Source organism: Amblyomma americanum, chromosome 5 (genome assembly GCF_052857255.1).
Source record: "Amblyomma americanum isolate KBUSLIRL-KWMA chromosome 5, ASM5285725v1, whole genome shotgun sequence".
In the NCBI taxonomy this organism is placed as follows: Eukaryota; Metazoa; Arthropoda; class Arachnida; order Ixodida; family Ixodidae; genus Amblyomma; species Amblyomma americanum.
Genome location: NC_135501.1, coordinates 51,010,760 through 51,154,938, shown reverse-complemented (window position 1 = coordinate 51,154,938; position 144,179 = coordinate 51,010,760). Strand labels below are relative to the sequence as shown.

At 47.5% G+C, this 144,179-nt stretch overlaps 2 protein-coding genes across 3 annotated transcripts; one reads left to right on the top strand and one right to left on the bottom strand.

The window, feature by feature from the left end:
- Positions 1 to 37,327: 37,327 nt before the first annotated feature.
- Positions 37,328 to 74,366, bottom strand: LOC144134683 (thrombin inhibitor hemalin-like). Its single transcript, XM_077667537.1, has 4 exons — positions 74,275 to 74,366; positions 41,236 to 41,424; positions 39,538 to 39,609; positions 37,328 to 37,765 (listed from the first exon to the last, which is right to left on the bottom strand). The coding sequence occupies exons 1-4, from the start codon at positions 74,315 to 74,317 to the stop codon at positions 37,560 to 37,562; spliced, it is 510 nt and encodes a 169-aa protein (XP_077523663.1). The 5' UTR covers positions 74,318 to 74,366; the 3' UTR covers positions 37,328 to 37,559.
- An 11,988-nt stretch (positions 74,367 to 86,354) lies between these two features.
- LOC144134682 (uncharacterized) lies at positions 86,355 to 139,519 on the top strand. 2 transcript variants are annotated; one of them, XR_013315212.1, is made up of 4 exons: positions 86,355 to 86,482; positions 130,803 to 131,054; positions 137,122 to 137,296; positions 139,144 to 139,519. XR_013315212.1 is itself a non-coding variant. In XM_077667536.1 (4 exons), exons 1-3 carry the CDS (start codon positions 126,772 to 126,774, stop codon positions 137,194 to 137,196), a joined length of 717 nt encoding a protein of 238 aa, XP_077523662.1. In that variant the 5' UTR covers positions 126,699 to 126,771; the 3' UTR covers positions 137,197 to 137,296; positions 139,144 to 139,519. The 2 variants fall into 2 exon arrangements, 1 of the variants encoding a protein (XP_077523662.1); XM_077667536.1 differs by lacking the exon at positions 86,355 to 86,482 and adding an exon at positions 126,699 to 127,161.
- Positions 139,520 to 144,179: the final 4,660 nt, after the last annotated feature.

The following is a 144,179-nucleotide window of genomic DNA, read 5'->3' as shown; positions in this document are numbered from 1 at the left end:
GGAGACGTTACGGCTCCGCCACGACGGCACAAGTTACAGCCGTCAATAAAGGCGCATCTAGTGAATGCAGTCTTCTGATGCAGAAATCTCCGCGCTTTCGCAAGGTATATCCTGGCCTAACAGAACCAGGCCATCAGCAATTTTTCTGAACTGCCTTGTACCTTGTCTCCCGTCCCTAATAAACGATTTCCGTTAAGTAGTTTGAAGTTGACTGGCACAGCCTGGAATGTTTCGCCGGGCAAGCGTGCGAATGAATACACAAGTGCTGCCTTGTACGATCACCGACCATCGTGCCATCATAGCTTTTCATCGACCATGGCGATCATCTGACAAGCCTTAACAGGCTCTTTCAGAGGTTAACTAGCACTTGAAGCGGCACTTGGAGTTCCGCTTAGGTTCGGCGCTTGTAAACCGAAGCGCGTCAAAACAAAACCACGGGGCACGCAATGTTCATAGACGCGAAGCGCGATTAAAAATCGAAACTCTCCTGGCCGCATGTGGCGCCGCCAAGCATCCGTTGTCATTGCTTCCAACATTCAGGTTGTCTTTTGCCTGCCTTCCTTGTGTGATAAAAATGCACTATTGGTTTTAAAACAAACCTTACTTCAATATTGATCTGCGCAACCTACCTTTGCCAGCCTCAGAGATTCGCGAACCCAAGTAGGATGGAAAATTCCTCCAAGGTGGCGTCTTTTGTCCTATGGCGTCACCACGCTTGTACTTGCGAGATTGGCCTGCGGTGGCGATACCTGTATTTTGGTTCTTGCTATTTTCTACCTTACAAGAGCTTTGTTTTCAGTAACCGCGGCGTTTTTGTGATCAGGAGCTGGTATTCTATCGATACAAGCCAACTTCAATTTCTCCTCAGTGTCCCTTTAAAGGAAAAATGGTGTGGAGAAGACGACACGAATTAACCGAAGAATAAAGAAGAGGAAGAAGAAGCATTCGTTGAGGTGGAGAGATATGATTCGTGGAGAAGCATTCGGTGAGGTGGAGAGAGATGATTGGTGGAGAACAGAAGAGGACGACGACAAGGCTTACGTGGACTAACACCGAGGCTATAAAAGGGCGAGTGAGAGCGAGGCACAGGGGGGAACACCAGAGAAGCGGAGGCTCCAGCGGGTCAGGGACGCATCGGCTGGAAGAGAGCGACGCCGGCTACTGCTCCGGTGAGCTCGCGTTCTACGACATCGCATCGTGGACTTCCTACCGTGCCTGAGCCCGTTCCGGGGAGTCAACAGAGGACGCTACCACCTGCTACGGCCAGGGGTGTCTCCAGCGCTGTTGCCACCCTTCCGGGTGGTGCCCCCAACGCCAAAAACACATCGGCATCACCTCCACGGGCGCTTGGACCGGGAGATTGTACGACACAGCCAGCGACGCCGGCAGTGACGCCAGCCCAAGCACGCCGAACGCCGCCTCGACGCCTGTTACGGGAGCCATACAACGCCGCAGCCGCACCGGACCAACCGTGAGAACGAACGCCGACCACGAATTGCAGAACGCTAGTAGTAGACGCTGGTAGCAGTGTGCCCGGGTAGTCTGTATTTATAGCCTTTGTGTGTTGTGTTAGTTTTGTTGGTTTTGTGTACTAGTGTGTGTCACGTAGGGTGTATTAAATGTGCGTTTGTGTGGGTACATCCGTCGCCTAGTCCATTCTTTCAGTCCGAGTGTTCTCCGGAGAGATCCGTGACAAAGATAAGTGGCAAGCCTGTGCCAGGATACATTTCCTTTTTCTTTGTTGCTTTGTCTCAGATTTTTCCGAACTCTCGACGGCAGAAAGTATGGATTCGGCAAAAACGTTAGAACTGGCGCTCAAGCTGGGGTGAAGCAAAGAAGAGGCGATGCGTCTCTATGACGAGGAGGCAAAGAGGCCGAGAGAAAAGGCAGGTAGGCAGAGAGAGGAAAGGGCGCAAGCACGCGCAGACGCTCGCGCAGATGCTCACGAGGCAGAAGAGCGAGAGGCTAGAAGGATAGAACGGGAGAAGGAGTTTCTTTTGTGGAAAGAGGCGCATGTCGCGGGAGGATCTGAGGAGATCACTAATAGTGATAGCGTTCCTTAGCGGGTAGAGAATCTCCTAGACCGGCCAGAATTTGTCCAAGGACGCTGATGGCTCCCTTCGATGACAAAAGAGATGATCTGGATGCATATCTGCAACGGTTCGAGCGGATAGCTTAAGGGCAAGGCTGGGAGCGCTGTGAATGGGCCAGGGCATTGAGCATGTGTTTAGTCGGAGAGGCGCTGAATGTGTTTGGAAGGATGCCCGCTGCTGATTCCATGGACTACAAGAAAGTCAAAAAGGCCCTCCTCCAAAGATTCAGGCTTACAGCAGAGGGTTTTCGTGAGAGATTTCGCACCGCGAAACCTGAGGATTCGGAAACCGCTAAGCAGTTTTCCTGCAGGCTATCCAACTATTTTGATAGGTGGCTTGATATGTCAAACACAGAAAAGCGTTTTGAAGGTGTGCGTGACAAGCTGGTCACAGAGAAATTTTTAGCGTGCTGCAGCTCAAAGCTAGCGCTATTCCTGAAAGGAAGACCGCGGCGGCTGCGTTTTTATGGAGGAAAAGCGCTAAGGCGCACGTGTGCTGTGCGATGTCAGTGCACGTTAAAGATCCCCAGGTGGTTGAAATTACTCCGGAGTCCTCCACTACGGCACCTCTTTCTTCCTTTCTTCTTTCACTCCCTACTTTATCCCTTCCCTTACGGCGCGGTTCAGTTGTCCAACGATATATGAGACAGATACTGCGCCATTTCCTTTCCCCCCAAAACCAATTATAATTATAAGAAAGTTGTGTTCATTGGAAGAGTTTGCCGACAATGCAGACCAATTCCTCGATGCTCAAGGGCTAAGAAATTTGAGTAAGGCAAAAGGGGAAAGCCAAAAGACCTAGAGACAGATGCGGCAAAATTAAGAGCATATGGCGGTGCATCTAAGGCGCCAGTAAGGTGTTTTCTCTGCGGCAAGGTGGGACACCGTGCAGCCGACTGTCGGACTAGTAGTCCAGCCCAAAAAACACAGATTTTGTGTCAAGCTTGTAAGAGGAGGGATCATACTCTGGATGAGTGCCGATACAGAACGCAGGACCGAGCTGCTGCGTTGTCGACTCAAGGGTAGAACTTTTCACGCCATCCGAAGTTCCACAGCTGAAAGGAGAGCAAACGCCGCTGGAAAATAAGGCAGTGAGTGGAATACCCAAGTCGAAAGCAGCAATGCCGGTGGTGGTTGGGCAAATAGGGGACCGTCCTATATTGGTGCTTAGAGACAGCTGAGCTAAAACAGTCTTGGTTCGAAGAAGCCTGGTGAAGGACGAGGATCTTACAGGGGAAGCGTCGGTCGTCACTCTTGTAGATAGCACAGTGAGATACCTCCCTGAAGCAAGGATTCTTGTCCCACGCCATATTATACGGGGCAGGTAGTGGCAAAATGCGTAGACCAACCCATCTACGATCTCATCTTGGGGAACGTTAAGTGTGCAAGAGGTGTCGAAGACCCCGATCCCGAGTGGAGGATGCTTGACGTTGAAGAACATCCAAAGGAGGAAAGGCCCGCGACAGCTCAGACGGGTGCAGTCAGTTTCTCGTCGGCAGTGGAGACAAGAGCTCAAGCGACAGCCCGAGCAACACAGCATCCGCTCTCCACTTCTGTTACGATGTGCTTGAGCGTAACACCGGGCGAAATTGCAATTAGGCAAAAAGAAGACCCGAGCCTGAAGACCTGCTTCGAAAGAGTCGGGGAAAAAGTGAAAAGAAAGAAGAGTCGTACGTCCTTCGAATATCAATTGGTAAATGGTCTTTTGCACAGGGAATGCATATTTAGCTCAGGAAGGCGGGTCCAACAGCTGGTGCTACCGAGAGATATGCAAGAGACCGAGCTGCGCTTAGGACATGACGCCATTATGGCCGGACACCAGGGTGTTCAAAAAACGGTCACCAATTTTCAGGAAAGCACGTGGTACATAATTTATCGAAGGAGGATAGACCGGTTACAGCAATAGCTTCACTTGAGCAAGGAGAGTGGGAAAGGGCAGAGAAGAAGGTTCCTAGTGGCACATCAACAGGACCAGATGGTATCCCGATTATGTTGATAAAGAAGTTAGGACCAAAATCCAAGCAAACATTAATACAGGTAGTGAACAAAATGATAGTGGATGAGAAACTTCCCGATGAATGGCGATTAAGTAGAATGAACATGATATATAAGGGAAAGGAGGACAAAGCAGACGTAAGTAACTATCGCCCCATAACAGTGACATCTGTGGTTTACAGGGTGGTGATGCAAATTATAAAGGATAGACTGCAGGCTTGGGTGGAGAACGAGGGGGTGTTAGGGGAACTACAGAATGGGTTCCGGAAACAAAGGAGGTTGGAGGACAATCTATTTTCATTGACACAGTGTATAGAAATTGCGGAAAAGGAACATAGGCCCTTATTGCTAGCATTTCTGGATATTAGGGGAGCCTATGACAACGTTACTCAGGAGCATTTGTGGGACATATTGGGCACATTGGATGTGGAAAATGGAGTAATTAATCTTTTAAAAGATATATATAGAGGTAACAGAGTGCTCATAAAATGGGAAAAAGTGTATCAGGGCCTGTAGAGACACAGCGGGGGCATAGACAAGGATGTCCTCTGTCCCCTTTGTTGTTCATGTTGTACCTGCTAGGTTTGGAGGCCAAGCTAGAGGGGAGCGGACTAGGTTTCAACCTATCTTTTTTCAAGCAAGGGGAATTGATTAAACAGACATTACCGGGACTAATATATGAGGACGATATAGTGATAATGGCTGACAACAAGGAAGATCTGCAGAAGTTGTTAGACATATGCAGTACAGAGGGAGATAGATTAGGCTTCAAGTATAGTAAAGAAAAATCTGCAGTCATGACATTTAATGAAGAGGGCGGCGAGCATAGAATACAGGAGTTCGTGCTAAAAGTAGTGAATGAGTGCAAGTATCTTGGGGTGTGGATAAATAACAGTGTTGAGTATCTGACAGAGCATGCAAAATATGTAATGAATAAAGCTAGTAGGAATGCAGCTGTCATGAAAAATAGGGCACTGTGGAATTACAATAGGTATGAGGTGGTAAGAGGGATCTGGAAAGGGGTGATGGTCCCTAGCCTGACCTTCGGGAATGCGGTCCTGTGTATGAGGCCAGATGTTCAAGCAAGGCTGGAAATTAGGCAACGGGGAGTAGGGAGGTTAGCTTTGGGAGCACATGGCAATACACCAAATCAGGGGGTACAGGGTGATATGGGATGGGCGTCTTTCGAGAGCAGAGAGGCTAGCAGTAAGATAGCATTTGAGGAACGATTGAGAAGGATGGAGGAAAAGCGGTGGGCTAGGAAAGTTTTCAGATAACTGTATATAAAGAATGTTGACACGAAATGGAGAAAGCGAACTAGAAAATTGACAAGCAAATATCTGGACAGCAGTAAGGGGGCAAATCAGCAATTATCGGTTAAGAAAAAGCTTAAAGGAACAGAGAGAGCTTTGTGGAAAACAGGGATGCTGACGAAATCGGCACTAGAAACATACCGAACCTTTAAACAGTAAATTTTCAAAGAAAATATCTATGATAACTGTAGGGGAAGTTCTTTGTTGTTTGAGGCCAGGACTGGAGTTTTGCGGACTAAGACGTATAAAGTCAGGTACCAGGAGATAGACACTTCGTGCATTGCGTGCGGAGAGGAGGAGGAAACGGCTGAACACTTGATACTTTTCTGTAAAGGGCTTCACCCTGCAGTGGAAGGCAGCGGGGCTGACTTACCCAAGGCATTGGGGTTTAGGGATAGTGAAGGGAAAGTGGATTTTAAGAGGTTAGAAGTAACCAAGCGAAGGTTATCTGATTGGTGGCTAAAAGCAAGACAGGAGTAAAATTTCACAAGACATGGCTAGGTGGCTTGAGCCACCGCCCGATGTAAAGGGTTCAGCCGTATCCATTCATCCATCCATCCATCCATCCAGGATCACCGAGGAGTTCTTTTGGCCGGGTGTTCAGAGTGACGTTAAGCGCTTTGTTCGCTCATGTAACGTGTGCCAGCGCAAAGTTCCGAAGGGAAGAGTTGGTCCCGTACCTCTGGGCAAGATGCCAGCCATCGACCAACCGTTTCAGCGAGTGGCTATTGACATTGTGGGGCCAATCGCTCCAGTATCCGCCAAAGGCAATAGATATGTGCTTACTCTAGTTGACGTGGCCAGTCGTTATGCTGACGCTATTCCACTGAGAACTATTGACAGTATCCAAGTGTCGGAGGGTCTTGTGGAAAAGTTTTCGCGTTATGGGTTCCCGAGGGAAATGTTGAGTGACCGGGGCTCGAACTTCACATCGGTGCTAATGAAGGAGGTTAACCGCCTTTTGTCAGTAAGAAAGTTACTGACGACGCCTTACCATCCCTTGTGTAATAGGCTTAATAGAGCGGTTCAACGGCTCCCTCAAAAGTAAGATCAAGAAAATATGCCAGGAGAGACCTAATGATTGGGATAGATATCTCCCAGCTCTCTTGTTCGCTTACCGTGAAGTACCGCAAACGAGTCTTGGTTTCTCGCCCTTCGAGATGTTATATGGGAGAACCGTTGGGAGTCCACTTGCAGTACTCAAGGAGCTGTGGGCTAATAAAGAGATTGCATCAGATCTCAAGACAACATACACGTACGTTCTTGAGTTGCGGGACAGGTTGAAGGAAACATGCAGGCTTGCACATCAAGGCCTGGAAAAGGCGCGTGAACGCCGTAAGGGATATTATGAAAAGAAAGCCATTCACAGGAATCTGGATCCGGGCGACAGGGTTCTCGTCCTGCTACCCACGGATCATAACAAGTTACTGATGCAGTGGAAGGGCCCGTACCTTGTGACGTGGAAGAAAAAGGACATGGATTATGAGGTATTGATAGATGGCACTAAGAGGGTTTTCCATGTAAATATGTTGAAGAAATATGAAGAAAGGGGTCCCGTACGGTACACCCCCAAAGCAGCTTGTGCGGTTGTGGCCGAGGAGACAGGGGATATTTCCGAGGTATCCACGTGATGTTGGAAGAAAAGTGCAAGAGGGGATGAGGTACTGAAGAAGCCCAATTGGAATGAAGACAGGATTACAGCTCTACTCCAAATCAAGGGGGCGATGTTTTCGAATGGGCCAGGCAAAACGGTCATATGTTACAAATTAGACTTGTATACAGATAGAAATAACTTAAGAGCTTTAGGTATATCTGGGATTTATCTTGTTGTTGTTGCTGTGTTAATGTATCTCTGGAATTTATCTTGTTGTTATTGCTGTTGTTGGCATTATGTGATTATACAAGGGAGTGTGTTGTGCACATCGACATGGTTATTAATGACTCTGTACGGACAACAGCAGTGGTGTGTTAGTGTTCTGAAAACGCCGTTTGGTGTGCTATGTTAGTGGCGTGCTCATGGTGTCTGCTGGACATCTGCGGTGTATTGTGTGCTGGGTCCAGAATCGCCATAGAAGATAGTCGGTTGGCTGGATGGCTTGAAGATGAGGATGACGTGAGCAGTTTTTTCATGGAAAAACTCTTGAGAGAGGGGGCCGTTGTCACATATAATAATGAGCCTATATTAAATTTTAAAGGAAAAATGGTGTGAAGAAGGCGAAGCGAATTAACCGAAGAATAAAGAAGAGGAAGAAGAAGCATTCCTTGAGGTGGAGAGAGATGATTGATGGAGAAGAATTCGGTGAGGTGGAGAGAGATGATTGGTGGAGAAGAGAGGAAGACGACGACAAGGCTTACGTGGACTAACACCAAGGCTTTAAAACGGCGAGTGAGAGCGAGGCACAGGGGGGAACAGCCGAGAAGCGGAGGCTCCGGCGGGTCAGGGACGCATCGACTGGAAGAGAGCGACGCCGGCTACTGCTCCGGTGAGCTCGCGTTCTACGACATCGCATCGTGGACTTCCTACCGTGCCTGAGCCCGTTCCGAGGAGTCAACAGAGGACGCTAGCACCTGCTACGGCCAGGGGTATCACCAGCGCTGTTGCCACCCATCCGGGTGGTGCCCCCAACGCCAACACCGGCATCACCTCCACGGGCGCTTGGACCGGGAGCTTGTACGACACAGCCAGTGACGCCGCCAGCGACGCGAGCCGAAGCACGTCGAACGCCGCCAGCAACGCCAGCCCAAGCACGCCGAACGCCGCCTCGACGCCGGCTACGGGAGCCATACAACGCCGCAGCCGCGCCGAACCAACCGTGAGCACGAACGCCGACCACGAATAGTAGAACGCTAGTAGTAGACGCTGGTAGCAGTGTGCCAGGGTCGTCTGTATTTATAGCCTTTGTGTCTTGTGTTAGTTTTCTTAGTTTTGTGTACCAGTGTGTGTGTCACGTAGGGTGTATTAAATGTGCGTTTGTGTGGGTACATCCGACGCCTAGTCTTTTCTTTCAGTCCGAGTGTTCTCCGGAGAGATCCGTGACAGAGTCAACCATGCCAGACGAGGCTGCCCTAACACCAGCGGCTACTTCTACCACAGTCCTTTTTTCTGGCGTCAGCTGGCAGCATAACCCTTCCCTCTTTATTGGTACAGCCGACCAAGATGCCGGTGACTGGCTGTCTTCGTACGAACGAGTCAGCAGCTACAACAAGTTAGATGACTCTGTCAAGCTGAGTGACGTCATCTTTTGCCTTACGGACGTCGCGAATATCTGGTCTCGCAACCAAGAGGCGGACCTACCAAATAGGCTCGTACTTAAGAAGAGTTTTGCGTAAGTGTTCAGCGGCCCTGCAGTGCGCAATCTCTGTACCGACCAACATTTACGTGATCATGCTAAACACACCGAAAAGACGTTCACTAGTTACATGGAGGACATCGTTGATCTCTGTAAATATATCAACCCCGCCATGCCGAAGCGGAGAAGATTCATCACATCCTAAAAGGCATTGCTGACGGCGCATTTCAGGTGCACCTCATGAAGAATCATATTACCGCAGTGAGCTGATTAAGCTTTACCAGAGCAACGATGAGCTCCGCAAGCAGCCCGCTTTAACGCGGCGCTCCTGTGTCTCCGACAAGGCCCTCTCCACACTGGCCCTGGACGGTCCTACTACTGAGGACTCCCCTCTTTTCCACCAAGTAAAAGCCTTCGTTGGCGAGGAGGTCACCCGCCAGCTGTCTCTCCTTTCACATTTTCAAGACCCCGCCATGTTCCTCACTAAACCCTGTCTTTGGCTCCTACCGTACGCCATGTCGTGAAGCACCACGTCGCTGATCTGCGGGTGTCTAACCCTGCGCCCCCGCCTGTAAGAGCGCCCCTGACGTAAACACAAGCGGTGGCCAGGACGCGACTTTAGCCACCACTTGATTCCTACCAGGTTTCTTTCTTTCCGTCCTCCACCGTCGTCCGAGTCCCCGTCTCATGCTCCATTCTCAAGAGCCCGCCCACATCCTACGAACCCTTATCGCACTGCGGACAACCAACCTATCTTCTGCGCCTGTGGTCTGCCCGGCTATGTCGCGCTGCTTTGCTGCCAGCGCCTAGCGCCCTCTCGACATGATCTGCGCTGCTACCCGCATGATGCCGAACCACTTTATTCCACTCGCCGATCGCCTTCCCCTCGTCGTCGTCCTCGTTCCCCGATGCTGCGAAGTTCTAACAGCGCACTTGATGGAAACTAACAGAGGCAGTTCCGGGGGCAAGAAATGCGCTTGTTTCCAACTCCTCGGCATTCAGGTTCAGCACCCAAGCCGTCATCCTGGCACTCGAATCTGATCCCAGGGGCACCAATACCGGGCCTTGCCGTCATTCATAGCCGACACCGTTCTGCAAACTCTATTATGGCGAAGGGCATACTTGCGCTATTTGAAAAAAAAATCATCCGTGTCGTCCCGCTAATGTAATCGCAGTCTTCGTGGAAGGCGCCGCTTTTCACGCTCTCGTCGACATGGGCGCTGCAGTGTGCATCATCAGTGAAGCTGGCTGCCGTCGATTCCGCAAAGGGACCACTCCGCTTTCTGACTATTTGCTCCGGACCGCCTCCACACAGCGCATTCATACCTCAGCCGCACGTACTTCGCGTGTCCTCATTCAAGATGCTTTGTACACCATCTAGTTTATTGTTCGCTGTCACAGCTCGCGCGACATCATCCTGGGATGCGACTTCCTTTCGAATGATCATGCCATTATTGACTGCTCCCGAGTGATGTACAGGGTGAATCAAAGAAACGTGCGCAACGCGGTGCATACACGCTTCGACGTTTGCAGTTCTTTTCATCTTTTCATCACTTATTATTAAGGCGTTAGCAACAAGTCGTCGGAGTCGTCCATGATACATTCCATGATGACTCTAACGTCTTTTTCTTACCACCCTAGAATAACGCGATGAAGAGAAATTTGAACAATGGAGCGCGTAGGCGTCGCGTTCGCGTTTCTTTACACCGCGATAGTATCTTCCCAGTTTGCCAAATTTCTTGCCGCCGCTCATACCGATATTCAAGCGTTTTCTGCTGCACTCGTACCACTCTCCTGTGCGGGCGCCACTTAATCAAATGTTTTCTTTACGCCTACCGCAGCCGCTTCTCGCCATCCCTGCTCCCTGTTTTGCTTTGCTCCTCTCACGATCCACAATGAACAAAGTGCAATGTACGTATCAAACCCATCTTCATGTCCGCCAGCCGTGCTCCTAGGTGAATGCCTCGGGCGTGTTGAAGAACTTGATTGCTGCCTTCCCTACCTTGTTCTTAATACCGCCGCTTCCTTTGACGTCGACGGACTTTTCTGATGTCGCGACCAATCCCCGTCCCCACGACGTTTTCCAGCGTTGCATTGACGGTCACTTTCCGCCCGTGCTACGTGATCAACTCGTCACCCTCCTACAGAGCCTGCGTTCTTTCGTTCTTCCGAAGCTTGAGGCCCTGCTCAAGGAATATCCTCCGAACTGCTTCGACTTACCACCCTTAAATGAACGGCCTGACAGCATTTTAACCAAGCCCTCAATGAGATGTTGGCCATGTACTATCGGGCCGGAATGAAACGCCAAGACGGGAAATCGTGGCCATTGGTTAATTCTTTTCTGAAGACTGTGCACTAAAAACATTCACAGGAAAAAAGCCCCTCTCCATAGATGGCGGATCAGTCATAGCACGCGCTCTCTACTCAATGCCTTCACGTGACTCTACGTCTAAGTTTGTATGTTGCGAGCAAGGATCCATTTCCTGCAATTTTTGTTTCTGCAGGGAAGGCCTGGCCTGCTCAGTCTGTATTTCTTCGCTTCCACCTGCGCCCCGGTCTGCGCTGCAGCCATAGGGGCCGGGGTGGGGGGGGGGATGTGGCGGATCTGTAAATTAATTTTCGAGTACCTTATGGGACGAGGGGGACCATGCACGTTCCTGTACTTTTTTTACGGTGGGCTATTGAGCCAGCTTTTTAATCACCCTTTTAAACTCCCCAATTTCCTGCTCTAATTTCTCAATTCTCTCGTCTTTTTTTCTTGAGCCGGTGGCGACGCGCACCGAGATTATGGAACCGACAAGGGTCGCCTGTGTGGACGCAGCTTGAGGTAGGTCGCCTGGGTGGTGAATGGACGGGGCGCACTTGCAGCTGCCACCTCCATTAGACGCCGAACCACAGACATTGCCGAAGAAGGTTCAATAGCGCTCGCTTGCGTCGAAACGGAACCCACATCAATAATTAGCGACAGCAAGACATCTGTTTGTAACTTCGTAAAGGGCAGAATCTCCCCCGAGGTAGCCAGGGTCCTGTGTCATGGCAAGCTCCACCGCAAAATTAGCGTAATTTGGACCCCACCGCACGAGTCCGTTCCCGGCAACGAAGAGGCCCACAAGAGAGTCCGAGCTCTCTACCTCCGGAAACCGTGGAACCACTCGACTGCGGGGGCATGGATGAGTGGCTGCAAACGCATACAAAAATGTTTGAAAATATAGATTAGGAGGGAGACTACCACCATCAACGGACCGTAGATTGACAGAGAGGCTATTGCTTCGCGACGTCTGCAGGCCAAAAATTTTGTAAACCCAGTTTGCGTCTACAATACCCAAACCGAAGATAGAGACGATGACAGATGTCGGAGCTGTGGGGAGACGGGGACCCTCGGTCACGCAATATGGGAATGCCCTCGCTCCCCGTGCGTCAAGGAAAATCTCACGGGAGGCGATGCCTGTGAATCCCTGCTGCGAAGCGAGGTCCCTGCTGAACGCAAAATCCGCATGGCGGCCGAAGCCGTGTAGACGCGGTGTGTCTTTGCCAGTCCTTTGCCGCAGAAGGCGCCGCCCGCGTCCCCCAAGCCTGCGTGCCAGGGCTAGAGAGTAGGGGGCCTCTTAATGTGCTGGAACAATAATGTTCCGACCGACAAACCGACCGGTCGACCAACGAACCAACCGTTTAATCAATCAGTATATCAATCAAGCCGAGTGGAACAGGTATGCGTCTACCGGCTCGCATGCGCAGGGCATGAAATTGGATTCTGCATTGAACGATGGTGCACTTTGATGCGTACAAAGAAACGCTGGGTGTGTTCTATGCAGGCAAAGGCCCCTGCCGGGCAAGGCAACAATAAACCATTGAAATCATCGTTGTGTCTTATATCACCGGAGCTCTCACTTGACATGCGGTTCAGCAGTGTTAAACCCCTGTAAGTTTTTTTTTATTCACAACATTGCGCTTCGCCACGATGCGCAGACGACCGTTTTAACCGACAGGAGAACAGCGTTCACCTCGGCCCTTCCGCTGGAGGTTATGAGACTAAACGGCACAAGTCACCGCAAAACAACAGTTTACCACTCTCAAACGAACCGGCTCACCGAACGGTTCAAAAAGACGATCACCGGCATGCTTTCCATGTATGTCAACGAGGACCACCGGAACGGGGACACAAATACCCCCTTACGTCACATTGTACATAACACTGCGATTTAAGAAACGACGCGCTTCACTCCGCTCAACAACGCGATCGACATCGAATCCGGCAGCAGCATGCAAACGACAACCCGCCCATTAACACCGCGAGAGAGACGTGGGTCAGAAGCCAGGAGAACAAGTCTGGGTGCAGAGCACAATCCGCAGGTGAGGGCGCTCTGAAAAGCTGGTACGCCCATAGTTTGGCCGCTAAGAGGCACTCAGCCAAATCAGGGATGTCAACTACGAAGTTATCTCCCGACGAAGTTATCTCCAGGCACAAATAAAGTTTGCTTCAATCCAATCCAATCCCGACGAACAGTTCTCTCCACTAAACGGCAGACCTCCGAAGATGTCCACATCACCCGTATGAAGCCGTACCACGTCTTGGTAGCGCCTCACACGTGTCTACACCGGACGCCAGACACACGCGACGTCCGTTCTCGTCGTGCTTACCACTGCTGCGATAACAAGTCGGTGCCCTTCAGAGAGGGGCAGTAATGTCACAGTACCAAGCAATCCAGTGGCGCCATACCGCGGCTAAACAATAACCTGGGACTTGGTAAGCCTTAAGCATTCTAGGGACGAGAGGTCTTCGTCTTCCTTTCTCGGTGTACCTGCTGTCTTGCGCGTCCTAGAAGGTCTAAGTACACTTGACCTGTGTGCGTCAGCCGTTTGTCGGAGACAATGTATACACTATATCCGCACACCTGCGCAGGGTACCCACAACCCAGTGGCCAGGTGGCAGGTTGCTCCCAACCAGCGTGCAGGTAACCAGCCTGCCACAAAGCAAGCTTCAGACAAACCAACCAACAAACAAACTGACAAACACAAAAGGGGGTGAATGCAGTGAATGCCCATTATAAATGCTAACACACTAAAAAAATTACTTGCCCTAAATGGTCGTTTCTTAAATCTTAAATTTCGCACAGAGCTGACACCTGACGGTAAATTTAGTTTTTATTACGTTTAGATTGGGTACAAGCTTGATTTGGTAAGAATTAATCGAATATCTCTATCGTCTGCGGTTGTTGCGAACAAAAACTGCAAGCCTTGTGAGCAGCACTACTAATAGCGCAATCTGCGCCTGCAGGAGGAACGAGCGCTTCGTCGCCAGCTGCCGTTGAGACGGCGGCGAAACGCAAGGGAAAGTGGTTGCGCGGTTGGTTAGAAAGTGCTTTCTTGACTACTGTATCAAAACTTGGCGCAGAAAACAATCTTTCAACGCAAGTGACCTCATCCTCACACCTTGCGTTTCTCGCATTCGCTTCTCCGCTGCCTCCCTGCACGGTAGATGGTACATTCGTTCGGAAGGGTGGCGCTATAGGCAGCATTGCTGCCAATAAGCTCATAAGCCCATAAGCTCATGGCTCTCGGAATCTCCAATACCGTGAGCGAACTGATCGAAGCAACCCTCACCGCCCAGTATGAGCGGCTCTCACTCACACACGCTGGCCGAGCGGTACTGCAGCAAGTTGGGATCTCCCCGCCGAGATCGGCCCCAAGTTACGCTGAACTTACATCGGAATATCGCCTAAATCTCCGCATTCCTCCCATTCCCAAACGGATGCACCCGGAACACCACGCCGAGAGACGGGCCGACCGGGCTCGTCAGTTCGAGAAACGCTTCAGCGGACGTCCGGACGTCACGTATACGGACGCCTCTTACCATCCATCGAGGCCAGCGATGGTGGCGGTAGCTCTCGCCCCTCACCGCAGCTGGTACACAGCCTGCAGCATTCGCAATGCAGAAACAGTCACCGCAGCTGAGGAGGTTGCCATTGCGCTCGCGCTAGCCGACCCTAATACCAAAGTCGTCATCAGTGACTCTCAACAGGCTATTCGCAATTACGATGCTGGCCGTATCTCTTGCCAGGCGTTACACATTCTACGTTCTACAGCACCCTCTTCCACATCTCGCTTACTTCTTTGGGCTCCAGCCCACGAGTCGCTCAGCGGAAACGCCCAGACACACACTCTCGCTCGAGATCTCAGCTGCCGAGCCGAGAGTATGATCAGCCACCCTGCTTCCGCTGACACTAATATCCCACGCGCTTCACTATCTCCACTCACCACTTACACGGACATACTCCAGCACTACAGACTCCAAAGGTGTACATATTCTCCCGCACACCGCGATCTAACAAGACGCGAGGCCGTCCAATGGCGCAAACTACAAACTGGCAGCTTCCCACACCCCCTCTTATACAGCAGGATCTTTCCGGAACAGATAGCCCCCATGTGTAAACACTGCTCAACTCCGGCCACACTCATACACATGGTGTGGACTTGTACACATTACAACAGAGACAACGCAAACACCCCAGAGACGTGGGAGTCTCTCCTGTGTACTTCCAAGCCAGCAGACCAACGCTGGCTTATCCAGCGCGCCGTGGAGGCCGCGGCATCCCAAAGGATCCCCGCCGACCTCCTCTAAGTGAGCGCAACCGGTCCTTTGACTGGTCCCCTGTTTTTGGGCGCAATAAAAGAGTTTACCTACCTGCGAAACTTCTTTTGTGTCCTTGTTGCTGCAGACGATATATATTTCCGATTAATTATTTACGGAATCAGGCAAGGGCTCCACCCAAACGTAATATAAAACAACGCTGACCTCCGTGCGAAATTACATTCCTAATAAAACGGCAGTTAGGCCGAAAGAATTGGAATTTATTATCTCTTTCCGACGCAATAGTTCGTAAATTAGTTTCATGGGTCTCTGGGAGTCCTTATAGCACTCCTGATAGACAGCTTGTGATAATATCACAAGGTCATGTCACCAAGGTGTCCATCTGGCACATCGGTTACTTCTGCGGATATTCTTCGAAGATTTTTCGTTCACTTTTCCGCGACACGGAACCCTTAACGCTGCCACGCTTAAAGAAGTGCTGAAAGCTAGAAGAGTGTCCGTTAGACGTGGCATTATTTTGGATAATGTTTGACTCCTTCCTTACCGCTCCTATAAATATCGTTAACTTTGACCGATGGCGCGAAACAGCTGGTCATCGCGATTCATTCCGTTCCAGGACTAGTAACCCTGTACAGTATGTGGGAAAACGACAGCGTTTGATTTTCAGGCGCAGTACTTTCATGAGCAGTATTAGTGTGTACTTTTAAGCTTTCACCAAAACCTGGAAGCGCGAAGTGCTCACGGCGAGCATGGCATCCAATGTGGCGCCGTCGACTTTCGGCAACGTTTAACAGCAGCAGCACTGTTCTCGGGACTGCGCAACATCGACACTTGGCTTTCTAGATGAAAGCGACAGCTTTGAGCATTAAGATTCCTTCCAGTGGTCAGATATTAAATCGGATATAGATGACTGCTCCCTCAGCCCGATTGGACACCAAAGTCAGTCTGTAGCTTTTGTTTTCACCGTTGCTGAGAAGATTCACAGCATTCCGAGCCTCTGAAAGAGGCGGTCGTGTTACGAAAATTTTTGCGCCGCCGACAGTACAGCGGATTTATTTCTCTCTAATGCGACGCGGCATTGTACTTGGTACTGCATTGCGCAGTCACCCAAAGCACTTTGCGTGAGCAACTGGTAAATTTTTGCTGATCGGAACGTTTAGCATCAAATGTTGTGGAAGTTTACATTCTTATTTCTAACATAATGGCGCAATAAACGCATTGTATATTTACTATTCTTCTATTTTTGTTCAAAGCAACGAATATTCGTGCCACTTTTGCACGAGTCTCTTCAATTTTGTCATTGAAAGGTTTTGCTCTCTGCAAGCACTCCATATGGTAATTTTTTCTTTACGTCATTAAAAGGATACTGGTTTTACATACATTTATGTACTGCAATAGAGCGAAATGTATAATTCGTGGGTGAATAAAGGGTTTACGGACGCAATTCTGAAATAGCCCCTTTCCGCGCGGTAAGGAAACAGCTAACCAGTGGGCCACAACCTCGAAAACCAGCGAAGAGATTTTAAATTGTGGCATACAATGTTCCATGATACAAAACCTTAAATTGTAAGCTTAGCGTTCGGAGACAGTACAACAGCGGGATGAATTCGAGAAGAAAATTGGCACGGTTTTGTTTCTGAGGTTGTTACGACTGATCAGCGGTAGATGGTAAGCGAAATAGTCAATGTAATAATGCTCTACGTACGGCTGCCAGTGCCGCTAAACTGTCCCTGAACTTTCCCGAAAAGCTGCAATAGCATACGGATAGTTGAGCTGATTCGTGAATACAGAGGCGTGTACTCTGCATCGCGGACGGGGTAAGGGCCCATGGTTTGGTTTAGGTTTCCAAAGTTGGCCTTCAGTGGAAGCTGAGAGACTGAAGCAGACTAACCGCACCCTTGAGCCGCCAGCTTTTTACATACATACGTATATGAAAACAGTCCATTTAGTCTTTCGATCCCTGGAGGCGTCGTGCATCGACGATGCAGTGCGACTTGGCAGCGTGTATCTCTTTGCGCCATGTCCTTTCTCGTGACCTCATTTCGCACATCGCTCTTTCTCTTTTCAGCCCTTTTCACTCTGCCTTGCGTAAAGTAGTCAACCTGAACACCTTTCTGGATGAGTCCAGGCCAAGGCGGCCGCGCTCTGCTTTTCTCTGTCAGTCCATGTTAACAACCCATGTCGTCTAAATTAATCCACAGTCCTCCGCTACAACACCTCTGTAGGTGACTATTCTACCCCTTTCTGGGACAATGGGATACTCACGTCCCACTTTCTTTCTCACACTAAGGGTTCGTAGAAAGCAGTTGGACGCAGCAGTCCCACTTATGCTGTGCTTCCACCTATCTTAAGGTTCCAGTGATGGGTTTAAAAATGGTTCCAGATGCGCCCACTAAATGAGGCGGTGAGGCGATACCTTGACACTTCGTTTTTTTTTCGGCTGCGTTGCAAATTTCTGGCTGCAATCGATCTGTCCAAACAAACAAAATCAAATTGCCTGGTGAATGACTTTTTTCTGAGCATACAGTAACAACTCTAGATCTCAACGTGCACTTGTTTCGAAGATGCGACAGTTATTGAGCAATTTCTTTTCCTCAAAAACCTATAATTACTCCAAAAATCTTAATAGCGCAGTGGTGTTCACATAGAAGAGAAAGCGTACAAAGCCATTTCCTGTCCTGAAAATCCTTTTTTTCTCTTATTGGGGTGTGGGTTTCTTGAGCGTTCAGAGTGCGCGCCCGCTGCTCGGATCGGAGTGACCCCTCGTGGTGTGCCCGCGAGCGAAATGCCGGCGGGCGCGCTGCTTGTTTTCTTTTCCATGGAAATCACATTTGAAGAACCGCTGTAAATTACCCTTAACAATCCCTTCTTCCGGCTTCGACGCGTCCCCATTGGGTCATTCCGAGTGACAGTTGGGGCGCGTAGTTTCGGCGAGAGGCCCAGATCACACAGGACTAGGCGTGATCAACGGGGAGATCGCCACCGACTCGGGCAGCGGAAAGGTGCGCAGATTTTGCCTCCCGGGTGTCCCGGCCTTTGCCGGGGGACCAAGAACGCCGGTGATTTAACCTTCGCATCTAGTATGCATGCTTGAGTCCAGGCCAGAAACTCCGGAGTCCTGTTGCCCGCCTGTGCGGCGCTGACGCGATCCAGCTTCGGGAGAGCCTCATTTGCCTTGTTCTACGCCATCGCTGGCTATTGCCGGTGACCGCGCGCGATGAGCCATCGACGTGCGACCTGCATGGTCAAGATGTGCTCAGCGCATTCCCCATCCTCCCACGCGTTGTGTCGCGAGCGATTTAGCCATTTGGTTGGCCGGGCGGCATGCGATCGCCCTATGGCTGTGCCGTCACGCGCGTATGTAGTCTGTGCTTTGCGCGCGCGGCTCGGCGGGCCCGCTTTCGTATGCTGCGGCTGGGCTATGGGTTGTATACGGAGGTCTGGGGATTAGTGCAACGTTCTGCAATGCAGGTTACTGTAAATTAACACTTGTGCTCTGATATAACGGCGCCTTCCTTCCTTCGGAGTGAGAGCGCCTGAGCGCCGCGAACGCTGCATGTGCCTTCAGCTTGGTGTGGCCCGAACCCCGGACTTGCGAGCGAAGGTCCACCTAATTAACATGCCGTCACAGGGTGGGGTAAACTCCACAAACTCGAAGGGATAGGCCTGCACTCAAGATGACGAGACGTTACACTTGGGAAAACAAGGCACTGTAGCTAGCGCTGTTTAAATTAAACACCCGTTAAAGATATCCAATCAGAACAGAAAGAGAATGAAATTGCCCAGCGTATGAATCGCGGAGAAGGTTTATTCCATTTCCGGTGCGGTAGCGCAGTGTATTTTAAGAGAATGAAAACGGAGTAGGGGCGCTACCGGCTGTGTAGATAAGGTAAACACTTCTTTGAGTTTAACGCTTGAAAGCGAGACACATTATGAAACATGTCGTAGTGGAGGGCTACGGACTCAGGCTACGCGGAGCTCTTTATTGTACACCGAATTCATAGAGCACAGAGACGTTTTGTTGTATCGCCTCCACCTAAATGCTGCTGCAGCGGCTGGCATTTGCTCCCGCAACTTTGGCATCAGCAGCAAAACGCCAAAGCCAATGAGTAACCATGCCAGGTCATCAAAGTCACCAAATTTTATTCAAATGAGTGCCGTTACATGGAGCGGGATAAGGTCAGTTAAAGTTACAAGAGGCCTTATGCAGTAGATGTAGCTTGGCTGATCATTATCAAACGACTGCCCCGAAAAAGCGGTGGTCCCGGATTCGATCCTCGGAACAGGATGAGTTTTTCTCAGATACCAAGTTTCTGATAAAGCTTTGCTGCATCTTGCTCTAGCCGTACGGCTGTTTTGATGTGAACGCTGATCAATAAATGCGCTCTTATAGATATATATACAAACAAATCAGGGAGTTCCACATATCTATATTGAAATATAGAAGAGAATCCAGCACCGACGCCAACGACGACGAAGTGCTTGCGCCGGCTGTCGTATGCTCGTGCGGGGAAACTGCAGCATAACAATTACATAACAGCCACCGGCAGATTTCCTTGCTAATTGTTACAAATATTTCCGCATTTAAAAAAGCGTTTGAGTATGTAGGCTTAACGCCTCAGGAGCGAAGGAAACGAGACCACTGCTACGCGCCGACACCAGAACAGAACTGCCAGCCGTGGCTGCACGAGCCACGACCAGGTGCCGTCTTTATTCTCTTCGCAGGGTGGCGCGCGCTAGCCGCGTTGTCGGCGCCGCCCAAGAGAGGGTGCTACATGGCCCCCCGCCTAGACTGGAAGTCGAAACGGACGGAGGGCCGGCGATGGCACTGGAGCACTAGGTCAGGCGGCGCTGGGAGTCGTTCCAGGGCGGTCTCCATGTAAGCCGGTTTAAGGCGTTCTAGACTGACGGTCTCTTCGCGGCCGTTTTGGATGATGGTGGCGGTTTTCGGGGTGCGGCGGAGAACGCGGAAAGGTCCGTCGTAAGCCGGTGTGGGTGGAGCTCGGACAGCGTCGCGGCGCACAAAAACGTGGGTCGAAGTGGCCAGGTCGGGGTGTACGAAAATGGTATGGTGGCTGGACGGACGTGGGGAAGTAGGCCGGAGGTCTTTAACGCAGTCCAGCAGGCGTTGGAGGAATTCTTGGGGCTGGGCTGGAAGCTGCAGGGATGTAAAGAAGTCGCCTGGAAGACGCAAAGCACTTCCATACACGAGCTCTGCAGATGAGCACTGTAAGTCTTCTCGGATGACGGCCCTAAGACCAAGCAGCACAAGGGGAAAGGAGTCGACCCAGGAGGCGCAATTGAGGTGGGCAGCGAGGGCGGCCTTCAATTGGCGGTGAAGGCGTTCCACCATGCCGTTAGCACACGGGTGATATGCAGTGGTACGGCAATGCCTGGCGCCGAGAATATTATTAAGGGAAGCAAACAGGGAGGACTCAAACTGGCGTCCACGCTCTGTTGTCACAGTGCCAGGACAACCAAATCGAGATACCCACGCATAAATGAAGGCGCGCGAAACAGTCTCTGCGGTTATGTCAGAAATGGGGACTGCCTCCGGCCAGCGAGTGAAGCGGTCGACTATGGTCAAGATATAGTGGTAGCCTCGAGAGATGGGTAGAGGGCCCACGATGTCGAGATGAACATGGTCAAAACGACGGCCAGGGTGTAGAAAGGCTTGGGAAGGTGTCTTGGTATGTCGACAAATCTTGGTCGACTGGCAGGGTAGGCACCGGCGCGTCCAAGCACGCACATCAGCATTTATTCCGGGCCAAACATAGCGCTGGGTGAGAAGGCGCTGAGTAGCCCGAATGCCTGGATGGCATATGTCATAGAGAGAATGGAAGATAGGGCGACGTAGTGAAGCCGGAACAAAAGGGCGAGGAAAGTCCGTTGAAACATCGCACCACAAGGGCTCAGGCGAACAAGGATGGGGCACAAGTCGTAATCGGAGAGAACGAGGGTTCGCTCGAAAAGCGGCGAGCTCATCGTCATTCTTCTGGGCAGAAGAGAATGCGGCCCAGTCGACGATGGAAGATGGAGCGTCTACCGCGGCTATACGAGAGAGGGCGTCAGCGGCGGTGTTGGCTGCACCTTTCACATGCCGGATGTCGGTAGTAAACGAGATATAAGCGAGCTGACGGAGTTCACGTGACACGTACTTCAATGAGTTGGTCCGGAACACATATTCCAGCGGTTTATGATCGGTTAGCACGTGAAACTTGCATCCTTCTACAAAATGCCGAAAGTGCTGGATAGCGGAGTAGATGGCTAGGAGCTCTCGACCGAAGACGCTGTAGCGGGTCTCAGCAGGAGGTAGCTTCCGAGAGTAAAAAGACAATGGTTTCCACTCGGAGTTAATGTACTGCTGTAAGACGGCTCCGATGTCCACACTGGAAGCATTTACCCTCAATCTCGTAGGGGCGTCGTTGCGCGGATGGACTAGAAGCACGGCGCTAGCGACTGCTTGCTTCGCGGCAGTAAAGGTGGCCTGGGCTTCTGATGACCAAGAGATTGCGGAGGACGGGCCAGCGGTTGACCGGAGGAGGTCGGTGAGCGGGGGAAGTAGCTCTGCACAGTGCGGGATAAAGCGGCGGGAGAAATTCACCAGCCCCAGGAATTGTCGCAGGAGGCACATGGTTGTGGGCAGGGGAAAATTCTCGATGGTCTGGACGTGGGACGCGAGAGGGCGGATACCCACTGAGGATATGTGATGACCCAAAAAACTCGAGCTCAGAAGCACCGAAAACACACTTGGAGGCATTCAAAACCAGGCCGTAGTGCTGTAGACGCTTGAACAAAGCATGTAGGTCTTGCTAATGATCATGAGGTGTAGGGCTGGCGATGAGGACATCGTCAAGGTACACGAATACACTCGGTAGGCCCCGCGTGACCTCAGCCATGTACCGCTGGAAGGTTTCAGCCGAATTGCGTCATCCAAAAGGCATCCGGACGTACTCAAACAAACCAAAGGGTGTCGTGATGGAGGTCTTAGGCATGTCGGCGGGTTCAATGGGAATTTGGTAATACGCCTTAACCAGGTCAACTTTGCTAAAAATGGCGCAGCCGTCGAGGCGTGATGTAAAGTCCTGGATGTGGGGCAGCGAATAGCTGTCGTGGACAGTGTTGGCATTCAACGCCCGATAGTCGCCGCAGGGACGCCAGTCATCGGGATCACGCTAGGGCACTAGATGCAGCGCAGAGGCCCACGCGCTTGACGACGGGCGTATAATGCCGAGCTCCAGCATGTGGTCAAGCTCACGTTTGGCGATAGCTAAACGGTCTCCAAACAAGCGGCGCGGTCGAGCAGCTGCGGGTGGACCCCGGGTGACGATGTGGTGTGTCACAGTATGTTTAGGCGCCTGAGTGAGGCTGCATGGCTTAGTGAGCTCCTGGAAATCCGCCAACACTGTTTCGAACTGAGAGGAAGGTATCAGCGTGCGAATGCCCATGAGAGCAAGGTCGGACGAGACTCCCGAGATGGAGAGATGAGTCAGACCGTCGGTAAGGCGACGATGCCGCACGCTGGCGTCTAAGTCGAAGTAGGAGAGGAAGTCTGAGCCGATGATCGGGCGAACCACGTTTGCGATGTCGAAGACCCATCGAAAAGTGCGGCGTAGGCCGAAGTCGAGGGTGAGAGATCGTAGCCCATAAGTGGGTATAGACGAGGCGTTGGCAGCACGGAGCGACAGTCCTGATGGCTTGGAACGATCTGCCTTAGTCGGTGGAACCACGCTGATTTCCGCGCCCAATTTCCGCGCCGGAGAACTTGTCAGTGACCATGAACAGGCGGCTCGAATGACTGGGGGAACCAAACGCCGCTGTTAGTGATCCCGGCGGGCGTTTCCCGGCCACGAATAGGGCGGTGTACACTTCGTGGCCCGGTGGCGAAAACGCCTGTGGTGCCAGCAGAGAGATGTAGGGCTGGGACTCCGAGCTTGACGTGAGCGCGAAAGAGCGCGATGATCAAGACGAGACGGACGGGTCTCCAGAGGTCGGCTCCGGAGTGCGGCGACTGAGGCGGCAAGCTCCTCGAGACGGGCATCAAGGCACGAAATCGCTGGGTCTCTTGGCGGCAAAACAGCATTGACGGACGGGGAGGTGGCCTCATGAACGTTATCTGCGAGCTCAGCCAGGCGGTCGAGGGTGAAGTCACCGGCCGCCGCAAGGACGAAGCGGATGGGCAGGGGAAGGCGTTGGAGGAAAACCTCTCGAAGCAACGCTGAGTGGTTGGGGATTTCGCGCTCCCCGAGAAGCTGTTGCATGCGGCGCAGAAGCTGGGAGGGGCGCTGGTAGCCAAAGTCTTCCCCGGTAAGGAGCTGCTGGAGGCGGGTGCGGTCCGACGGCATAAATCTCTCCAGCACCTTGGTTTTCAGGTGCTGATATGGTGCAGCACCCATGGGGGCGGAGAGAACGTCGGAGAGCTCATCGGCAACGTCAGGAGCCAGGCTTGAGGCAACATGGTAGTAGCGCATCGTCTCTGACGTGATGCGGGCTAGGCAAAATTGCGCCTCAACCTGGTGGAACCAAACTTGCGGGTTCTGGGGCCAGAAAGATGGAAGGCGAACCTGCAGCGACGAGACGTCCTGCGGACGCCAATGAAGGCTTACCGCCTCAGGAGCGAAGGAAACGAGACCACTGCTACGAGCCGACACCAGAACAGAACTGCCAGCCGTGGCTGCACGAGCCACGACCAGGTGCCGTCTTTATTCTCTTCGCAGGGTGGCGCGCACTAGCCGGGTTGTCGGCGCCGCCCAAGAGAGGGTGCTACAGGTATTTTCATATATTTAATTTGCAGATAATCTCTCCCGATATTTTGATTGTTCCTTTTCTTTTAGATTACTCTGAAAATTCACCCAACACACAATAATTAGCTTAATTGGCACTCGTTTACCCTCTTCTTTGGGCTCTCCTCAATGAACCCTGGCCAACCCCTGTCGTGGGTATGTGTCAAGTCACGAAGACAACAACAACTGCCGCTTGTGTCCCGGACTCTCGCCTCGCTGTTTCCTAGACTATTTGCTCTGGGGTCGTCGTCGCAGCCAGTAACCTGCTCCGGCAGCGGAACTCCGCTGTTCTCAGCGGCCACAGGGCCAGGATGTAGAAGATTGGCTCGAATCGTACGAACGGGTGAGCCGCTATAAAAAATTGGACGACCGCGTCAAGCTCACCAATGTTATCTTCGACCTGAGCGATCTCGCGAACCTGTGATTCCGGAACCATGAGGCCGACATTCCCACCTGGGCCGTTCTAAAGAGCACACTTGCGGAGTTTTTCGGCCATCCCGCCATGCAGAAACTGCGCGCTGAGCAAAGCCTGCGCGTCCCAGCTGAGCACAGAGCAGACTTTTACCAGCTACATTGAAGATGTAATCGACCTCTGAAAGCGTGCTGACCCGGCTACGTCTGAGGAGGACAGAATCAGGCACATCTTGAAGGGTATCAGCGACGACGCTTTTCAAATGTTGTTGGCGAAGAGTCCCATCACCGTTGCCTTGGTGTATACCCTGGGAACAAGTTTCGTCGAGTTGCGCAAGCAACGTCTTTGCGGTTCTCGCCCTCCCCCGCCTGCCGACTCCACCTCCGGCCTGGCCATTAACGCCGACTTACTCGCTACCATCAAAGACTTGGTGCGGGACGAGGTCACCCGGCAGCCCTCGCTCCTATCTAGCCAACTCTCACAACCGCCCGTCCTCCGTCCTGAGATCCGGCACGCCATCATGCAGGAGGTCGCCGATGCGCTTCCAAGTCTTCGGCAACGGGCTCCCTTGGCTCCCCAGGTCGGTCTTCTCCCGATCCATGGAGCCCCACCCTGTTGCCATCCTGCAGTTGTGCCACCTGCGCCCGCACCCGTGTCTCTCACCTATGCCGAAGCTTTCACACGACCACCGCGACCGCAGGCTTATGCATACGTTACTTCAGCGGTGTGCCTCTTTCTTGTGTTCGTCTTGGTTGCGCTACAGTTCTTTTGTTACAAAACCTACAACCCTTGGCGCACGGCTGACAACAGATCGATTTGCTACGCCTGCCGTCTTCCAGGCAACGTCGCGCGCCTCTGTCGACGTACTCTGCATGCGCCTGTGCACCCTCTGCCGGACACCCCAACACAGACCGCAACTTTCGCCAACCTTTGGACCACTACCTCAGGGGACCGCTCCTGACCGCGCGTTCGGTCGCCAGCCCTACGGTTCCCACCGCTCGCCTTCCCCTCGCCGCCGCTCACTGTCACCCATGAGGCGTCGCAAGGTCCCCACCGATTCGGAAAACTAGCATCCGCTGATCCTGGGGCACGAACTGCGCACTAATCGCCCTGCTTAAGTCCTCGGCTTTGTAAGTCAAATCTTTTTGACCTGTTTGTAGACGAACGGCATCAACTTATGGGCTAGCTGGTTTTCCATAGTGTTTTACCAGCGCTCAGTCAGCCCTCATTTGTCTTTGTTCCGTGTTGCTCCATCCGCGACTTCTTGCGCTGGTAAAACACATATGTTTGTAAACGGCGTAAAAACACTTCCACATGTGGACACTGGGGCCGCCGTTTCTGAAATTAAAGAAAACTTGTGCGTTTGCTTCGTAGTTACCCCCATTTTCTCTACTCTCCCTCCGTACAGCTAGCGCCAAGACCGTTCATCTTTCTGCCGTTTGTGCAGCACGCGCCGTTATCGCTGTTTTATATGTTGTCGAATTTTTAGTCTTCTGTGCATTCGTCCATGCCGTAATCCTTGGATGGAATTTTCTATCGCGTCACAGTGCCGTCATTGACTGCGCCCGAGCGCATGTCGTCTTCTCTCCGCTCTGCGGTGCGCCCTTGGGCTAGCCTACAATTCGCCGTTCTGCTAAGCTTATTGTCGCCGAGGACACTGACATTCCCCCTCATAGTGCCGCGCTCGTCCCTGTTTGGGCCGCCTCGGTAACTGACGCCACCGTTCTCTTCAGGCCTTTCCCCGTCCTTGTCTCTGGCCGACCCCTCTCTCTTCCCTTCGCCGTCATCGACATTCACCACGGTGCTGCCACCATCCTCGTCTCTAACACCGCGATCTCTGCGCTCTCGCTGCTCCGTGGCGAGTGTCTTGGCCATTTTAAAGCAGATGACTGGATCTCTTCCTTAGACACTGATATGACCTCCTCCATTGCCGACGTCGCTGCCCTCACCCCACGTGGCACTACTGCAGATCCCGCAGTAGTGCCTCATTCTCTTCGGACATTTTCAACCGCTCTGTTGACCGCGCCTTCGACACGGCTCACCGCGCACAGCTCCTTGCCCTGCTCAACCAGGTTCAGTCACCGTTTGACCACCAGCCCACTTGTTTGGGCCGTGCGACCACTGTCGAGCACCACAATGATACCGGTACGCATGCTCTCCTCCGTAACCGCCCTACCGTATGTCACCTCCCGAGCGCCGCGTCATCAATGAGGAAGTAGAACTTTCTGACGGGCTAGTTGGTACATCTCTATTAAACAGCGTGCGCTAACAGGACGTTCACAGGAAACTAGGAGACAGAGGAAAGAAGTTTCCTGTGTACGTCCTGTTAGCGCACGCTGTTTAATTGCAATGAGCAAGCTGACGACATGCTTCAACGTGGCGTTATTTAACCATCTGCCTGTCCTTGGTCATGCCCAGTAATCCTTGTGAGAAACAAAATTGGATCGACCCAATTTTGCTTGGACTATTGCCGGCTTAACAAAATTACACACAAAGGCGTCTACCCGCTACACCGTATTGACGACGCCCTTGACTGCTTGAAAGGCGCCGAGTTCTCCCTGGATCTCCGTTCCGGCTATTGGCAAGTCCCGATGGCTGAGTTCGACCGTCCTAAAACGGCGTTCGTCACCCCTGACGGCTTATATGAATTCAACGTGATGCTATTCGGCCTCTGTAACGCTCCCGCTACGTTTGAACGAATGATGGGCACCATCCTGCGTGGCCTAAAGTGCAACGTTTGTCTCTGCTAATTAGATGATGATGTCATGCTTTCGCCTGAGTTTACGAGGCAGCTCAACCGCTTGCGCCAGATACTGAGCTGCCTCACCAGTACTGGCCTTGAACTTAATCTTAAAAAATGTCACTTTGGCGCCCGACAGCTGACAATACTCGGCCACCTCGTCTCCAAAGACGGCGTCTTGCCAGATCCTGACGAGCACTGTGCTGTGGCTGACTTCCCTAAACAGACTTCTGCAAAACAGGTGCGCCGACTTGGGGGCATCTGCTTCTATTTTCGGCGCTTTGTACCCAATTTCGCCTCTATCGCCGCGGCCATTACAAAACTCCTCAATGGTCCCGCCAACCTGTCTACTTGGGACTCGGCCTGCGATGAAGCTTTTGGTGCGCTCCGTCGTCTCCTAACGTCACCACCTATCCTTCGACACTACGACCCCAGTGCCCCTACTGAGGGATACACCGACGCAAGCGGAATCGGCCTCGGTGCTGTCCTTTCCCGGCGCAAGCCCGAATTTCCTGAATACGTCGTTGCGTACGCCAGCAGTGCTCTCACCAAAGCTGAGTCGAACTACACCGTGACAGAAAAGGAGTGTCTTGCCGTAGTGTGGGCTCTCACTAAATTTCTCCCATAATTATATGGCCGCCCGTTCACCGTCGTTACGATCACCGCGCCTTGTGCTGGTTGCTCTCACTCAAAGATCCGTCAGGGCGCCTTGGCCTCTGGGCTCTCCGCCTTCAGGAATTCGACATTAGCGTACACACTAAACACGAATGACACGAGATGGGAGGTTTATCGGTGTTCGTTCGCTTTAAAACTCCGCATCGTCAGACGAGAACACCAGTAAAACGGTGCACATGATATCATAAACACCGAAGCAACACCAGCAAGAACTGACGGTGTGCTAACGAGGTCCGCAATCGTTCATCAGCCGTCTCTAACGGAGTGGTTGTCGCCATTCCGAACCTTCGTAATGGTGTAGAGTAAAACCCCGTACGTCAACTGAAACGAAGCGAAGTCGAATTGCTGCTGCTGTTCAAAAGAACGCGCCAGTGGAACTGTGTACCTTTATCTGTTTCGCTTAGTTCCGGAACGAAGCAGCAAGTTTTGGTTTCGGTCCAGATGCAAACGACAGCAGGCGGCGCAAATGGTCAGAAGACGGCGAGAGAGTCGTGAGTGCGGACCCTGTGACTGTGAGCGACGTAGGCGCTAGGCCTAGCAGCGCCAGCGGGGCCGTCTCTGATTGCATCGCAGATTTGAGCACGGTGGGTTGTCTGCAGCCTCTCTTGGAACGGATATCGTGAGCGACGACTTCGCACTTGACACTGCTGCTTTTCGATCCGCGACGGAGAAAGGAAAGATGGATGCTTAATAGAGTTCACTGAAGTGGATATCGTAAACGACGGCTGAGCTTTCCCCTCGCTCTGGTTTGCGAATGGCGCTATGGCGCCGTTGTGAGCGAATTGAGCCAAGCGCTGGCTTTGCCGCGCCCTTGGCCAGCGGGAGAGAAATTTCTACCTCGACGCTGCTGCCCGGAAGGATAATCTTGAATCCCTGCCGTCTCACATCCGTCTCGCCGTCATAGTAAGTGATTTTGCGTCTTAAATATCGCTGTACGATAAAGACGTGAGCAGGCTTGGGTGGAGCGCTGGAGCACTCTGCTGCGGAATGGAGCAAACCATTAGCGCAGTTTTCTTAACGACGCGCTGCCAGTGTATGGGTTGTTTTATATGACTATGCGCCAGCACTTGAGCGCCTGCATTGTCAGTCAATCCCACTGCCTGCGTTATAAGTTCGCCTTCACAAGTCTGCTTGCGTCTGCACTGAAGTGCACCTTGCAAGCGGCTGTAGGTTTTCGGCATTTTTACTTTAGTGCACTCCGAAGCATTTGTGTCATTTTAGTTTGGATATGTGCAGCAGTTTTGGCCACTCTTAATTTCATGCATGTTCGCAGAACGAGGTATGCGGCATCGCTATTAACATAAAAAAATCAGATTGCTTTTTCTAAAATGCCATGGTTCCCCACAAAAAACATAATTTTGCTTATTGTGCGCGTCGCAGCAAATGAATGTGCTCAAAGCTTCTGAAGTGCATACTTGTATTCTGCCGTCATAGATTCGGCCGCCAAATTTAGAATTCTAATCTGATTATTTGTTGCTTTCAGTCAATGGCACAATCTATTTTTCACTGGAACACAAGTGAAAGCGAGAAAGCAACGTCTGTCAGTTCTTGCTTTATGTTCTGCAGTTCGTTGCGGCATAACTTCGATGGTGCAGTATAAACGTACTGTCACCATTTGTGAAAATATAACAGCTGCTTTAATTTCAAAGCATCACATACTTATCACCTATCATCACCTATCAGAATTAGAGTCAGTAATTCGAACGACATACATTTTATTCATATTGATTTGTTTGGTATCAAACCGGACTGGAATTTCAAAGCACCACATACTTATCACCTATCATCACCTATCAGAATTGGAGTCAGTAATTCGAACGACATACATTTTATTCATAACGATTTGTTTGGTATCAAACCTGACTGGATATTGTTCTATACAGGTTCTAATCTACGAAGAACTCCAAGGTTGCATCAGTTTAATCTACAAGCAGTACCAAAAAGTTCAGAGTTAAGTCGCAGAGAAAGATACCCCCTGCAAAACTTGTAGGTATTTTTGTGCAAATGATTGGTGGACATAGGCTGGAACTGAAATTTTTGTACGAAAATAGCAGCTCAGTATTTATCTGAGCATCTGATGACTGACTACCTTTTAGGCGTAGAATTTACTCAAATTTAGTCATTGATGTCACGAGCTTTAGCAAAGCTTGGGTTTTGTGATTTTTTATTTTAGAATGGGGCTGACAGAAAGCACTGGTGTTTCTTTATCTTGCAAAGAGGCGGGATGCAATCAGTGACAGTAAGGAGCTGCAGACCCCCAAGGGATTTTCTTTAAAATGCAGGCATAGTTATTTGTGCAATTAAAAAAAGACAGTAGTAGGAATAAGGAGCCAGTGTAACTGCTGCAACAATGCTCAGTTCTGAAAATAGAGTACTTTCATGACTAAACCAGATACAGCGTACTGACACGCTGCTAATTTGTTGATTTGCAATGCTACTGTCTCATTTTCATTCCAGTTCACTACCACGTTTTTCAAATAACCAATAATTCAATGTTGAGACGGTTGTGGTTTCTTAGACATGCACGAAATTATGGAGAGGCGATCGCCATTATTTGTTCTTGCGACTGTGGATTTGTCATTTTATGGACAAATGGTAGTGATGTCTGGATACGGTGCAGATATTTTTTTTATTTTCAGTTGGAAAAGAGTGCTTTGTGTTGTAGTCTTCCATGGTATCCAGTCATTGTGGAGTGCTACTTCACAAGCTGTGTATAATGGCGATATACACTTTGAACAACACCATACCAGTTTTGTATATTTAGGTCTTCATTATACACACGAAAATATGATTCATGGGCAGTACTGACTGGTTATTCCCAGGCTGTTATAGGTGCTCAAAATGTGATTACCTGGAGAACATTTGCTTCTTCGATGCTCAGCAAAAATTCTTGTAGTCGCCATATGTATCAAATGTCACGGATAAAGCAAGAGTGGTAGATTTCGTCTGCAGCTGTACCTTTCGAATACGCAATTTGTATCACGCTCCCTTTTGAGCAGTGGCTCACCATTGTTTCTTTGGCCTCTAGTTCGATTACAGTTAGGCTGTTGCTGCACTGGTTGAAATTAAATGAAATTGAGCAGCTCAGTTGTCTTATAGCTAGAATATGGTTTTCAAATCTTTGGCAGGGAGGCAATTGCAGCATTTTGTTTAACTGTTGCATAGTTGTGGTCTCCCACTAAATGTGATCATGGCTCTAATGGACAAATCATATGTACAGTCGCGGCTCTGTAATATGGACACTTTGGTTTCCGAGCAAAATTCTCGCAAAGTGATTCATCCATACTAACGAATCATGAATAAAAAAGTTTTGATACAAGACTTCTCGCCAAGGTCGACTGCACATAGTCGTGGGCAATGAAGTTGAAGCTAGACAGTCTTGATAGCTCTAAGTAAATTAGCCTGGTTACCATTATCTTTAAAATCGGCCAGTGACATGCTTGAACCTTGAATTTCTTTGACTTTATTCTTGAAAAAAAATGGGTTGAACATGGTTTTTTTATGTAAAATGTCTCACTTTGAGGAGGGAAGACCACGCCCTCATGAATTCATCCCTAGGATAGTGTAGTCATAATGTGCATCATACTGAAATGTGACATTATTTTTTGCACTTCTACAAGTGCTAGAAATGTCAGTGATATTTCGTTTTTAATTTTGCAGGACAAAGCACTTGCAGCATGCCTCCCCACCTATCAAGGCGCAGTTTTCCTGTTCATTGGCCATCGCCTTGTAGTGAAAACCTCATCGCTTCTGTCGTGATTCTGCTGTTCGCAGCCTTCTGGGTGTTCCGTTTGGAAAGTCTAAAGAAGGCACTCTGTCTGCTGACCTTTCTGGAGAGTGCTTTTAGAGACTTGGCTTAAAATAGACCACGCTTCGATGGTTTAGAGCTCATCAATTTTTAAAAACCACCTCGTATTTCCTTCACAGCTGCCTCTTCTATCCGCCTGTAAATGTTTTAGATGTCTAGTTTTTTAGTACTGTTTGGAATGCTGGTAGTGGAACACAAACTGGGCTGCTGTAACTTATCAATGTTAACATGATACAGTTGGCCAAAGTGAAGAAAGAGGAAAATAATATCAGCATGAATCTGTGAGAAAACTGATATATAGCCTTTGTCAATAAGTTCACAGCCAAAGGGTTTGGCTTCTAAGCCGTGTAATAAGGCCTCTGAGCATCCATGGATGTCGAACATTCACGGTGGCCCGGGCAAGATTTTCTGTACATTCAAGAGATCTGGAATGCTAGCGATGCACAACAAGGCTCAGAAGAGAATTCCTTGGGCTCTAAACTTTGACAAATGCTGTACTCATATTCTGTGACAGCATGGAAAGGCATGACAAACAGGAACAGCAACATTTCGTTGACCCTAAGAATCATCACCTCACTGGTTTCTTGTCCCTGCATGGGCTAATCACGGTTTTATATCTTTACATCTAGCTCGGACAGCTTCCTAGAAGCACTGTCAGCTTTTCGTAATTTTTTATGTTTTTTATAGACTTTTTGTTCTGCCACATGACACATTTTCTAGCATTTATAAATATCCTTTAATTAGAAAAAAATAATGGTGATAATGGATTTGGTGAACAATTAAGTTTACAAGCAAATAGGTGCTTAGACACAGGTATACAGAAATTCAATAACTTATATAATCACCAAGTTACTAGTACTTAGTCTGATCAGTTGCCATGGGAACTTTTATGGAATTTTTCTTCACTTCGTCCTAAAGTAAAGTTGATGAATGTCTTTCTCCCGATCAAACAGAATGCCTGTGTCCTTGGCGCTTTGACCTTAGCCTATGTGTTTTTGCTTTGCTTGTAGTGCGCACAGTCAGGTAATACCAGGTTGACTAATTCCTTTTGTTTCAGCATTAGTCATTACTTGTTAGCTAGATTGAAAAGCATGTGTGCATGTGTTTCTGTATTCTAATTTTTTTCATATAAGTTATGAGTGCTGCATTTTATTTGCGACAGGCTCCTTCAAATGGGTGGCTAACATAATTTTCGGGGCACATAAACTTTCTCTAAAGAATAGCTAGGCGTCCATATATTGAGTGTAATGTTTTGTTTTGTGTTGTTTTTATGCGATTGTGTGTTAAATTGAATGTATTTTATACGTTCTCTAAGGTTATGTTCATCCTATGTGTTTCTCAAGAACAAACACAAACGTTAGAGGTTGGATACCTGTGATATTTTACCGTAGATTTAGTGGGCTGCTTTAGGATGTCTGTTTCGTATTTCTTTTACTGTAGTTTGTAATCGGCATCTTGAAGTTAGCCACTTGAAATAAGCCACTGGGAATTGTCTGGTGCATAAAATGGTTTTAGCTAATCTTATCTGACAGCACCAGTTAGCCTGAAGTGTAGCGAAGAACTTTTCGAGTCAACTCTCCATTGTTTTTCAAGATTTGCTATTGTATAGTTTTGATTACTTTTAGGTGCTGATTTCAAGTTAGTCCCTCTCTCTAATACCGGTCCCAGAATTGCGGTTTCAAATATTGTTTATTGTCCTCCATTTAAAAAAATAAAATTCTAATCTACAGGTCTTTGTGACCTTTTGTTTATGCAGGCTCTTCAATTTCTTTTCAATTGAATAAGCTTGGCATGTTAAGCAGCCTTTTAATGCTGCTGGTGTTAATATTTCAGATATGTTTGTAGGTAGTAACTAACATTTCTGATAGTGCAGTGCTATTTGTAGTGGTGGTCTGTGTAATGCAGTGCTTTCGAACATCCAATGGAATGAATGTAAGTCGCATGCACAAGTTGAATTGCGAACAGTGTTTTGAGGACGTGCTAGTAACAATCTTCTGTAAAGTGCTCAAAACTGCAGTCTCGGAAAAAAAAAATGTCTAACAAACTTACACAGCTACCTTGCACTATGAAGGTAAAATCCAAGAACTAAATTTCTGTTCGAAAATAAAACCACGGAGCACAAGCTATATGCCATGTTTTTGTGTAATCCTTACTGCGAATCCTGCTGTTATTGACTTTGAGGACTTATAGACTGGAAAAAATAGTGCTCGAAAAATATTTTCAATGCGCGAGTGGAGCACGGAGTTCATAATTTCCATTAAAAAGGTCCATTATGGACTGCAAGAGTAAGTGACAGTAATGAACGGATTTTAAGGATACGATATACAAATGCATTCTTTTTAAAAGCTTCTAAAGGCAGAGAGATAGCAAACATTTGTCCAATGTGGAGCTGCCCGCAAGTGGCTTGTGCACCATTCAGGTTCTTTAACTTCAGGGATTCGGTTTTTGGACCACAGTGAAGAGATGGTATACTTTTACGAGAGGAAGAAAAAATACGTTGCAAGAATTTGGCACGTAGATCCGTTACGACGGTCTTGTTTTCAGTTTCATTGCCTGTCGTCTCCCCAACTCTGCTTTTCATGCCCATTGCGAGCCACACCCTCAAGATACTTCCGGCTAGCGCCGGAGCCATTGTTTGTGTATTTTTTACAGAAGTGTCGTATACACAACGTAGTCAGATTAAAGACGTTTCCTTGCCGCCGCCGCTGGTCTCGTTTTGTTTCCGCGATGTACGGCAGTACGCTGCGACGTGGCTGGGACGTCGTGTGTATGCATGGCGCCACGATCGTGCAACGCAGGCATCCAGGAGGAAGTGAAGACAGCTGTCCGATGCACTTTGTATCCATCGTTCTTGCCCTGTTCCTTACAGTACTACTTCGTAGTGACATGGATGGAACGGGGCTGGCTGTTATTTCTCAACATTGACGTTCGATTGGGCTTTGTTCATGATTACAAAGCGCATTCGAACCTGATTATTGTGATTAACGAACTAGCACCGTTCCGCCTATATAGTTAGCAGTTCTAGTAGCCCTGTAAGAAAGAGCAAAAATTCAATATAGAAAAACGGACCGCTGTCATCACCTCCTCCTCCTGTATGCCGGCGTTGCGAAATTTTGGCGCCTGCACGAACACGACACCGCAGCCAAAACTCAGTTTTTCGCCGTGGTTGAAACCTCTCATTGCTAACCGGAAGTGCTTCGTAATTTTTGGCGTAAAAATCTACACCAAATTTGCTCCATTCGCCAACCGTAAGTCCTCCGTATTTTGGGGGTTTGAAATCTACCTGAAGTCTAACTGTGTATATCGAACCTCGATTTGGGAGGACGCTAGAGGACAAGCCAAAAACAGCCATCTGGGTTGATTTGCGTTTAGTGTGTAGTTTATCGGTCGGGCCGCAAGCACTTCAATGCCGACGCCTTGTCACGCTCGCCAATGCCCTCTCCTGCGCGCTCTTCGCCAATATATTCCCTACTCGCAGCGCTCCCTACCATGGACATGCCACTTCAACAACGCCAAGAATAATGGATTTCATCCTTGCTCGACGTATTTCGTGCACATTCTACGGCCTCCTTACCACGGGCCCTTTGTCGCCAAGCTTCCCATTTCGCCCTCCACGGCGATTTCCTGTACCGCCGCAACTATCGTCCAGACAGCCGAAAGTGGCTTCTCGTGATTCCTCGACATCTCCGGTCTGAGATTCGTGAACACCACGATGCCGACCCTCAGAGCGCTCACGCTGGCTCGCTGAAAACATACGAGCGACTACGCCAGAGGCGGAGCATGTACAACTTCGTTCGTCGCTACGTTTACTCTTGCACTGCCTGTCAGCAACGGAAGTCGCCACGTTGCCCCTCGACTGCCCCGTTACCGCCAAATACCGTGCCCAGCTGCCCTTTCGATCGTTTATGCATCGCCCTAAATGGGCCACTTCCCTTCACGACCGCTGGGAATCGATGGATCATAGCCGCCGTGGACCACCACACTCGGTATGCTAAGACCGCTGCCCTATCTGCGGGTACTGCTCGCGACGTCGCCTTCTTCGTTCTTTATCACTTCGTCCTGCTGCGGCACGGCGCTCCTCGAGAACTTGTGAGTGACTGCGGCCGTGTTTTCTTGTCAGAAGTTGTTCACGAGCTTCTTGATGCGTGCCGCACAGTCCAGCGCACCACTACTATTTACCACTCCCAAACCAACGGCCTGACCGAACGCTTCAACCGGACTCTTGGGTCATCATCGCCATATGGATTCGCTCTGAGAGCTGTAATTGAGATTAGGTTCTTCCGTTCGTAACCTATGCCTATAACACCGCATCTCAAGCAACCACTGGCTCTCCGCAATCTTTCTTTTATTCAGGCGCGAGCCATCCTGTATGTTGGATACAATGCTTCCCTACAATCCCGACAGTTCGGAATACAATGCCCTTTCTGACATTACCCGCCCTGCTGAGCAGTGCCGCCAGTTGGCTCGCTTCTTCACCGCCGAACATCAAGGGCTGTGCAATCACACGAGTCTGGTCAAGACACGCCCGCTGTTCTCTTTTCATTGGCTCATTGGTCTGCCTCTATGTTTTGGCTGCGTCCAAATTTTCGGCCAAACACAGCGGCCCTTACCGCATCTCAGACCGCACGTCACCTTCGACCTACATCATCGAACCGGTGACACCTTCTTCGGACCATCGCTGCCGTTGCCGCGGCGTCGTTCACGTCAGCCGCTTGAAGTCCTATTACAGCCTTCTTGTCGTCTCCTCGCTTTGAGTCGCCAGGATTGCTTCCCGCCGGGGCAGTTGGAATGAGGAAGATGGTCCCGCACCGACGGCGACGCCGACGAAGCGCTTGCGCCGCTCGTCGGATGCTCGTGCTGGAAAGCTGCCACTTGTGTCCCGGTCTCTCCCCTCGCTGGTTTCTAGACTACTTGCGCTAGGGTCTTCGTTGCGGGCGCTTTCAACGTGCCAATAAACAGCTCTACAATATTATTAAATGGGCATGTAACAGGTTCCTGAGCCGCTGATCCCCGGCTCACGAGTGGCCGGTGAGCCACTCGTGTCGCTCAACGGCTGCTGAATTCAATTTCATCGTAATGAAACACTGTTCTGGCGGGCGTACCGTATATCGATGAGGAGACGCATGCATCACCGATTCAACGCATCTCATCAGTCGCGGATAGATTCGCGACGTTGAAGCATACGTATCAGTGGTATGTTGGTGGTGCTGGTGCTGTTTGGGCAGACATCCTTTCTAATAAGGGAGTAATCGTAGCCAAAACCACAGGCAGATGTTTGAAAATGAATATAGTTAGCACAGAGATACGTGATGAAATATATACGAAATGCAACGCTCCCTTACTTGCGCCTGAAGTAACTTGCCGCCTTATTTGCTGCCCACGCGGATGCCTTAAAAACCAAATATTTTGTTTCAGAGCTGTGCAGTTGCATTTAGTGTCCCAGGTTTTTTCGACTTGTGCCAAGTTGTGCAGTTATCAGAGTTTAGAGCAGGACACTCAGTGCTCTAAGCGTTGTGATTGTTTCTAAGAGTCAGGAAATATTTGGAGCAGACTTACGCGTGGTATCGTTTGAAATGATATTTTGTCGCACTTATGAAATGTTAACTTAGTCATAAAACACTACAAAACGCTTGAGAGATTATCTTTATTAACGGAAGCAAAAGCAGCAAAGCAGCAGCGCAATCTTATAATTAAGATGTTGTTGTTGTTAGCGTATCAAAGGATGGGCTAACAACAACAATTAAGAAGTACGGAATCACTACGTTACATTAGATTCTTTTTCTTCCCCGTTCCCTTTAGCGCTACTCGCAAAAATACATATAGTGTAAAGAATGGCACGACGAATTATTCTTCGATCTCTTCTTAGCGCGGCCGAAGACCTCCGCGCCGTCGACCTCCGCAAGCCCTCATGCAATCACGTTGTGCTTTAAAGTTGTTGCCGTTGCTGCGGCAGCCGCCGTAGGTGAACTGGCGGCAAGTATTGCTGCTGGCGTCGTAGTAGAATCGGAGGAAGCTCGCCTTGCAAGGCCCAGTGTATGGCGGCTCCATGCATACGCCTACGCCGGATCCTGAAAGTGGTGAATATTTTCGCAATTGATTTGCATAAGTAAACAGTGAGCTATGAGAAATTTCAGTAGGAAGCCTTGAAGCATAACTTTTATGAGTCAGTCAAATGTAGTATTCTTGGAGGTCAATTTTAATTTTGAGGCAACTGTGTCAAATTGCAAGGTACTGTTATAGAAATACTTAAGACAATGGGCCACTCTTCCTATGCGCAGGCAAACCTTCCTTTTAAAGTTTGTACTTCCCTAGGATCGAGCAGTTAAGATTGCAGAAAAAATCTATTGTGGAACGTTTTTGACGATAGCCAAAACGCCTGCCTTGTGGAGATCCGCGGAATTATTGATAGTTATATCAATATAGTAATAATAATAATAATAATAATAATAATAATAATAATAATAATAATAATATCACGGCTATATTCCGAGCTCCAATGAATCGCCTAGATCGCAGTCATCATCCGCCAGCTACGTCCGCTCAGGGAAAAAAAATTCTCACATAGACACCTATTTACGTTAAATGTTATCAATGCCTTAGTATTGTGAGCTGTTCGTGTCTTTAGGTCGAATTTGGTATGATTCTTTCACTAGCTGGTGGCTAGACGTTTACCCTCATGTGTCTAGAGGTGGGGACACAGACGCAATGAAAATACATTGAATTTTTATGTTTGCAACTTCCGGTCTGATTAAGTGTCTTCCGGTCCAGTGACATCACGTCCAATCCTGGGAATTAAGCGACCAAAGACGCATTTTTTCGCGATGAATCTTCTAATTTTATCGTCTCTGTCGCAAACCGATTTTTCTTCAATTTTTTTCTCTATTCATTACTCCAACTGGCTTGCTCCCGCTACACGTCTCCCTTTATTTGAATTACTCTAGTCTCTTTCGCGATAATAGGGAAATCGTTATTCGTTCCTCGCCGAATATGCTTCGTCCGAGTTCATATACGTTTGATTTGAGGTAGAATATGAGTTTCCGCATTTTATTTTCTTTCCGACATGGTTTTATTTTCGTCTCAGTACGTTTACTTTTATTTCAATGCCCTCATAGCCCGGAGGGGTTTAAGGACTGGAAAGAGGAAAAGCAACAGAAAAAAAACACAAATAACAGTACAAAGTGTAGATTAGGTACATAAAAATAATGGCGTTATTGCAAAAGGTCGTCAATAAGTGTTGTCATGAAATATCGCGCATCTACAATTGAGACAATGCATTTACCTGCAGGCCGTCCTTGCTGCTCGGCATAACAAATTTTTCTTCATCTCACAATCAATTTTGTTTTTCATTACGTGAGATATCGTAGCGCTGTGCGAAGTTTGACTCTACGGGTGCCTCCATGTCATTAATTGTTTTTTTTTTTTTGGTTAAAAGTTCAAAGCCGCAATGTCCTGAAATTGTTCTATCATTGCTCAAAGCGAAACTGGGCTTCAAAAACGAATATTGTTTTGAGATTAATATTCACCAGCTGCGAATTTTTCGTTACATCCAGTAATCTACCGATGACTGCAAAAGCCATTTGTTATAACATATATAACAGAAGAACACCAACATTTTCATCGGCTTGAAAAGCCAACGTTATGCGTCGAGCACTCGCAGTGCTGCACGAGGAAGTATTTGGGATATACTATATTGACCAGAAAGTAAAACAGATAAGCATGGGTAAAAAGTGATATCAAAATTTCATAATTCATTCAAGGGATGTTCTTTTGCACCTACCATCCTTGTCCAGTGTTTTTGAAGTCTTTTGTGTTGTGATGCACGTAAACGGTTGCTACTTACCGGGAAGCCGCCCCTTCTTGTCATCGAAGTTGGCCTTCTTGTTGCTGAATGTGGTGAGAGGCGTTTCGTTCACTGCAAAGAATACAACTGTAAATGAATTTGCCTATTTGGAGAAAACTCTGAATGATGTTTGGAGTTAGGATCGCGAAAGACAACAGTCAGCGCAATATCAGTACTTCGTTAAATCATTCGTCTGGCTAGTGAAGGCGGCAGATTTACACGTGGTCCTAAATACCCTCAAGCTAATAAAGATAGTAATCCAGCAAACAAGCGCGAAACACGTTATCATAATTTTTTTAGATGCAATTTCTCAAATTCAGTCGTGAAATATCACGGCGCTTTCTCATCTCTTCGCTTGCTTCGTTCGTCATAATGTTTCAAGGTATAAAACCGCACTATCTGCATGACACCTTGGACCAGGAGCAATGTATCAAACCTTTTCGTAATGATTAACAATTTTGAAGGCAACGCTTCTAGCCCAAAATACTTTTCATTGCTATATGTGAAGTAGAAATTCTCCTCAATTCTCTTTAAGATAGTATGCATAGTTTCAGTGCGTACTGCAATTATTATTGAAAAAAATTTGACTTCAGTCACCACAGCCTTCATTGTAAGCCCACTAGTGAAGATAAAGTTTTTTATCGGGCTATTTCACCCTTTCATACAGATCGAAGGGAAGTCTTAAATTTTTCTGACGTCATACGTTCTAGGAGATGTTGCGGTAATGTATAATGCACCCAAGAAGCGAAATGATATATACTGCAATGCCGTCGATAAATACTTTGGGGAAGGCGCATGTCTAATTTTCAGGGCGGTTTTGGAGTCAAAGTCGTTTCCAAGACAGAAAATATATTTTCTAATTTTACAACTGATTTTAACTTAGAACTCACAGTTCAAGGTTTCGTAAAACGCCTTCCGCAGTGAGCAGAGCTAGTTTCTTTTTTTAAAGCATAACTATATTGTACCGAAAAATCCAAAAATTCTAAGCAACCGAAAACCGGCTCAGTGACCATCCTTGCGTGCAATTACTTCCGCGCTCATCTGTGATGGTGTGAACATGACAATAATAGAGGAATTGCATGATGGTGAGTAACTCCTATGCATAGCTTTCGTAATGTTGGAGAAAGTCACAAGGGAAGCCAATGCCCTTAGCAATTTCCCATAAGCAATCTGAATGAGAACAAGCAGTACCCATCCTGTCGCTTGAGCAATTCTTGTTTTGGAAATGTGTTGATTATAACAGCGAGCGTGGAATCACTTGCTTATAGTGCGTGAAAATTATTATATCTCCTCAAATTCTGTAAAAACGGCAGTAAACAAAAGAACAGAAAACAATTTTTCTTGAAGGTGAGAAAAAACTGCCTATGCCGTGTTGATAATATATAAGGACAATGCATTATTTGATTCCTTCGCCCTTGAACAGCTTTATACTTGAGGCATTTTCTAGTAGACTATACTAAATGTTTTTCAGTGAATAGTTCTTAAGCCCATTTAAACCCATATAGGCTAACGTTTGATATACAGTGAGCCAGCACAACCATCAAACATCCTTTATTGCCTGTGTTTTTCCCTCACTTGCTTCATATAACAAGTTACCCAAGCTGTTCAATTGTGTATCGTACAACGTGGTCTCACCTATCACGCATTTAAATCAGCGCCCCACGTTAAGTATTTGTAAAATTACGGGTAGAAACTCACGTGTTTTCGGAGCGCATGTCTTTTCGCAGTCCTCCTTGTAGAGGTATCTGTTCTGGTTGCCACCGCAGCCTCCGTAGTAGAAGAGCTCGCACTTGCCAGAATCCGTATTGAACCACCACCTTGGAAGCTTAGCCTTGCAAAGTCCCTTTTCCGCTTTTGCAGTGCACTGTTTGTCAACATTTGTAGCCGCTGCAGATGGAAAAAATAAAAAGTGTTGGGTTTTAACCTTGTTATACCGAGTAAACGTACGAAAGCATGTGTATAGCATGGTTGGCTCAAGGTTTTCCTTTCTTAGGTGGTTGGCACGTCTGGGGACATTAGTTCGATAGAAGTATTAGTTGAAGACGACGACGTTGTGCTATGCACAGAGCGAGAATGTGTTGTAGTTTACCACGAGGCGCGAGACTGGGGCGATAGCATAGGGCTCTCGTGCAGGGTAGAGCGAAGCTGGTTGGGTCGCGCCGCCGCAGGTTCGAATCCCAGTCATGGCAACATTGCTTTAATTTGTGGTTTCGCCAAGGTCAACATCAACGTCAAGATTCACATAAACTCAGCGATCTGGTTAGACCTCGTGAAGTAGTGCTTTCGTACTAATATTAGAGTGTTGCAATGGGGCACAATAAGGCGTTAAAACGATGATTTTTTTTGTGTCAGAAACCCGAAAATATAACCATATATTTCATATACTATAGGAAGATAGACAATAATGCTTTTAGAAGCAAATTATCTCTATAAGAATTAGAAAGTATTACAAAAAGTATAAACAGTCGTCAATTTATAGAAACCACACGTCCTCTTCTAGACATTTATTCGACAAAATATCGCTACAGATCCAGAATGTGGCTTGATTTTTGTAGCTTGCTTTCATGAGGCTGCTGTATAGTAGCTACTAGCCCCTTCAGCACCGAGCTGTTATCGTAGCGTTTACTTTAGGATGGTATGCAGACATGCCGTTAAGAGTGCGCTCATCCCTGCGCGGCAGATTAACGCCAATGTTGATGGACATACTAAAGCAGGTTAAAGAAAACTAATTAGCCGAATAACTAATTTCCGATAATTAAATTCCGATTAAGTGTCACATTTAGCCCACCGGTGGTCGTGATTTGTACCTGGCTGTTACCAACTGCTGTATCGAATTCTAGAACTTCAAAAACGCAGCTGCTCTCGGTGATGTGGTCGAACAATTTTTCGTTACATCATGCCAAAATACATGAGCTTTAGAAACGTGTGCCGACCAAGAACCCCTCCAATGCACGTAACTGGTCGAAATAGCCATTTTGACGAACCAGAGTGCTGAGGGTAGTCGCGCTTAAGAAGCTTGAAAAAACTGATACAGCCATTGCTAACGACCGGCTAAAAATCTCTAATTGCTGTATTAGTTAAAAGTTACTTGTCAGAATTTAGTTAAACGGCGAACTGTTTAAAATTACGCTTTTGGGAGTAACAATTCATACGCTGCATTTATATTGCACAATGGAGACCCGGCACTTGCAAATACTCAAGAAACGGCATAATGAGTCCATAAGTGGACATAAGCCACTTGAAATATATCATTTCGTTGTCAGTGCTTAAATTCTTTGCAATAAATCTTTTTGGAGACTGAGGGGGGGGGGAGATAAGAGGTACATGTAGTGTAGCCATATGAATAGAAAAATGTAGCATCGTGTACTGTAAGCGGGTTACTAAATTTAATAAATACAGCGTGAATTAATGGCGTATATCGAAAACTTGCATCGAGGCGCGAGATGTCCAGACCTAGGCGATTTTATGAAACCGTGCAAAATTTTTGAAGATTAAGCTTTTTCTGCTGTCGAGTCTGCTTTAAGGGAACTCGTAGAAAAAACAGATTTGTCAGTACGAACAGAGTGCCGCGTTTGAATCACCAATATATGACGTTCATCGCAAACTGACGTTTTATATCTAAAATTAAACAAAAATAGATAAACCAATGTAATCACTTCAGTCCAATGGGCACCAGAATTTTTAATTGAATATAGGACTATTTTGAAACCCAATTTTCTCGCCGTTAAATTAAAGAGATTTGTCATCAGTGTCGAATTATATGTTTTAACAGGTCAAAGACTGGGTTCCTCACTGAGCATAAAAAGCGTTTAAATCGCCACAAATATTAGTATTTAACCCCAATGTTTTAACGGTACAGATGAATAGAAAGTTTATAAGTACGCATGGCCGAAAAGTTTATGCAAACAAAACAGATCACATAGCGGCGTCAAATGAACCTCCTCGACATATTTTGCCTAATCTTGGCCTTCTATAAGCTTTTCTGATTTCCGTACACAATTGCATGATGCTAGTAAGATAATGATTTCACTTTCACAAACTTGCTGAGTAAGAACCTCTACAGGCGTCGTTTCAGTGAACAACAAAAGTGAAGAAGGAGTGCTGTAGTTCTTCGCTTTTTCTCAAATTCTCAGAAATCTGACTTCTTTTTACGTTGACGACATTTTTAACATTTCCAAACTTTTTAAAATCTTTGTAAGAAAATTATCATGGCTCCGGGATTGTAGTCGCTCGCGAATACATAGTCGCTTATCAGTGCAAGATATTTTTTATGACCTCGCGAGCTCATTTGGGACGCCGCATATCTCTCACACATTTGTCTGCAAAAAAAGAGCTGATATTATGTTCTAATTAATCGCTGCCTCGAACGACTGAATGCCAATGAGTTGTGTAGTGTGGAGTCTGCTGGGCAAATTCTTAACTTCCCAGTAGCTTTGGTTATGCCCCTTAGATAGTCACGTCATTCAGCCCAGTTGTGTCCATAGGCAGTGGTGGCCTATTAGTTCGAGCATACACGTCGCATATGGGGAGCTGCCGGTTCGATCCATACAGCTTTCGGGCACCCGCATATAGGTACAAGCTTTCCACTAGTATTGTGCTTGGCGTAGTTGCAGCCAAGTGCTTAGGAAATTAGCCTTTATTATCAGCTTGTGCAGATGAAACTCCTTTTTGCCATGGAGCTCTTTGGCAACAGAGTTCTTGACGTCCTCAAAAAATAATCATCATTCGTTGTGTCCACCGCCGGACAAAAGATCGCTCCTTAAGGCTCCAAACAATCTTTTCCTGAACTAATTGTCTTCGTAATTCTCCATTTTTTTCTGCCAAATGAATTCTTGGGCTACAGACGTTGAGTATACCTTTCTTTGCGCTAAATGCCGTACCCTAAGGGCCGATTGATCATCTTTGGCCATCATTACAAGCTCTACGCACGTTTATTGACACTTCTTTACTTAATAAAGAATAACATTATGTGGCGTTTATTCTCTTATTACGTCCTGTTTGTTAAATGTATAGTTGTCGTTTTCCGTTCCGTATCTCACTTTGGTTTCTACAGATAATTTCGAGCATCATTACACTACTGGTCTTTGTCCCTGTACTAAAGACAGAATAATTTTTGTTTTGACCCTCTTCTATGCGAATATTAGTAAGTTAACATTCCACACATGTAAGTACGTGTAGTAAGCTATCCACGCGGTTCTTTATCTCCAGTGAAAATTTTTTCTGCAAAAGTGTACTCTCGAGCCCACTTACAGCAGCCGCAAGTATAATGAACGCTCGATTACTCCGAATCTTTCCGGCAGCAAGGGTACCACTGAGGAGCAAAGCACCTCTTTTGGATAGTTTAGAAACCTCTTTATTCGAGTACTCTTCTGGAAAAGAAAGCGGATAGAGCACTTTGGTTAATTAACTTACGCCACTTTTGCTTGACTGTATTGTTCCCTTTAACCCTGGAAGTCCAGTTACCATGAACTTCAGATACAGTCAATGTTATCCATGCTACCGTCATGTTCGCTTTAAGTGGGCATGATTGTAATTCCGCAAAAAGTGTTTTGCTTTCCGTCGTGCGCCCTCTTTCTCCGACTGTTGAACATTCATGGCCAGGATTCTGGTTCATCCGCTCCTAGTTCACAACGCCGCCACCACGGGCCACATGAAGTTCAGCTCCTCCTCCTTCTCTTACATTCTTCCTCCCGGTTTGAGAGAGAGACGCTAGTAAGCTTCGCCCATTGTCCGCTTTGTGTGTCTTCCCCTCAAGCCAAGCTCCTCGGGAGGGGGGCACCCTTCGCGTTTCTGTTTTTTTTTTCCACCCAGCGTGTTGGAAACGGGCTGACTGTGCGGCTCCCCTAGTCTGTTCCTTTACTGCGGTGCAAGAAAAGAAAGAAGCCGGGTTGGGGTTGGAGCGGTGTACACGCCCCGTCTTTGTCCGACTTTGAGGGGCCATTTGTCAAAAACTACTGGCGGTATATATGCACATCACACAAGATATGGCTAAACGTTCCAGAATTGTGCCAAGGCCCAGCTATCACTCAGTGAGTCCAGAGCATAATGCGTGGAATAGAATTTTTTTAGCGCTGCACCCAACTTCTCCCCGTGGGACGGTCTGTGTCTTCATGGTAAATGGTGTTCTGCTGTACAGAAAATCTGATGACTGGTGACAGAACAGAACTAGCGGCCGTATAAGCATCAGTAAGAACCTTGTGTTGCGCATTTGTTTACACGTCAGTGTTTTTATTTTTTCGAAAGAGGTTGCAGTTATAACCTGACTCACCATAACTGTCAAGTTTTTTCGCAACGGAGAAAAAATTACGGACAACAATTAAGTCTACTGACGAGCTGTGAAGGAGAAAGCTTGCAGCGTGGTGTTCGGCTGCGGCGATGGCGTGCTGCTCTAATGCAATGGCCAGCCAAGCTGATCAGTTCACGCCGCCCGAATGGAAGTTGATGAAGGCGACGATACCCAAACCCAGCTCGAGCCCCTGTGGTTCCTTGTTTCTTTTTTCGTGTTGAGTTGAGTTGTCGACAGAAGGACGAAAGGAAAAGCACGGGCTTGCTTACTGGCTCAATGCGGAGCCACGCCCAGCTGCCTGCGTGCTGATAGTAGGAGGTGAAAGATGGGAGTAAAGAGACAGAAGAAAAGCGCGCGCAATAGCCCGTAGGCCACGGGCCAATCCCGGAGGCAGTGCAATACCGGGCTGACCTGTGCCAGAGTGCGTTATGCCAAGCACTCCGCCATACTTTCAAAAATATGCGTAACACCCAAGCCTCAAGGGCCCATATGAGATATTAAGCCAGGTATGTGAATGGCATCCCCATTCGAAAGCGGACCGGGGATAGAGCCACACCCGAATACTCGATCCTGTGCTTCCTTGCTATCGCTCCCCTTTATATTTCTCCTCGATATCATTTCCCTTTCTCCTCCGCCGGCTGCAGCTCGGGTGGTTAAGATATTAGATAGCAATTGCCACGGCCGGCAACATTATTTTCCTTCACTTTTGATGCGAAAGCTTCACTATGCTACCTCGTAACGATTTCGCGGTGCTTACGGTTTTGACCTTCCAGTGGGCCAGAGGTCAGTCCTCTCACGGCGTGGTTCGAGCGTCCACCGATATATGTGAGACAGTTACTGCGCCATTTCCTTTCCTCAAAACCAATTTTAGAAACTAACCTTGAAAGTAAAAATTGAAAATTGGTTTTTTGAGAAAGGAAATGGCGCAGTATCTGTCTTTCATATCGGCTGACACCTGAACCGCGCCGTAAAGGAAAAATGGAGGGAGTGAAAAAAAAAGAAGAAAAAGGTGCCGTAGTGGAGGGTTCTGGAATAATTTAGACCACCTGGGGATGTTTAGCGTGCACTGACATCGCGCCCTATCCACTGAGCCAATGCGGCGGGTTCCCTTCGTGGGTGCGGAACCCACTTCGGAAAGTATTTTATTTACGAAACTTAATTTTTCTTTTTCTGATTAGGTCACGTGGTTTTTCCAAACCTCTGGGGAGGACAACGCCTGATTTTCCTCCTTATGAGCTGCTATGCTTTCGCAGAAATGAAAATATGCTGCCTTCTACTTACGAACGGCGCTGATCATTTTACCTAGGCTGCTCGCACACAACATGTGTTTCCTGCATTTATACACAAGTATGGTGACAGGTTGCTCAGCGTACAAATTATTGAATAATACCATTTAAACGTGTAACCATTTTCGGGATGCGCTTGTATAGGAATTGTACCTGCATGCACGTGACTTTCTGGCGCCCTAGTTTACTGCCTTTTTCTGCATGTGTGTGTGTGTGTTGGGCTGAGTGTGTGGTTGTGCGCGCGCGCGCCACGGTAGAGTCCATTGCATGCTGTGGGGCAAAAACGCGGAGCTCCCACTTGGCTTGTCGCAAGTTTGGCTTGGTTAGGAGGGCGAGGGCTGGCTCAGGATGTGAAGCTTTTAAGTTCCATGGCTGATCACCGGCCTGTCTTATGACGTAGGGATAATGTAAACAGGAAATTCGAGAATGTAACATGCAACCAGATCCCTCGAATTTTTTTTTTTCATCACATTACTCCGCATGAACATGTCCAGATATCGAGAACCACACGCTCGAGACAACACAGGCTTTTTGCGCGCGTGGTTTTCTTTACCGGCCTTGAGGAAACGCGCGCGCCCATTTTCATACGACAGTAATTCATGTCCCCATAAAAAAAAAGACATGCTATGCTTGATGAATCGTTTATCTTCAAGACAGTCACGTTTCCATGCCCGCCCCCCAAGTCGCCACGAGCTCGTCGGCCATGGCGGCCTCGTCGACGGCGACGTGCGCAAGCAGTCATATCGGAAAAGAGCGGGCTTTCTGCGCACGTATTCGCTCGCGTCAGCCGCCGCCTCATCAACCGTCGTCGGACGACGTGCGAAAATTATCTGGTAGGTCCACATTGGTGGCGGCGCTCACCATCGGGTGAAAATCGCCGGCCTCACGCCGTAAAAACGCCTCATGCATCCCGGCATTAAACGCTGTGGCTGAGCGGGGTTAAGATACTAGATTACGATACCTGGTGACATGACCAAGCGCCGTCACATGTCCGAGATGGGAGGTGCACTAGCGGGTGGCTGTTGGCTGGTTATACGGTCGAGTGCTCATTGCTCGCCGGGCTAAATGTTACGTCATGAGACCATGCGAAATAGCCTGAAATTTCGAATACAAAATATGCAGAGGACACCAAGCCGCAGAAAAGACCTGTTAATGCTATAGCATCATACCAACAAGGCGGAGCTAAGTGTTTCCCAAATTTCTTAATTTCAGCGCGATTTCTTTTCTTTGTTCAAAAGTACTGCTCATAGTGCTGCCACAATGAGGAGTTGTGTAGTCAAGTCATCAATGTTGTACTTTGCGATCGTTATGGAGCGCTTGGATTTTGATGTAGGCGAAATGCTAGTGGTCCGTGTACTGTTCGATTTCAGTGCATGTTAAAGAACCTCAGCTGGTCGAAATTTCCGGAGTCTCACTACGGCGTTCCTCATAGCCTGAGTCGCTTTGGGACGATAAACCATAAACCAAAACGCATGGAAATATTATACGGCTTATGGAAAAGCGTGATGAAGGAGATTCCACAATTATCTTTGGGTGGGACATAACTATGAGGGATCGGAAAGCAAGCATTGCTTTTTCACGTTGTAAGAACTCGCTCAGCGGCAGCTGGAGCTGTGATGCGCCAAACATACCTTTTCACGTATTTGAAAGCACTGCCTGACAAATGTTTCAAAGACGATTAGAGATCATATAACGGCATCAATGCGTCCCACCCGGTCCTCTTCGTTCCTTCTGTTGTTTTTCGTAACTGATCTAAATTGGGATCCAAGTGGAGACACATCACTTATGTTAAAGCTGAAATTTACTAACGTACCCTGACGCCCGGATCTACATGACGTTACTCACCAGCATGGTGACGTGACTCGATTACGACTGACGCTGAATACCCCCGGGAATTCGGTCCCCTCGCCGTCAACTGTGAATGCTGAGGCGGCCGCAGATAGAACATGCCATCGCAAATGAGAATCTCCAAAAGGAGGCCATATTAGGTTCAGGAGTGAAGTTGAAAATAGCGAAAATTAAATGTAGCAATGCGTACATTCAGTTTAACTTCTTCAGCCTACCGAATTTCCTAACCTGTTGAGTGTTTTGCTCAATTCTTTGTTCCTGTCCTTTTGTGCAAGTTGCAAAAAAAAAAAAATTAACGGTGGTTTAGCTTTGGTTAAACCTGGAGTGACGCGATAGCTACAGCTGCCCGAGTGGAACTTGGTCACGTGACCAAACACGTGACCAACAACGTGATCAGCCGCACCACGTGACCAACCACGTGACAGGGTGGCGGCGCATCTACAGGTTGTCAACGCAGCCACAGGGTGGCGGTGCCGCCACCACCACGACGCCGCCACGTTGAAGGCTCGAAATGCTGCCGTAATAATCGCTACAAAAACTCGTACAAAAAATCAAAGCGGCAGTTTACTTGACATGACAGAATACATTTATTATCGCATCACATCATGGCGCAAAAAAAGTCTAAACGATACATTTCGACAGTTTGCTAGAAATACACAATGCACTTATGCACAGAACCAGCTTGAGAAAGTGTCGGTAGTAAATATTAAGTATGGCAAAACTTTACACTTCCTACATAGACGTGTACCACTTGCAACCGCCACACATCACTAGGCTGGTTGTGAGGAAAGGAGAGGTGCAACATTCGCGCTACAATGAGGTCAGCCACATGAACCGCGCCGTTTCGCAGGGAACATAGGCAGCCAGAGGTGCACTGCGAAGGCATTTCAAGCGTGCACTGCAGTAATTATAAAACACAATTGGCCTAATCATGATGAAACCCAAAAAACACAAAACAACACAGCGTGGCGCGATACAAACAATATAAACATATCATACATGAATACAGATACAGCGTGTAAATATTGCACATCAAAGAAGATTATCACAAATATGGCGAAGAACGAAGAACATTTACTGCACATATAAGTCGCCACAAGCACAAACAAAGCATTTCACTCTCGTTTAGTCGTACCAGCGAGAATGCGAGTTTTAGCATTGAGTGAAGAGACATAGTAAACCGTTCAAGCTGCAAGTGTGCACATACTGCACTACAAAAATTTTTGATGAATATTTCATTAAAAAAGTAAGAAATGATAAAAACTGACATGTGGAACATCGCGAGCAGGCAATTGCTAATTGCAGGCAATTTTTGCTAATAGAAGTCAAGTCGACTGCTGAAAATATCGTTTTTCTCTTTCTTTGCGAAGCATTTCACGCAGTTTGGGAACTGATTTTACTTTCGTTGAAATGCCAGCAGCTTTCAATTCGGTCCGCAGTTCAACCGCATCCATATCCTCGATGCAAGCGGGAGGTGTATCCTCGCGCTCCATTTCAGGAGCGCTTCGAGCCCTATTTGTGCGACTCTCTTCAATCATACCCTCAACCCAGTATGAACGATCGTGTTTTTTGTACGCTCGACTTGTTGTTACGTGCGCGCTATTCTCAAGGCGTTTTGCCAGCTTCAGCGCATCGGCGGCCGCATTCCATTTATTGGATCTTCATGATGCAAATGCTTCAGAATATCATTCTTTTTCTCAATGCCTTCGCTCGAAAACCACCCCAAACAATTGAATTCTTTATGCTTATTTGAGGCATGACAGACAAGAATATGCATATATGGCGTCATTCTTTCAGCCCCGTAACCCTTATGCCCTCGTTCTCCAAGTTCTAAGTACGTTTTATGGAATTTGGCTATTTCTTGCTCGATGCTTTCGCCGGTCGTGTTATGTTCAAAATGATCAAAAATGCGACTAAGCATTTTCCAAAGTGAGATGATTTTTTTTTCTGTTTCCGGGCTGAGTTTTCCAGTGAGCCTCCCCGGCAGCATTTTGAGCACGCGCTCGCAGGAGTCTCCTTGAATACAGGTGAAATGTTTTCCTTTTCTTTCGTCCTGCCACAGTTCAAATTTTACACCACAGCTATTAATTGCCTGCACAATTGCTTCCACGTGAGTGCTCTTGGTGTTTAAGTCGCGGTTGTCTTCGTCCATTGCTTCGACAATCAATCCATCAACCAGGCGATTAACGACTCTAATGCGCATGTGTAAAATGTCTGGAACCACAAATTCAGGTTCAATGTTGAATAGGGGAACGACTTTCATTCCGAATTCTTCAACAATGCCGTCCTCCCTCATGTTTTTAGAGCGCGCAGAAGAGGCGGCTTATTACACTCCTCTGTGTTTGCCCCAGCTCTGCTTCGTTCCTTTAAATTAATACGACAGAAAGGACATGGGTGCCTAGAAGACGCTGACTGCAATCCTTGAACCATGAGCAAGAATTTTAGATCTGAGCCCAGACAGACTATGACGGGAACTTCCTGTCCTTCCAAGCTGACACTGCCCCTTTTCACAACACTGTTAACTTCGTCCATCAAATCCTTCAAACTTTCTCTAATCTGAAAATAGTTTTCAGAGACTTCGACGACTGCGAGCAGGCGATGTAAGGTATGGCTCTGCAGCCTCCGGCTGCTGTCAATCAGGAGAAAAGATAGAGTTGTCCAGCTTGTTCGTGTGCTGACTACACAGCCATCTCCTTCTATTTTGACCAAAATTGGCTGCGACCTGAGCTGTTCTCCTGTCATACCTCTATTCACTGCGTACTCCGCAACGGCAGTTTCAAGTTCGTGCACAAAAGACACCTGAGCGCCAGCTGCTTCTCCTAGGGTTTAAACACAGCAATGCCTTCGTCTAGTTTTTGCCTGTATGAATTGATGACACGGAGCGAGGGTAAATTAGGGACAGCTGAAGACATTTTTTCCCAAAAAACATTGCTTACAAAGTGGTTGTCTAAGAGCGCGGTGATTGCACGGACGCTTTTCTTCTCGGGGGAAGAAAGATCCTGATAGTCAGTTTTACCATTACTGCGGTATTCTTTTTTGATTCCTCGCTCCACGGAGATTCCGTCAATGTCAGAAAAAGTAATTTTGTGCAGTAGCCCTCGAAGGTCTTCTACAACCAACTGGCATAAGTCCAAGCCATAGCTTTCCAAAATTTCTTCTAGCCCTTGAACTATCACGCTGCCTACAGAATGCAGCTTTCTTCTATCGGTGCTTTTCGAAACTTCCCCGACCCTTTTTCCGCAGTTGTTGAGCAAGCGGCAGTTTTTTGCCTGTGATGACAGGCTTTTGTTTTCTTTTTGCAGCTGAAGGCATTTTGCCTCAAAATCCTGAATGGACTTACGCAGTTTAGAAAGAGACCGTTCTGATGCACCCTCCATTCGCTTCACTTCTTCTTGTAAAGCTTGAATAATGATGTCCTTGATACTGTTATTTGAATTTTGAACAGAACTTTCCTTATCGAAGGGAATTTTTACATGGCGCTCTTTTTTAAGGAACCCCTCTTTTGCTCGGCCATTAATTTTTCTGTACTGAGTATCTCCCGAGGAGCAGAGGCTTCTAAATCTTGTCTCTACTGCAACCTTTAAACTCTCTGGGATGGACATGCCAAGTGGAATAAAATATGTTATTGTCTCAAAATAAGAGCTCTCCAAAACCGTTTTGTTGCTAAATATTTCCAGAACTGTCTTATTTGTCAATGTAAATGAAATTGCACATTCAGAAATCTCTAAGCGCGAAGCTCCCGAACTCATTTTTAAGAAATTCTAAACAACACAAATTGAAATGCAAGAATCAATACTATATCGAAAAAAAAAACAAAGTTCCAAAACGTTTGCTGGCAACATATATGTGAAAGGCGGAAGGCTCACTATTTCTGTGGGTTAGGTTCTGCATGCAACAACCTTCGACACAAGGAACATTTGCAGACTTTCCACAGGATAGCCGTTTGGAAAGAGCTTGCAAGCTTTCTGTCGTGTCACAGCAGCCTTCACACGCACTGGGAACTCAATTGCCACTACACTGCCAAGTTTCGTTTCTCGAGTATGCCACCCAAAGGGAAGATTCAGCTTTGAAAAGTCTGACTCATTGCAAACAATCCAACCCCTTTCGAGCGGCCTTCCTTTCCTACTGAAAACCCATCTAAAGATGTCCAGGTCTATGTTCACCTTGACAAGCCCGCTGGATCGACGGCTGTTGGAAAGTTTCTTTTGCACAGCGTAAATTAATTCCTCAGCAGCAGCTTCCAGTCGTTGTGGCGATGGCTTGCTTGGGTGCTTAAATTCCCGGAGACAGGCGCCGTTCAGATTTTTTCTTGGTTCAACGGAGCAATGCCACTTGGAATATCCTTACCATTTTATAAGGTATCCCTTGCTCTGTAAAAAAAAGATGGCATGGTGAAACATTTAGCGCAAGAAAACTCACACACGCCGAGGAACGACAAAACGAAGCACAAGTGAACCAAAGAAAAGACAAAGGAAAGATATGTCACTACGAAATGAAGAGCCAATGAACTTGAATGGTAATTTATGCAAATGTTAACATATCCATTTGTGACGAAATGAGTGCCTTAGAGGACTTAAGTTACTGGGGATTGAAGGGTTTGCTCAAAATCTTGACCGCGTTATCTACCTTACTGGACTCAGGCTTAGCGCGAAAAAATATATTTATGAAAAATGCTTTGTCTCTGGCATCATCACTAAGTTTGGAAGTCGAGTGTTCAAGACTGGCGGTAGTAGTAGTAGTAGTAGAAAACATTTATTCATAGAAAGGTAGGATAAAGAGGCGGGAAAAAACAGATTTTGGGTGGAGTCCTTATTTCAGGACCCCAATGTCCACCGCAGTTGCTCTTGCTTGGGATATCAGGCTACGCTGGGTCACCAAATCGAAGCTGAGCAGGGCAGACTCCCACTGTTCCTCGGATTGATGATTGTCTAGTTCGGGGGGCTTGCTACCGGAGCAGCCCCATGTTACATGGCATGTTGTTGGAATTCCGCCACACCAGGGGCAGATTCCGTCGTATCTATCGGGAAACATATGGTATTTGTGTAGGTTTGGGAAGGTGTTCGTCTGTAGTTGTCGCCAGCCCCTCGCCTCTGCCGCCGTTAGCTTCGAGTGTGGTGGGGGATAGACTTGCCTTTGCGTTCGGAGAAGGAGGAGGCGTTCGCCGTACATAGAGGGAAGAGGGGTGACGTCGGGGAGGTTAGTCGCTCGGTTGGTGTATCTCGAGCTAGACTGTCCGCGGCCTCGTTTCCCTCGAGCCCCTCGTGCGCAGGAGCCCAAGTGATTTGGTGCTTGCATGTGGAATTTTTAACATGTGGGGTAGCCAGAATGGGAGCGATGGAGTGTGGAAGTCTGCCAGTGAGGAAGAGCCGACACGCCGACTGGGAGTCTGTAACAATTTTTAGTCCGTTTCGCGTGGTATCGCCGTGCTGGATGGCGAGACCGATTGCGGCCGTTTATGCTACTGTGGGAGAGCAGTTGCGTAGAGAGGCGCTGGCGATTTCCTTGAAGTTGGTGTCCAAAACTACCGCCACAGCGTTCGTGGAATTGGGGTACATGGCTGCGTCGACGTATACAGCATTTCGTGCCTGTCGGTGTGTGCGGCGCAGGTAGTCCACTCGCGCCTTTCGTCGTCCCTTTTGTGAGTCCGAGTGAAAACTGGCGGTATACCAATTGCGGAGACATTTTGTTATAGGAAGTCTCCCTGACTGCCGCGCTTTGGGGCCTCCTACTGTGCAATTTTACCAATTTCTCTAACACATTTTAGTCAATGAAAACCTAAAAACCTAAAGAAAACGTGATCAAGACACCTGTTAAGTTCATATTCCTCGCAGCTTATTTATATGCAAGCTAACAACATTTTTTCAAACATCAATAAACAAATGCAAAAGAAAAAGGTTTGAATTTTTCTGGGCTCTCTTATACAGATAACAGCAGTAACACATACCAGGTGTTAACAGAGAAGACTAAGTCATCATCAAAATTAAGCTTTCTCGGATTAGCTCAGCTAACAAAGCGAAAGTCGTCGGCGTTCATTGTGTTCATAGGTGTTGGCGTTGACAACTTTCTTGGTGATTTTGTGGAAAGGAAGGGCGCATATAACTGGCCACCTGTGTAAGTGGGCGCCTCAATAGCGCTTTGAGGTACGTGTTGGTGGTGAGAGAAAGATGTGGGCTGCATGCATTAGCGCTGACAACGTTGTGGCAGACACGCGGCACTGCAGCAATAGGCCGCAGCCTGACCAACCTCTCGCGATCAGCCAATAATTCAAATTCCACCTGCCAGGGTGGCAGGTTGGGCGCACTGCTCATCCAGTGTGCGGAACGCACTCAACGCTACAGACGCTAAGCCGCGTCTGCTTGCACGATACATCACAGCTATCGCTCTCTAACAAGGTTCAGCAGTAGTTGAGCAAGAGCTAATATTTTTTTATCCAGCTGATACTCGGCTAGATAACGTGGTCAGGCAGCAGCCGCTGCACGGCTGTGGAGCCCCTGCGCAGAGACGGCGAAGACTAGGCTTGGCGGCGCGGCGAAGTCACTTGCTGGGTTGCTATGGCAGCGGCGCAGCAAGGACGTTCAAGATCAAACGTGAGGTGACGGCGAAATCGCTCCGACGAAAGCAGGAAAAGCTTTCGCTTTTAAAATATGGATTTTGCGGCGTAGTATACCAGTGCCCGCAAACTGTAGCTAACCGGTAGTTACCCAGTAGTTAACAGGCAGTAAACCGGGAGGAAGCTGGTTTACTAATTCTGATATTAACTTTTAACTATTAGTTAGGCGCCTAGTTGCAGTTAGTGGTAGGTTACTTATATCCGTATCAGTTTTTAGAATTTCGAAAACGCGATTATCCTCATCGCAGTGGCTCGACAAAATTTGGCTACATCATGCGATGGCTCAGTGGTTAAGGTGCTCATCTGCTGAGCCGGAGTACCCGGGTTGGCACTCAACCGCAGCGGCTGCGCTTCTATGGAGGCGAAACGCAAAAGGCACCCATGCGCTGTGCAATATCACTGCACTTTGAAGATCCCTAGTTGGTCGAAATTATTCTGGAGCCCTCCACAACGGCACCTATTTGTTCCTTTCTTCTTTAACTCCCTCCTTCATCTCTTCCCTTACGGTGCAATTCGTGTGCCCGCCGAGATAGGCGGGACAGTTACTGTGTCATTTCCTCTCCTCAAAAGCCAATTTTCAAGAACCAGTTAGCGCCAAAATACATGCGCTTTCGAAAGCATGCAAGCAAAGAAACCTTTCCAGTGCGCGTAACTAGTCGAAACAGCCAAATTTTGTCGATCCATATGGCCAAAGGTAACCATGTTTTGGAAATTCTAAAAACTTATATGGCTATTACTAACTACCGGCTACAAATCTAAAATTACGACTAAGCGCCTAACTGCAATTGTTAAAAGTTAAGTATTAAAATCTAGTTAACCAGCTGAATAGTTAAAACGATACACCGGAAACAATTCACACTGGTGATACTGTGCCGTAAAAGCCATATTTTAAAGCCAAAACGCATATTTTTGAAACGTCTTCCAGGTAACACCTAATATTCAGAGTAGCTCAGCTAATGCTAAGGAAAGCTTGAAGGAACAAATGCGCGCGCTGCAAATATTCTGCACTTGCAAGGTTTAGGTTGTCATCTGTTCTATCCAAACATATTGTTGTGCGCTTATTTTTATTCCTCGAGAGGGGAAAGCGAACCAGCTGCAGGTTTTTTTTTATGTGTCAAATCTTGCCGCTTCACTCCTCTGTCAGTAGGTATGCTATACCGTTTTACATCGCCCACGAGCGATTCCTCTTTAATTCGGCCGCCTTGCATGCTTTGCATCATGTCTACTTGTGAATGACAACGTATCCGGTAACACTGGCATGCGTACATTAGTAAATAAAGTCCTCACTTGGTCTACATTTATGTTGAAAATGTTGAGCTAAAGTTATGTTAACAAAAGAGATAGCGCTACTTGTTAATTACGTACTTCAGAAATATTATGTCCAGCAGAAGGCGCCTGCTGTATTTCTGCATTATTCGGACCTTTGCATGTTATCTCTTTAAGCTTCGCTAAATTATCTGCAGTGCCTTGCATATCCTTTGGAATAATAACACATTTGCTCCGACGTCTCCCTGTACTGCTTTTTTCTGGCCAAATGTTGTAATTTTACCTAATAAAATATGAGAGCACTACGTAAACCGCAATTAGCACCATGTAAGCAAGGGCCTTAAGCTGTTTGCATGCTATAAACATGAACGACCGGTCGTTGTGTACATTTTTTATGGTCGTTGTTTTATGAGGGTTTAACGCCCCAAACCGACTCAGGCTATGAGAGACGCCGTAGTGAAGGGCTTGGGAAATTTCGACCACCTGGGGTTCTTTAACATGCATCGACAACGCATAGTACACGGGGCTCTCGAATTTCACCTGCATCGAAATTCGACCGCCGAGGCCGGGATCGAACCCGCATCTTTCGGGCCAGCAGCCGAGCGCCATAACCACTCAGCCACCGCGGCGGCGTGTCACGTGTCGCATGTGCAATGTTGAATGCTAACTGTGATGGGTGGCAATTCTATGTAGTAGTAGTAGCGGTGATTTTATCCAAATAATAAAAAGAAAAGAAGGGAAAGATTTTTCCTGTTGCGAGCACCTGAGCTGGGGCAGCGCAAATAAAGGGATATCAGGTAGATTAGAGAAATGAAATAACTATAGCCATAAACTATAGAAGGGAGAGTGGTCAGGAACTATGTACAAGTATTATCTTTACAAATTCGCAGTTATATGTCAGAAAAAAAACGAAGAAATTTTGAGGACACTGAAGACTGCTTGTGAAATCATGGAATGCGAAAGAATTAATGTTTAATCGTGGCCCTCGTGGATAGCTCCAAACGAAGACGCGTCCTTTGTTCTTGTTCCCAGATCATTACCCGCCGCGGTGGATCAGTGGTTAGGGCGCTCGACTACTGAGCCGGAGTTCCCGGGTTCGAACCCGACCGCGGCGGCTGCGTTTTTATGGAGGAAAAACGCTAAGGCGCCCGTGTGCTGTGCGATGTCAGCGCACGTTAAAGATCCCCAGGTGGTCGAAATTATTCCGGAGCCCTCCACTACGGCACCTCTTTCTTCCTTTCTTCTTTCCCTCCCCCCTTTATCCCTTCCCTTACGGCGCGGTTCAGGTGTCCGCCGATATGCGAGACAGATACTGCGCCATTTCCTTTCCCCAAAACACCAAAGCGTGCTTGTGGCCTCGAGCGCGTTTCGTTCGCAACCTAGTGGTTGTGTCGAATTCTGCCTAAGCCTCTTATCTTCTTTAACCGAAACGATGACCCCACACTGAATTTCCGTGACAATCCTTCCACACAAACCAAATCCACAGTGATTGCACACGCATGTAAGCTCTACGCTTGTCATGCTGTAGGAATTAAAAAAAGTTACCAACAAGCTCTACAGACCGCCCTGAATTGTGTAATCAGGACATGCAAACAAACACAAAACGTAACATGGACCGAGGTGCTTAAAGAAATGGCTTGGGAAGGTTGTTACTTACCGTTTTGGCAATGACTCTCTCGACCAGGTGGTACATCAAAACTTCAGCAGAAGAAAGTCAATGGACGCAGGGAACTGGCTAACCAGATGCAGCTGATGACAGACAGTAGCGAGACAGCCAGATCCTGAGGAGCTTAAAGGATGCGGGAGACGAGGGCAAGGTGTATGGGGGGCGATGGCGGTTACATGGAACTGGCTAAGGGAAAATCTTCCTTCATTGGCACCGCCGAAAATGCAAGGGATCTAAATCTAGCTAAGAACGATCTCCCATGGCTCCGGACCCTGGTTTTAAAGACCTAGAAACCCGGCCCACCTCTTGCATCGCCCAATCAACAACAAACTAACCCATCATTGGTTTACAAACTTCAGGGCACGCCCTCCAATTTCGGCAAGGTTCAAACCCTCTCCCTGAAATACACAGCACATCTAAATTGCTATAAGAAAATGTAATTCCGGGAATGAACCCTCGAAATGCTTGGGCCAACAGGTTTACGTGCCACGCCCCATTCTTCCACAGTATTACTCAAACTCTCTCCCTTAAAAAGTAAAAAGAGAAACATATGAAAATACATCAAAACATTCCCATGCGGCTCCCAGCTTTACGCCAATTACCGATATTCAACCGATCGCTACCGCTGCGAGTAGTAGACTACTCGTCTTCGGGACGACTGTTGACAGGCGTCCCCGCAAAATCTGGAAAGAGGCGCCAGCCTGTCGTTGCTGCCTCTGAACACGCTTCAGCGTTTCGTTAAGCAGGCCCGCTTCTCGGGACCCGTTGGTATGCCCCATCCTCTGACTTCGACGCCGTCGCGGCTTAGACGCGGCGTCTGCTTGCCGCGTCCGCGCTGACCATGCGCTATGCTACGCTATCACTGCGGTGGTTTCCTTAGACGGGCGAAGGGGGGCGGGCGGTTTCGGGAAAACGTCTTGGCTCCTTTCCTCTGGCTCGGTCTTTGCCTTCGCCGGTCTACGCCCGCTTGCCTCGCCATGCACGCTTCCTGCTGACGGGATTAACAGGGAAATCGCCGCATCTCAGCGCCGGGCTGTCGACAAACCCTCGGATGATTCGAACCTCGGCTTTTTAAGCCCTCGTGTTGAAGAAATCCGGGTCAGTGGCTGCAAACCATGGATGTAAGAAGCGGGAAGTGTCCCCAGGGAGCGATTAACATTCTTCCCTGTCTGTTGGATGTGCCACGACTCAAGTAGAAGCCTCCTGTGCGGGTTAGCTTCGGTTTCCAGTACATTAGTGCCGTCAACGTCCATTCGGTGGTCGCATGCCTCGCAGTGTTCGGCCGCAGCGCTGCGGTCACGGTTCATTTGTCGGACGTCAGCTTTGTGTTGCCTCATTATTTCGGCGTTCTTCGTTTCCCCTATGTACGATTCCGGGAAGACCGAGCAGGACATTTGGTATACAACCTCTTGGGCCCTTTCTTTTGGGTGACGGCCGTTTGGGGGGGGGGGGGGGGGGGGAGAAGGCGTCCGGCGGTGGTAGTCGTAAAGCCACTCAATAGACTGTGCGTTGTTAGCACCCTTCTTTACCGAGAATGCGTGCCAGCGTCTCGCTCACGCCTTTCACGTATGGAATGCAAAACGTTTCCACTTCTGGCGTGTGTTTCTTCCTTGCACATGCACATGTGTTCGCCCCGGCTAAACCATTCTTATTTCCTGAGAATTGAAAATTGTCCACCCACCCCTTCCACCAATGCAGACACCTTTGCTGCGCCTTCGAAGCTGATTTCCCGGACTTGGCCGAATCACCTTTGACTAGGGAACAGTAGCACCGTTAGTGCGTGCCTTTCAGTGTCACTTTGTACAGCGCCCAGAAAAAAGCCTAACTAAGCCTGTCCTAGCACAGAAATCCTTCAGTGGTTTTGAAAGCCGCAGTCGTGATAACGTTTGCCGTAAATGAGAGGTTTTTTTTTAGTTTTAAATGTCTTTCATTGTGCCGCAGCCAAATTTGCGTTGGTTTTTGTCTTTTGCTAACCGATAGTATGTCTGTGTATTTTCAAACAACTATATTGACGGGATCATAGCATGCAGCGTGCCCTTGCCATCCGCACTTTCGTACGCGCTGTTTTTGTGAAGATGTTTAGGATCACCAAATAATTCTACACATGCTGGAAATATATCTTCCAATCCTACAGCATCGCCATCGTGGAGAGACATGCTGCAGCGAAGAATACACCACACACATGCAGCACCAACTTCCTTTTATTACAAGAGTGCCGTATAGACATTAGGCTTTTCCATAAAAATCATGGGAGTCATGGACGATTAACAGAAAATCAACAGCTCAGCAGATACAAATCAACATAAAGACAAACTTTCGGTTAAAGTTATGCATACATGAGAAGACCCGTAACCGTCACAGCTAAGTACACTTAGCCTGTGAATATGCAGCATTAAGAAGACAAAATGAAATAGTTACGAACAAAAAACGACCCAAACAAAGCATGCTCCTAGCAAACGCCCGGGAAGATGCCCGGCGCGCCAAAGAAAAGCGCGGTGATAAAGTAGAAGCTTCAAGGCACAGCCGTGCCATAAAACTAAGAGAAACGAGCAATAACAAATACCAAGCCCAAATAATGCATAAAATAGAACCGAAGCGGAAAACGTAAGAACCAAAAAACGTTACTGGTTACATGTCTTTCTGGTCGGTGCTTACGGTTTAGTATACGCGTACATTCCTACTAGATCTGAAAGAAGCGAAAAACGCTTTCTTTTATTGGTTTCCTTCCCAGTACCCACCTGTGGTCAAAACGGTTACTCTGAACTATTTCAATATATTTAAATGGCTTGCTTGCTGATGCTAACTGGAGATGTAATTCTTCCCCAAGGGAATTGTAATTCTTCCCTACCACCCGCTCCGAGTCTTCACTCTTACAGATGAAATCATTTCAACTGCAACAGGTAATTTTTGTCGGCTCTTGATCAAATAAAATTCACGTCGTGATAACATAGTTTTCCTTGACTCTCTGAGTCGAAACATTCCTGCAAGAAACTCAAATATACTGAAAGCTCTAATAATTTGTTTTTCCCTTTTTCCGCTGAACACATTCAGGTTGTCAGGGCTCAGATGCAACCACGTCCTAATGAACTACACTCCGTAATAGGTAAATTATAGAACTTTAAAATAAGAAAAATGTCACCGCTACGTCAGCAGTTCATTTCGATAGCATCATACGTGACGACAACTCATCCGCGAATCGTTCAGCTCGAAAAGAAACTAACTTCGCTTGCTTCGTTTTCAGCCTCGTCAAAACTAATTTACAACAAGCCTCGTTACACCTAGCCTCGTTACAACTAGGAATACAGCATATATATCTATCGTTCATAAGGATCAGGGAATTAAGGTACGTTGTTAGGAGAGCGTGAGGGGCGATGGCCGCTCAAACCACCCGCTTCTTCCTTTTCACCACCGCTAGCAGCATGCTCTATCAATGCAGCTCTAATCATTCATGCTATAGATACGTTCTCACCTCAAGTCGTAGCCATGCCCGGTACGCGAATTTCTACAAATGCTTTCTTTGAGCTGTCGTTCGGGCTGTCTAAAATTATTCCATCGACAGCTATAAGTGCGCAAGCACTAATCCGGAGGTTGAGAGTCTAGAAAAATCATCTCTTGCCTATGTAAGTCCACTCCGTCCCGAGCATAGAAAAAAAGAGGAAGAAAAGGCAATCACAAATATCCACGAATGGGAGTCGAACCCGCGGAGAGGCGAACAAAGGCCACTGCGCGAGACTACTTGGATAACGATCGGCGCATTTTATTTCCATTATGGTGCTTACTGCCCGAGGTTATGTATGCATACAAAGGGGCTATGTACATATTATTTACTAAGCACTCAGCTGGTGGCTGCACAGCACTAGCTTGACAAAAGGCAACACAACTAAAAGCCGGCAAAGATAGACACCGCCTCAAAGAGGAAACCAGTCAGGTGGAAAGTCGCTTCTCTCATAAAAGTCCTAAGTTGTACCCTGTGATGGTACACAAATGAGACTATCGCCGCCCGCGAACACGCCTCGTAATAAACTGCCCCGCACTCTGTACGTTGCAGAGCGTCGTCTTCGTCAACTTCCATCTGCTCCGTACCGCGGCACTGCCCACTCATCGTTGTCTTCTACATGCATCACAAATCTGTGCTTTCGCAATGATTGGGATGTAAACAATCACTGTAGATTTTTCTTGTCAGCGTAGCGTGGACATCGCCAGGCGTTTCGAATTATCGCTTAGCATAAAATAATTTCCAAACGTTTGCTATCTTTTGCTGACTTTTGAAACGATATTCATGTCAACATTAAGTTTGGCGGCTTTCTTCATTTCCCGAGTACTTTTTCGATGAATTTCGTTAATCCAACGCTATGTACAATGCTGAGCCAGGTTTATTTTATCGTTTTCTCTATCGAGCGCAACCGCTTCTATGCCTGTGTTCTGTATTCACATTTTTACAGCTAACCAACCTACAAGATTTCACACACTGCCTCAGACAGAAACAGTAATTTAACTTCGTCTAAACCTAAGCTAATTAAATAGCACTTCGTGCTTGCGAGGCATGCGTCACCGCTTTTTACTTAACCTGGCCAAATGGCGCTTGCTTTAGACTTTTTAAGGGAATCGCTTTGGGATCGGTGGAGTGGCTGGCAATATGCACGGCAGACACCGCTAATGTGGTGGTCTGTCCTGGAAATCCCACTTAGACTTGACGCTGTACAAAATGTCTCGCCTCGATCGACCTCACATGTCATGCTTTGTGTAAGGTCGCATGTGACGTGCCACCACACGGGCGATGTGCCGTGTCTGCACGCAGTCACGCCTGATTGGGCTGGGCGACACTCTTTCAATGCTAGAATTCCCATTGAAATAGCTCTAGCTATGCAACAAGTACCTTTTCAAATAAATTTTACCTTTAAATCTGACGTTTTGGAAGTAGTTTCATCGCTATGTGGCTATAACAACAGACAGCACATGGCGCAGCAGTCAATGGATAGATAAGAGGCCAGAGGGAGTGAATACCGGAGGTGATACGGGTGATAGATAGTTGGGAGGAGAGGGAGAAAGAAATAGGGCATATTGGTTGCGAGGCTTGTTTTTTCACTTTTGTCAGAGGCGCGGGGTGGTCAATTATAGTTAGGGGCCGTGAGGGAGCCTCGAAGGAATGGTTGTGCACGCGCTGTAACAGCAAGTTTTTCTTCTTTGTTAGAGGCATGTTTTTGGGTTTTGTCGTGCTGTTCAGGTAGCAGCATTTGACGTCACTCCGCCAGTAAGAAAATATTGCACCACCTTTCGGGGCTTTCTTAAAATTCAGTACATAATAGCAACTCAGCATTTCATGAGCTTTGTCATGTAGGCATTATTTGAACGTGAGGGGTTAAATTTTAAACGGAACAGAGTAATTTTATCCAACGAGTTGTTTTCACAGCATTGCCATACAAACTAAAGTTTATTGCTGCCATTATTCAAATCACCCTGGGGCCGCCTCGGTGGCTCAGTGGTTATGGTGCTCGGCAGCTGGCCCGAAAAACGCGGCTTCGATCCCGTCCATGTTGGTCGCACATCGATAGAGGAGAAATTCTAGAGGCCCTTGTGCTGTGCAATGCCAGTGCACGTGAAAGAATACCAGATGCTCGAAAATATCCGGAGCTCTCCACTACGACGTCCCTCATAGCCTGAGTCGCTTTGGGACGTTAAACCTCGTAAAACCAAACGAGTGAATCCCCCCACAATAACGACCAAAATAAAGTTATGGTCTGATACATATTTCCTTGTTCTGTTGTGCGAAGAACTTTTTTTGACTGTCGATATTTTGTTCACTGAAGAGGGCTAGGTCGGGCTGGTTGGTGAATGTTGACGCAAACGACTGGACAGCATCAACGGTACGGAAGAGAATACAGACACCATCGCATGTGTATGTGTTCTTCTTTTCTGTCCCGTCTGTTAGCGCATTTCAGTCGTTACCAGCAACATGTATTTTTTTATTTTTTTTTTATTCAGATACCCTAAAGGCCCTTATGGGCATTACATAGGGGGGGGGGGGGGGGTTAACAACAGGCTATTTCAAACACAATTAGGGGGGGGGGGGGCAAGGCAATATAGAACATCGCGGTAAGGATCACCGAATACAACAAGAAAATATAAAAAGAAAAAAAGGAGAGAGAATTGCATACATGATGAAAAAAAAAACAACAACACTCCGTACAAAGCATGTAGATACACTTACAATGCGTCAAAGGCATAAAATTCTGCTTTTACCCAACATGCGTAAAACTGCGTTTCAAATTACTTACAAATGAGTCATGATCACGTATAGAAGCAATTTCTTTTGGCAGCTTATTCCAGTGATGAATAGCTAGAAAGAGCGGTGATTGTCGCAGGAGATTCGTACGCGCAAACATGGGACGCACTTTGAAGGGATGGTCGAGGCGGGGGAAAATTTTTTGTGGGGGTCTGATATGGGATGCTGTAAAGGATGACGGGGCATGATACAATCTGTGGAAGTGGGAAAGTAGTGCTAACAGTCGTCATGTTTCTAGAGACGGTAATTGGAGGGACTTTTTGATAGCCGTGATGCTGGATGTTCTAGAGTATGTTTTAGTGATGAAGCGTGCTGCTTTATTTTGTAAAGATTCCAGCTTATTTATTAGGTAAGTCTGATTTGGATTCCATATTATGGAAGCGTATTCAATCTTTGAGCGAACTAGAGCTTTGTAAGCTAATAATTTAGTTGACTGATTTGCTAAATATAAATTTCGCCTAATGAAACCAAGTGTTTTATTTGCTTTCGAAATTATTTCATCAATGTGATAATTCCATGTAAGGTTAGAAGTTAAATGGACTCCCAAATATTTTAATGTATACTCATTCTCTATGCATACGCCGTTCATAAAATATGAACTTAAGTGAACGTTACTGGCTCTGGTAAATGTCATAGTTTTTGTTTTAGAAACATTAATTTCCATTTGCCATTGCTCGCACCAAAGTGAAATTTTGTTTCGGTCGGCCTGTAAAATATTAGCGTCTTCAGAGGTGATAATTTGTCTGTAAAGCACGCAGTCATCTGCAAACAATCGAACTGTCGAGGTCAGGTTGTTACTTTTTTCTTTGCCTATATTCATAATAATTCGAAACTATTCAGTTCGCAGGCAAAAATGCGATACTCGCACACCCTATAAGGTTCTCGCTCTGAAAGAACAAAAGTCACTGGCTTTTTTCCTCCTCTCTTAGTCTGTCCAACAGCCATTTCTCAGGCGCCAATACACGCCGCGAAGGCGGGCCAAGACCATGTGGATTGAGTACTGATGAGAACAAAACGGCGTCAGATGCATGTAGTAGTAGTGGTGGTTTTATTGTAATAATGAAGAAAAGGAAGGAAAATATTTTTGCTAGCCCCGGCATATGCCATCGATACTGAAGCACCTGAGCTGGGGCAGCGGATAGCAGGATAGCAGGCAGAATGGGGAAATGAAATGAAAGAGGTAGAAAAAACTGTGTTATACTCTGGTGCTTCTTTGTGCGGACGGAAAGAATTTCGAGGCGTGAAGAAAAGAGGTTGAGGGGCGCTGAACGGACAACTTAAACCGCGAAGAGAAGTTCTGGGAACCTGGAAGAGCTGCAAGCCATGAAGAAAAGTCCCCCGAGAGCGCCGCTGTACTCCGACTGCCGTTAACCGGACCCTGCTTCCAACACGTGCTCGAGCGCCCGTGAGCTGGCGCCGATGTATTTGGACGGCGTCTCCAGCAGTGGGCATACGTAGACCGGTTCTGTCGTAAGTTAAGAGCGCCGACTTTGGGCGCGTGCACCCAAAAACGGCCCTTGGAGCACACTTGCAGAATATCGAGCATCCTCTACAGTTTGCCAGCCAAAAACCGTCGTTTACAGACGGCAATCTCGCATTCTTGTACGAAAAATGAGTTTGGAGAGGTCCCTTTATCTGTATGAGAGAGTAGACGTTGAAAGGATGTGAGGAGCGGGTCGAGATAGGTACTCGTCAAGAGAATTCGGTCATTCTAGCTCTTAGAGGTGGCGCGGCGGTAGTACGGTACTGCGGACGAGGCGGTGATGGCGCCGATGCCATAGCGTGAGTCTTTATGGAAGCAAAGCGGCTTCTTTAAAAATCACACCAAAGGTGTCACAACGTAGAGTCTAGATAAGCAGCAGTAAATGATTCTTGGTCATTAATACGATCCTATGCTTGAGTTTGGCTGCTTTACAGGCTAGAAATAAATCTTTATCGATATTCGCATGGAATCGCTAGTTCGCAAGTGCCGCGCGCGCAAAAACCGCGTCGTTGAAACTTGCGAACTTAGCATGGTGAAGTGCGATGAACACTTTGAAGCGTAATTATTTTGCGCGTTCACTTTCTTTTTCTTTCGGCACTTATCCGAAAGCGTAAATAAACTACTTTAATGACCCAGACAGTCTAACGCTATGTTTCGTGCCTACACGAGTGCGGCCCTTACCCGCGTAATTGCGGTATGTGTATCTATTGTGTGCTGGCCTTATAAGGATACCATTGAAAAAAAAAATCAGCAGTTGGTAACAATGGCCATTCCGCAGCGTAATATTACAGCAGTGATCAAAATCAACTTTTTAATGTTGGACTGCATCAAACAGCCAGAAAAATCAAAATCCTTGAGCCTACAATTTCGACGTTGATTGACTGCTTGTTTAGGTAAACAGAAAAGTTTTACAAGTGGTCTACATTTTCTCGCGGAGGAATTCTGTTCGGTGGCCCTGAATGTGCGCGTAGCTTTACTGCAGACTAATTTCCGACTATATATAGTCCATCTGCAGCGTACGTTGGTCGCATACATGCGGTAAAAGAAGAGGCAACGTAGCTGTTGTTTGAAGCGGTAGCCAGGGGGTCATTCGAGCTTTATAGTACAGTCGATGTTAGCGCTGAAAATGTGTTTTTGACTGGCGGGGGAAAACGCTGTGATCGAGTGAGCAGACGACGGTTCCCAAGAAGCGTTCACAATTATACAACCACTTTACGCATTATATCCGAGAAATATATGTACATTGTGAAGTTCTTGCCATTCATGTCGCTCTTTAGCAGTCACGTCGAGGCCAGAAAGCCGTGTTTAATCTAGACCAGAATGGACTGAAGCTCGATGAAAAATGTGTTTGCTGCTAACGCCCACCTTAAAATATTACCATATACACCATACTATAGCTAAGTGTTCAAGCACTGCACTGCTTTCATGCAGCTGTAATAGGCTATGTTGGCAGCATGAACAAAACTGCGAACAGGAATGCGTTGACGACATGGTGTCGTGGTGGTGTTGAAGACATGGTGTTAATCAGCAACGAGTATGTTGCTGATTAACAGACGGGTCAATAGGCTGAAACTCGTTACCAACCTGCAGAATGAACTTAATCACTGCTTTTTGAACACATTACATGTTGGCAGAAACAACATGTTTGCTATTTGGACTGTTCGCAAATTGTAGAATAACAGAATATGCTCATTTTTGACGCGTATCTTAGGCTCCAAACCACTGCGAGTGCACGCGCCGCGCAGAGTGATCACCGGCTCGCCGCTTCAGGAAGAGCGCGCTTTGCGCCCCCACCGTCGCTGAAACGATCGAAAACATCATTGTAACCTTTCGACAACTTCTTTTTTACAGCTGGTGGCGACCGTCGGGGCTTCATGTTCCCGCAGGATAGGAGGCAGCCCCCCTCACCTTTTCGAAACAGAATACAGTGGAGGACGACTGACTCATCTCTCCTCATTCTAACCCCGTTAGTCAGCAGAGCAGGAAGTGAAAACGCGGTTTGCTAACGTGGGTTGTTGGAAGAAACCTTCCTTTAAGCCAGCAATTCTGCAAGTTGTCCATTCACTTCTGAGAAAATGAATGCTGCACGTCAAGAGTACCCTGTCAATAGTTCTTTGTGTTTGGTTGGCCTAGGGTGCAGTGACGCGAGGCAAAGATCATGTGAACCAGCTGTCTTTGAAAAGGAGTTGGTTGGTTGGTGTTTCGGGAAAGGAAATGGCGCAGTATCTGTCTCGCATATCGGCGGACACCTGAACCGCGCCCTAAGGGAAGGGGTAAAGGAGGAAGTGAAAGAAGAAAGGAAGAAAGAGGTGCCGTAGTGGAGGGCTCCGGAATAATTTCGACCACCTGGGGATCTTTAACGTGCGCTGACATCGCACAGCACACAAGCGCCTTAGCGTTTTTCCTCCATAAAAAAGAGTTGTCCGCATTTTCAGTGCACGCGCTCACGCTTCCCCGCTGAGAGGTTTACGAGCATAGTGGCATCACGAGTAAAAGAATAGTGACGCCATGCGTACTCAAAGCAATATGAAAATAAATGGCAATAAAGAATGAGATATCTGGCGTTCTGCGGTGGTAACCGTGTCTCGTGATTTTTGTGCTCTACTTTGCGTTTTTTTTAATTTTGATATGGTGGCATTGGAGACTCAATGCGCCGTGCTCGACGCTTTTCGTCGCCAGAAAATCTCTGGAGAAATGGACAGTTTGTTGCATTCTATTCGTTTCTTGCCACACAGGACGAAAACACGTGGTTTTTGAAGCTTTCACCAATTATGTGGTCGCGGAAATGTCTCGCGCGTTCACAATGGTCGGTTTTATTTCGTACAGTACACAGGCCATAACAACACAGTGCACTCACGTTGCATGACAAGGAACGAAGTAAAGGATCTAAAGCCCCACCTCGATGGACACATTCTACGCGTACCGGCGGAGCGCCTACGCGCACGGGCGTACGCTGGATCGTGTCTGCGCATGCGCAAAGCGCGACGCGCGCGCAGGCGCGCGCGCTTCATAGATATCTGTACATGTCAGATATCTGCGCCTGAGCGCGGGCGCCTGCGCGCGCATCCGAAGCGGGGTCCGGTTTACAACATTAGGAAAACCGCGGGGGCTCTCGGGGACTTTTCTTCATGGCTTGAAGCCCTCTCAGTTTCCTGGAACTTTCCTTCGCGGTTTAAGTGGTCCTTTCAGCTCCCCCCAAATCCCCTTTCTTCACGCTTGAAATTATTTCAGTCGGCTCGTGGGGGAACGCGCCAGCACTAAAGAGCATGGAGGTAGATGCCTTTTTTCGACGCTCGTCGCGGCGCGGGGCTGGGCGCGCAGGCGCTCTGCCGTACGCCTAGGATGTGCCCATCGAGTTGGGGCTTAAGGAAAACATTTCCAACGCGCTGCCTTTTTCAGTGAGTGAGCAGATGAGAGCCACGGCCACTCGGTGATGCGGTTCCATCGAGTGGCCGCATTGGTACCAACCGTTGCCTCCACAAGCTGGTAGAACAGCGGGCTAACGGGGTCGCATTTTTTATTGCAGCACTGAGACTTCAATTTTGGATTTCGACGTGGCCTCTTTGTATGTCTGAAATTTACTTGACCTGAAATAAAATAATCGAAAATGTTTTACGGCCGCGAGTGACTTTCGAACCCGAGGCGGCGAGAACGCATACGTTTTGCTGGTTACTGCGTTAAGCGTGGCCCGCATGGAGCGTTTTTCCGGGCGATTCGCCGGCGTCGGCGGCAGCGGAGCGCTTTTTTGCCGCCGTCGACTGTCACACCGCCGCAGCCGAACATTCTGCGTCATAAAATACCAGTCTCTTGCGCTGTATTTTGGATATCGTCGTCTTCATCAGCTGCATCTATGCGCAACGGAACCGAACACTGAAACAGCACTGAAAACCGAAGTGCTAGCACTCCTAGTTGCAACTGGCGTAACTACGCTAACTCGTCCGAAATTGATTTTGGTGGCACTGTCTACCTGTGCCATGCGCTGTGCTTTTAACAAGGCTGGTGGAATTCCTTAGTTTGGCGGACGGCAGTAATGAATCTTTTGCAGAAATTCTGATGTCTTTTTTGGGAGATTTTTGTCTGCGTGTGGAGAAACCCTTTGCCAGGGCTGACACATTAGCGGTTGTAGGTTTTTTTTTTTGTGGCAGCCTGGAGGCAAGAGTGCGTCCATGACCTTTCCGGGCCGTTTTCGCAGAGGCGCCGACTATGTCGTGCAGCTCGTGCTTCGCACCATAGGGAACAGAAACATAGCGGATCCAAAAAGCAACCATGGACTGCGCTCCAAGATTGGAGGAAAAGTAAAAGGAGAAAAAACAAGAAAGGCAGGCAAAGGCACAGCAGGAGATCCCTCCCCACTGTCCTTTTCTTCCTCCCTCTTACCACCCTGCTACCGGCTGCCCGTGTAGCTCTTGAAAAAGAATTTCTCCGTACCTATGCACCTGCTCAAATCATCCTTGGCCCTTTCCGTTACCGCCTCTCCACGTTCTTCATCCGTTTGATGCTGCGTGTTGTGCGTCTTATTCCCGTAGCCTTTTTGGGAGGAACAGGGCTGAAAATTGTGCCCTAAGGGTAGGGTAGAATTCAAGCAAGTTTTGGTTAAGACGATTCCCAATTCTTGCATATTTGTTTTAAAATCAGCGACAACAGCAATGACACACCGCTTTGAGCATGCGGCTCGAGGACGGTGTGTGATTCGTTCCGCAGTGTCACCGTGTACCCACTGATTTCCAATGGGTAGAAGTTTTCTCGAAGCCTGGCGCTTGGTTTCTTTGAGTTGAAGTGCTCGGAAAATGGTCTTCCACCTAACATTGTGTTGAAGAAAACACTTCAACCCATTGCGCTTAGTGCGAGGTTGCCAGTGCGCCATTAAAACTCATCATCAGCAAAAGAAAACATTTCTAGGCAATGGATACCCAAGATTCTTCACTCGATGTATCATCTAAAACTGAAAAGGATGCAACGAAAACAACTCGATATGCTTATGCTAAGGACACGCTGGTGGCAAAAACGCGTATGCAGTTAGTGCGTAAAGGGTGTCTGCGAAACCTTGGCCAGTGTTCTCAGAAAGGAAGGGATGCAAACTACACACAAGCCGGACATCATTATCGGAGGCCTCCTGTGCCACTTCAAAGACAGTCATCCCACCCCAAAAAAGGCCTAGAGGCGCCAACTCGAATGGCCCTTCCTGGGCGTACGCGCTCATCGTCCGCGCTCTTATCGTAAGCCGAAACCGGCCTGCGCATGCGCACTGCAGGAGACGCCAGCCAGCCTAGGTGAGGCGTCCGTGCTAGATGTCGGCATCAGCGCGCGGGCGCTCGTGTACGCGTTGGAAGGGGGGTCCGGTTTATAACAATGGAAGGATCGCCGGGCTCTCGGTGGCTCTTTTCTTCATGGCTTGAAGCTATTTCAGGTTCCCCGAACTTTTCTTCGCGGTTTAAGTTGTTCTTTCATCGCTCCCCAATCCCTTCTCTACACGGCTTGAAATTCCCTCCGTCCGCTCGACAGGGGAAGGGAGCCAGCACCAGGAACATGGAGATGCATGGCACATTTAAAAGTCGTTGGATCGTTCCGTGGAAACGGCTCCCTCTTCTGACTCCCGCGGTTTGTGCGCTTAAAAAGCCGCGCTAACTCCCCGGGAGTCACACATCCAAGAAGTAGTAGTTTTCCAACAGCTTCAGTGGCAACAACAACTGATGAGAATACAAAAAGGAAGCTAAAAATGTTGCCGGCCCAGCGATTGCTATCTAATTCCTGAAGCACTGGAACTGCAACCGGTGGAATTAAAAGCTAAGAGAGAGGATAGCGAAAAGTAGATAGGAGAGCGGCAGAAAAAAAAAACGAGGGTATGTTGGAACTTATGCAAAAAAAATGTTCGCGCCACTCGTGCGAAAGTGCTTATGGGTATTGTTGCACATAATCGCAACACGGTAAATTCACTGCATATTCAGGGCAGCGAGCATGTAGCGTCCTGTCGCTAATGAATCGCGCTAGCGGCGCATTGCACAAACGGGTTGGGTGGAGCGCCGAGTCACCGTACTGGAGAAAACCAGTAATCTTTTAAACATCGTGTTATCCGACAATAACTTCTGTTCATTTCTTAGCAGATTTAAATTATAATCAAGAACATTTAACTAGTTTGACTCTTGATTGCTGCTCTGGGTAACGGCGTAGTTACTGGCTTGCCGAACTGATGGCACACTCTTCAGAATAGTTCCCAGCATGCCACTCTATGAAGTCTTCGTTAGCGGTTCATCCTTCACGTACATCTTTGACAGAATTGCCGAAACTAGCATCGATTACAGCAATGGTAAACCTCTTCTCGACGGCGAACGATCGAGTCGTGAGAAGCACTTTACCAACCTAGACAAAAATGTGAACTACCACACTACTAATTGTTACATTGGACAAATAACCTACTGGCATAAAACGCAGCATCAGGTTTGCCGCCTCTTATGTGCAACACATGCAACATTCACTTCAACGCATCCTTGCTGCACTTGCACCACATCGACAAAAGATTGGAAGAGCTTTCTGCTATTGAGGCTAATAACATGAGTGTTGAAATGTAGACATTAAGACACGATTTTACAATTTTGAATGCACAGTGCAAGAACCATATACAAGTATCGGTGAGTGAGCTCCAAGTATGAGCGTCCGGGAATTACAAATTTCACTGCTTGAACGAAAGTACCTAGAAGCTTCATTGCTTTGCACCGTTATTGCGTACGCAATTCCACTATCACCTATGCCGGTGTGGTCACTGTACGCGCTTAATGAAAAATGTACCTGTCAAGCAAAAGAGTCTTCTTATAATTTCCTCTATATACCTCATAGAAGGCACACGCTTTCTTGTAGCATTTTATGTAGCAGCCCATGGCCATAGCCTCCCTCCGATGGGGGCACTTTTGACAAAACTGCGCATTCGTACGGCAGGCTCAACCTCCCAAAGCAACCTACCAAAGCAGGGACACTGTAGCAGGGCACGGCCGGAATCGAGCCGCCTCCGCTACTCGAGCCCGGCCGCGAGCAGGGACGTGTGCCTTTCCAACGCACCGAGAGAGGGCGCCACACGTTTCATGAAAAAGCTGATGATGCATGATCAATAGTGAAATAGCGCAGGAAGACTTTTACGCCATTGAAATGTAAAATACCTTACACTTCCTTAAAGGTAGGACATTACCCTACGTGAACCTGCTAGAGCTTGTCGATATATTTTAAAATAGGGCTGTAGTGAGCGATAAATTGAAGTCAAGGGGGGTATTTTTTCAGGACCTCGCCATAGGCTCCATGCTGTCATAGATCATTGCTCATGGCAAACGCAATATGTAAGCTACATCGATGAAACTCGACTAAATGAAACTTTAAGATGCATTTAACATCTAGGCGAGAGAGCTAATTTCTAACTGTTATGCGCGACGAAATATCAATTTTTATTTTTCGTCGCCATTGAGTTACGCGCCGCCGCGCCGCCGGCTGTCGCGAGATGGCGCGACCGGTTTTTCGAGGCGCATGGTCCAGAATCCTGGGGATGACATTACTTTCGTGTTAATTTTACCCACGTAGTGTTGCTTTTTGTGTTTATGTCCAAAATCATGCGTTGTAACTCGTCCCCTAAATTACTTATCAAGACAACGTCATCTGGGAATCAGGACACGGGGGGTGGTCTGCATGAAATTTTTGCTCAAGCTTCTCCCAATTGCAACCTTGTATTACCTCTTATAAACTCGCGATGAGCACTCCTGCGGTTATACTTTGCACAGGTACGTCCCCTTCGTTGTTGCCGCGTGCTAAGAGCATTTGCGGGCGTCTGTGCTCTGTAAGAATGTACTTGAAGTTCTTGGAAATGGCGCTACTAAAGGAGGCCGCTCCCACTTAGTGGGTAAGATGTAAAAATGACAGATTTTAGCTTAAGAACTATACATGTCATGGCGAAACGCTAGATTATCAAATTTCATAGCCACCCCACATAATTTTTTTTTGCAAACGTTAAAAACTGTCTTCAAGATGCTTACCACAAGCGGCGCCGATGAAAGCAAGGAACAAGTAGGCCTTCATACTGAGAAGGAACAGTCGACACTAAACGTAGCGGTCCGGCCTATCCGGGGCTTTTATATCGTCGAGAACAATACGTCATTGGAATGTCCAGAACCCTTATCTTACGCTAGGCGGTTGGAAGATCGACAACCCCATCACATGCATGTGCGATACAATTGGAACTTAATCATATCAGGCGGCCTCCTGCAAGCGAAATCTTGAAAAGGAACTTACGCATAGGCACAGGCGACACAAATGTAAAGAAAAGAAACACTCCTGTATTCTCAACTGTTTAAGAGAGGTCGTAGAATTGTCCAGTGGGGTCACTACCTTCACGGCTGTAATGAACCTAATTGTAAACAATTTCTTTTTCAAAACAGAGCAGGAAATTGTTTTCTGCAATACGTCAGTGCAATAGAGACTAACTAAAGGTTATCCACAATTTAAATTTATATTGTGCGGTTTTAAAGTGTAATCTTGAGAGCAGCAATTCCTGGGCAATATATATGTCCAACCCCTCCCCCGCCCCTCAAAAACAGATGTATCGGACACATAATTTAACTGTAAAATGAAAACTTTGAACCTATGTAGTGTAGTGCCTATTGTATAAAAGTACAGTGCGGCGTGTGTGTGCTGTGCAGATTTTTTTCACGCTTCCCTTGTTTCTCTGTAGCCTTGTCCGGCCACAGACATTATAGTTTTTTTACCTACCACATTAGCTGGCTGTGTCCCTACACGTGCCGCTTGTGTGTAACAAGGCTAATTTTTGCGGCTGTCACACTAGGGCTGGGCACAGCAATCGAGACGTGTTTAGAAACGTTTGGCAGAGTCATTCATCCGCTCGTCTCATAAGACGACCGAACGTTCCACGATGCGTAAGGCTCGGTGTGCATGCAATGGTTTGTCTTAGTAAGCATGAGCGTCTCCCGAGGACAAAAACGCGGAGCGAGGAGTGGTTGCTTCTCTCGCCGCCTCGAAGATCGAGGTGTAATCGCTACCCCAAGGTACTCAATAATGAACTCTCGGTGAAAAATGGCGAAAACTATCATTGCCTTTTACTGGATAGCGAAACTGAAGCCGGAGGTGTTTAAACAAACAGGAGGCATGTCTCTTTTAAAAAAGTGAATTTGGGGTATACAAAAGCATCTGCATTTATGGAACAGGCTGCTAGCCGGGGGCCTAACGATAAGTTTCGTCGCAGAGATGAGAAGGACGGTACGTATTGACTTTAGAATGCATTACCCTCCTGCTCTTTAAATGTACTGTATGTAGGGACTACAATATACCGCTGATTCTCTTAACATCTGCCTTTTGTCGTGCAGAGAATTTGAACCTGAATGCGACGCAACAGATTTTTATTATATACACTGTACCTTGGGGTACTTACAATTAATAAGATAAGATACATCGTTTGCTGTGAATATTGAAGCATTATTTTGCGGGACACATTTGCCAAAGCATTGCTGTAAGATGAGTTTGTTAGAACCCTCAGGCATTCAAATTAGGCAACTGCTTTATTGAAGAGCTACGCTGCGGTGGCACCCATGAGCTTCTAATGGCACGCTCGGTTACAATCGTTCTAGGCATGTTCTCTCGTCACGTCACGTCTTTCGAGGCGTGCAGATGGATTTCCGCACCGGCGGCTTTAAATAAAGGATAAAGACCTTCTAAATTTCATGGTAGTATCACGTTTGATAACCTACATGATACATTTAATTTAATGTCACGCGAGATGGTTAGCTTGGGCTTCCCGTCCTGCATGCCTTATAGGTCTTATTGCCCTTTCATTGAGGTTCCTGCTTCCTGCGTCGATATCTGTTTGGCCACTCTAGAACATGGACTGTTTCCAGCGGCAGTGTAAAATAACGGATAAAGCAAAATGGGGAATATTCATTGGTTTCACCGAGTGGCCAAACAAGTAGGCTTAGGGATATGTCGTGGTTTCCAAGTTATAATGATGCAGTGAAAGAGTGCTCTTTGCAGGCTGCGATATGCACGTAAGGGGCAATATAGACTACACACTAAACAAATTCTCACACTTAAGGGTGCAAATCAGCTGTCCCCAGACGAATACCCTTTTAGGTGTTAAAAGGGTGCAGAGATCAGCACTCTTAATACAGGGTGCATACCATGAAAGTTTAGAGGGCGTGCATCAGTCGAAGGATTTTGCTTCATAGGTGGATCAATGTGGAGCACCCTTCCAATATGCATTCGTAGAGGTGTTATGGAAAAATAGTACCCTCTAATGAGGGTGCAACCATTACATCCTCTAAAGTATCATGAAGAGCACCCTTCTTTAAGGGTGCTGATCTCTGCACCCTTTCTTAGCACCGAACAATTGGGAAAGGGTGCTCGTCTGGAGACAGCTGATTTACACCCTTAAGGGTGAGAAATTGTTTAGTGTGTACGAATGCTTAATTTAGGGGAGAACTTCAACTTTCCACCACGTAATGCAGGAAGACAATTGAACTTACGGGATCAAAAGTCCTCAGAATGCAGGCCTTCGTCCGAAGGGAGTGCGTATGAAATGATGAGATCTTGCTAACACTGATCATCCTTTTTGATTACTGCCTTGTAAAGCTGTATTTTCCAAAAGGAGGATGGTTTATCAACCTTTGAATGATCTTTGAGTCTTTGAAACTGCAAGCAATTGAGGCGTCCATTTTCTCTCCATGCTCTGGAATGCCGATCAATAGTATTCAGCGCGTATTGCCCCGCCGTACAAAACTGACAAAACGTCCTAGCCAGAATCAGCCTTGGAAGCTATTGAAGCAACGCGGAGAAAAAAATGCAATTACCATATCAATTTTTCGCCTCTAATTAGCCGAGTTCTCTTATTCACGTAGCTAGACCCCTCAAGAATCACCCGTTTTACGATCAAGCAGTGCTTAATGGTTGTATTTTGTCCGATATCTAATGCTGATCTTAGATTCAACTCTTTGGGACTATACGCCGTCTTCCTAACAAGCCATCGAAAGCTTCACTGACCCTATAAGTATGAACGTGAAGAAAAAAAGGTTTTAATCAAATTACCAAATGTGCACACTATTCAGCGTCAGTTTTTCTTACTGGCTACAATGAGATTAAAACCGACACACCTTTTGTCCAGAGGCTGAACTAGTGCAGCAAGGTGTCATATGATGATACATTTTATAAGGTCAATTTACAAGTTCAGAAATTTCCTGGCGCGGCTTCAGCAAATGATACTCAACAAAATACGTAATACGCAAGAGAATGCCATCACCATATTCAGAATTCACTTATTTGATGTTTGACCTCAGATGGGTTTTATGGACACCAAAACAAAAGACTACTACCAATATTACTCTCAAGTAAATGCTGCCCCAACCGTTTCAGAGCAGTATGTCCCCGCAAAGTATTGGTGATATAAATGATTCTAATGGAACATAATGTAGCTCAGACTATTCTGTGGACACTAGTGTAGGTTCCATAAAAGTAATACCTCACGTTTTGAAGACATTACGCTACCCAACATATTCTCCAAGCGGTTTCGGTCGTGCATCGGGGACATGATCCAGAATTATCCAATATTGCGCTAGAAAACGCTACCCAATATCCTGCGCGCGGTAACTTATTTCAGATGTATATACGCTTCTTGATCTTTCACATGGTGACCTACTACCTTCAGTATTACAGTTCGATATGTATTTGAATAGAGACATATGTTTCAAGAGGTAAATGCCATGACCGCAACTTACATTTGATATTGACCTTTGGCACAAAATAGTGTAAAATGAAAACTAATGCCGGTGGACTTTAAATTTCACTCTAAATCCTGCACTTGTGTGATAAGCCTCGCTTTAACGCGAAAAAAAGTTCAGTAACAATAACTTCAGCAAGAATCCTTGAATGACTTTCAACGCAGGTTGCACCATTAAAATTTTAAAATTTTGATGGTTCCCTTTTTTTGAAAAATCAGTTACCTGGCGATAATTTTCCGTGAAAAATTACGGGCGCTTTATAATATGCTTCATATCAGATTCCAATAATCAGTGAGCGCATCTATCCCAGAGGCTCAATTTTTTAGGGATAAATTGCCAGTTTGGTTTTCAGTTTTTAACATCGCAAAGCCTCTAAGGTTATGAGGGACGCCGTAGTGAGGGGCTCCGGGAATTTCGGCCACCTGGGGTGCTTTAACGTCCACTGACATCGCACAGTACACTGGCCTCTAGAATTTCGCCTCCATCGAAATGCAACCGCCGCGGCCGGAATGGAACGCGCGTCATTCCGCACAGCAGGCGAGCGCCACAACCACTGCGTCAGCGAGGCGGCGTACTGCTACAACATGTGATAGAGAAACCCGTCCCAAAAGCTTCAGTGTCTTGTTGCCTATTCACAATGTCCCTTCTTTCATCAGGCGGCCGAAGCTCGCCGATAAAGTTCATTGCAATCATCCCCAGAGGCGAAGCAGCCTCGTCGCAAGAGAAGCGATAAAAAAAGACAAGTAGTTCACGCCCCAAAGAGCCAATTATCAAGCTGTGATCTTGGTCAGTCGATGAACACGTGCCTTGTACGTGGGATTTCCAACACAAAGAATAATGTTGCAACAATTGCTTCTGCTCATGCCCGTTACAGCTCCTTTTTTGTGGGACTTGCTATCAAGAAGACTGAGGGGAAAACTGTGGCCTGAGACTTCGTAATCAACGACGTCAATATCCGTTCCTCAAGAGAGGGCTACGCAAAACGATAGCGGCTTTATCGTCATCTCTCTGTGTGGAACTTGAATGCAACTAATCTTGTATCAAAGGTTACAAAAATAAGTACTTTGTTTCAAAATACACAGCTGGCAGCGCAGAATTAGAAGCGGATACGTGAGACACTCCAGCGATTGTGTGCGCTAAGCGACCGCAACTTACAGAACGGTATAATCAAATAGAGTGCATTAAATTGCAAATTTATAGCTTTAGCAATATAAAAACCGTTATAATAATTTGGTGCCATAACATTACCTTGCGACTAATGCGATTATAATAGCTACGTTCTCCGAATTAAAAAAAAGAAGCTGGCTGCTTTGATTCTTTAATTTTTTGCGTTTTTATCAATAAAATTGCGTGGCACTACCGTGCGTTTCTGTTGAGATGTGCAAACACGTTTCTGATATCAAAAATAGCATTGCCAAATACCAAAGTCAATTCGGGTGCAGGTGCCGTTTACGGGTGCTAACAGGTGGAGGAAACACTCGTCTTCGCAAGCTCAACATACGTCGTGCTTGACTAAATATTGTGGGCTTCGCTAGCGCTGAAGAGAATAGTGTTTGGCGATTACACTTTCCTATGGTATCAGAGAGAGAGAGAGAGAGGAGACGGTATCGCAAAGTGGGGCAGATCAACTGGCAAAAATGAAATGTTAAAATAAGAGAAGTAACATTACTTTCCTTCTCCTTAAGGAGTTCCGTTAGCAGTCGGTGCTCTGCACATGAAATGGCTTTCGGCGCAATTGAAAATGCAGCAGTGAAAGCCGGGCAGTGTTGGAACTTACTGTAAAATGAACGGCCGTTCAGGGTTGTTTTCGTTATTGCGGCGGTGCGACGTCAGTAAAGAAGAGGCAACCAAGTTCACAAGTTATGCTCAGAAAATAGGAATCAATCACATGGGAGATGCTCGAGCAAATGCAGCTTGTCTAACGATTTTGGTACATTGATAAGATCGGTTTAATTTTGCTACCAAGCTTTCAAAATAAGGTAAGTTTAGATGGAGTGTAGAAGACATAATTACGACCGCGACATGGTATAACACTAGGCGATCAGTGCAAACGAAGCTTCATTTTTCAACTTAGAACTGCGAAAAATTCTTACCGCCATGTCTGAGTGTGCGGTTCAGCCATTCGGTCCAGCCGCCAGCTGCTGAGCGTTTTCTGATTGCTACTAAGGCCTTTTTTTGCCTCCTGTTTCTTTATTGTTTGCATATCCCATTTCAGTGCTTTACTGAATTTGTAATTCACGTCCTGATTACATTGGCTACTGCATAGATTTGTGTAGAACTATTAGGCTGCTTTAACTATTTCCCTATTTGTCTACTTTTCTCTTCGCCGCTTTCAGGCTGCCTCCTTTCTTTAGAGCATGCTCGATTTCCCCATATTCAACTTCATAATTTTAGTTACCTTGCGCCTATTCTTTAAGTTTAAACGCTGACAGAATGACATAAGATGTGAACGAGGTACCCTCGTTTGCATCTCGAATTCCTTGCGCTCGTAGAAAATAACAAAGCAACCAGGATAGATACCCTTCAATATTTAAGGTGTTTTAGCAAATCTGATGCTTAATCAGCATTCAGGATTGCAGTCTCACATTCTTCAATCCCTGCGAGAGCATCCCCACAGTTACAGGGCAATCGGCATGCTACGACTGTGACATCTACTCTGGATCAAAATACTGACTGTTTGAAATAGTGCAGTTACACAAGATATGCAACGGTAATACACCAACTTCTCTGTGTCTCCCGTGAGTACCGAGAAAAAAAAAACTATTCACATTGTTGAGGACTACAGGCTCGACACGTTAGTATACGTGCGCTACAAAAATGTTCGGTAATGTTTTGCCCAATTGTCTATAAAACGTGATGTCAGGTTTTTTTTGGCCCCTACCAGATGCGCGATTTCGGAGGCCGTTTCATTCAGAGAGACATATGTACCGCGCGTAAACTTTTGCATACAAGTTCCAGCTCTCAACGCAGCTTGATCTGCTTCCGCTCGATCTTGCGGAGTTATTTAATCGTGTCCGACATTCTTTTTATATTTCCGCTTCTCGAAATCACCAATGTTCCGTAAACTGTAATTAAAGGCCATCATTGGTCAATATTATACGCGCTTGATGATAACTGGCCATCTATCAGCACTGTACCAATCATGTTTTCTGTAAATGAATAATGTCTGCAGTTCCCGCTCACTCTTGCCCTTAGGCTTAAACTGCTTTTTTTGAGAGCTCCATATAACAGTAATAGCGGTTATTAAAATGTTTTCGGGAATCAGGGAAAAATTCTAGCTTGTGCTGAATATCAAGCTTTTTTCTGCATTGTTAATCCTAGAACAAAAATAACAGCATCCACGATATATCAGCGGGCACCCAGAAAAATTCTCAGAATTGTTTCAGGCGTGTGATTTCCCTCATAGGGCTCAATAACGCAATATTATGCAGGAATGGAGTGGCCTCTTATCCCTTCTAAATACCGTAGACTTCCGCTTGATGCATTAAAATGAAGCGCATATTACTTAAAGGAGAGGGTTCCGGAGCCTCAGTGTTAGGCTCTGACTTTTTTTTTTTGCATGGGCTTTTATTTTTCTGCCTGCCCGACCTCTATGATGACAACATCATCTGCATACATACACTTTTTTACGTTGGTTAATACTTTCGGGTAGCCATTGACATATTAACAAAAGAAGAGATGTCCGAACACTTAAGGTTGGGGGACTCTAGTACGCATGCGCTGCTTAGAAGGCCTGAAGTCATCAATGGCAAACTTCTGCTGGCGATCACTGAGATAGCTGGTAAAAAATTCAAGGTTACCGCCATAGAAGCCATAGCACTATAATTTTTACAGAATGATTTTGTGACCAACAGCAGCAAAAGTTTTTTCGAGTCAAGAAACACTACACGCACAAATTCATGATTTTCCACTATGGAGTTCGTCATTTGTGTTATAGTATGGCCTGCAGATTAAGTGGAATTATTGGACCAGGTCCCTAGGTTGTTGCGGGACAAGATACCACACTTATAAAGAAACGTAAAAACACCGACAGAAAAATTTCTTCAAAAATAATTCTAACCAGAGTAAAAACACATATAGCTTGACGGAAGTGCACGATCACCGTCTATAAAAACTCGAATAAGTTCAGCGAGTTTCACTGGCGATTGATACGTTGAGGTCTGCGTAAGGAGTTCGCATTCTGTGCATTCAGGATTCTGTATCCGTTGTACGCAGCAAGTTCAGAACCTCTACCTCTCAACGGCATTCAGGATGTGTGTGCACGGTACGCGGCTAATGAAGCGGTTTCGGTATCATTTCAGCAGTCGAGCCGACTTTTTTGTGCAGTTTTTGTGTGCTATGAGGCTGCGTAATGTTTGTATCACTACGCGCATATATACAGGTCGTAAAAATGTGAAACACGATGACAGTGAGTGGTGTTACACGTTTTCTGAGCAGTGCAAAGGCGTATATGATTTTAGGTTGGCTGAATAATATCTGAGGAATATCACACGCATGTACTATCACCCCTAACTTGGCTTATTAAAGGATTCCTGGAACAAGCCATCATGCTCACAGTACGTGAGATGCCGGCACGCGAGGCAGTGTTCTCCGCGAGAAACACATTCAACCAGCTTATGCGTGTTCGTCATGATTTGCATGCATCCCCTGCCGAGAGCTATAGCCGGCAGGCGGCAGACTGCGGTTGGGCTCAACGTGCCATAATTCGTTTCCGCCTACAGCCCACAGCACGCAGTTCACGAACGTAGAAATCGTAATGACCACAAGAGAGTCAATCACAAAGGCTGCTTGCGATCATACGTATTGCGCAGTTAATCGAACGCGCGATAATCGATAGCGCAGAGAGTCGTTTCTTCAGAAATGTGCGTGCAATTTTACACTCAGATGTGGCGTTGAAGGAGTACATTAGGGCGCGGCTGCTGCTCGCATACATTTCGGGCATCCTTGAAGCAAGCTTGTGCACTCCTTGTAAGCAGACAACGCAACTAAATGCCACACGCTCGTGTTACCGTCGACGACGCTTAGTTACGTCACTGGGATAAGGAGTTTGTTCAGCACTCTGCGGCTGCGCTCAATAGCTTCACACAGTTTATTTTACATTCACTAAGCATGCGAGTCAAAACAAGGCGCAGACGCACGCGTTTCAGCGGAGAGGAGGAGCAGGAAGAGAAAGGGCAGGCAGGTTAACCGGAAGAATAACCGGCGATCGTCTTGCAGCGGAGAGCCCCACCGAAATAGTGGAGGAGCAAAAGCGGCCTGGAGTTGCACTTTGCCGCTGTGATCACTGATCTATTGACCCGGATTCCGGTTTCCGGCAGAGTTTCCGGTTTTTGGAAGAGGCGCTTCTGACTGGTCGGGTTGCAACGTCACATGGCATTCCATTTTTCGCAGGAGCTGTGAATGTCCGCGGAGTTCAGGACATTCTTTTTTTGTCGCTTTCTCAGCAACACGCGCGCCTTTCCGCGTAGAAAAAGGGTCGGTAGTGCTCCCGATGCATAATCTATACGTCTTTCCTAGTGTGATGTTTTCATTTATTGTCCCTTTTATAAAATTGGCATAAATAGTTGGTTGACTGAAAGGTATAGAGAGACGTGCAACAAGAATACGAAATCATGGCGATGGCACTTGGGAAGCAGTTCTCAAGTTGATTCGATTGTAGAATAATTCTCGTGATCTCATATTGCTAACAAAATCTCTACGGACTTTAACTAATAAAGCTCACTGTGTCATTTTGTCTTCCAGTTTCTTGGAGAAAAGTTAAGCAAGTATGATAAAATTGGTTCATAAACTTTCGCGGCACTAAATGTTAGAATTCTTGATTGCATTGGCCGGTTTATGACAATAATTTGTTTTGATCCAAATTAATTTTTGCCATTTTCATCTAATTAGTTAGTTTCGCACAAAATATAAATTAGGTTTCGTGTTTGGGATTTCGCTTCACTTATATCATTGTACACTCATCCACTAACCTGTCTACAGTACTCGAGCAGCGCGCAAGAGATTATACTTGCTTCATTTACCAGTGGCCTAAGCCTGGAAATGATACCCCATCGAGCATGAACTGTCACATGGATCGTGTTCAGCTCCTTATGACTTTAAATGCTATACTTGGCCCGCCAGGCTGACGTGAATGTCATAAATGCATAGCAGAGCGCACCCCTCCAGTGCTCTAGGCAGGTGTGTGGACGACTCTACAATTTAATATCCTGCGTACTCATCGGAGTACAATTCAGGCTCATTTAGTAACTTGTTCTGCTTGCTAACGAAGCCACTCGGCAATGAACTTAAGTAGCTAGCAGAATCTGAAGTCAGTATTATGAAAAATAGATAAAAAGCTCATTTTAGAAACGTTTTCTTCCTCCGGGACGTTATGTACTGCACAGAGCCATTCACAAAGGGCTTTTTGATGATGTGACATTTAAAAAATTAAGGGGACAAGTTCCACCTTAAACGTCTTAACGACTTAAGGGGTTTTTCGCCTTTAAGATCTTAACGCCTTAACTCAATAGCGTTAATAGTTATTACTACTTTCTTATTTATTACCTCTTTCTAATTGCACACAATATTTACACTAATTACCATAAGCCAACTACACCATGAGACACACTATAAGATACAAGCGGTAGCGTGTCCATGGCCAAGGTTCAGCGTGTCTGACACGACACTGAAGGATCGTGGGTTCGATTGCCAACTAATTACCGCAATTTTCTTTGCATCAAATAATTTACTTTACATCCTTACCTCTCATAGAGACATTTAATCCTGCTACGACCTCGTAATCACAACTGAACTGCCGTTTTAATCGTTTTGATTTCACCGCTGAACGTGTGACGTCATAACCATTCTGACCAGTCCTGAATTAGTGTGACATCGTACAAGGCGTTTCCTCAGAACGTCTGCTCTCACGCTCTCGCGTTAAAATTGCGTTCCCATAAGAATTATTCCACTTATCCAAAGAAGTGTGCGATGTGCAGGAGACTCAAAGGATTGCGTGTATTCGCATCCGCTGTACTGAATGTTGCTTTCAAACATTCAACTCGGTACACAAACAAACTGATCTGCGTTTCGTATCGCGCTTCATCATCATGATGGCCCTCATGATAGCAATTACGCAGTTAAAGTGTATTTTTCCTACAATCATCCTGTTTTGATAGCTCATTTTACTGGCCAAGTATCCTACTGTCCAATGTACGAACCACTTTTGCACTGTTCTTTGCATGCCAACTTTCTACGCTTTAAAGCGTGAGCGTAATTTTAATATTGTGCGTGATTACTAGAAATCGTGGGCACCTTTTTTTCACTGTCTGGGTTAACATCTTGCAGATGTGCGTAGCTTTTCTAGTGTGCTTAAGATGCATCACTGACTGCATTGGTTGATCTTTGGGTGCACGGGGCTCAGTGAAATTTAGGGTTCAGTTACTATTTCGCTCGCAGTGCTGTTACCCTATGCAGATAAAGTTCTCGTTTTCATATAGACATCGTGCGGCACAAGCGTGAGCGATTTAATTGAAAGGATGCGTGGACTCGTTTCCTCAAAGTGCCGTGATCATAGTCGTTTGTACACCTTCTACTTTTAGCCTGGCTCTAAGTAGAGTCGCGGTTTTAAATCGAAAAGGAACTGGGCAGATCTCAAGGACGACGAAGTGTAACGTACAAGAAGTGTTGTCATTAGTCATCCGCGAAAAATAACGATTGCTGCGGGGTATGGAATCAAAGGAATACGGGCCTCGCGTCTAAGGGACGCGGCTTTCGATCCCCAGTGCTGCCGTTTAGCAACCGGTGACACATGGCATCAAGCTTTCCCTGGTCTGATGCACGTCATCTCTGGAATGAAATGAAATAAAAGTGGGTGTCTGGCCTCACCTTGTGCTAAGAAAAACACCTGGCATAGGGCTTTTTCGGCCAAAGCTGCCCTTAGGTGATTTTAATTTATCGTCATCATCATCAAAAGAATATGAAGGAGAACGTAAATGAAGCGAACACAGCATGCTGGGAGAATGGCTTTCCCCACCAATTGCGACTAGGAGCTAAACGTATGCCGGTCAAAACATCAGTAATGCAAACGCATTTATAAGCTACGCAGTTCCCTATGAGAGGGTCTGATTTATTTTATTACCCTGTGCTTATGTCGGCTCGCACGTTTCATTAGAACCTATCCTCCCGTCCGCCGCACACGAAGCAAGCGCACAGATGCTCCAAGCAGCTGCTAGTCTCTTTCCTGAGGGGGCATACATTGTCGACGCTCCCTTGATGCTCTTATTAATTCGTTTTTTCTCAGTATGGCATTTTAGTTGTATTTTTCTTATAAAACTTACCTGCCTAAATACGCCCAATGCAGGAGGAGGGCCGCGATAATAGCCATCCAATCACTCCGGTCCTGTGTGTGCGGTGGCCGCCTTCCAGTTAAGTTTATCAACATTCCACTAAAAATTTACTTCTGATGCTGGCTCTGCGTTATTGATAGGTAGGTCTCTATAATGTCTTTGCAGTTTTTTTAACGTATTTCCTACGACTGCAATCTTCAATCCTCATTTCGCTTGTGAAACTGTTGAGATTATGCATTTCTTAACTGCGGCAACACAACAGTAAGTGATCAACAAAAGGTCGGCTTTTATTATGATCCTTTGCTGGCACATTTCCTGGAACGATGCTCGAAGTCTCTGTTATCTGGCGCACCGCGGCATCGAGATCTAGGCTACTTAGTAGGCTACGAGTAAAATCAAGTGCAGTGACGAAACGAAGTTGCCAACTCCACTAAGGGCCAATATTTACGTGTACCTGTTTCAAACTACGAGAACAAGGTAAGGTTGTGACATTAGATGAAAGACGGACACACTTAGTGCTGCAAAGTAACCTCACTTATTCTGACCAATAGAATTAAGCGGAACTTACCTGATATTCTCGCAATGTTTTCATTTGAACCACTGAAGATGAGTGCATTCCATGAAAGTCTATTCTCTGGACGCAGCAGGAGAATATTCTCTGAAAAGTAAAAGGCCGTCAAGGAGGCAAGCTCTTTCATAAATGCTGGTCTTATAAAAGTGCGTACTACGAATGCACATCTAAAGCGTATATATGAGATTCTGTGCCTATGCGAACTTGAAGGATGAACAATATTTAGCGCAGAATTGTGTGTCCCAGGAAGAGTTGTGCAGATATCTGCTATTTATGTTTAATAAAAATAAACCCTTTAAATGAAAAGGACATTAAACATATGCATGCACCTTGTTAGCATTGTAAACCGTGTCTAAAGGTGAACCACAGGAAACAAACGAGGGTACGAACATTTTATAAACTGGCTTGTAATATGAGGGGCCGTAAAGCGTAGTCGGTGGGGATATTTCCGTTCAGGACACTGGGAATAATGTATATACTAAGGCAGCTGAGGCATGCATGTAAAGCCGCCGCGGTGGTTCAGTGGTCATGGCACTCGGCTACTGACCCGAGAGACGCGGGTTCGATCCCGGTCGCGGCGGTGGAATTTCGATGTAGGCGAAATTCTAGAGACCCGTGTGCTGTGCGATGTTAGTGCACGTTAAAGAATCCCAGGTGATTGAAATTTCCGGAGCCCTTCACTACGGCGTCTCCCGTAGCCTGAGTCCCTTTGGGATGTTAAACACTTATAAACCAAACCAAGACATGCATGTAAAGTTCACATATACATATTTGCACACAACGAATGTTTCCAGTTTTTGAATAATTGGTAGCATTTTCTGGCTCAGTCAGTTTCCAACTATCCAGTGTCATAATTCCTTTCATTGAAGCGCCGAAAATATGCATGACTTCCAATGCTGAAACGACAGCTTACTTAGCAAAATATTTGCTATTTTGCAAAATGTGCAAGGCAGAGACTCTCCTGGCCGATGAATAAAAGTGGTCATATGGCGTTGCAGTCATCACTCTTATTTTGCAAGTTCCCAAACAGAAACGTATGGAAAGAATTCTGTGTAGAACGCAGACTAGTGTGAACGAAATGATGGGCGTTTGTTTCTGCAACATAGCTTTTGGGGAACAGCAACCCCGAACTCTTCTGGGAGGCAGTACCGCGACATTAATTTAGACGCCAAATCAACGGAATTATTCCTGGTGGGATCTGCTCAACTCTTACAGAGATGTCCGTGACTACACGTACATCGGCGAATAATGAATGCGTGGGATGTGCAGCTGATTACGCCAGCTCTGTCTTACATAGCTATATTCACGCAGATCTCAACACCCCCTATGATCCAATGTGCGTCGCAGCTGAATAAGTTCATTTCTGTGGCCTCCATATGACGCATGTGAAGGTAATCAGTTTGCGATCATCTGAATTCTATTGCGTTTGCAGGCGACTGGACCGGATCTATTCACATTGTTGAAAGCATGAGGTGCTGCATGCAAATTCACTCGATAGTGCACAGAAAAAAAAGCAGTTCATTCGCCTCAACCTTGGCGGTTGCATGTAGCTCTCGAATCATTTGCGTATTCTTAAGTGCCAGCCATGGAAGTAAGCATCGTCCACTATGCGCTGCTCTGATAATGATACTTAGCGCAGTCCAGCGTAGCACAACAATATAGCGGTTAGCTCATAGAAAGTAGACACACAGACGAGCTGTGGTGTTGAAGGGAAGCTGGGAACTAATAGCAGTTGGCCTCTATAAATAGACACTGCGGTCTAATTACATAGGGCCACTTTCACCGAAAATCGAGGTATTAAAAAGTAAAAAAGGCAAGAAAGCAAAAAACAGGCGTCGCCATCAGGAGCCGATTTCGGAAGGACATGGATGCGTCGACAGCGACATTTGGGCGTAAATCGCAGAGCGATTCATTCACTTTGCCATTGATTTGAAAACGCTGGGAACTCGCCATTTCCGGCAAGGATGAACGGAGTTTGTCTTGACTGCAAGGAAGGTATTTAAACACATTTTTTTCTGAGAGAAATTTGACTTTTGCAAAAGGAGCAATGTTAATATAACCAGAAAGAGGCAATTATTCTTTTTTTACTGACAACAATAATTGGAAGCGGACGTCAGTAGTTCCCTACTAAGAAAATCTGGGCAAATACCCGTGAAGTGCCCTTTAATTACACCACCCAGCCTGAAATCAGAATGCCTTTTCAAATAAAATTAACTCCTACGGGTATGTACACTTTCAATTGTTCTTGATATCCGCTAAATCTTTCCTTTTTTAACATAGGTGTTAGATCCGGTGTTATTGTTTTGATTTTTTTTCTTATTTCTTCATTTTTCCTTTTGTTTTGAAACCACCCCAACCTGTACGGACACCCCCCCCCTCCCCCCACCCCCACCCACATTATGTAATGCCTTCGGGACTTTAATGGAAAAATAAATTAGATAAAATGATACGACCCGAAGAGTATGGAATAATTGAGTTATTACATAGGAGCTAATTGCGCGCTTCATTAACTAATGCCGCTACTACTTTGTGTTATCTAATTGCCATTGCCCTGTCATCCGCTTGTTGCCGTAGACAGGGCGTCGTGCTGGAATTTGGGTTCCTTTCGTGTTTCGGCTCAAGCCTTTCGGGCTCTGTTCCGTGTTCGGCTCTGGAGCGGAATTCCGCTCCGGTTCGAACAGGTTCAAACGGCTTCATGAGGGAAAAAAAATTCTTAATGTAAAATAATTTTCACTTTTCTATCTGACATGGCGATATGAAATAACAAATCAAAATTTGTTTTATTGGAAATATTTTCACTGTACCCACTTGCCTGCTGAGAACAGTATAGGAATTTACGGCCGAGCCACAAAATTAACTCAACTCAAAATTAATGCAAGTGGGTTATGTAAACCCCATAATTTACTTGATGTGCATGATGAGACGCGAAACTTGAGAGTTTTGAAGTACAAAACCTTCCAGCTTCAGCAGTTCTGGAGACCCAGTTGCATGAGCAATAGGTATACTGTTGTGTCAGTCGGGAATTTCTCCCATTCAGGGTGCTCGCGCGAGCGCCGCTGGAGCCCCCGGATGTTCCCTCTACCTTACTGCACAATGTTCAGAGAGGAAGCTGTCGTGTATCGGCAGTTACAGACGCCTTTCTGCCCCCCACGTCCCCCAAAACAACTTGCCAGTCACCTCAATGGCACATCTACATGAATCTTCGGCGAAGGCCACCGCGACCCCCCTCGACCACTTGGTATAAGACTGCGGGCACCCCCTCTCTCTACCGCCCTCCCCCAACTCACCATGAGCCTTGCGGCAAAACTGTCTCTCTCAAACAAACAAGAGCTCACCAAACATATTTTCCTTTGGATGATTTATTCCACATCACCTTTGCAATTCGTTTTACATATCTCGAGCACCAACAGCGCAGTATACTTAAAAACAGCTAATCGTGCCTTCACGCTAGTAAAGCGTGAAATTAAGATTTCGGCTTACTCCCATGAAGTCATCCTCATTTTTTTCAGGTCAACAGCGTCTGTCATAAAAAAAAATCAGGCTACTGTCGGTTGGGAACACTTCGCGTTTGCACGAGCCCAAACTGCTATATATTTCTTGCGACGTTGCGTTACCACGCTGTTACAAGTCCTTCATTGTTGCATTTTTGGGGCGCTCACAAAGGAAACTTATGCATCGACATAACTTTTGGCTTCTTTAATAGAGTCTTGTGAATCGTTTATACGCTTTATGCCCACCATCTTATTTCAGTATATTTATTTTTGAAAATCGCAAACCGTCCCCTCCTTGCAGTTGCTCGTAACAGGGGACTAAATGCCATTTTTCGGAGTTTTGTGCTGATACATTGTTTTCTCGCTCAGTAGAGGCGGATTGCTGTTAATGCTTAACGTATGCCGTCATCCAAGCGTTCTAGGAAGGAACGCCGGCAAGGAAATGGATAAGCCCCTTGTCTAAGACGCCAAGAACCCGGAAAGCAGCGTGACGAAGTCGCCCGCTAGCGATCGGCATCTACTTTTATTTAAATGGAGGGCCAATTCAGTGCATCAGCATAGCACAAGATCCTTTCATCGCAGCCACATTTCATTACAGGAGCATTTTTCTGTGCGTAATCATTATCGCATGGAAGCAAGCTCATGTGTTTCCGCATTACCCCGTTGTTTAGTCACTGTTTAATTTTTTTCTAAAATATCTTTACTGCTCCCACAAGCCCACTTTTCCTTGCTTACTTCCGTCGCATGCAGCAAGGTCCGGATTCTAAAAAAAAATTGGAGCGATTTATACAACCTTGATTTTATATTTATAGTAAAAATATATGTGGCGGAAGTGACACGGGGGCTTTTAGGGACTCTGAATAGTGCAAGAGTTCAGATTGACTTCGATCAGCTGGGGATCTTCAACATACGTTGACATTGCAAAGCGCACGCTCATTTTTGCATGTCGCCGCCAACGGAATGCGGACGCCTCGGTCGGTCGGGATTGAACCCGCTACCTCCGGATGAGCAGCCGAGCGCTGCAAACGATGAACCTTCGTGGCGAGTCTTAATTTGTCTCTGCTGCCTATCAATGAATACCACCGAAAATGAATGTTGCACAACGTGGTTGTGTGCATGCTTCACATATCATGGTACATGACACAAAGAAAGGGAAGCGAGCTACTTGCCCTACGTGGGTTTTGAATTAGAGCAGAGCTAACTCTTCAACTGAAACTACCTCAAAACATATGAAAGGGGAAACTAAAACTCAAGATTTCACATCAGTCTAGAGTACAATGGTTTAGAATTACCGCGAGAAAATTACAAAAGCGCCAATTAGGTTTATTTGCTTATATGATTTCCCAGAAACCAATCTTGCGTCAGTTTTGTTCTTGCACAGAATGGGTGCTATTTTCGCACTATCTACCACAGACAACTTTCTATGCCTAAATCTGCACGGTAGCACATCTAGTTTTCTGTGAAAAAAAGAAGGAAAAGTATGCCGTGCAGCAAGAAAAGTGCGGCTTAACCGAGTCCCGAACCGATTCTGAACAGAACTGTAATGGCGAAAAACCTGAGTTGTATTTGGTTGCAGTTGCAGGAAAAAAATGTGGGGTTTCTTCCGGTTTCGGGCTCAGATTCGGTTCCACTCTACTCTCTGGTTCTAGATACCGATGGTATGACCACGTTGGGCACACGGTGATGCGATGTTAGGTCATAAGGAGCGGACAAATTCTCCCGCCTGCTGAGAGAATTCTGAGAAGGTTACGTATATGGCCAACCTTTGTAGTCTGATGGATGAGTTTGGCTGGATACTAACAAGTAATTAGACCGCTGTTTCACATATACTCTGCCTCAATTGATGTGACGGATGGTGTTATCGTGGTTCCCGATATCGCGATCGTGTCGCCTCTCGCCAGCCGTCCTTGATTTCTTCTGGTGAGGTTTACCGTCCAGTTGGAGTATTGTCCGTCGTGCGTCACGGCCGCCCATTTCCACTGGAAAGTGGGTCTTCGTCCGGATGTAAGTCGCCTCAGTTCTGGCACTCCATGAAGTCTCCGTTATCCCACACAGCCGATGAGTCAGCGGTTGCTTCTGGCAGGCGGCTGGGACCAGCCGTCGCCGTATGCGCGGATAACAACGCGCCGCACGCGTCAACCCACAACTGACGCCAGTGTCAGATGCATGATCCGTCACCAACCGCACTCAAGCATCCGCCACCTCAGCTGCCTCTAATTAGACGCGGCGTGGTCGTCGCCGCCCGACCTCCAGCAGCCACCTCGCAATATGCGACCAATGAAGATTTCGGCAAAATGCATGAGATCCTTGAGGATATAGTTTCAAAGCAACAGCAAATGTTTACGCAGTTACAAGAATTTCGATTTCAGCTGCAACAACACGGCACTATTCACAATGGCCTCCGCAGGACTGTAAACGAAGTCAAACAAGGTCCACGAAAATATATAAGCGGGTCTCAAAGCGCATGAAAGAAACCTACTGCCGCTTGACCAACGTAAGTGACATAAGCGATTGCGAATCCGTTATAAGTCATGATCGCACAGCTTAGCACTACCTATCACCGGCCACAAGCCAGCCAGCGGAACTGTCGTAACATCAGCCACAAGAAAGCCTCCCTGGATTTTTTGCGCAGGATGATCCAATACCTCCGGACGTGATCTGCCTTCAAGAAACAGATACTTAACCAACGCTCACTGGATATCCTAAAATTATAAATGATGCATCCCTCGCGCTTCGCGACCGTAATCTTAAAGACGGTCAAGACCGGCGCAGCATACTATCCACTGCATCAATTCAAACCACGTCCTGGTTGAGACCATCCCTCAAGAAAGTGTATGACCAAGCACCCTTATACTCATTTTCTACAGCTCACCTCGAAACGCGGAAGGGGACCTCAGTCCAATTACACATGGAAGTACAAGTTTAGCAGGCTCAAATCAAGTGGTCATATTCGGCGATCTGAAAGCTCCTCATACAACTTAAGGACGCTGGGCAGGGTTTTAAAAGGGCCAACTTCTACAAGTGGTGGATCAAGAGGGTCAGACCTCCATACCGACGTTGCAATGCCCAGCACAATTGGAAATACCGTCATTAAATATACCTGTCGACATTTAACTACTAAGTTTCTGTGGAAGCTGTATACCTTTCCATTGTGGCCGTACGGCTGCGAATCGACAGACGTCAGTCAGTAAACAATACATGACCAACACTGTTCCCACTTCGAGTCAATTGTTCATCACTTCGCTCTCGCCCTACGATAAGCTAGCCATGCCATTTAGCCGAAAAGCGTGGCTTTATGGCTTGTTGGTGCATGATCAAGTGAGAGGCTGTAGCGCAGAGTAGACAGGACACAGAATTGTTGTTCGTTTCTTGTGTCAGGTCTACTCTGCGCTATAGTCTTGCAGTTAGCTGAGTTGATAGAGCGACTGCCCCGGTTAAGCGGTTGTCCCGGGTTAGAAGGCCGGGCCAGGGCGAATTTTTCATCAAATACGAACTTTCTGTGGTAGCTGTATGACTTTCGTTTGTAGCCGTATTGCTGCGCTTGGGTGGACGTCCATGAGTAATTATTCCCTTATTATATAATGACGCATGTCGTGTTTTATTTTCCAGCCACATAAAAATTACCCGTAGTTGTGCTTGTAATTCATTTTAGGCATATGAGTGAAAGAACGTCTTTCTGTTCCATTGCTGTCACTTCGTCGCAAAGTGTCTCGTATCGCTTTCTTTCACAAATTGTATCACCCAATACGGCGTGACCGCCTTATCCCTCAGCTATTTTGTGCATCCCATCGTACTGATCATCCTCATAAAGTCGGTTTTGATTCTTGTAATACCAAATATTTTTCTCACTAATTCTTGCCGCGTACCTCGAGCGACTAGAATCACCTTTCCGCAGATATTACCGACCTTAATAATTACGAGATGTTCCGCAAAGCCATAGATAGCATTGCATTCTCAGGTGTTGATTAAATTTGTCTCTCTGCTCTTTGTTTTCTATTAAGGCGAAAGCCTTCAATGGCTCATACCCGCGGCGTCCCTCCCTACGTCCTGCTGTAGTGAACTGGAATACTGGCATAGTGGCGCGAACAGAGTCGCGCGGCAGCGTAGAGGCTGGAGCAAAACACCTCTCCTCGCAGCAAGGGGCGCTACCGCGCATTTTACTGGCTCCGCGCCTCTGCCGCCGTGTAGGAGCGGCTCAACACTTGCTTTTTCGCGCCTCACTGCTGGTGTTCTGGGTCCCGATTCTGCATCTGTTAAGCTTCATTTATTTCTGTCGCACCTAGCTGACTGCATGGGAAAACCATACTAATGGAATGAAAGGCTTTTATATAAGGTAGTCGACGGCTACAGAAGTGCCTGTGACACTGTCTATAGCATACGTTTTATAGCGTACGTGTTGTCACTGTTGAAGTACCCAATAGAACGTGAAGAGTTCATAGGTCCGAATGGAGCTCCAGTATATGTAAAAAATATATAAATAAATAAATAAAATAAACATGTTGGCGAAGATTCTTTCAGGGAATTTTGCCTTGTGCCACCGCTTCGGCGATTCATGAATGGCCACTCGCCAAGCTTACTTCTTTCCAATTACAGTAAGTATAAGGCATCCAGCAAGTTACAAGGCTACCCGTTTCATAGTTTCAAAGTTACCCCTTTCATATTACTAGAAGTGCAATATCGAGGCAAGTTGTCAGGCGGACATGCACATGACCATTTCGGCCACCCTCTGAGGGGTGGATTTATATATCTCATACTAGAGCTTCGTCACAAAACTGTATTCTGGAGTCAAGCTTATATTTCAGGTCGCAATGCAAAATCATTGTCTAGTAGTTTCGGTTGTTGAGGCAGGAGTAGACGGCATTCATGAAATGAATAAAGGGTGGCTATCTCATCACAAATTTGCGACTGCAGAGTGTGATCATCTTCTTTGCCATTTTATGTGAGAGCATAGGATACTCGCCAGAGAGAAAACTCATTGACCGCCGTCTGCCGCTGCGTTGGCGGCCAGCCAACCGTGGAAGGTTTTCTACGGGAAGAGGTTGCCGGATCTCAAAAGTCCCACCAAGCAAATATAAAGGTTAGAGCCTGATTTTAAATTCATTAGATTAAATTTTATTCAACATCATGGAGAGGCTGGGTGTGCAGACAAAAAGCCAGAAGAAAGGCTTGAGAGAGGTCGACGCACCCTACAAGGAGTTTTCAGCAGTATACACGAACAATTCATTATAATATTAGTTACATTTGAATAAACCGTCATATATGTTACAATAATAGCATTTACATATGAATATGGCATAAAACATCACGTGAGCACAAAAAGTAACATTAACAAAAAGCGAATAGAAATCACAGTTTCACAACATTGTCGATAAGGCCTATGTATGTATCAATCTGACACATTATTTAGTAAATAAGAAGGAGTATAGAGCAACATTTGGCGACCATAATTCGTGCGAGTTTTAGGCACCGTTCATATGGAACGAGCTCGAGTGGAATACTTCTGTTCTTTCACTTCTAAAAGGGGCATCGGTGTTATGAATGAGTTATGTTTTAAAATGCTAGTCTTGTAAGTCCGTACAATTATGATGTCATACAGCTGGGGAACGGGGGTGATGCCAAGAGCCGCAAGGATCGGTTGAGAACGGTAAAATCACGGATCATAAAATTCTCTTCTGAAATAGATGCAGCGGTATAATATTGGTAAAGGTTGTGGTACTCCACACCAAGTAATAATAATTAAGAACAGAAGAAAACAGTGTATTTTATAACATGGGCCTAATACGCTGCGGTAACAAATATCGCATTCCGCATTCCAAATAGGACACCAACAACCTTCAGCAATTTGTCACCGATCATTTCCACTTGTTCCACCATGACATGAAATCAGCTTATTACCAGGCCTAGAAAGTAAAACCTTGGTTTTTTCAGTTTTTATAATTAGCCAATTCTATTCAGACAATTCATGAAGTACGGTTACACCGTCTATAGCTTGCTGTTCAAGATATTGTACGTGCACGGCTTTGAAGAATTGACTAGTGTGGTCTGCGTAAATTTCAAATCAAGGAATCGTACTTATGCAGACGAGGTCATTGTCATAAAGGAAGAAAAGCAAGGGCCCCAAAACGCTGCCCGGCGGAATGCCAGAGGAGAGGAGTTTGAAGTTTGATAAATAGTTGGTAACAGGCACTAGCTGCACAAAGCATGTGAGGTAGGATCTTACCATAGCGTTGGGATTTGGCCAACATTGTTTTTTGAATGATTCGATTGAATGCTTTTGAAAAGCGAACGAAAATGCCTAATGTAAGATGCTTCTGTTGAGAGGACCTTAAAATTAGTTCTTTTTGGGTTAGAAGTGCTTTCTCTGTCAAAATGTTCTTCATAAAACCATGTTTACTAGGCGTTAGCATGTTACAGTTATCACAAAAACTGGACATTCGTCCATATAGAATTCTTTCAAAACACTTTAAAAAATTTCTTTCTCTCGCAAGAACAGATTAGCTTCGCTTGCCACTGCATTAGCTCACTCTGCTATCAGCGCAGCCATTCGCTTCGTGTGTTAAACTCCATGCCTCTCACACTATGTTGTTGTTGTTGTCGTTGTTTACCTCAGTAAACATGGTACATGCTCATTCGGGGGAATTTGCCAAGGTGCAGTGGTGAATTCCAAGGAAATATCTGCACGGGGAAAAAAAAGGCATGAGGCGCTGAAGTAGAATAGCGGAATAACTGAAGGCAGAAAAAAATACTAACAGCTATTGAAAAATTAAAAGAAACAAATTTGAAGTATCAGGATTATAAAAAGTACACTTTTTGGATGTTCGGAAGACTTTTGTACACAGTTAATAAAGTAAGCTAGCAGTTGCAGTAATGTAGTCATGAAGGTAGCCGCAAACACCACTTAACCAGAATACCCTGACGCTCGCACCGAGTGAGATAACTGGAAACGACAAAGACAGACCTAACCACGAAAGAGAAAACTCCAAATACTGCTTTCTCTGAAGTGCTAACAGCCGCAAATAGAGGCGAAAATGTTCTATTCTTTAAACTTCTCCACATCAGTTCCCGGGTTTGTTCCCGGAAGGGAACTAACGCGGGTTAATGACGTCCTAGTCAAAATCAACAAGAAGAAATGGACTTGGTCAGGGCATTTGATGCGAAGGCAAAATAGCCGCTGGTCCTTAAGGGTGACGGAGTAGATTCCAACAGAAGGCAAGCGTAGCAGGGGGAGGCAGGTTAGGTGAGCGGATGATGCTAAGTTCGCAGGCACAGGCGGCCGCAGATGGCAAACGACAATGTTAATTGGACAGACATGGGAGAGGGCTTGTTCCTGCAGTGGCTGTAGTCAGGCTGATAATGATGATCATGATCATGAACCTGCAACGCGGCCTTGTCACATTGGCCAAGGACCTGTTAAAACCCAAACATTAAGGCTGTTTTATTAAACGTGTCATACCACCATCACTTCAGTCACAAAGGTTGGTCGTAGTGAATTCGCATATTCATAAGTAGCAATTTAGGTGAGGAATTCGGCAGCGCAGAAGCTTCATTGACACCTACCTCACACAGCCTTGATTTACACTACCGCATTTTCATATGGTATTTTAAGTGCTGAAAATTCACGGTGTTGCCGAACGGATAACTCAAGCTTGCTGAGATATGTTGGAACCGCTCGAAGTGACAAATCTTGAACAGAATTCGGCGATGGAGGGGACATTAGAACGACACTGAGAGCAGATCTTGCCAATAAATTAGCCGCCATTCTAAAATCGACACCACAATTACCAGGTACCCATACTAAACGGTTTGAATTACGGTTTATGGGTGTTTAACGGCGCCTTAGTGAAGGGCTCCAGAAAGTTCGACCACCTGGTGTTCTTTACCGTGCACTGACATTGTTCAGTACCCGGGCCTCTAGAACTTCTTCACCATCGAAATTTGACCGCCGTCTTGGAGCAGTGGAATCGTTCCCGCCTCGCACAGCAAACAAAACGAACCTCACTCACTGTGCGTGTAACAAAAGCCTAATAGTACGATTCAATAGATGTTTATCGTAAGTGGAGAGAGGAAAAAGCAGAAAGGCAGTCTGCAAGGATAGGAACCAGTGCTTCATACCTCGGAATTTTGAGAAGAGCCAAACAAATAGCCAAAACCTCTGCGAAGAATATAGAAGTACATTAAGGGATACGAACGGAACAGCTGCATGCTAGATCCTGTGAATATATCCCAATCACCGAAGGCATCAGCGGAGACAACAGTATGATGAGGAAAGTACAGTTGTTTTTTAGCATTAACACCATGTAGGATATTTTCGGGCATATGCTTCGCATCGGACAGAAAAAACATAATTTTAATAGAAGACGGGTAAGCCTCCGTATAAGCAACTTATTGCAAGAAGATCAGATCGACCTGAAGCGGGGCTAACAGGATCTGCGTGAGCCTAACTTGCGGAAGCTGATACTGTGGCTAGTGGTTAGAGAAAAGGGGGTGTGGTTTGGATAGAAAAATAGGAGTAATAACTCCGGGGGCCGGGTCAAAAGACCTGAGGAAAGTACGCACCGTAAGAAGTAGGAAGCGGGAATAGAGACCGGGTATGCGGACTTCCAGGTATATGGCAGCGTTTGAAGTTGATTTTGGGAGACGGAGGCAGAGCCGTAGGGAACGCCTTTCTAATAAGGCTAAGGGCTGCAGCTCGAAGCTTGCGCTACCAGAGAACAAGACGCAACCAACTCCCAGAGTCGGTCTCTCATAAGTCAGATAAGGAAACAGTAACGTGTTGCGACGCATGGCAAATTTTTTATTGTCTACTCGTATCAAACGGCCCAGATCAAGTTCCCCTTTAAATACTTTATTCTTGATATGCTGGCGCGATACCAGTAACACCTAGGTATTTAACCGCCTCCACCTGCGAAATTACGGTGGATCGGTAGACTGTCGAGATTTACAAAAGGATGCCAGCGGAATAACGAGGACGCAACATTTGCTGATATCAAGTGAAAAAATAATTTGGTTCAACCAGTATTGAAGAGCATTCAGGTCTGCCTGCCAAGACTGATAAAGAGCATGGATATTCTTTTCGGAGGCAAAAAAGCGATATCATCCGCGTATACAAAAACTGTAATGTGAGGATGAATGGGGATGCCCCAAACCAATAAGTTATAGAGCAGCGGTGACAGGACAGATTCTTGCGGCACACCTCTTGATTGAACATAGGCATTACAACAGAAAGATCCGTCCCTACAGAAGAAAAATTTGGCTTTTAAAAATTACCAATCCAGGCATAAATGTAGAGTGGTGGATGTAGCTGTGCAAGTTTGTTAAGGAGGACAGTGTACTCCGCGTTGTCAGATGCCTTAGCAATATCAATTGCCATGAACGCCGAAACTCCCGTCTTGCTCATTGAGAGCAGAATTCGGCTCTGCAGGCTTAACGCCTCCGGAGCGAAGGAACAAGACCACTGCTGCGAACCGGCACCAGAACAGAACTGCGAGCCGTGGCAGCATGACCCACGGCCAGATGCCGCCTTTATTTTCTTGTCCGGGTGGCGCGCGCTATCCGGGTTCCCGGCACCACCCAAGACGGCGCTAGAGGTCCCCCCGCTTAGAATAGAAATTGAAACGGACGGAGGGCCGGCAAGGGCAATAGACCACTAGGTTAGGCGGCGATGCGAGACTTTCCAGTGCGGTCTCCACGTAAGCCGGCTTAAGGCGGTCTAGGCTGACGGTCTATTCACGGCCGTTCTGTAGAATGGTGGTGGCTTTCGGGGTGCGGTGAAGAACGTGGAAAGGTCCATCGTAGGCCGCTGTTACTGATGCTCGGACAGTGTCGCGGCGAGCAAAAACCTGAGTCGAAGTGGCCAGGTCAGAGTTCACCAAAATGATATAAAGGCGGGACGGACGCGGGGAAGTAGGCCTGTAGCCTTTAACGCAGTCCAGCAGGCGTTGAAGGAATTCTTGGGGCTGTGCTCGGAGCTGCTGGGATGTAAATAAGTCACCTCAAGAGGCAGAGGACTACCACACACCAGCTCAGCAGCTGAACACTAAGTCTTCTCAGATGACGGCCATTTGGACAAGGAGCACAAGTGGCAAGGAGTCGACCCAGGTGGCGCAACTGCGGTGGGCAGCTAGGGCGGCCTTCAATTGGCGGTGAAAGCGTTCCACCATGCCGTTAGCACACGGGTGGTATGCAATGGTGCGGCAATGCCTGGCGCCGAGAATATGATTAAGGGAACCAAACAGGGAGGACTCAAACTGGAGTCCACGGTCGGTTGTCACGGTGTCAGGGCAACCAAATGGAGATACCCACGCAGAAATGAAGGCGCAGGAAGCCGTTCCTGCGGTAATGTCAGGAATAGGTACTGCCTCCGGCCAATGAGTGAAGCGGTCGACCATAGTCAGAGTAAAACGGTAGCCTCGAGACACAGGTAGAGGGCCGAATATGTCGAGATGTACATGGTCGAAACGACGGTAAAGTGGTAGGAGGGCTTGGGAAGGCGTCTTGGTATGACGGCATATCTTGGTCGTCTGGCTGGGCAGGCACAGGCGCCTCCAAGCGCGCACATCAGCTTTGATTCTGTGCCAAACATAGCGCTAGGTGAGAAGGCGCTGAGTAGCCCGAATGCCCGGGTGGCATATGTCACGTAGGCAATGGAAGATGGGGCGACGTAGTGAAGCCGGAACAAAAGGACGGGGAATGTCTGTTGCCACATCGCACCACAAAGGCTCAGGCGAGCAGGGATGGGGCACAAGCTGTAGTGGGAGAGAACGGGGGTTCTCTCGAAAAGCGGCGAGCTGGCGGTCATTCTGCTGTGCGGACGAGAATGCGGCCAAGTTGACAGTGGGAGATGGGGTGTCTACTGCGGCTATACGAGAGAGGGCGTCAGCGGTGGCGTTGGCGGCACCTTTCACATGGCGGATGTCTGTAGTAAACTCCGAGATATAAGCGAGCTGACGGAGTTCTCGAGACACGTACTTCTTTGAGTTGCTGCGGAACACATACGCCAGTGGCTTATGATCGGTCAGCACGTGGAACTGGCATCCTTCTACAAAGGCCGAAATTACTGTATCCCGGAGCAGATGGCTAATAGCTCTCGACCGAAGACGTTGTGCGGGTCTCAGCAGGAATTAGATTCCGAGAGTAAAAAACAATGGTCGCCACTCGGAGTTAATATACTGCTGTAAGACGGCTCCGACTGCCACGCTGGAGGCATCTATCATCAATCTCGTAAGAGCGTTGCTGCGCGGATGGACAAGAAGCACGGCTTTCGTGACTGCTTGCATTGTGGCAGTAAAGGCGGCCCGCGCTTCTGATGACCAAGAAATGGCGGAAGACGGGCCAGCGGTTGATCGGCGGAGGTCGGTGAGGGGCCGAATCAGCTCAGCACACTTCGGGATAAAGCGCATGGAAAAATTTACCAGTCCCAGGAATCATCGTAACTGGCGCAGTGTTGTATGCTGGGGATAATTTTCAATGGTCTGGCAGTGGGACGCGATAGGGCGAATACGCTGGGAAGATATGTGATGACTCAACAACTCTCCCTCAGATGCACCAAAAACACACTTGGAGGCGTTCACAACCAGGCCGTACTGCAGTAGACGCTTGAACAAAGCACGTGGGCATATCTCATGACCATCAGGCGTAGGGCTGGCGATGACGACATCATCAAGGTACACGAATGTAGTCGGTAGGCCCCGCGTGACCTCAGCAATGAACCGCTGGAAGGTTTAAGCCGAATTGCGTAGTCCAAAAGGCATCCGCACGTACTTAAACAAATCGATCGGAACTTGGTGATACGCCTTAACCAGGTCAACTTTGCTAAAAATGGTGCAGCCGGCGAAGTACGACGTAAAGTCCCGGATGTGGGGCAGCGGATAGCTATCGCGCACAGTCTTGGCATTCAACGCCCTATAGTCGCCACACGGACGCCAGTCACCGGGATCACGCTGGGGCCACTAGATGCAGCGGAGACGCCCACGCGCTGGACGACGGGCGGATAAAGCCCCAACTCGATGTACACATCCTAGGCATTTGGCGGAGCGCCTGCGCAGCCAGCGCCGCGCCGCGACGGGCGTCGAAAAGAGGCATCCACCTCCATGCTCCCTGTGCTAGCTCGTTCCCCCTCTCGAGCCGACCGAAGGAATTTCAAGCGTGAAGAAAGGGGATTTGGGGGGCGCTAGAAGAACAACTTAGACCGCGAAATAAAGTTCCAGGAGCCTGAAAGAGCTTCAAGCCATGAAGAAAAGAGTCCCCGAGAGCCCCACGGTCCTCCTATTGGACACATTTAGTTTGACGTAAGCAGTGAGTTTGCGCACGCAACGACACTGCGGCTAACAAATGCGCATGCGCAGAACGCAACGTATCTAGCCGCGCGTTGCAGACGCCCGCTCGCTATAAAGCATAGCGTAGCGTACGCAACGTGGCACGCTGCGCGCTGCGTAGAGAACATGGCGGCGATCATCTGGCCCGCTTCGGAATAAATACAAGACGGCGCTAGATTCTCTTACGCAATAGCTCGCAAAAAAGGTAGCGATTAGCTTTTTTTCGCCTCCTCTTGCCCACACGTACCGGCATAAGCGATAACTAGCCCCCGTTCTTCAGATAATTTGGCGATTTTCAAGCTCTTAGGCCTGAAGCCCCAACTCGATTTACACATCTTACGCGGACCGGCGTAGCGCCTACGCGCAAGTGCGTACGCTGGATCCAGTAGGCGCATGCGCAAAGCGCGACGGGCGCGCAGGCGCGAGCAGGGCGCAGATATCTGTACATAACAGATATCCGGCGTGAGCGCGCGCGTCGGAAGCGGGGTTCGGTTTACAATAGGAGGACCGCGTGGCTCTCGGAAACTCTTTTCTTCATGGCTTGAAGCTCTCTCAGGTTCCTGGAACTTTTCTTCGCGGTTTAAGTTGTCCTTTCAGCGCTCCCCAAGTCCCCTTTCTTCACGCTTGAAATTCCTTCGGTCGGCTCGAGAGGGGAACTAGCCAGCACAGGGAGCATGGAGGTGGACGCCTTTTTTCGACGCCCGTTGCAACGCGGCGCTGGGCGCGCGGGTGCTCCGCCGTATGCCTAGGATGTGTCCATCTATGGGGTTTAACTCAATGCAATGTGATTTCCTGGTTTCAGCGGCCCCTCGCAAAGAAGTTTCCTAGCTTTTAGTCAGTTCCTACATTTTCTTCGGTTTGCACAGTTTTTCTTCCTGGAACAAAAAAAGGCTCGCAGTGCACTCACTCTAGTTATCAGTAATCACCGATGAAAATTTCTTCACCCGAGCGTTGATGTGCTTTGACGTCTTATTCTTATCACTAGATAACTCCAGCCCACGTCCGCATTCCTTAAAAGTCTTCAGAACGTCGACTAGACTTCTAGGCAAACTGCCTGTTCGGGTGAGCACCAAGTAATCGTCTACATACCGAAAAATTCTGACAACTACCCCATCCAATGCCTTTTCAATTTCCCTATCAACCCTGCTTAAAAAGATGTCGCCTAACACAGGTGCCACCCTGGAGCCTATGCACGATTACTTCGTGCACGATTACTTCGTCGACGATTACTTGGTGCTCACCCGAACAGGCAGTTTGCCTAGAAGTCTAGTCGACGTTCTGAAGACTTTTAAGGAATGCGGACGTCGGCTGGAGTTCAGAACAGAGGTTCCCAGCAACAAAGAACTGCAGGTTTTGGATTTGGCACTGTGTGGGGGTGAAAAACACTTGTGTTGGTGGTATCGCCCGAGGACTGCGAAACCATTGCTAAACTTCCGGTCTGGCCATTCTAAGCTCATAAAGGAGGGCATTGCCGCATCTTGCCTGCAATCAGCTCTCAGGAAATCTTGCCATAAAAGGACGCGAGAGAGCATTTTGGCGCAAACAGGCAGGTTACGTGTGAACGGGTACCCAGATCAACTCATTTCCAGGGCAGCGGAGAAACTTCTTAGGCAGCTCAAGAATGGGGCTCAGCCGAAAGAAGCCAAAAAGAAAAAGCCGGCTGTGGTCCCGTACGCACACTGCTTGTCACATGGGCTGAAAAAAGTTGCGGGTAGATACGACGTTGATGTCGTCTTTTCTGCACCTAAAAAACTTAGCGCAATGTGCAGACAGGTGAATCAGAGGCACTACGGCAAGAGCAAGAGTGATGCTTGTCAAGTACGCTATGTGTCGCCATCTATACCTTGCGAGGTAGGGGTGGTATACCAGGTACCCTTCTCTTGCGGTGCCATGTACATCGGCCAGACTGGCAGGTGCGTTAGCAAACGCTTGCTGGAGCACGAAAACACCAGAAAAAATGACCCCCTGTCTCACACAGGCTCCCACAGCGGGCAATGCCAATGCAGGCATGAAAAGGATCATGCAGAAAGGAGCGCTAAAGGGGACCCCCTTGCCCAGGCGTCTTTCCAGTGCAAAAAATGCCAATGTGTTCCCGATTACAAGAACACGCGCATCCTGTTCCGACATAACAATAAACTAACACGCGAAGTTATGGAAGCTTTTTATATTTACCACAACGGTGCAAAATGTATCAGCAGCCCTTCCATAACGTTATCTGAGAGGGAATTGAGCTATCTATCCTCCCACGTGCCTTCCAGATAACTTTTGTTTATTGATAAGTAGCTCACTGATGGTATTTATATGCTTTTCGTTCTTCAATAAAAAAACCAGTTGATAGTCAGCGCCTGTTTGTGCTAGTCCTTCGTCTTGTGTCCCGTTCGTGTTGCGCTGTGAGCGAAAATGAACACTTACCAACTCGCCCAAATTTCCGCCTTGTTGGTTGACGGTGTTTCTCAGCTTCTTAATTATTGTGTTGTTTTTTCGGTTTGACTGTATCAGCATTCCCAAGATTCTTAGTGTTTCCACTTCAAGGATGGCTGCCCCTTCCGCGTATGTTTTGATCTCAGGCGCTTTATTTTTTTTTTGACACTTTGGGTGTAGGATGAGGAGTTCAGATTTTTGGGGAGAACACGCAAATCCCGCGGCTTGTGCCTCCTCTACTACTACATCTGCCGCTTGTTGTAGCGTATCTTGTATCGTGCCGATACTCCCCTTGGTGGTCCAAAGGGTGATATCGTCCGCGTACAAGGAGTGTTCTAGGTCTGGAATTTTGGCGAGTTCGCATGCCATTTTGATGAGGGTTACATTGAAGAAGAAGGGGGAGAGGACCGATCCTTGCGGCGTTCCTCTGTCTCCTAAAGTGAAGGTGTCGGATTTGATTGTGACAATTTGAATTTTAGCCGTTCTATCAGAGAGAAAGTCCTTGATGTAGTTAAACGTTCTTTCGCCTACATTCAACGGTGAAAGAGAATCTAGGATTGCTTTGTGTTTGACGTTATCAAATGCTTTGGTTAAATCTAGAGCTAGGATTGCCCTTGTGCTCCTTTCTTGCTCCTGAGATAGGACCTCGTTTGCTAGTCTGAGCATCGTATCCTGTGTTGATAAATATGGTCTAAAGCCGACCATAGTGTTTGGATATAAATTCTCTTTGTGCATGTGCGACTGGAGTCTGTCGAGTATGACGTGCTCAATCATTTTTCCTAAGCAAGAAGTAAGCGAAATAGGTCTGAGATTTTCGAGCGCGAGCTTTTTCCCCGGTTTTGGAATGAATTTAACGATGTCGTGTTTCCAAGACGCTGGGAGTATTCCTTCCCTCCAACATCCGTTCGCAAAGTCCGTGAGGGCTGTGATGGAAGCGTCGTCTAGGTTTCTGAGTGAGGGACGCTACGGCACGGCCAACTCAAATGTCGTGTTTACACTGTTCACAGCGTACGCAACGCAGTAAGAGATGCGTACGCTAGCTTACTGCGCACGCCCAACAAAAATTGTCTATTGTTGTAAACCGAACCCCGTTCCGACGCGCGCACTCAGGCGCGGATATCTGACATGTACAGATATCTGCGCCCTGCTCGCGCCTGCGCGCGCGTCGCCCTTTGTGCGTGCGCAGACAGGATCCAGCTTACGCCCGTGCGCGTAGGCGCTGCGCCGGTACGCGTAGGAAGTGTCCATCGAGTTGCGGCTTAATGCCAAGCAGCAGCGTGTGGTCTAACTCACGTTTGACAATAACTAGACTGTGTCCAAACAAGCGGCGGGGCCGAGCAGCTGCGGTTGGACACCGGGTGATGATGTGGTGTGTAACCGCATGTTTTGGCGCCTGAGAGAGTTTGCATGGCTTGGTGAGCGCCGGGAAATCGCCCAACACTTTTTCGAAATTGGAAAATATCGGGGTGCGGACGCCCATGGGAGCAAAGTCGGACAAGACTCCCGAGATGGAGAGATGAGTCAGGCCGTCGGTAAGGCGACGATGCCGCACGCTGACATCCAAATCGAAGTATGAGAGGAAGTCCGAGCCGATGATCGGGCGAAACACGTCTGTGATGACGAAGACCCATCGAAAAGTGCGGCGAAGCCTGAAGTCTAGGTTGAGAGATCGTAGTCCGTACGTGGCTATAGACGAGGCGTTGGCAGCATGGTGTGCCTGCCCTGAAGACTTGGAACGATCAGCCTTACTCGGGGCAACCACGCTGATTTCCGCGCCCGTGTCTATAAGTAACCGGCTGCCGGAGAACTTGTTAGTTACAATAAACAGGCGACTCGGACGACTGGCGCGACCACACGCCGCCGTTAGTGATGCCGGCGGGCGTGATGCCAGCCACGAACAGGGCGGTGTACACTTCGTGGCCTGGTGTCGAAAACGCCGGTGGTGCCAGCAGAGAGACCGAGGGCAGGGACTCCCTGCCTGACGCGTGAGAGAAAGAGGGCGATGATCGAGACGAGGCGGCCGCGGCTCCTTGGGTGGGCTGCGGAGTGCGGCGACTGAGGCGGCAAGCTCATCGAGATGGGCCTCAAGGCCCGAAATCTCCTGGTCTGTAGGCGGAAAAACAGCAATGACGGACGGGGAGATCACCGCATGAACGCTTTCGGCGAGCTCAGCCAGGCGGTCTGGGGTGAGGTCACCGGCCGCCGCAAGGACGAGATGCATGGGCTGGGGAAGGCGTTGGAGGAAATGCTCTGGAAGCAACGCTGAGTGGTTGAAAATATCACGTTCCTTAAAAAGCTGTCGCATTCGACGCAGAAGCTGGGAAGGGCGCCGGTCGCCAAGGTCTTCCTCAGTAAGTCGGTGAGGAGCTGCTAGAGGCGGGTGCGTTCCGACGGCATAAACCTCTGTAGCACCTTGGTTTTCAAGTGCTGATATGGGGTAGCGCCCATGGGGGCGGAGGGAACGTCGGAGACCTCGCCGGCAACATCAGGAGGAAGGCTCGAGGCGACATGGTAGTACCGCGTCGTCTCCTAGCTGATGCGAAAAGGGCAAAATTGCGCCTCGATCTGGTGGAACCAAATTTGCAGGTTTTGGGGTCAGAAAGGTGGCAGGCGAACCTGCAGCGACGAGACGTCGTGCGGACGTGAGTCCTGTTCCGTGAATGCTGCGGGATCGGTCATTGCTCGTCCTAGGTCACCAGTTTTAGGCTTAACGCCTCAGGAGCGAAGGAACAAGACAGCTGCTGCGAACCGACACCAGAACAGAACTCGAGCCATGGCTGGACGAGCCATGGCTACGGGCGTTCTTTATTTTCTTCGCCGGGTGGCGCGTGCTATGGTGGTTCCCGGCGCCACCCAAGAGAGGACGCTACAGCTCTATAGATCCAAATGCGCGGACCATATGGAGCAACCACGAGGAAAGCCAATCTCTGCTGAGTTGAGGTCGTTAACGCCATAAAAATGGTTTGTGAGGCGAGTGTGTATTACTCTTTGTATAAAGTTTACTAAATTTGAGGTTAAAGCAGTTTGGCCGTATATTGCATAATTGAAATCTATTTCCTGCAATGTTCAAAGCAAAATTATTTTCGCGGTCTTTCAACTGTGTGGAATTCCCGCTTTTTGCCATGACGCATTTAGGATAACCAGAAGGTGAGTTGTAAGTCTTGCGCTAAAATCTTCGACATGCCAAGAGTAACCCATCAGATCCCTGGGCAGCAGACTGCATTGAGTAAACAATTTAGAGGAGTTCCCACCCGCCGATCTCAGTATAGTCCGAACTAGGGCTGAGTGTGTATAACGGTTCCGTTTTCTGCGTCTGGAGATCTAAAGGCAGCCCTTGAGCGCTACCTTCAATGTTTTGCTGAGCCTCCTGAGCAGACAACACTATTGACTTTGTTGAGTCAGACCGGAGAATTCTTATTCTGCGCCATGAATCTGTATAAAGCCTTCCTACTGTGTGAACTTGAGATACCTATTTAAATTTTGATTGTAGCCCTCCTATGCTTCTTTGACAGTTGCTTTCAAAGATGCGGAGAACTTGTAATTTATCCAATTAGCTGATTATAAGAAATGGTTTTCTAGGTTTCAAATTTCAAATATTTATTCCAACATTACACCATACAGATATAATGTCGAGGATAGCAGGCAAAAAGCCTCCTGGAGGCTTGACCGGTCCTGCATCCTGGTGTACACTTGGCAGAGCAGCGGTGGCAGTCAGCTCATCAGAACACAAGAAGTGAATAAAGAAAGCCCAAAACAAAACATAGAAACATTCAAAAATATGTATGAAGGAGAGACGGAAGTATTAAAGAAATAATAAAGACAAAATATATTACATTTTATGCAGTATAGGAACGCATGAAGGCTTTAAAGTTTGACGGGTTCATGCTTAGAATGTCGATACCCATTTCAATTAGGGAATTCAACAATCTTGGTAAATTATTCTCAAGCATCTGTTTGCTATAATTAGTTCTGTATCTCGAAACATTCCATATTTCTGTGCGGCGTGTAGTGTAGGCAGGTACATTCTGATGCAGGTTCGCGATTTTCACTAACGTAAAATTATGTTTCCTGCTGCTATAGTAAAAATCCCGCAGAAGTCTGTATGTGTAAATGTCGTGAATCTTTCTTATATTATACTTCTCGAAGAGTGGTTCAGTGTGTTCCGTAAAGGATACATTGGCAATAATACGTAGAGCCCTTTTCTGCATGATTAATATATTATTAAGATTTGATTGTGTCGTTGTACCCCATACTAAATGACCATTATTAATGTGCGAGGCAAACAAGGCATTATACAAAAGTATTTTAACAAAAGTAGGAAAAATGTGTCGATTGCGACTTAGCATACCAACCGTACTGCTTAGCTTCTTGAGGACTGAATCTGCATGCTCGTCTCATTGTAGGCTGCTGGAGAAGGTTACACCAAGAATTTTAATTGAGTTAACAACCTCAATTTCACACCTCAATTCTCACACTCCTGCATCCACCATGGAAACGTCTCTCTGGCAGGGGCTGTAGCGCAAAGGGCGAATACAGAGCGCCCAGAAGAATCTAGGAGAACCGAAATTGCCCGTTGAGTTCTTTCTGCTAGACTTGAGCTAATTATTGAGGGAAGTGAGGCAGACATTATTTCCACGAAATTTAAGTTACAAATGTCGTGCTTGCGCCACTTTTTCTAGAGGAGAGGATAGAACAGTAAAGGTTATTGGAAATTTGTCGCTAGATGTACTTGAGTCCTCTTTTCACCATGCAGATACACCATCCCCATGAACTGCTAGCGTTAAATTGATGGCTGATCGAAACGCTCAGCGTGTAAGGTTTACTGCTCAGGAATTGCAGCGGCGCACTGCATTTCCAGAGATCCATAACAATTAAAGCTGACAGCAGGAATCTGAACGACTACCCCCGACACTGTAGTGCCAATTAAAATCCCATGCGAGGACTACACTGCTTGCGCCGCTCAGTAAGCTATCCAAGCAGTCTGTCGAGTGAACGCCTGCAGGGAATTTGACGATTGCAACAGTTACTTTGGCGCACTGTGGGAGAGAAATATTGACAGCCAACATGGTTCACAGTCATGGAGCATAGTTTAAGAGAAAGATGACTGACGCCAACCAAGTTAAATTTTGGAAAAAAAAAACACGACGTTTCGGGACCGGCTCGATCCCTTCTTCATGCTGTGACTACGGCTGAGGCGCAGCTTGGCTTTTTAAGCCCTCGTGTGGAAGACTTCCCGGTCAGTGGCCGCAAACCATGGACGAAAGAAGAAGGAAATCTCTCTAGGGAGCGATTAACATTCTTCTGTGTCTGTTGGATGTGCCACAACTCGAGTAGATGCCTGATGCGCGGGTTAGCTCGGTTTCCAGTACAATAGTACCGTCAAAGTCAATTCGGTGGTCGCATGACTCGCAGTGTTTGGCCACAGCGCTGCGGTGAGAGTTTATTTATTTTATATATTTATTTATATTACCCTCAAGGCCTGAGGCATTACAGAGGGGAGTGGTTGAATGAGATAAATACAAAACAGAAAGGTAACACGAAGCAGTCAAATTATTGATCGACATATGCAATGGTGGCTAATGCGGTTCTAAAATTAGTAATGTCTACAATGCTGACAATAGATCCGGGAAGGTCGTTCCAGTCTTTGGATGTTCGAGGAATGAAGGAGTTGCTGCATGTTTTCATCTTGAGTGGTATAATTCAAACCTTGTGTGCGTGGTTCCGACGAGATGAGATGTACGAAGCCGAAGGGATGAGTGCGCTACGAATCTTGTGAGAGATGAAAAATTTGATGAAATAAGCAAATGCGAGAAAATTTCCGAAGAGACCCTATTGAAGGAAGGTTTAGCATGCGTTTAATTGATGATATGTTGGCAGTACGATGGTAGTTATGCAGAATGAAACGAACTGCGTTATTCTGGACAAGCTCCAAGGCAAAGGTTAGGTTAGCACAGCTAGGATGCCAAATGGATGCAGCGTGTTCTAGTTTGCTACGGATTAGTGTCTTGTACAGGAGGGCTTTAAGTAAGCGGGGGGCAGAAGAAAAATTACGGCGAAGATAACCAAGCATGCGAACAGCATTGTTAATTATGGTGTTAATGTGAAGCGACCAAGTAAGATCAGAAGAGATTTCGATGCCGAGATAACGATAGGAAGTGACGGATTTTATTCGAGCGCACTGTTATTTAGGCAATAGGCGCTATGACTGCAGGAATTTCTAGAGACACGTAAGGCTTTACATTTACATTTTTTGAGGACCATTTTCCACAAGTTACAGCAATTAGTAATAGCATCCATATCATGTTGCAAGTCTTTAGTATCGTCCGAATTGTTAATTTCCTAAAGAATAAAATCATCAGCAAATAAATGATTATCATGATACACAATCAGGTAGGTAATTAAAGTATGAAGTCGAGAGTGTGACGGAATCCCGTCTGGCCGGGGGGATACATTTCAAAACAAAGAGACGCCGACCAGTAAAACGAAAAAATTGTATTGACGTTTCGGCGCCCAGAACGGGGGCCTTGTTCACAATGGAAACACACCAAGAGGGTTCGTCTTTTTAAAAGCTATAGTAATCGCCGTAAAGATCGCGCGTAAATCGGGTTAAGATTGCCCTCGTTACGATTAAGCGTGTGAGCCGTTGTCTGTATCACCAGGGACTCGAGATGAAGCCGTGATGTTGTCAGTTTCTCTTTTTCGATTATTCTTGCTTTTTCCCAATCTATTCTGTGATTTGCCGTCACCGCGTGCTCTGCCAAGGCGTTATTGCGGGTATCTTCTTTCTGCACATCACGAGCATGTTGCTGTAGGCGCTTCTTGTAACTTCCGGTTTCGCCGATGTAAACACCGTTGCAATCTGCACAAGGGATGGCGTAGACAACTCCTGGGAACTTCTCTTTTGGCAACTGATCTTTGACGTTCATCAGTTGTTGTCGCATTTTCTTGACAGGGACATGGGCAACTTGCACGTCATACTCTCGTAATACACGGGCGAGGCACTCACTTGTTTTCGGCACATAAGGAATAGCCGCACGTTTTTTGGGCGGAAGAGGGGCGTCCGGATGACGAGGCCGTGACAGCCGTCGTTCTGTGGACCTGATGAAAAGGCTTGGGTAACCACAGCTAGTGAGATCTTTTCGTACCCTTGACGCGTCCGCAGCGGCGTCAGTGGTGTTTGTGCATATCTTCTTGGCCCGCTGCATTAAACTGCTCACAACGGCTCTTTTTTGGGCGGCAGGATGGACGGAACTGAAATGTAGGTAGCGGCCTGTATGTGTAGCCTTTCTATACACGCTAAACGACAACTTCTGGCCTTTCCTTGAGACGAGGACGTCCAGAAAAGGCAGACTGCCGTCCACCTCTTCTTCCAACGTAAACTGAATGGCGTCTTCCTGGCTGTTCAGGTGTGTCAGAAACTGGCTCACCGCGTCCTTGTGCAGAATGCAAAAGCAGTCGTCGATGTAACGGAAGAAGACCTTGGGGGCAGGGTGAAAGGAGGTTAACGCGCGTCGCTCCAATGACTCCATGGTGAGGTTAGCGGCCGTCACCGAAACAGAAGCACCCATGGGGGTCCCATGGACTTGCTTGTAGTAGTTTCCCCTAAAAACAAAGTAGGTATTGCTCAGGCAGAAAGCAAGCAGCCGGCGCAGGTCCCGTGCTTCTATTGGCGATCTTTCCGGTAGAGAGGCATCGCTATCGAGCGCAGCGGTGCATACGTCGACAGCAAGGTCAGTCGGTACACTCGTGAACAGGGACTTCACGTCGAAAGACACCATCAATTCGCTGTCTTCGATCAGGGTGTTGCGGGTCTTCTCAACAAAGTCGTATGAGTTGCGAACGTGGCAAGTCCCATGGCCAACAAGCGGGGAAAGAACACGGTGCAAGAATTTGGAGAGGCTGTGCAGAGGGGAGCGGGTAAAATCCACGATAGGTCGCATTGAAACTCCTGGTTTATGTATCTTTGGCAAGCCATAAAACGCTGGCGCGGAACCATTGTGGCATAGTAACTTGTAGTAGAGCGGTTTTTGGCTCGGCGGGACGAACTGAAATACGTCGGCGAGAAGCTTCTGTAGTTCCCTCTCCAACTTGAGTGTAGGGTCCTTCTTGAGGCGGACGTACGTGTCACCGTCTTCCAGGAGAGACAGTATCTTGCGGTCATAGTCAGACTTGTCCAAAAGGACTGTCGCGTTGCCTTTGTCTGCTGGCAAAATTACAATATCTTTGTTGTCACGGAGGCTCTTCATAGCGGATTGTTCCTCGCGAGACAAAGCAGAACGAGAAGGCCCGCGATGAATGGCGTTGAGAACGCCCACCACCCGTGTGCGGGCCTCTTCGCGGCGAGTGTTCTCAACTTGGCTGATCGCATTTTCCACAGCGCATACCAACTTCTTCCTATTCGGTGCAGCTCCTAGGCTGAAATTCAACCCCAAAAACCCCCCCGGCCAGACGGGATTCCGTCACACTCTCGACTTCATCAACCTTCGCCAGGCCCATGGCCAAGGAATCATCACCAAGATTCGTCAGTATGTTGGCCTCAACTGTCGTATTGCCTCATTCAAGGCTCACCTGAATTTTACTCTAACATGCAAAGCCCGCGCCTTGGTTCCCCGCTCCTTGCGTCTCAACAGACCGGTGTCGACGCCTTTTGGGCTCAGTGTGGTTGGCAAAGCGGAACGTCAGCTCCTGCAAGCAAGAATCTTGGACTGCAAAGGAAAAATCCGCGCACTGGAGAACGAAGCGTTTTTTGCTCGTCGTCGTCTAGAACACCAATCTCCTAATGAGTTCACCAGCATTCAGTTGCACGCAAATCAGAAGATGGAACGTCAACGCCAGAAAGGTGAGCGTGCTCATGACAATAAGTTAGGCAGGCTCCTATCCGAGCACCAGAGAGGGCAGACGATGATTTCAAAACCCGCTGTGCATAACCTTTCATCGTATAAGCCCAACCGAGCTGAAGAGGCTGTTCTGAATTTGGGGTTGAATTTCAGCCTAGGAGCTGCACCGAATAGGAAGAAGTTGGTATGCGCTGTGGAAAATGCGATCAGCCAAGTTGAGAACACTCGCCGCGAAGAGGCCCGCACACGGGTGGTGGGCGTTCTCAACGCCATTCATCGCGGGCCTTCCCGTTCTGCTTTGTCTCGCGAGGAACAATCCGCTATGAAGAGCCTCCGTGACAACAAAGATATTGTAATTTTGCCAGCAGACAAAGGCAACGCGACAGTCCTTTTGGACAAGTCTGACTATGACCGCAACATACTGTCTCTCCTGGAAGACGGTGACACGTACGTCCGCCTCAAGAAGGACCCTACACTCAAGTTGGAGAGGGAACTACAGAAGCTTCTCGCCGACGTATTTCAGTTCGTCCCGCCGAGCCAAAAACCGCTCTACTACAAGTTACTATGCCACAATGGTTCCGCGCCAGCGTTTTATGGCTTGCCAAAGATACATAAACCAGGAGTTTCAATGCGACCTATCGTGGATTTTACCCGCTCCCCTCTGCACAGCCTCTCCAAATTCTTGCACCGTGTTCTTTCCCCGCTTGTTGGCCATGGGACTTGCCACGTTCGCAACTCATACGACTTTGTTGAGAAGACCCGCAACACCCTGATCGAAGACAGCGAATTGATGGTGTCTTTCGACGTGAAGTCCCTGTCCACGAGTGTACCGACTGACCTTGCTGTCGACGTATGCACCGCTGCGCTCGATAGCGATGCCTCTCTACCGGAAAGATCGCCAATAGAAGCACGGGACCTGCGCCGGCTGCTTGCTTTCTGCCTGAGCAATACCTACTTTGTTTTTAGGGGAAACTACTACAAGCAAGTCCATGGGACCCCCATGGGTGCTTCTGTTTCGGTGACGGCCGCTAACCTCACCATGGAGTCATTGGAGCGACGCGCGTTAACCTCCTTTCACCCTGCCCCCAAGGTCTTCTTCCGTTACATCGACGACTGCTTTTGCATTCTGCACAAGGACGCGGTGAGCCAGTTTCTGACACACCTGAACAGCCAGGAAGACGCCATTCAGTTTACGTTGGAAGAAGAGGTGGACGGCAGTCTGCCTTTTCTGGACGTCCTCGTCTCAAGGAAAGGCCAGAAGTTGTCGTTTAGCGTGTATAGAAAGGCTACACATACAGGCCGCTACCTACATTTCAGTTCCGTCCATCCTGCCGCCCAAAAAAGAGCCGTTGTGAGCAGTTTAATGCAGCGGGCCAAGAAGATATGCACAAACACCACTGACGCCGCTGCGGACGCGTCAAGGGTACGAAAAGATCTCACTAGCTGTGGTTACCCAAGCCATTTCATCAGGTCCACAGAACGACGGCTGTCACGGCCTCGTCATCCGGACGCCCCTCTTCCGCCCAAAAAACGTGCGGCTATTCCTTATGTGCCGAAAACAAGTGAGTGCCTCGCCCGTGTATTACGAGAGTATGACGTGCAAGTTGCCCATGTCCCTGTCAAGAAAATGCGACAACAACTGATGAACGTCAAAGATCAGTTGCCAAAAGAGAAGTTCCCAGGAGTTGTCTACGCCATCCCTTGTGCAGATTGCAACGGTGTTTACATCGGCGAAACCGGAAGTTACAAGAAGCGCCTACAGCAACATGCTCGTGATGTGCAGAAAGAAGATACCCGCAATAACGCCTTGGCAGAGCACGCGGTGACGGCAAATCACAGAATAGATTGGGAAAAAGCAAGAATAATCGAAAAAGAGAAACTGACAACATCACGGCTTCATCTCGAGTCCCTGGTGATACAGACAACGGCTCACACGCTTAATCGTAACGAGGGCAATCTTAACCCGATTTACGCGCGATCTTTACGGCGATTACTATAGCTTTTAAAAAGACGAACCCTCTTGGTGTGTTTCCATTGTGAACAAGGCCCCCGTTCTGGGCGCCGAAACGTCAATACAATTTTTTCGTTTTACTGGTCGGCGTCTCTTTGTTTTGAAATGTAATTAAAGTATATTAGGAACAACAAAGAATCTCACACAGAGCCCTGAGGCACGCCGGAGCCAACGGAACACAATGAGGACTGGCCATTACTAGATGATACAAACTAGGAACGCTTTAATAGAAATTATTCAAGCCAAAGTAGGATGTTAGGTTCAAGGTTTAGTTTGGCTAGTTGGAAGAGGAGGAATCTATGACAAACGTTTTCAAAAGCTTTCTTCTAATCCAGAATTTTTCATTCAGCTATTGAGCCTTTATCAATAATAATATAATAATATCAAAGACAATATCAATCATAATATGATAATATTGGCGCGTGCTCATGGGAGCGCGCCGACGATGAAGACGAAGTGTGCGTGTGCCGGTGGACAAAGACGAAGTGTGTGTGTGGTTCGGACAGCCATCTTGTGAGTTCCCTGCTGTGCGCTGGACTTCGTTGAGACTGTGATCTGTGCCGGTCCTGTCTTCGTTACATTTTTGGTGGAGGTGCGGGGTGCTTTCCAACATCTACGTGCCCCGATGGCTCTCTATGAACACGGATTTGACTCCGATTCATCGCAGTACGAGCCGCCGAATCCGAGGTCAGTCACCAGAGTACGGTCCGTTATCCCCTAGGACCAGGGCTCCAGCTGCGACGCGCAGGACTGACGCGGCACCTATGGCTAGCAACGGAGACGCGGCAGCTATGGCTGACAACGGGAACTCAGCTGCTCATTTCCTGGTCCTCCAGCCGCGAACGCCGGCGACCTTCCATGGCGAAGTGTTTGAGGACGCGCAGGACTGGCTTGACCAGTTCGAGCGCGTTGCCAGGTACAACGGCTGGGATGCGGAGCGGAAGCTGCACAATGTTTACTTCGCTCTTGACGACTCGGCGCGGACGTGGTACGAGAACCACGAGACAACGTTTCCTTCTTGGGAACGGTTCCGTAGCCAGTTGCTGGCGACCTTCGTCAACACCGACCGTCGGGAACGAGCTGAGTCGGCGCTGCAGTCAAGGAACCAGCGACCCAATGAGAGCGTCGCAATGTATTATGAGGACATGACACGACTGTTCAGAAGGGCGGATCCAAACATGGCCGAGGACAATAAAGTGCGCCACCTGATGCGCGGGATAAAAGAAGAACTGTTTGCTGGGCTTGTGCGAAACCCACCTAACACCACTTCGGAGTTTCTATCGGAGGCCACTACCGTCGAAAAGACCCTGCAACAACGCGCCCGCTATTACAATCGCGCCGTGAACACCGTATCAACTGCCCGACTTTGCGCCAGCCTCCAGCGACTCCGCTGACACCCTTCGGGAGCTGGTTCGATCTATCGTCAAAGAAGAGCTGCACAAAATGCGCCTCTCTGCCCAATCGCAGCCGCAGTGTCCATCGTTAGCACAAATTATCCGAGAGGAAGTGCAGCAGGTGGTTCCTGAACCTGTGGCCCCTGCCGCCCTTACACCGACGCCCCCGCGCCAGACGTACGCGTCGGTACTCCGACAGAACTGCGACCTCGCCCCTTGGAGCACCAGCCCATCTGCATCTGCTTTCCAGCCGCGGCCCCCGCCTGTCCCTGTGTTGCCCGAAGCCAGGCTGCGGAAGACGGACGTGTGGCGGGCACCTGACCAGCGGCCCCTTTGCTACCACTGCGGTGAGGCTGGCCATATCTTGCGGTGGTGCCCTTATCGTCGAGCTGGAATTCGCGGATTTCATCCGCGAGTCCCCTGTCCGCCCAATGGCGAACGGTTCCGCGAAATTGAGGAGCACCTGTCAACGCGCCGGGATCACACTCACACTGATTTCCCTTGCCCTGACTACCGCCCACCAACCTCTACCCGCTATCGTTCGCCGAGTCCCCGTCCTTCGACAAGCCGTTTCAGCCGCTCACCGAGTCCTCGCCGGGGAAACTAGACCCAGCGGCCCGCGGAGGTAAGGCCGCTGACGAGCGAACAGCCGAACATCCTCCATCGCGTTCCCGACCAGACGACGGCTATCAAACGAGGACACGTGACGATCACAAAGGATGTGCAGCTTCGAACTTACCGGTCGATATCGACGATTTAGCGGTTACGGCATTGGTTGATACGGGAGCGGACTATTTGGTTATGAGCAACGAGCTAGCAAAAGAACTGAGGAAAGTTTTAACCGCGTGGTCTGGGCCTCAGATTCGCACAGCTGGTGGGCACCTAATTACCCCTGTTGGCCGGTGTACGGGGAGAGTTACAATCGACAGATTTATTCACGTTTGTGACTTTGTTGTCCTACCTCACTGTTCGCGCGATGTCATTCTCGGCCTGGACTTTTTACAGGCTAACGGCGCCGTTATCAATTTACAAGAGCCGCGCGTGACGTTTTCGCCGACGCAAGCAATTGAAATAGCCGACCCAGACGACTCCAGGATACCCGCCCTGCGTATTGCTGCTGATGATGTGACGGTGCCTCCGCGGTGCAGCATGATGGTCCCCGTGCAAAGTGACTCGCCCGGTGATCGAGACGTTATGGCAGAGAGAAACGTCAGCCTTCTACTCGAGAAAGGAATCTGCGCTGCAAGAGGGCTTGTTCGCTTACGGGATCGCTCTGCGACACTCTTGACCACCAACTTCGGAACAGAGTTCCAGCCTCTTGCGAAAGGAACGGCCGTCGCATACGTTACCGACTTCGTTGAGCCCGCAGAAATATGTGCTCTGGAGCTACCGTCGCCGGACGGACGCGATGCAGCAACCGTTCTGTCTACCGTGGACATTAATCCCGGCTTGTCGGTGGGTCAGAAGCAGCGCTTGTTAGAGCTCCTTCACGATTTCGCAGAGTGCTTCGCCACGACATCAAAGGTAGGGCGCACCCCGGTAGCCAAACACCGCATCATCGTCAACGAGGAGACTAGCCCCATATCCCAACACCCGTACAGAGTGTCGCCGGTGGAACGGGAGGCTATACGATCCCAAATGCAAGAAATGCTTGCAGACGACGTAGTCCAGCCGTCCACGAGCCCCTGGCCTTCGCCTGTGGTATTGGTGAAGAAAAAAGATAACACCTTGCGATTCTGCGTCGATTATCGAAAGTTGAATCGTGTCACGAAACGTGACGTTTACCCCCTTCCACGTATCAACGACGCCTTGGATCGACTGCGTGACGCTAAATATTTTTCTTCACTCGACCTTAAGAATGGCTACTGGCAGATCGAAGTGGACGAAAGGGACAGAGAGAAGACAGCGTTCGTGACACCTGACGGCCTTTATGAATTCAAAGTGCTACCCTTTGGACTCTATTCTGCGCCAGCAACCTTCCAACGCATGATGGACACCGTTCTTTCTGGGCTGAAATGGCAGACATGCCTAGTGTACCTTGATGATGTTGTCATTTTTGCTCCTAGCTTCGAGGAACACCTCAACCGGCTGCGAATGGTGTTACAGGCGCTCCGTTCGGCACAGTTGACGATAAAGCCACAAAAGTGTCACTTTGGTTTCGAAGAGCTCAGTTTTCTTGGTCACGTGATAAGCGCTGACGGAGTCCGTCCTGACCCGGAGAAGACTGCCGCTGTGGCACAGTTCCCGCGCCCAACCGACAAGAAGTCCGTTCGTAGGTTTCTGGGCCTCTGTGCCTATTACAGACGTTTCGTTGAAAACTTTTGCACAATTGCCGAGCCCCTTACAATGCTTACTAGAGACAATGTAACTTTTGTGTGGCATGATGATCAGGAATCTGCCTTCAACGAGCTACGCAGCCGCCTACAAACTGTCCCAATACTCGCCCATTTTGATGAACGAGCTGCCGCTGAAATTCATACTGACGCCAGCAATGTTGGTCTCGGCGCTATTCTCGTTCAGTGGCAGGATGGCAACGAGAAAGTCACAGCGTACGCCAGCCGCTCGCTCTCGAAAGCAGAGGCAAACTACTCTACCACAGAGAAGGAATGCCTTGCGGTAGTGTGGGCGATTAGCAAGTTCCGACCATATCTCTATGGTCGCCCGTTTCGAGCTGTCAGTGACCATCATTCGTTATGCTGGCTAGCCAATCTCAAAGACCCTTCGGGACGGCTTGCGAGATGGAGCCTTCGCCTCCAGGAATACGACATCACGGTAGTGTACAAGTCCGGCCGTAAGCACAATGACGCCGATTGCTTGTCACGTGCACCTGCCGACGTTGCTCCGGCCGAAACGGAGGACGACTTCCCGTTTTTTGCTCTCGTCACGTCGTCCGATATGGCCCAGCGTCAACGGGCTGACTCAGAGTTGCGTCCGCTCATCGAGCATCTGGAGGGCCTTAACGTCGCTGTGCCGCGCCTTTTCGTTCGAGGTTTAGGTTCCTACAGTCTCCGAGATGGCGTCTTTTACAAGAGGAACTTCGCCCATAACACGGAAACCTTTCTTCTGGTTGTGCCATCCGAACTCCGTCCAGAAATCTTGCACGCCTGCCACGACGAGCCATCGGCTGGCCATTTGGGTGTTACGCGGATGTATGCCCGCATTCGTGCGAAGTATTACTAGCCAAAGTTGCTCTCATCAGTCCTGCAATATGTGAGGACCTGCCGTGACTGCCAGCGACGAAAGACACCACAAGTTAAACCCGCAGGGCTTCTCCAGCCCATCCCACCGCCTACAACACCTTTCCAACAAAGGGGCATGGACTTTCTGGGCCCATTCCCATTGTCTTCCTCTGGGAACAAATGGATTGTTGTGGTGACGGACTACTTAACGCGGTACGCCGATACATAGGCGCTCCCCCACGCTAGTGTTGCAGAAGTGGCTCAGTTTTTTATGACATCAATCGTCTTGCGTCACGGTGCGCCATCAGTCGTCATCACGGACCGTGGAACCGCCTTTACGGCGGCATTAATGCAATCTCTCTTCGAACTCACCCACACCAGTCATCGGAAGACAACAGCCTATCATCCCCAAACAAACGGCTTGACTGAACGCCTCAACCGGACGCTTGCGGATATGCTTGCTATGTATGTCGACGTTGAGCATCGTACGTGGGACGAAGTTCTTCCTTATGCAACTTTCGCCTACAATACGGCAGAACAGGAGACTACCCGTCTTACACCTTTCCAGCTGGCCTACGGACGGTGTGTCACTACCATGCTGGATGCTATGCTACCCGCTGCTCACAACGACGGAGACATCGGCCCCTACGCTGACGTTGACACATTCGTCCAGCGGGCTGAAGAAGCCCGCCAACTCGCAAGGTGCCGGATTCGACATCAACAACAACTCGACGCTGGTCGCTACAACCTCCGACACCGATGCGTTCGGTACGAGCCCGGCGACTCTGTATGGGTATGGACACCTGTGCGCCGCCGCGGACTCTCCGAAAAGCTCCTCCGACGCTACTTCGGTCCGTACGAGGTGGTTCGTCGTATAAGTGATGTCACATACGAAGTTTTTCCGCGGGACACGACCTCCTCACCACGTCGGCGCCATCCGACTGAGATTGTCCACGTGGTGCGCATGAAGCCCTACCATGACAGGCTGCAACCCGCCGCTTTACCAGCTTAACAGCTCTCTGTATTCTCTGCCGTCCGCCGTCTATACCGAACATTACCTTTGCTGTCCGTGTTCGTTTCCGGCGTCGGGCCGCCGCCTTGATGGAGGGGGTAATGGCACGTGCTCATGGGAGCGCGCCGACGATGAAGACGAAGTGTGCGTGTGCCGGTGGACAGAGACGAAGTGTGTGTGTTGTTCGGACAGCCATCTTGTGAGTTTCCTGCTGTGCTCTGGACTTCGCTGAGACTGTGATCTGTGCCGGTCCTGTCTTCGTTACCATATGAAGATTGTGAGTGAATGATGCTATTTGCGTTTAACATGAAAGAAATTTTCGAAAACCGTGCTGGGCGCAGTTGAAGTACGAGTTAGTTCACAAAAAAGTTGCGATATGGGAGTACATGATGTGCTCTAGTAATTTGCAGGCAATACTGGTTAATGAAATTGGGCGGTAGTTGAGAGAACTTTTGCTACCAGATTTGTGAACCGGAATCACCCTCCCGACTTTTTATTCAGCTAGAAGACAGCAGGAGTCGATGGACTGCTGAATAATCTTACAAAGCATAAGTGATGAGTACGTTCTTGCACTTTTAAAAAATTTGCCGTTAATTAGGTAAGTGCCGCGGCTAGATGACGATTTAAAGTTGTAAATTAATTTTATGATGCCGCTAGGGTGAGCGCAGACGGGGTTCATTATCGGGTACGCACATGACTGAGAGGGTGGTAATGCTGTGATAAGACAAATAACAAGGTTATTACTGAAAGTTTTGTGTAAGACGCCGGGACACTGTATCCGGTATAGGGAGACCGTCAGGATCTGTTAAGTGAATTGAGTCGAATTTTCTTGGGTTAACCGCGCACCAGAAATATCAAGGATCATTAGTAAGCATGGCGGGTAAAATGTTGTTGAAGAGATTACTTTTGTCGTTCTTGAGTGCGGTTATATATGCGTTACTAGCTGCCGTAAAGGCGCACCACCGGGGACCTGAAGGGGAACGTGAAGCGTTACGAAACAGGTGTTTTATCTTGTTCGGTAATCTCGTGAGGTGAAGGTTATGCCAAGGCGCGTTTGAGTTGCAAGAAATGGTCCCTAGGGGAATGAACTTATCGATTACTCTTTGGATTTGTTACTGAAGATGCTCCAATAATTTTCTACTGACCGGTTTTCGAAGCCATTAAGGAAGATTCCTAGTAATATGGACAGCTCATTGTTAATGACCTCAGAATTAGCTTTGTTGTAGTCCCAGATCACTTTTTTTATCCTGTTAGTTTCAAGGGGTGGAGCACATATTGCAAAATGAATAGCTAAATTACCACTTTATCCGGGCCTGTATGTAACATGCGGGACGGTATCGGGGCGTGATGTTAGTATTAAATCCATGGTGTTAGCGGTAGCTTGTGTTAATTTAGTAGGTTGTGTGACTAACTGAGATAACGAAAAAACTGAGCAAAGGTTTAAGAAATCGATACTAACAGAAGCGAACGGATTAAGAGTAGGCAAACTGGAAGACCAGGAAATGTTCGGGAAGTTAAAGTCACCGAGTAAAAAAATATCAGCATTAGGATGTCGGAAGTAGGCGCTGTTCATAGCATCGTGTAACTGTTCGCAGGACTTTGATGTGAAGTTCGGGGGCGATAACTTAGACAAAGGAATATTTTACGGTAGTGTATTTCAACGCATGTCCAGATGGTTTCATGTTTGGTATCAATGTGTATCGGATATGACCTAATATTTTAGAAATAGCCAGCAGAACACCACCGCCTTGGCGCTGCGTGCGGTAGCAACGGAAAACGGAAAAGTGCGATAAATCACTTATTACTTCGCTGTCGTGAATGTTATAATGAAGCCATGTTTCGGTGAGCGCGATGATGTCGGCGTTACATGTGTCAATAAGGGAATGCAAAGAATCACGCTTGTTAATAACGCTTCTTACATTAACTTGTGAGACAGATATGCTGCGGGACGGTTACAATTTCCTACTTCACCTCTCCTAATCCTAGGGCGTGTTATTGACGGTAAGTGAAGAATGTTGAGCAATATCCCCCGAAGAGTCGGCCTGTGGTTCGAGACTGGGCTTGGACAAGGTTTTGGTCCTCCTCAATTGTCAACTCCGAGACAGATGCACGAAATGTCCCGATTGCAGTACATGAGTGGGTGTTCTGGCAGACAGCGGCGCTAGTATCTTTTGAAGGTTGTCGGAAAGACGTCGGAGAGGAGATAGGGTGAAGTCCACAACTGGCCGCAGAGAGATGCTAGGTTTGTGAATTTTAGGTAGCCCGTAGAAGATTGGATATGAGGTGGAGGTAAAGCCTTTTAAAATTAGGGTGCCGCTTGAATATCTCCTGTTGAGAATTCTGTTGGTTGTCTGAATGCTTTAAGACGGATCCTTGGGAATCTTCTCATATGCCTCACTGCTCAGCAGGACCGAAGCTTTATCCTCGTAGTCGTGGCGGTACATCACCACCGTTCAGTTGCCCTCGTCGGCCTGGAGCGCGACTATGGTGGTGTCGTCTCGGAGACCCCGTAGGGATTTTCGTTCCAGTGGAGACAGGTTACTTGGAAGTCTGCTGGGCACCTTGACGATGACACCATTCACTTTCAGGCTGACTTCTATATGTGGTTCCAGGTGCTGGATAGCATCCTCGACAGCAACGACAAGTTTTGGGGGGGGGGGGGGGCGGGAACAAATGACAATTTGAACCCGCGTCCTTTTTCGAGGATCGAGGATTTATGCGGCGTTAGTTGACGGGAGGAGAGGTCCTTTATGAAGCCAGAGTTTTGAACGTAGGGTTGTTTCTGCTCCCACTTTTCCCCGCCGGACAGACTTCTGTGAGATGTTTTCTTTTAGGGAGCATAACGTTCTGTGCGACTGAGTCCCGGTGACACGCTTTTGTAGAGATTGTATTTAGTACCCCTCTGCTCCTGCCATGAATGTAATTTACACAGAAAACAAGAAATTTTTTTCATTTGCAAGTGGTGATAGCCACATTTATTCCAAAATCACTATATGTAGACAATGCTTATGAAGCAGTTCAAGATCCAAGAGGGAAGAAAGTGCGGAGCGGCAATTGCACTGAAGAACTTTTAAACCCGCCATGATTCTTGACTGATGAAAAAGGCAGCAAATTCCTCTTTCAGCACTTCAGCCTGGGGGATGACTTTGGGGGCCCTTTCTTCGCACTGAATTCCGAAACAACGGATTTCGAAGGTGAGGAAGGTGCTCGACGCTCCTGTAAAGGTCAGAACGTTTTAACATCCGTGGTACAGATATTTACGTTAGAGACACTGACAGGTGCGCTGTTGGCAGGCGGGACTTGGGATGCGTCAGGAGGCGACATGGAGTGACTAGTACCAGCAGCACAATTTGGGAGCGATGCACGCGTCGCCGCCTAAACAGATGATTGTGAAGGCGGAGATTGGCCTGCAACAAGTTGCGATAATGCCTCAGTAAAACTACACAGCACCACAGAAAGAGCCTGTTTTACTGTGGACACTATCGACGTAGTCAAACTTCACTATATATCTTTAACAGAACAGCGCGAACGGCTGGAATATGAACTACTGTGTCGGTCCAGAAGAGCGTATTCTTCTGCTTTCGAGCATCGCTTCACTTGATTTATCTAACAGGCTTTGTTCATCAGCTCGGTTCGAACTGTTGCGACCATCAGCTGAGTGGTTGCAGTTGCAGAGTCAACACTGGAACTGATCAGCTCACCGCCGAATGGTCTCCACAAACACGGCAGCGGGTCTGCTATTTGCACTCCTTACAACCGTGACCGAACCACCAGCAGTTGGTGCATTGTAGAGGACAGGGCTGCAGAGGACCCGCATGGTACACTATCGTCCAGATCTTGAGTTCAGAAAGACAGGAGCAGCAAAAGTTGTTATGACTAATTCTGTCGCTAAACGCACACCATTTAATTCTCTACTGCACCGGTAGACAGAAAGAATCCCCATATCTGCGTCCTGAAATATTTCCTCTATTTCCTGCGGGAGAGATGCTTGGTCCACACCACAAGGATGCGAGCTCTTCCGGGCTGAAGGCGCTCATCAGCAATGATTAAAAGGTTTTGCACTGGAGCAAGTTTGGGACACAAGCAATGTCAGAGGACTTGCAGACAACGTCTCTATGGCCGAACGGTCGCACCTCAGAGTTATAGTGTTTGGTTAGAAGCCTTAGCTCCTGCTTAAGAACTTTAGAGATTTTCATTTTGATCATGCTCTCACCGATCGGTACGAGAGCCACAGAGATGACGTCAATTCCATTTTTCTGAAAAAGTCAAGCGGCAAGCTCTGAGTTGGCAAGCTGACAAACCATGCTGCCGACCCTCCGCCCTAGGAGATGAGCAATATACCTGGGCCCAACCAGCCTTCAATTGCACAATAACCGCGCCTAGATTTTAAGACCTGGCCACATTCCCCACGTATAACGGCATGACAAGTGGTGAGCAAGCAGTCTCTAGCAAGACACCACAGTTCATCTCTGAGCCAAGCACCAGCAGAGCCACACCACTGTTGACCTATGTAGACATCACGCTGTTGTTGCTGTTAAACTTTTAAAAGATGGCACATACCTACACTGGAGGATCGGTCAAGAATCGGGAGGCAGACGTTGCTATTCATCTCTACATAATAGAGGCAAAGGGAAAACACGCGGCAGAGCATCACCGGGGAATTCTACCTCAAGTAGGGCATGGACTGAAAAAAAAAACTTTGGATGAAAAAGAGAACGAAGATAAAAGAATAATTCATTGAGCGAAAATGTAATTATGCATACAAAAGAAAATACTGTAACATTTACAAAGGCTATGGTATATGTATAAGAATTGGCATATGTACGTCTTCCTCAGCTTCCATAGTTTTTCAAGCCTAATCGGCAAAAAAGGCGCAATGCAGTGCCATTAGACGTGCCTGGAGAGGAACGGAACAATTGGATGTTCCAACCACCGCAGCAGGGTCGCATCAAATAAAAAATAACTGCCCATCTACAAATTGCATGCCATCACATTATCTCCTGTCAATTACATTTATTGTTCCACAAATTTTTTTCTGGCATATAATATCTCGACAAAGCCTGCACGATACCCCGACCGAAGCCAAGCGCGCGTGAGGTGCACGCTTAGAAGAAGATGAAATCGCTCGTATGCGGTGCGGTCGGAATTCTCTTTGAGCTCCAGTTTGCCGAATCGAGAGAGTTGCGAGACGCCCATATCATGCCGTCTCCGGAACCAAACAAGCCTGCGGATGACCAGCCGATTCCCACCGGGGGCACTGTGGAAGCAGGAGCCCACAATGGCGGGACCGACGCAGCGGCGGCCGTCGTTTTGATCGACCCAGCTCAGTGCTCGGCCCCACAAACTGAGACCATGCCGGCTCAAGACTACAAAACAAAGAGCGACAACAGCAGCCGACGCCGTCGCCGAAAAGGGAAGAAAGTCAATGCAACGTCAGCGAAGGAATTATCAATGGCCTCTTCAGCTGCCGCTCCTGGGACTGGACAGGAGGCGTCGATGAAGCCGGAGGTCACGAGCACTCAGCAAGAAACCTCAACGTGCACGTCTTCACAGGCTCCGAACCGTTCGTGCGTTGTCGTAGAACCGCAGGTAGGTGCGCCACGCACTTCTAACACGAGAGCTTGAGATCTGCAGTTGAGCAGGAAGCCTGGCACCACCTTGGAGGCTTCTTTATGGCGAGAAAACTTCACCCGCGCACGCAAACCGCGGTACTGGCAGCGAAGTGTCTACGCTTCCTGGCAATGAAATTTCCCTAGCTGGCGGCACAGCCCTACCACAGAGCCTATAGTTATCGAAGGAAGCAAACTGCAAGAGGCCCGATAGCGATGCTACCACGCCACGTGTCATTGCGTAGGTTGACACATGAGCGTGCTTCCTCTGGGAAGGCTGCGTTCGTTCGCCTAAAGCAGCGAAGGTCGCTCAACCCATTCAGTGCATGCATGCCTCTGGGTTATTATTAGTGTTAAGTAAAGAAGAGACCTTTCATAATGCAGGACTTATACTGGGTCAACACTAGGATAATGCCATGAAGGAAGGAGTGAAAGAGACAGTCCATGATCCCGAACAGCGCTATTAATAAGGCGTGCCTCTCTCGTTGTACAAGGCTTTCTTGTCGCGACCCCACTGCGACCGGACGCAACGCTAGGTCATTCGAGGCCGTGGCGGCCGAATTTAGAGGGAAAAAAATTGTTGTTTAAGGAAAGGAAGTGACGTAGTAACTGTCTCTCATCGCGGTGGCCGCGCGTACCGCGCCATAAGGTAAGTAATAAAGGAGAGATTAAAAGAAGAAAAAATGACGCAGGTTGGTCGCAATTCTTCGGAACCTTGATGCCGAGCGAAAGCGGCTTTTCTGCAATTCTTTCTCGAACTGAAGAGATGGTGGCTTCCTGACCTTACGGGGCTGGGATTAGGGGTTCTCGCACATGTGGCGAGTGCTCCTTGCCACCGGGGGTATCTGTTGCTAAACCGTCGTCGTAGTTTCAGATGGCGCGGTTGTTGCGACGCGCGTCCTTTACTTGAATCTTTCCTCTCACAGCTCTTTCAGCCTGCCTACACTGTGCACGTGGCAGCGATTGTGGCTCAACCTGAGCCAGTGTCCCGGTCTGTGTAGTTTCATTTTCTTTTTTCATGCAGTCGCAACAACTCCCACTCTACAAATTTCCTACTAAATTCTTTACACTTGCTGCAACCGCGGTGGCTCTGGATATGGCGGTCGTCTGCTAATCCGAAAGACGCGAGTTCAATCCCGAACGCTGTGGTAGAATTTGGATGGAGGCGAAATTCTACAGGCCCGTGCACTGTACGATGTTAGTGCACGTTAAAGAACACCAGGTGGTTTAAATTTCCGGATCCCTTCACTATGGCGTCCCTGATAAATTCAGTTGATTTGGGACGTTAAACCCCTATCAACTTTAACCCGAACCAATGCTTTACACGTTTCTTTTTGAACATTTTTATGCAATTCTCTCATTTTTGCGCATTTCTTTCTGCAATTCCGGAATTTAATTTATGTTTTAATTTTGTTCTTTTTGTTGTTTTATTTCTTTAATGTAATTTTTTTTCTGTTTATTTTATTTCATTTTATTGTACTTTCATTTCAATTTTATTTTGTGCTTCGCTGCCTCCCAAGGTAGTTTTGTGTACCGACATGCCATTGAAGAACGGGAGCAGGGGAGTTTTCGCTCTAAAAAAAGGAGCCGTAGTGGAGGGCTCTGGAATGGTCGCGATCACGTGAGGATTTTTAACGTGCACTGACATGGCACCGCAAACGGGTGCCTTTCGCATTTTATCTGCATCGAAATACGGCCGCCGCGGCTGTGTTCGAACCTGGGAGCGCCGGCTCTGTAGCCGTGCGCCCTTACCAGAGAGCCACCGTGGCGCGAAACAAAATACCAGCACTTTTTTACGTCTCGCTTCACGGTGGCTCAGTAAGGGCGTTCGGCTACTGAACCGGAGTTCTCGGGTACGGCCGTGTTTCGATGGAGGCGAAACGCAAAAGGCGCCCCTGTGCTGTGCGATGTGAGTACACGTTGAAGATACTCAGGCGGTCAAAATTGTTCCGGAGCCCTTCACTACTGAACTTCCTTTCTTCTTTCACTCCTTTCTTCACCCCTTACCTTACGCCGCGGTTCGGGTGTCCACCATGATATGTGAGACAGTTACAACGCCATTTTCCTTTCCTCAAAACCAATTTACTTGCATGGGAGTGTGGGTTAAGGTTGTGGGGACTGAAGTTAAAATGAATATGAAAGTACACGTACCCGTCCACTGACACGGCCCAGGTCAACATGTAAAAAAGGAGAAATAAAATAGATGTAGAGTAAAAAATGAGACCTAAATTCTCGGGACACCTAAGGCGGCTGCCACTGGGAACCGATGATGAACTCGCAAAAGTTGATTGTCGAGGTGCTGACTCCGTGGGCAACTGCAGCCAAGTACTTTTCTTTAGGCAGCGAGCAGCAGTAGGGAATGGTGCTGGCATTGCGATGGGTAGTCCCACTCACATGGTCGCCACCCTGTCGAATTCAGCTACGAACATGTGTTCACAATAATTCCGACCTCTGTAAGGAGGTTTTCATAGCTGAGGAACAATTCTTCCTTAAATGAAACACGAGCATCAGCAACAGTAAAATAAGAGAAACTGGGAAGTAAATTTTAAGGAGCCATTTTTTTTAGCGACATAACGCTTACCAAGAAGGTAGATTCCGAACCGGTTACATACAATATAGAACCTATTCACAAAAAATATTCCTTTTACTGCGTGGGCTCTTTTTTTTTATAAATCTCAATCTGATATGCTTGAATAACTCATTGTGTAATTTTTGCGATGAAAATATCAGACACTAAAAGTGCTATAGCCACGGCCGCTTGATAGTAAAGACTTTGATTACAGCGTAGTATGCATCTAAGCTTTTTTTTGCATTTCTGGTGGATAACCTAACGTAAGTTTACTAGAAGAGAGTTTTAGTGAAGCGTAATAAAAACCGCAAAACACTGACATTGTCGAGTATCAACACCAGCGGGCATCTCAATGTCGAGATTCAAAACGAGCTCCACATTTCACCGCTTACTTTTTTCTGCATTGCAACGCGCACTCGAGAAAGCGCGTAGGAGGCTAAAATACCGTATAGTTCTTTAAAAGAAAATTAGCGCGTATCTTTTAACGCTTTCAAATTTTTATTTTACCGAAGTGTTGTCCGGCAGTTAAATTCGTCGAAAATACTTGTTCATATAGAATTTCACTTGGAGGATTGCATGCGATTCTCAATGAAAAAATACAATTAGACGCTGTGCTTTCAATGGCATTGCTATGCCATAGTGAGCCAACACGCCGATATGCCTTCCCATTCTGATCCTTTGCATGACACGTTTCGGCCAGTTGTCGATCCCTTTAGCATTGCCCGGTGCAAGAGGCAGTGATTGTAATACAGGCGCACAAGTGGAGATGACGTGTAGTAGCACATCATGAATAACGAACTAGTTGCGCGGCAAAGAGCTCCGCTACGAGAGGACGAGGTTTACCAAAACAAGGCGGTCTCGGCAGCCGCAGGTGAGCGGTATTTTGGAGTCGCTGCGAGTGGATATTGCACTTGGTAAAGGCCATGCGCATTTGTTGACAATGGCAACACGCTTCCTTTCAGCTAGCACGATATTGCCTATGCAAAGAGGCGATCATCGTGACATTGGTGCGCATTATGGGCTCTAACATAGTATTACTCCTGCCCGAAAAGGGCACCTTCGATACTTCTCCCCTGCAGGCGGAGGACGCGAAGGAAGCCGGGCCACAGGCGTGTCCTCCGGAAGCGTCTGCTTCCGTTCCCGTGGTGGTGACGGCGCAGCCGGCCGAGAAGAAGGCTGCACCATCTGCACCGCATTCATGCCTCCGTGTTTCGACTGCTGCAAACCCCAAGAGCGCCCGGGACACCCTCACGGCGGTTAACGACCCACTGCTCACTGTTCGCGCAGATGTCGTCACTACCACGGTGAAGTGCTGGCTGCTTTCTGGCATGGTTATCTCGCAATAGGTGCTGATAAGAATACAAAGCCAGAGTATGTTTTTGAAGAAACTAAACGATTCCCCTCTCAAAAAAGACAGAAAGCGCATAGCAAGGATGGGTTGTAGAGAAAATTACCCGATTATACACTAAGGCAGCAAAGTGGATACTAAAAAGAAAAGAAAAGCGTACGTCCTGACGGCAGAGTATGTGGTCATGAAGCGGAGTTCATACATTTGCTGGCTCAGGCGTATTGTGAATAGCAGACTGCAGGACAAGTTTCAGGTGGTGCAGGATGTAACTACAATACGTATACTTAAACTATCTGGTGATGATTATTTCAAGGTAGCACGTAGGGCGCGTGCCCCCACCTGCAGCTGGAAACTAGGTTAGAGTTTTCACTTAGCAAATATCGTTTTCTCATGTATGCTTTTCACGTAAATTGTCTTACTTCTTCCATAATAGGGTTACTGCACTACGGTCCAGGGATGCGCTTTGAACTTTGAGCCTAAATAAATAAGGGGGAATGTGGCAAAACGTGGCATAAAGAAGAACGTGGTAGTCGGTTACTTAGAGGCCTCTAAGTGTTTAATTTGTAGTTGGCCTGTATGACCCGCAACATGTGCACTACACTTGATAGTAATGTTCGCCACACTGGCACATTTTGAGCAAAAAAAAATTGCAAACAATGTCTGTGTAGAAGAGGAAGTGGTCGAAAAAGCCAGAAATTCTTCAACCGAATTATTTGAGAAAATCGCGGTTCAAGCAAACTGCCATTCTATATTAATGCATATATTTGGTTGTTAGAAATTACTGATTGTATTATCTTATGCAAGGATTTAACATTTTCGTGACTGGTGTTTTTTAGAGAAAATTATTTCAGCTGCAAGTTTCGCATGGGGTAAAACCCCGCATGCTGTTTATTTTCTTGGGTGAATTTAAAAATACTTGTTTCGTTCTTTGCTCTAATGCTTTCTCCAGTTTTGGCGCTCTCTACAATAGATCCAACGCGCGAAAAGAGTACACTGAATGTCGAATAGGGAGCGGAACACGTGAAGAAAGATCCAAGAGCTACAAGCATTGCTAGCACCATCAATTGTTTCAGCGTTCCCATATCCGTCTACTATAGAACAGAGAAGAAAATGAGAGAACAAGGAAGGCGGAAAACATTAAAAAGGTTCCGAGCTTCAGTATTGCCCTGCGTCAAGCGCATAAGACCAACTGCTTGTACAACGCATTATCTACCTCTTTCCTCTTTGTAATCTCTTCTAATCTCTTTCTAACCTCTTTCTAATCTGACCTAAATTGCATTCAAAACCTCGCGTGCAACCGTTGTGAATCACATGATATCACATGTTAATTTAGCCGCCGCGGTAGTGGTTATGGCACTCGGATGCTGACCCGAAAGACGCGGGTTCGATCCCGGCCGCGGCGGTCGAATTGCGATGGAGGCGAAATTATAGAGGCCCGTGTACTGTACAATATGAATGCACGTTAAAGAACCCCAGGTGGTAGAAATTTACTCCAGGTGGTAGAAAGTCCCCAGGTGGTAGAAAGTCCCTTTGGGACTTTAAACCCTTATAAACATCACAATAAAACATTTAATTTAAAATGGCTTAGCGAAACAACAGTGAGACTAAAACAAAATAAACTTGTGACGAAGGAACGAAATTATCAAAAAAACTGATAGGGTTTTCACGTAGCTAAACGGAGTAGACGTGCGAAACCATGCCTTTAGCCAGGTTGGATAACGTTTTTGCTTTGCTTTGTCGTCGGCACATCAAGCGACGATATTAGACTCAGGTTAAGCTGATCTGATCTGTTCGCGGCGCAGATGGAAGTTGATGAAGACAACGATGTGCAATGCACTGAGCGAGAGCGTGTTGCAGTTTAACAAGAGGCGTGATCGGCTGCGGCGATAACACAGAGCTCTTGTGCAGTGACCAGCAAAGCTGGCCTGTTTCTACCACGGTGGGATTGAAACCCAGTCACGGCGAAATTTGTTTTAGTTCTGCACGAGCTTTTTCTATGCTAGGCTTGATCTTCGAGGTCAAGCAGCACACAATCTCGGTGAGCCGATTAGACCTCGTGAAGTAGTGCTTTCGCTTCAGAAATGGTGTAGTCAGAAAGCACGCGAAGCACGGATTCAGAACTGCTCAGGCTCTATAGGCCGTGGAACGAAATTGTGCATTGTTAAGTCTGCGTACAATGTCGTTCATTCAAATAGTCTCCCAAATATTACCTAGCTGTCGGTGAGCTTTATGGGCGTTCATTGCGAGGATGAGTAATGCCTTAATTTTTGTAGGGTCTCAGTTTGCCGAGCAGGAGAGGGCAAAATGCGACGTCTTGAACTTAGAAATTTTAATAAACTTTACTCTACTCCCCTTCATCTGGCCTTTTCAAGCTTGCTGAGCGTGATGTGAGGATGATGAGAAATAATTGCACGATATTCGTTTTTTTTTTAAGTCTGGGAACAAAAATAGAAGACGTACAAGGAGTCGTACAGCGCCGCAACTAGCTACGTACGTCCGCACAGGGCCTCCCACTTTACCTTGACGGCATGCCACAGCTGAACCACCGTGCCATCGCAAAAGCGCCTTGAGGATAGCTCCTTCAAGATTAGCCAGGTGTTCTCGGTGAGGTTCAAGACTGCCTTGTTAGGTGGCCACGGCAGGTGAGGCACGCCGTAGCCATCCAGGAGGTCGCTCATAGCGCGGTTTGTGCGCGGGGCTGCGGCCGTGGTGAAAGATGTAGCAGCCATCCGAGAGCGGCCCATCCTAAGCGTACGGAAGCAACTGTCCAGTGAGACTTTCGCAGTACCCGGGCCCGATGAACGAGCCCTCGATCCGCATGAGAGAGTTGAGACTGTGTCTAGTGAAGGCGTCCAACATACTGACCGCGGAGCGCCCATTATGACCCCGCCGTGGGTGTACTCAGGGCATCAGATAGAGAAAATATGCTTCAGCAAACACTAACATATGTCAGATCCTAAACTTGACAAAAGTAGGGCTATCTCGTCCCGCTGCGGAAAAATGAAAAAAAAAAGCTGAAGGCTAAAAACAAAATAAATGCAACATTCTGCTCATGATTGTGTGCAGCACGGGAGAATAATGTGCTTCGTATTCTGTATTGCATCTGTGTCAGGTGAAGCAGCAAGGGGAGAAGCGAGACAGCACTATATTCTTAAGATTACAATACGTTGCAAATCATAATTCGTTTTCTAGCACTGTCAAGTTAGTCGAACTTTGCCCGCGTTTTTCGTTCGCTGTAAGAATGATATACAATACCTTTTGTTTAACGGACGTCTCTCACGCTGCATTTGATCCCAGGCTGTGCGGGAAGTTGACTCATCCGTGACGATCTCCTCCCGTCTCTGCCTCTGGTAATACGGCTGAGCGCTGTTCTCGTCCTTCCGGCGTGCCAAAGATTTCACGCTGAGGGACAGCTTCTGTGCAGAGTCGTACGATGCGCCTTCTCTCCTCGATTGAAAACCTAGGTGACATTCTTGTGATGTACCTAAACCAGTGCGGTCGTTCTCGTCTTTATACGTTCCGTGATCTCTCACTGTCCATTTCACAGTTCATTTCAGAAAAGCAGCGCGCACCGCGATGTGCGTGACTCATACCAGTCATAAATATAAAATACGAAGGTTCAAACCGTGTTCAACATTGGACACTAGGTGACAACGAAACATATAATAGCAAAAACGAAAACGGCCGCGTCGGATTCACTGCTTCGCAAGGATGCCATCTAGGACCAATCGAGGAGAGAAGGGGCGTCGTACCACTCAACGTAGAAGGTGTCTCTCAGCGTGAAATTTTGGGTACGAATGAAGAGCGTGAACAGCGGTAAGCTGCTTTATTAAAGGATGCAGAGACGAAGAGAGCAGAATTACCAATAATGATCGCAGAGGGCGGGAGATGGGCACAAAGCATGAAGAGGGTTAATTGTTGCTTCCGTGGTTGTACACTTCTTTTTCAACGCCTGGGAGCTCGAGACGCCCTGGCTATGGGTGCTCCTTCGACACCATCACGCGTAGGTTGCAAGAGGCAGGTCTAATGAACTGCGTTGCACTCAAAAGCAGCAACTCACATCAAACCAGAGTGGTCGACAGTGGTCGACACAGGAGTGGTGGGAGGGGAGTGTGAAAAGACGAGTCCGCGTTCTGAACACGCTGGGTCCAACAGCCGCGTGTGTGGCGTCTGATGAACAGCTGTTATGACCTGTCATACTTACAGCTAACGGAAAATGCGGGTAAAGATAGAGCAAGTTGTCAGTCCTAGAAAACAAAGTATAATATTCAACACATCGTAATCTTAATATTAAACAGCCTCGCTTCTCCCCTTGCAGCGTGACTTGATGCAGTATCGAATACGAACTGTTATCTCGTGCCGCTCAAAGGCACGAATAGAATGTTGGATTTCTTATGTTTATAGTATTGAGCTTTAGTTTTTTTTTTTTGCAGTGGGACGAGCTAGCTTTACTTTGGTTAAATACGGGAGCCGACATGTGTCAATGTTTGTTGGAATATGTTTGCAATCATTTGTGCCCAAGTATCTCCCTGAGTACACCACAGTTTGCTCAGCAGTGGCCGCTACCGCGTAAGTGTATAGGCCGCCACCATGAGGGACAGCCTCGACCCACCGGGCTGAAGTAGTGAAGAATCCTGATTAGGTAGTGAATTCCCCACGCTCTGGACGGGCCGTTCTCGAATTACTGCTACATCAACCAGAACGACCGCAGCCCCGGGCAGAAAGCGCGAGCTGTGAGCGATTCCTGGAGCGCTGTGCCGTACGTCCGCTGCAGTGGCCACCCATTGAGATAAATCTGAGGAATCTTGAAGAAACAGTTCTACTCACGCCGCGTTTTCACAGCAGATCAACTGCGGCATACCGTCAAGGTAGAGTGGGAAGCCCGGCGCGGACATCCGGAGCTAGTTGCGGCTCTCTACAACTCGATGCCAAAGCGATTAAGCCTCAGTAAAATTTCTTTAACAATAATAATTATTGTGATTCGTCTTTCATATAATTTCACTGTGGTGATACTCCTGTAAATAAATTTTCACAAGCGAGAACATTTCATACTATCCAGTTAAAGCAGTTGTTCAGCGGACTGGTAGAACAGAATATTAAACCCATTACAGAAAAAATCCTGAAAAGAAATTTCCCTTGAGAACTTGGGCTGAAAAGCGCACCATGTCTGTTATTTGTCGCACCGATGTGAAAAAGCGCGCATCAATGTAGCTGCCGCCGTAGGCCGCGCTGCTTAAAATCCGACTGCGGTGGACGCATGCGAAAGGCAATGAAATTTATCTATGAAGGCAATATAAAAATAAACCTATAATAAAACAGGGTCTCGTTCCTTCGCGCCGCAGCGTTATGATGAACTGCAGCCGTCCGATTGCACTGCCACAGCTTGATGTGCACGACCAGTGTCAATGCGCGCTCCTTTTTTTCACGGTCGTGAAATGCAGAGCAACGGAACGCCACACTAGAAATTTATCGAGCGTGAGAAGCACCCGTGCGAGAGCGAGGGCGAGGTTTGTCGTCACTAGGGGCAGTATGGCCGCAGGCAGCGGCGCGAGATAGCAGAGCCGTGGGGCGACTCTGCAGCCGCTCCGCCGGTGCCCTTAGAAGCGGTTCATTTACGTTCGCTACCGATAGTACCTGGGGCATGCGTTTCTTGTAAGTAACTTGCCTGCCTTGTCTGGAGCCATCAGCGTGGCGGCGCCGCCGCACTGTCACCTGGTTCGGAGCAGCTGCCGGCGGCGCGGTGCCGTGGGTGATCACGTGGTTTGTCGCGTGGTTATTGACGTGCCAGCCACGTGGTGTGGAGCAGCAGCCGCTGCTGCCGGCGGCTGGCACTCGGCCAGCTGTAGCTGTCGCGTCTCTCTAGGTTTAACTCGAGCTAAACCACCGACAATTTTTTTTCGCGTCCACTTGGGATACCTCAGGCTGAAATCGAGCGGAAATTATGTGTTACATGGCCTGCCAATCAGCTGGGCGTCCGATTCCGGTGACTTGGCTCACATCATGCATTCTTGTCGCTTCAACAGGTTACGCTGGGGCAGACTCTAGCCGCCCGTTCCCAGGGGATGCGGTCGCTGGAGACCAAGTTTTTTGCATTGTGATGTTTGGCGGCGCTCTGATCTGCTTCTACCTGCTCCTGCAGCCAAAGCCGGGTCGAAAGACGCAGCTACTATGTATGACGGACTGCTGCGCTCGGCACAGGTGACTAACGGGCCCAGTTCAGATTACTGATTTGTCCCCAAAAAGGCTGTTGGCAGTATAATATCGTAGTTAAAGCGCTAGAAGATTTATCTCGAGTGTTTTAAATTGCGTTTTTTCTATGAGGGGGGGGGGGGGACTTTAGGACTGACTGACTCACTCTGCGTGCTGTTTGTTCCATGTGATGCACTGCTGGTGGCTCTAAAACTTTGTTGACTCAGTAAATGAAGTCCCTCTCCCGTTTCCGAACTTGGTTTCAGCCAGACGACCAGCTTCTGAAGGACTTCGAAGCCTCCCGGTGTCGTCTCGGTGGCTGATCACAATAGAGCGAATAAAGAAAAAAATAAACACAGCGAAGAGACCGGTTTGTGCGCTCAAGAAAAGAAACTTAAAGGTGGCTCAGGATTCAGGCAAAACAGGGATGTGAGCGAAATCAAACACGGTGAGGAGGGGCGACAGATTGCAGACGGGTTAAAAACAGCGGTGCGCGTGCTTTGACGATCCAAGTAAGACTGTACTCACCATCGGGGGCAAGCGTAATTGAGCCCCCTCCAAGTTCCGACCCGTGCTACTCAGCGTAGGGGCGCCACCTGATAAAACACTTGTGGTGTCGTAACGGGCTGAGTGTATACAGAAAGACGTGAACACAGACAAACGAAGTGCGTCACGTCTTTCTGCACCACTTAGCGCGATTCCTTCAGTATGAAGCACCATCTCGCCCCCACTCTTGTTATGTAATGTTCCCTTGTCAGTACCGCACTGTGTTGTTGCCTGCCTCAGTCCCGTCCTCTTTCGCGGTTTTGCTTCTCACAGGACCAATGCGCCGCGGTCTAGACACCAGAAAAGTTTTGTCAGGTGGCGCACCTAGGCAGATGGCACGGGCTGGAACTTGGAAGGGTGTTCTCTTACTTTTGCCCCCCATGGTACATAAGAATAAAAGGTATAGCCAGCAAACGTCCATATTTGCTACCGTACGTTTATATAAAGTTGCAATCAGTGACATTCGATGCCGAAATAAAAATTAGGTCAGTCTCACTCAATTTTGTTTTACAAAATTTTGTTATCAGCGGTTCAGAAACCGCTGTGTTGGTTCCGGCGTTATTTAAAAGTAATTGTTCTTTCATCCTGCTGATTTTCGAGCGATTTCCATTGTTCATGCCTGTGTTTATTCAGCTCCTACTTCGTAATTGCCGCACGGGCTTCTCGTGAAATTACTTGGGAGCAACAGCCTCATTAGGCAATGCGTTAAAAGAAAATGTTGAGTATGGTGATGAAAGTTTTTTTAGTCATAATGGGCTTCTCAAACCTGAGAGGAACGTAAATGGCTAGCATGAACTTATATCTCGACTTTTGCAGCTCAGATTGTGTGAGCTGAACAGCTCAACCGCTTTTTCGAAATTCTAAAAGATGATATGGCTATTACTAGTGACCGGCTACAAATCTCAATTGAAACTAGGCGCCTAACTCTATATAAGTTAATAATTAAGTATTAAGTAATAATTCACCAGCTTACTACTAAAGGCGATTCACTGGTTTTATGGGGTCCGCCAATGCTTGTAATACTACGCCGCAAACGACATATTTTTACCCCGCAAAGGCTAATTTTGAAAATCTTTGAAAGTGTTCGCTGAGCCACTTATTACAGTGATGTTCACGTTCGAAGACTTGAGATAGAACGTTCTCATTTTTTTACAGTTTTCCAACAACCCAAAACATGACCAGCATTACTGCAGTGGTAACTTTTAGGAAGTGTTTCATAGAATCACGATCTTTGGGGGGAAAGAACTCGGTCTTCTCTGCTAACTCATACAATTTTCTGACCCCTAGTAAACGTTCTCTTTTCTCTTCAGGTCCTATTTAAAACCAAAAACTTCCTGAATGGAACCTCTCTGGCTACAGTAGAATGGTCGACAAATTCGTCCTACACCGCAATGATCTCTGGCGTTTCAACGCTGTCTACGATGAGCAGAGTTAACTACTGGACGAAATATTTGGGATGAAGCTACTGCTGCGGGATTGTTGCGCCTTGCATCCACATTAGCAGCAGCAATTAGATTTGTTATTATTTTTTCTAAGAAACATGTTCTAAGACAACATTGCACACGAAGTTACATGCTTGGCTTGATCACGATCCCTCAAAGTGAACAGCGAGGCAGGCAATTTCTGAGTCTGCGCTGGCGCTGGAACGCTCGTGTCCTTTTTAGATCTGTCACACTTCAATGTTTACTTGGATTCAATAAAAGAAAGTACAAAAGGTACAATTGTGCTTGGATGATGATCCGAAACGTTTATGATCTGGTGACTGCATTGCAGCAGGCAAAACATGATATGTTACTGACCAGGGGGAGGTGAAGTATGATACAGCTATTCCGACCGATTCCACGTTCCTTGGGAGGTGTGAGGCTGCTTCCAACTGCTTGTGGACCATAAAATTGGCATATTGGTCATTTCTGTTCACTTTAATTTCCGTGCGCGTTCATATTAACGGACGCAGAGGGCTAGTACGTAGTACAGAGGAGTGCACAAGAAACCTACTAATGGAAGTAGTACCATCACTGCCGCATCATACGCGAGCAGTTCGCAAAACCTTAGCCTCGGGAGAGATGGAGGTGTGCCATTGGCTGGCAATTTTTCTGTGTGACAGTGCGGTAAAGTTGTAGATAAGGCGAGCATCACGTTCGGTCACAGATCGTCGCTTATCCTCCAATCTATACCCGTGGTCCTTCTTGTCACGCGAACAAGTACTTCGACGCAGCAGAACAGGAAATCAAGCTGTTTAGAACCACTGAGAACAAAAGAAAACAAACACATTGTTCTTCAACTTCCTTGCATTCTCTCTTCTGGGCACCTGAATAGCAAAGCCCAAAATTTCGGAACGCCTATAAAACATCTACTCACTTTACATCCTGCATATTACTCTGCCTTTTCTCGTATTCTGATATAATTTCAGACTACGGAAGTAATACTTACGATGACGAAGTTCTTAAGTGATACACTGCCATATGATGACATAATGGTCGTGGTGAGATGCATTGGTTTCGTGACAGGATTATCATCGAGAGCCAGCTAAACAAAAGCGTGCACACGTGCGAGGACTTCGCTGCCCATGTCTGCAGCCGCTGGGTGCCCCGTAAGGAGTTCTCCAACCTGTCCCGCTCCGCATTGATGGACGTGGTCATGGCGTGGCAGGCCTACATGTCTGACACCTTACGTCACGGAGTTTCACACCTTCCCGTGGGAAGAAAGGCGGCCTCCATGTTCAACAGCTGCAGGATGCAGACGGGTTCTCAGGTTGACGTCATCAAAGAGTTCATGATGAAGCACGGCCTCGCTTGGCCGGAGGATCCTGTAGGAGGATCGAACCCACTGGAAGTGCTCTTCGACCTCGCTTTCAACTGGAACGTCAACCTTTCGTTCTCTCTAAAACTGCTCTCCAGCACTGTGGACGACCACCAAAAAAGGCGCCTTTTCCTTGCTCCCAACGACCACCTGCAGTTCTGGAGGGCCATCTCCTGGCAGTTAAACAAGACGCGATACGATACCGTCTACAGTAACTTCATCAAGATTTTCGCTAATGACACGAACGAATGGCCGCCTTCGAGAGTCGCTGAGGACTACGACACGTTTAGGAACGTTTTTGAACTCCTCATAGCATCACGCACCGGCAAAGGCCGCGTTCCTGCAATGTTCCCGTTGAGCCATCTAGACAACCACACCGAGGCTCCAACGGCAAAAGACCTGAAACCTGCCATCGAAAAAACGCTGAGAATCGAGCCGCCCTTCTCGATGGACGACCTGCTTCTGGTTAGTGACCTGGACCTGCTTAAACGGGTCCTCAAGATTTGCGGCGACGTGAAAGATCGCGTTGTGCGCCGCCAGCTCTCGTGGCTGTTCCTCCAGGCCTATGCTTCGGTGGCCAACCCGGCGGCCGTCCTCCGTATCCTGCACGGCAGCGAACACCGAGCGCAAGAGGAGAGGTTGCGTTTCTGCTCTGGTCAAGTGGAAGCCAGCTACAAGCTCTTGGTGTCAGCCATGGCCGCGGTCGCACACTTCTCAGAGGAGGAACGCAAACACGTCGACAGCCTTCTGGCCGCAGTCCAAAAGGTAAGCCTTCATTTCTCCCTAACCTCTATCCTTATCTCAGAAAATATGCCCTGTTCACGAGCTGACTCGTGAACACAACCTGACTCGTGAACACGACCTGACTCGTTCACCTCATCTAGAATTCTACAATACAAATGTGCCCTCTCACTTGGAAGAGCCAAGAAAAAGTATGTTAAAATATGCCATTTTGGCGCAGACCACTCAAGCTCAGCATAAACCAGACACGTGTTGAGTTTCGCGCGCAGCTTCTTTTTGCGCCTGTCAGACGCAAAAACAGGACACCTCTCGTACTCAACATCATAGCTACTCGGAGTACTTTTTTTCTGTGTATTTCTCATAGAAATGGGGGGGGGGGGGAAGGACTCACAGCACCGAACAAAAAGCTACGATTAAGACTGCGAGCTGGCCTCATTTATTGCAAAATAATTAACGGGCGCCTCTCGTGGTCATCCTCTCAAGAGAGGGTCAGGTGACAGGATCGTGAAGACAATACACGTATGCGGGACAATCACAGAATGTGGATGCTACCTCTGCATCATTCGTGTCCGATTGCCAGTCTTTTTCCTGGTACGCAGAAGGTTGTGTATGCTCTCAAAAATCTAGTAAACGATCAGAAACTGCTTGCGTTTGGTATTTCTTGTTGTGTAACGACCATTTTCTTATAAATCTTTTACCTGCCAATGTTCCAAAACTAATTTGTTTATTTAAGTTCAGAATACACTCTTTGTAGTAGTTTTTGCTTTCGTATCCTGTATAATTATTACAGGAAACCTTGCTACAGTAATGTTTATTTTTGACTTAATAAATATCTTTCATTATAATTTATAAACAGACATTTTAGGCCTTTTTGCAGCCGAATGTGTATGGAGCCCTATCGCGGGAATGAAATATGTTCATGAATAGTACAGAACAACAGCAAAGAGTACCAGTGGGTGATGTCGCTAACGAAAAATAAGCATCTAAAACATCAGGGCCTTCCAGTGCCGGTACGTTTTGAGCAACTATTTCGTTTTCGGATCATTGGCCTATAATTTGGAACAGCAGAATTCGAACAAACGCGATACTCCTATCATACAGTGTCTCAGTACGTCGGATGGCGGAAGCGCCCCCCTCTCCCAGTCTGCTTATGGAATGTGTAGGCAAAGATTTGGTGTCGTCGAGCAGCGAGCTCAGGAGCAGTATCCCATGCGCATGCTGCGCATGCTTGACCCAACGCAAGCCTTCGGGCTCTCACCTTTCGGCTACGTGTGCCATCGGAGAGGCGTTTAGAAGCGCTTGGGCATCACAAGATCATGCGTTTCACATGGTGACGGCAACAATTGCAAGAAAGGAAAGGCGGGAATCATGCAGGTCGTCGTGACGCACTGTCCTCAATCCCTCCCCCCCCCCCATTTTTTGGGCACCCACTTGAAGACGACGAAGCAGCGCAAGTGACATGCACAGGGTGGTCACGTGATCACGGCTCGGAGACACGCGTGGGTCCTGGTTTGTGAGGCGTTTCACGGCTAAGATGTAAAAACCATTGGTGAAGAAATGTTTTCCTGCGTCCCACGGCTTCTGAAGCGCTGAGAGCGATACACCTCACATAGTAAAAGAAAATTTTATTGAAGCAGCGTTTAGTTTAGGGGGTTTATCGTCAAAAAGTGGCTGCGGCAATGAGGGACGCCATAGTGAAGGGCTCAGGAAACTTCGACCACCTGGGATTTATTAATGTGCACTGACAACGCATAGTACACGGGTTTCTAGAATTTCCCTTACCGAAATTCAACCGCCGCGGCCGGGATAGAACCCACGTCTTTAGGATGAGCAGCCGAGCGCAATAATAACTGAGCCACCACAGCGGCTTCTAAAGCTGAGTGATTTTGGGCATAGTTTGCTCTCTATAAATTGGACATACACTGCAGTCAAATACAAGGTTGTCACGAAGCTCGAAGTATGTGTTCGCACGGAACAGACGACAAAAGCTGCTTCAGACTACATTAGCGTTTTATATATTGGAAATGCCAATTTCCTAAAAATGGAAGATACGAAAAATGTGCTTAGCACACGGTTATTTTGGAAAGCATATGCGAAGTATGAACATAATTTGTCACTGGAACACTGCTTCATAGTGGGGCGCTCAACAAGTTAACATGAGTATCACGCTAAAAAAGCAGTAAAAAGAGGAATTTCTGAACTTATGGAATTCTTACAGCGTGTCGCTCGTTTGTTAACAAGTTTTTCAAGATTTTTTCATCGCATTGTGCGAGAGCTCTACGGCCTTGACTTATGTGCAGCCAGCTAGGCTTGTGAGTTGTTTTTACCTGCGGTATAAAACCTGACTCTTCTAACCAAAGATATGAGCAGCTCTAATGCGCACCGAAAGTCAAATGTTTGTTTGGCTGGTTTACAACAAAACAAAATAGCGTCACTAAAAATAACGTTGCATCATAATGTGCGATGTATTAGACGGAGAGCGCGACTTGGATACATATAGAGCGCGTTAATGCTGCGTTATCTTAACAGCTTCGTAATGTTTTTTTTTTGTGTGGCTTGCAATTTTAACGTATAGGGTTACACTGGCAACTACTGTCGCATATAGCCAAGGCGCATTACTTTATGAGTCGTTTCTCTCAGTACCTCTAAATTTCATCCTATACTTAACAAAGCAAAAATTGTTTTTGAGTGAGAATAGTGACTATGTTCTAATTCGCAATAGTTACTGCCACTAACTCAATTCTATGTAACTACATACTATACACTAGGTTCCTATACCACAAAACCTTGTGAAGTACTTATATCA

What these genes read in the sequence shown, in the direction of transcription:
- LOC144134683 (XM_077667537.1), bottom strand. Translation starts at nt 74,317, where the DNA reads ATGAAGGCCTACTTGTTCCTTGCTTTCATCGGCGCCGCTTGTG. An exon ending in TTTCATCGGCGCCGCTTGTG is followed by an intron (nt 41,425 to 74,274) that starts GTAAGCATCTTG and finishes TTCCATCTGCAG; the next exon opens with CGGCTACAAATGTTGACAAA. An exon ending in GACATGCGCTCCGAAAACAC is followed by an intron (nt 39,610 to 41,235) that starts GTGAGTTTCTAC and finishes TATTCTTTGCAG; the next exon opens with TGAACGAAACGCCTCTCACC.
- LOC144134682 (XM_077667536.1), top strand. Translation starts at nt 126,772, where the DNA reads ATGCCGTCTCCGGAACCAAACAAGCCTGCGGATGACCAGCCGATTCCC. An exon ending in GCGTTGTCGTAGAACCGCAG is followed by an intron (nt 127,162 to 130,802) that starts GTAGGTGCGCCA and finishes CTGCCCGAAAAG; the next exon opens with GGCACCTTCGATACTTCTCC. An exon ending in CAGATGTCGTCACTACCACG is followed by an intron (nt 131,055 to 137,121) that starts GTGAAGTGCTGG and finishes TCGCTTCAACAG; the next exon opens with GTTACGCTGGGGCAGACTCT.